Source organism: Adiantum capillus-veneris, chromosome 3 (genome assembly GCF_014529385.1).
Source record: "Adiantum capillus-veneris isolate H3 chromosome 3, ASM1452938v2, whole genome shotgun sequence".
NCBI lineage: Eukaryota > Viridiplantae > Streptophyta > Polypodiopsida > Polypodiales > Pteridaceae > Adiantum > Adiantum capillus-veneris.
The window spans coordinates 101800545-101944723 of NC_140933.1; the positions used below are offsets into that span (position 1 = coordinate 101800545).

Consider the following 144179-nt stretch of genomic DNA (forward strand, 5'->3'; position numbering starts at 1 on the left):
GATTGAGTGTTGAAAGAAGCAATAATATCATTCTTCTTTGATTTGACAAGGGAAAATTTATCTTGGGAGTAGGTTTTTGAGAAGTACAAGCTAGGTGAGCACGAGTACAATCAAATGAGGAGCTATATTAGCCAGTACTATGTCAAGGACTCCCTCAACAGAGCAAAAAAGGCTCCACCTTCGCTTCCAAAAAGTGTCGTAACTCACCTCAATCATCTTTATAGAGCTAATATCTCAAGATGAGTCTATTCCTTGGATAATCAAGGGGGTGGGCTTTGATATGGGGAAGATCAAAGACTTTTGCAATACAGAGCATGTACCATTTCAATCGGTCGTCTTGGATCTTCATGGTACTAAAGAGCAACTCTCTGCAGATTTTTTTGCAAATTTGGCACTCAATCTAAACACATTGAATGCACAATACGAATATGTGCTAGTGTGTTTCATTGATTTCATCATTATCAGAATGCTTGTTGAAGGGGTTTCTAGCCAGTCAACTAAGGTCCATATTGAATATGGAAATATCCAAGCAACAAGAGATGACTCATGGATAGATAGAACTATATGGACACTGCAATGGTTGCTCTTTTTGTTAGCAAGGTTGATAGGTTTGAGGCTATTAGCAAGACTCATTAAAAAGAGTCGTTTTCTTAGGTTCTTGTGGCAAGGATCATGAATTTATTGATAGAAACTTCATTGATGGCTTTATCATAGGGCTTTGTCTATAGCAGAGCTATGTTTTCGAAATTTTTTGTGGTGGAGTTGTGTTGGAGCAAAGCTTGTTGAAGAAGAGAAGGGTAATTGTTGTTGGGGTATAAAGCCCAATGTGGTCGCCCAGGTAAGTGGGCGGGCCGCCAGGTATGTACAAATATTCTTTTGTAAAAACATAATAAGAACTCACTATGCTCTACACATTACAGTAGAGCGAGTTCACCATATCGCCGTGCTCTTCTTCTCGCACTCTCTCTCACGTCGCACTTCCGCTCGTACTCCTTCAACTGGTATCAGAGCTCAGATCGAGGCTCGGGGCAGCATTTGCAGGTAGCCAGAGTCACCTGCTCAGATTGGAGTGAGATTCGACAAGCGAAGACACGGCCCCTATTCTTGTGCGAGAGGACGAACGGCTTGGTGTTCTCATAATTTCATTATGAGGTCATCTCGGCCACCGGTCGACTTCGACAAAGTTCTGCGCATGCCATTTTCGACTACATGGTCTCAGCGGGTGCAGATCCGACTCTGCAAATTTAGGGTTTCGGCCTACGACTGCAGGTGCTGAGGATATCGGCACTCCCAGAGTGTTGATTTGTGGCTGTCTACACATCGAAGGACGGCTCACAGTTCTTGGAGGCGTGTCATATAGGACACGGACGCACCTACACACAGACTGTAGGCGACATCCACTAGTTCATCAGGTAGCTTGTGTTTGCTGCTTGATATTCCAGATTTCATCCTGACATTGCAGGTACTTCCACATGGGATGTATTGTCAGAGATGATGTATGTCTGTTGAGGGTTTGCTGGCTGTGAGTCACCCAGCAAACAACCGCCGCAACGGTTACAACATACAATGGGAAATTTGTGGATGTATGACTTTGTGGGAAGTCTATGTACTGTCAAATTTACTTCAGCCTTTGTTGAGGGTCGAGTGAGGTTTTATTGAGCTGGGGGATTCTCGAATGTTGAGATCCTTTCGGTGATACAGGTCTTGGAGCGATCCCTCAAGCACCCTTAGATAGGCAGCTAGGATGTATTGACTGTGAGTTAGATAGTTGGGATTGCATCTTTGCTTTACTGCCGTTGAGGCAATGTCGTAGTCTATGCTTACAGGACAGTGACAGGACAGTGAGAGACAGTACAAGTGCAGGACAGGTTTACCCACAACTTACAGTGTTAGAGAGATAGTGGTTTTTTGAGCTGTTTTTGATCTGTTTTCTGAGTACACCAGAGCCATTTTTCAAAGGAGACTCTGCTGAAATTTCTGTAGAATCTGAAGCTTTCTTGGTTCATTTGACAGGTTGATATTGGTTCAGAGGTCAGTTTACAGGGGAAACTCTGCCGAATTTTTCCCAGGAAAGTAAACTACTGTGAAGCATAGCTATGGCTGGATCACAAGACACTGCTCTTTACAATATCAAGAAGCTGGATGGAATCAATTTCCCATTGTGGAAGAAGCAGATTTGGCACGTGTTGGTACAAAAGAAGCAGATAAAACCTATAAAGCTCAAGGGGATAAAACCAGAAGATATGGACAAAGATGAATGGAGCGAAATGGATGAAGTGGCACTTTCTACCATTATGCTGACTTTGGCAGAAAGCGTTTACTTCAATGTAGCAGACGAGATGTCGGCTTATCAATCATGGTTAAAGCTGAGTGATCTTTATGAGAAGCAGAGTGCAGCTTCACAGGTATACTGGCTTAAGAAGCTTGTTGACTTGAAGATGAAAGAAGGGACACATGTCCAATCATCTGAATGAATTCAACACAATCTACAGTCAATTGTCAACTCAAGGTGTCAAGTTTGATGAACCTGTTAGAGCTATGTTCCTGTTGATCACATTGCCGGAAAGTTGGGACACTTTTCGCACAGCTTTGAGTAATTTTGCACCTCCAGATGGTTTGAACATAGCAGGTGTAAAAGGAAGTCTGCTTACTGAAGAAACCAATAGAAAGACAATGGACAAAGGCAAAGGAACAGCCTTAGTTGTCAGGGGAAGGACCAAAGAAAAGTACAAAGGTGGAAAGAGGAATCAATCTCGTAGCAAGTCCCGCAGTGCTAAAGGCAAGAGTGACATAGAATGCTACCATTGTGGCAAGAAGGGTCACATGAAAAGAGACTACAGAGAATGGAAAGCAGAAAAAGGCAAAGAGAAAGCTGAAGACCATGGTGAGAAGAACAAGTCCTCAGTGAAGATTCAAGAAATAAATGTGACAAACACTGTTGCAGAGGATGGCAGTCTAGTGTCAGGAGACATCTACTTCTTGAAGAATACAATGGACTCAGCTCTTCTTACAACATCTGATGGAAATGCCCTAAGTGACTGGATTATAGACTCGGGGGCATCACTTCATGTGTCTCCAAACAAGGAGTGGTTTACCTCTTATGTGACCACTAAAGATCATGTTCGGCTAGGCAATGGGCAGACATGTGAGATCTTAGGTGTTGGAGATGTTCAATTGAAGTTTCAAAATGTTCTTCTTTCACGCTGAAGAATGTGAGACATGTTCCCGCAATTACAAAGAGCTTGATCAGCACAGGTTTACTTGATGATGCTGGCTACGTCACCACTTTTGGACAGAACATGTGGAAGATATCCAAGGGTTCTATGACAGTAGCACATGGAGTAAATTCTGGCGGACTTTACATGATTTATGTATCAAATGTCTCTAAAAATGTAATCAATGTAACCGAGCAGCCGAACGTTTCTTTGTGGCATAGCCGGTTAGGACATATGTCCAAGAAGGGAATGGAAATCTTGTCTCGTTCTGGTTATTTGCCTGGCTTGTCATTTAATGATTTTGAATTCTGTGAACATTGTCTATATGGTAAGCAAACACAGCAGCCACATAAGCATAGAAGCAGTAGAAGAGATACACAGTTGGCACTTGTTCATAGTGATTTGTGTGGACCTATGCCTAACCTATCTCTAGGGGGAGCTTCTTACTTTATGACATTTATAGATGATTACTCGAGGAAAGTATGGGTTTACTTTCTCAAGCACAAGGATGAAGCGTTTAGTGTTTTCAAAATGTTTGTGACACTTGTGGAGAATCAGAGTGGCAAGAAGCTTAAATGCTTACGCACTGACAATGGTGGAGAGTATGTTTCAAAGGCCTTTCAGGACTTTTGTGAGTCAAAAGGTATAAAACGTGAACTTACTGCTCCTTACAATCCTCCTCAAAATGGTGTTGCTGAGAGGATGAATAGGACCATACAAGAGAAGGTCAGAAGTATGTTGTCTAATGCATAGCTGCCAAATGGGTTTTGGGCTGAAGCTGTATCAACAGCTGTTCATCTTGTAAATAGATCTCCTAGCAAGGTTTTGCAGAAGGATTCAGTGCCAGAGATGGTATGGTCAGGCAAAATACCCTCATACAAGCATCTCAGAGTCTTTGGCTGTGAGGCATATACTCACGTTCCAAAGGAATTTAGGAACAAACTTGAGCCAAAGAGTAGAAAGTGCATCTTTCTAGGCTATGGTAATTCTGGTGAGATGGGGTACAGACTTTGGGATCCCGAATCCAGAAAGGTTGTCCGCAGCAATGATGTTCACTTTAATGAATCCAAATATCATTCTAAACCAGAGAGGGTTGAGGAGATTAGAAGAGTTGTCTTCCAAGAAGATGGACCTGCACGTGCAAGACAAAATGTCAGGGCTCAAGAGGAGCAAGGACAAGATAGATTGGAACCACAGGTTGTGGCTGAGCCTGAGCCACCTATTGTGCGTAGATCTGGACGTGTCACGCGACCTCCTGATAGGTTTGTTCCATCTATGAACTATGTCATGTTGACTGATTGCAATGAGCCTTCATGTTACAAGGAAGTAGTGCAAATGAAGGACTCTGGGAATTGGCAATTGGCCATGCAGTCAGAGATGACAGCTTTGCATAAAAACCAGACATGGAAGCTAGTTAAATTACCACAGGGCAAAAAGGCTCTACCTTGTAAATGGGTTTACAGGTATAAGATCACCGCTCATGATAGTCAGCCAAAGTACAAAGAAAGGCTTGTTGCCAAGGGCTTTAAGCAAGAACAAGGCATTGACTTTGATGAAGTCTTCTCTCCGGTGGTCAAGATGACTACATTGAGATGCTTTCTTGCATTGGTTGCCATATTAGATTTGGTGTTGCACCAAATGGATGTCAAGACAGCGTTCTTGCATGGTGATTTAGATGTGGAAATTTACATGCAACAGCCAGAAGGGTTTGTTGAGAAAGGCAAGGAAGATTGGGTATGCCAGTTGTTAAAGAGTCTTTATGGCTTAAAACAATCACCGAGGGCATGGTACCATAAATTCCACAAGTTTATGCTTTCTCAAGGCTACAAATGTAGTGAGTTTTCTCAAGGCTACAAACGTAGTGAGTTCGATCACTGTCTATATACAAAGAAGGCTAAGGATGGTAGTTGGCTGATCCTTATTTTGTATGTGGATGACATGTTGATTGCTAGCAACCACTTGGAAGAAATTTCAGGTTTGAAGTCAAAGATGGCAAAATCGTTTGACATGTCCTAGAAGGGAATGGAAATCTTGTCTCGTTCTGGTTATTTGCCTGGCTTGTCATTTAATGATTTTGAATTCTGTGAACATTGTCTATATGGTAAGCAAACACAGCAGCCACATAAGCATAGAAGCAGTAGAAGAGATACACAGTTGGCACTTGTTCATAGTGATTTGTGTGGACCTATGCCTAACCTATCTCTAGGGGGAGCTTCTTACTTTATGACATTTATAGATGATTACTCGAGGAAAGTATGGGTTTACTTTCTCAAGCACAAGGATGAAGCGTTTAGTGTTTTCAAAACGTTTGTGACACTTGTGGAGAATCAGAGTGGCAAGAAGCTTAAATGCTTACGCACTGACAATGGTGGAGAGTATGTTTCAAAGGCCTTTCATGACTTTTGTGAGTCAAAAGGTATAAAACGTGAACTTACTGCTCCTTACAATCCTCCTCAAAATGGTGTTGCTGAGAGGATGAATAGGACCATACAAGAGAAGGTCAGAAGTATGTTGTCTAATGCACAGCTGCCAAATGGGTTTTGGGCTGAAGCTGTATCAACGGCTGTTCATCTTATAAATAGATCTCCTAGCAAGGTTTTGCAGAAGGATTTAGTGGCAGAGATGGTATGGTCAGGCAAGGTGCCCTCATACAAGCATCTCAGAGTCTTTGGCTGTGAGGCATATACTCACGTTGCAAAGGAATTTAGGAACAAACTTGAGCCAAAGAGTAGAAAGTGCATCTTTCTAGGCTATGGTAATTCTGGTGAGATGGGGTACAGACTTTGGGATCCCGAATCCAGAAAGGTTATCCTCAGCAATGATGTTCACTTTAATGAAGCCAAATATCATTCTAAACCAAAGAGGGTTGAGGAGATTAGAAGAGTTGTCTTCCAAGAAGATGGACCTGCACGTGCAAGACAAAATGTCAGGGCTCAAGAGGAGCAAGGACAAGATAGATTGGAACCACAGGTTGTGGCTGGGCCTGAGCCACCTATTGTGCGTAGATCTGGACGTGTCACGCGACCTCCTGATAGGTCATGTTGACTGATTGCAATGAGCCTTCATGTTACAAGGAAGCAGTGCAAATGAAGGACTCCGGGAATTGGCAATTGGCCATGCAGTCAGAGATGACAGCTCTGCATAAAAACCAGACATGGAAGCTAGTTAAATTACCACAGGGCAAAAAGGCTCTACCTTGTAAATGGGTTTACAGGTATAAGATCACCGCTCATGATAGTCAGCCAAAGTACAAAGCAAGGCTTGTTGCCAAGGGCTTTAAGCAAGAACAAGGCATTGACTTTGATGAAGTCTTCTCTCCGGTGGTCAAGATGACTACATTGAGATGCTTTCTTGCATTGGTTGCCATATTAGATTTGGTGTTGCACCAAATGGATGTCAAGACAGCGTTCTTGCATGGTGATTTAGATGTGGAAATTTACATGCAGCAGCCATAAGGGTTTGTTGAGAAAGGCATGGAAGATTTGGTATGCCAGTTGTTAAAGAGTCTTTATGGCTTAAAACAATCACCGAGGGCATGGTACCATAAGTTCCACAAGTTTATGCTTTCTCAAGGCTACAAACGTAGTGAGTTCGATCACTGTCTATATACAAAGAAGGCTAAGGATAGCAGTTGGCTGATCCTTATTTTGTATGTGGATGACATGTTGATTGCTGGCAAGCACTTGGAAGAAATTTCAGCTTTGAAGTCAAAGATGGCAAAATCGTTTGACATGAAAGACATGGGTGAGGCAAGTCATATACTTGGTATGCGCATTGAGAGAGACAGATCAAAGAAGTTGATTTGGTTATCTCAAACAGAGTATATTGACAAGGTTTTGCAACGTTTCAATACGGAGAAGGGAAAGGCATTGAGTGTTCCATTGCCACCATATGTGAAACTTAGCAAACAAGATTGTCCTGTGTCTGAGGAAGAACGGGCTGAAATGGATAAGATTCCATATGCGTCTGCACTGGGTAGTTTGATGTATGCAATGATTGCTACTCGCCCAGACATTGCATTTGCAGTGGGAGTAGTAAGTCGATACATGTCAAACCCAGGCAAGAAACATTGGGAGGCAGTGAAAGGAATATTGAGATACCTGAAAGCTACAAAGAGTATGCGCATATGCTATGGGAGTCAAGAGCTAAGTGTAAAAGTTTTACAGACTCAGATTATGCAGGTGACTTAGACAACCGAAGGTCTACGTCAGGGTATGTCTTTACATTGGCTGGTGGAGCAGTATCATGGCGTTCTAGATTACAAGATTGTGTTACTCAGTCTACTACAGAAGCTGAATATGTTGCAGGATCAGAGGCATGCAAAGAATCAATTTGGCTTAATCGACTAGTAACAGATTTGGGAATCAAAGAAGAGATGCCTGTGTTATATTGTGATAGTCAAAGTGCTATACAATTGGCTCACAATCCAGTTTATCACTCAAAGACAAAGCATGTGGATGTGAAGTATCATTTCATCAGGGAAATGCTCGAGGATAAGCAACTTCAGCTTGTCAAAGTTCACACCACAGAAAATCCTGCTGATCTACTTACAGAAGGACTTCCCTTAGAGAGCTTTGCGCATTTTCGCAAGCAGTTAGGTGTAGGGTAGTACGTCACTTCTCTACATCTCTTGTATATTAGCTTGTATAGTAGCTTCTCTCACACTTAAAGTACCACATTGGACTTTAAGTGGGAGGTTGTTGGGGTATAAAGCCCAATGTGGTCGCCCAGGTAAGTGGGCAGGCCGCCAGGTATGTACACATATTCTTTTGTAAAAACCTAATAAGAACTCACTATGCTCTACACATTACAGTAGAGCGAGTTCACCATATCGTCGTGCTCTTCTTCTCGCACTCTCTCTCGCGTCGCACTTCCGCTCGTACTCCTTCAATTGCTCTATGTAAAGATGATTTTGAAGTAATGGAGCTAGAATCTCAATGCTCTACTCTTTTGGAGAGCGATTTGTCCTTGCAAGAGTGGTGTGGTGCAAGTCAAGCATCACTTGCATGACAAACAGTGGAGCTGGATGATACAGAAAAAGAAGACCTTTACAATCTTGACATCGATGAGCAACAAAGGAGTGGAGAGGATGTTGATGGAAATGAAGACAATGATAATGTAGACAACACGGATGATAGCGACGTTCGAAAAGCTACAAATTTTGACCATGAAGGGGGGGGAGACAATAATGGAGAAACGTGTCTAGTTGTTGTGGATGTTGAGTGTGCAAAAGAAAATGTTGAAGATAATGAGGATCATGATGCAAGCAATGAGGATGCACAAGAGGGCTGTATAGCTGATGAAAAAGGTGAGAATGCTTCTCAGAGTATCTTTGATACTAGGTTTAATGATGCATGCCATTATCATGTACAAACATACTCCTAAAGTGTAAAAAGGCAAGATAGTGTATTGAATTGATCAATTGTGAAACTTTCGGTCCTTTAAATACTATTTTCTTAATACTATCTTGTGTCTTTCTCTAAAAGCATGTCATTTTAATTAGATTTAATTGTTGTTTATTTAGTGGTATCCATGCAAAGCAAAAATCATGGGGGATCAAACATGAGTTTGAGCCATCACAAAGCACATGTTTTCTATTTAAAAAGCAAATTTATAGATCATACAATTAAAAAATCATGGGGGATCAAACATGAGTTTGAGCCATCACAAAGCACACGTTTTCTATTAAAAAAGCCAATTTATAGATCATACATTTTTTGAAGTACAAGAGTCGTTTCCAAAGTTCGTTTGCATTTTTTCTACTATTTGTCGCTAACTATAACCTAGCCTATAATGGGCACACTCGGGGGGTTCACTATATGTAAACCATCTATACAATGTGCGTTCAAAGGGTATTTAGAAAACCCCTTATTTGTGAACTCGAAGTAATAAAACTAATGAACTTATGGGTTTTTTCCAAAGTGCAATAAAAAAAACCCTTATTTAAATATATTTATGTAAATTTACCCAAAAATTTTAAATTAAAAAACCCCTCTTGTTGAACTTTCATGGTATACTTACATACATAGAGGTGGACCCCTCGAACCGACACAATTTTGCATGGTGAATGGTGTGTATTCTAATCCAACCATTGCTGTCAAGGTGTTATCTTAAATAGATCTGAATCGGATTGTGCAGTTGCAGTTGAGGTATAGGATATAAAGAAAGTGCATGGGCCTGAAGTACTCATCTTGTCGAGCATATAGGTCTTTTCAGATTGGCAATCCGAGTTCTGTCTACCAAGATACTGGTAGTTTAAGTTTCATCGGGGGCTAATTTTGTACTAGATTGGTCACCTTGATTAATCTCCCATCTCAAGGTTTTGCAACCTGAAAGGACGGTGGTAATGCATGTGCTAGTCTCCACCCAACCGTGCTATCTTATAGCCCCTCCTAGTGTACACACTGTCCAGCTGTGCGGGTGGCCTTTCCCGTAGGACCCATGTCCTTACATTACCCCCCCCTTGGAGAATCGTTTTTGTCCTTGAAAACGAATGTAAGAAAACGTTTCTTAAGTGCGGAGACATTATTCCATGTAGAACCTTCTTCGGGCCTATCTAGCCATTTTACCAACGCCTGTCATCTGACATGATGTATGGTGCGAAGCTCATGAGAATCCAAAATCTTTTTGGGCTCATGAGGGATGTTTGGTGGTTCGATAGGGTCAACTAACACACCTTTGTCAATGAAATTATCATTAAACGGCTAACATGAAAAACAGGATGAACTCGTGAGTGCTCTGGAAGAGCTAACTTATAGGCCACTTGACCTATATGTTTGAGAATGGTAAATGGTCCACAATAGCCTGGTGAAAGTTTAGCAACTTTTCCCATCTTTAGACTTTCTGAATGCTCCGAAACTTTGAGGAAAACCTTATCTCTTTCTTCGAAAGTAGCAAGATGATGATGCTCATCTGGGTACTTCTTATATCGATCTTGAGCTTGCTTAACATTCTATCGAGCAACTCAAAGCATGTCAAATGGTCTTAGAGAAAATCCTTCGCTTGTTGTATCTTCTCCTTAGCTAACCCAACTGTAACGGGTGATCTAGGTTGAAATCCCTATAAAAGAATAAATGGACTAAACCCTGTAGTCACATGCTTTGAACTATTATAAGCAAATTCCAATATAGGTAAGTAGTCTTCCCAATTGGTTTGTTTCTTGCTAACGTACGCTCGTAGCATATCCTCTAGCACTTGATTAACTCTTTGGGTTTGACCATCTAATTTTGGATGATCAGCCGTACTTAGATTAAGTTTAGTTTCCAACTTTTGAAACAAAACTCTCCAGAAGTGAATCTTATCAAACTTTCGATCTTTGTCACTAATGATACTAGCTGGAGGACCGCAGAGTCTATATATATGCTCTACCAATAGCCGTGCTAATTTTGATGTCTTAATCCTAGTCTTAGTGGGAATGAATCGACCCATCTTTGTGAGATGGTCTACAATTACCCATATGGCATCATGGCCACGATTTGTAGTAAGTAGCTATAAAATCCATAGAGATACTCTCCCACTTACCTTGTGGAATCTCTAAAGGATGTAAAAGGCCACCTACATTGAGGCACTCTACCTTATTAACTTGGCACTATTGGCAGTTTAGTACGTACTCTTGAACATCATGATGTAAGACCGGCCAATAAACACTACAAGAGGTTGTGTGCAATTGTGACGTTTTTAGCGATGGAAATACATCGAGTTTTTATACTCCCCGGCGTCGCTAAGACCGTCACTAAAAGCGTTGATACGGGAACGTCGCTATACGCGACGCTATAAGCAACACTATAGACGTCGCTATGGACGTCGCTATATAGCAACGACCATAGCGACACTTACAGCCTACCTATAGCGACATTTATAGCGACACTGCACAGCCTTATAGTGACGCTTATAGCGACACCTGAGAGTAAATTTTTTTGGTGATAGGGCATTGAATGCTCTGCCATCCATCAACCATATTGAATGTTTCAATAATAGAGTAAACCTAAATGAATCCAAGATAAGCCCAGATTCACCTTTGAAAGAAAGTGCAAGCTTAGGTATAGACCCAAAGTAGTCACCCACAAGACAATATAACCATTAACTCCATCATCCATAGTATTGTTTGCTGAATAAATATACAAAACTGACAAAAGTAAATCGATGAAAGTAAATCAATGACAATTGTACACATCATAGGCAAAATCACTTGATTGTTAAGCTTTGCAAATGTAATAGTTACAACACCATTGAGAAAATATACATGGTTTTCCAATAGTTACAAAAAGACGTATGCACGTCATCTCATGATACATATGCTATGACAAAAGGAAACTAATGCTATCTAGCTACGGCTAGACTGACGTCGTCTAATCAGACGTCTCATCGCGTCCAAGTGGCGTATCTGTCGGATTCTGCAAAAAAAACAATAAGACAGCTTTCTCTAAGTATAAACATATAATTTACAAAACAATACAACAAATAGAAAAGAGTAAACCCTAATACTAACCATGTCACCGCAAGAACTCAGAATGTCCATGAGAGCATTTAAGCCCTTCCTGCTTGTGTACTCGCGCTCGTACGGTGTGGGGTCACGTCCTGTCATCGACCACTGTCAAAACATACAAAGAATCCATTATGTTAGAATTTAAAAACCCCTAAACCCTAAACTATCAAACCTAAAGAGAAATGCAAAAACACTTACAAAATCGGCCTCAAATGATGCCCACCCGCCGCTCCCCAAGTGCGAGCTCCCTGCCTCTACTCGCGCTTTGGCTGCCTCCTTTTGTTGCTTCCACTTGTCAGGATTCTCGCGCGCTGCTTTCTTCGCATTCTTCCAACCTTCTTTGGCTAGCCAATTAGGTCTGTTCCACCCATGCTTTATTGCTTTTTGCACTTCAGAACGCTTGTGCTTGTAGTATTCGCGCATTCGAACCTTCATCAGGTCTTCATTGAAGCGGTCATCCTGTGTTGAAACGGGAAACTCTTCATGCAGTATGCTGATGACTCTGTCTTTTCAATCACTTGGTACTTCACTCTAGGTGTTTAGTATGTAGTGTTTAAACACCTGAGAGCAAAGACAGTGCATGCACGAGATCAACTTCTTGCCTTCATCATCCAAGATGATGCCGCCGCCGCTGAAGTTGACGGAGTAAGGCAAGCCCTCTCGTCGGTGACGCGTGATTAACATGGGTGTCCTGGCAGGGGTCTCTAGCAGCGTGTCGATGGGGGTACGGACGTTAGGTGTTTCCACTGGAGTCTGGGCCTCGAAGCGAGGAGTGTCGACTCGGGTGACTCCCGGAGGAGTAGGTAGTGGTGTGTAGCTACTAGGAACGACTAGCAGACGCGCAAACCCTGGCATAGATGGCGATGGCGTGGCTGGTGTGGGGGCAGGCAAAGAAGGAGAAGGTAAAGAGCCTCGTCGAACATGAGGCATCGGCAACAACATCCCCACAACAACCACCACCGCCACCACTAGAGCGTCGGTGCCTAGACGAGTGTGAAGATCATCTCATTGACACCGAAGCTTCGGAGAGTGCTAAATGCTCCGAAACAGAGGGAGACGCTAAAGGAGTAGGAACACGTGATGGTGCTCCAAAGCAATGATGATCCTCGTACCACTGCCTTTGCTGGGGTGACAAAGAAGAAAGAAACTGATCATTATCTAAACCTGCATTAAACACACGAACATTTAATCTTAATATTGAATGAATGGAGAAGAAAACATGGACAAGTAGAGAGAGAGAGAGAGAGAGAGATAGAGAGAGAGGACTCATAAAGGGGGAGGGATTCCTTTGTAGAGAGATTTTGTTGAAGTTCTTGTGAATTTGTAAAAGCGCTGCACTCCGGGTGCGATGGAGACTGAAGCTGCAATTGCAAAGCCGTCTCTGTTGCTTGCCCCACCACTAGATCTAGTTGATCGAGTGAAAGAGACGCTAAGAAGCAATAGTAGTGCTTCTTACCGTCTCTTTCACCCGATCAACTAGATCTAGTGGTGGGACGAGCAACATCTATGAGCAGAGATAGATCACTTCCTTCGTGATTGCAGCTTCAGTCTCCATCGCACTCGGAGCACAGTGCTCGTCGTCCCTGCTTGTGAGAACATACCTAGAGCATACGTACCTGGAGTGGCCGCAAAGACGATTAAATACAATGACGCAATGACACATATAGATAGGAATGAACAAAAAGCCACATGAATACAATATATATTATAAAACGTAGCAAAATTGTTCAAATACAATATTTATGGCTTTAAGAGGTCTCTCTCTCATCCTCGCATAGCTCAGCATAACTTCCTATATCTATATAGAGCTCTCCATTTAGACAAATGTCCTCCGTTTCATTTTGTAGATCCTCTGCATGCACCCCATAGAGAGTAGCAGCTTGATGCTCGTCTGGCACCACCTCAGCAGCTTCTGACTGAGCATCTTCTCCGATCTCCTCCATTTATGCCGCTGTGATTGGCACATGGTAGCCCTCATACGTCCGTGCACTACAAGGGGCTACCTCTATGACGTACCACCAGTTTGATGCAGACTTTGTAGGATGAAATATCACCTGCCAGAGCCACATAACTTACATGAGAGCTTCCAAGCACATAACTTCTAAAATTGGATGTTAACTATTTACATACTTACTTGTTCACAATGCTCGGGTAGTACGAAAGTGTCTCTTAGGTCAGTCCATTCCTTAGTTGAATCCACCTCAAGGAAACCAGACTCTCCTCTACGCACAGTAGCGTTGCGACCCTCCATGATTATCTTGAACCATTGCACGTCGAACAAGTCGACAAAAAATCCTCTATAATCGATCCTCAAAATCTCTTGTAGCGTGCCAAAGTAAGTGAGTTCCACCACCACAAGATCTGCATCAGAGGACCGTCGTCGACTAGACTGTTCAAATTTTGCCATGATTCCACAATCTTGAGTAAAATGCTTTTTGTCGATCCGTTCCACCCTAAAATATCGACCTTTACACCATGCTGCTGTGTATGACTTATACTACAACCAACAAAGATTATGAGTGGCCGTTCAAACATATAGAAAGTCACTAGTCGTACATTACAAACTTACCTTTGGTTGCGCAACCCCGAGAGTACTCCCACTCCACCTCAGTCACTTCTTCATGGCACTATTGTGCGCTTTTCAATTGGTTGTGCAACCATCTTAAGCTCATGAATGTTGGTAGTGTAAGAACTAGGGAAACTAGACCTGAGATCCTCCTCCCAACCTCCCTTTATATAGGCGGGCTCCTAGCCCCTTGCTCTAGACGGATCCCCTGTCCACACTGCCTAGCCCGACCCTTGGCCGTAGTCCATGACTATCCTAGTTCTTAGGGTACAGGACCCTTGTCCTGACATTACTCCCCCCTTAAAGAAGAGTTTTTGTCCTCGAAAACAAAAGTGGGAAACTTCTTCTGAAGAACACTAATGTTTTCCCAAGTGGCACCTTCTTCAGGTCAGTCTTTCCACTTGATTAAGGCTTGTTGTCGTACGTGATGTCGTGTACGCAACTCATGATAATCCATAACACGTTCAGGTTCATGCGGTAAAGTAGGAGGTTCAATGTAATCGACCAAAACCTGTTGGTCAATGACGTTGTCGTCCCCATGTAACCGCTTTCGTAGACGGCTTACATGAAACACCGGATGAATGCGAGAATGTGATGGTAGTAGTAGTTTGTAGGCACGATCACCAACTCGCTTGAGTATTTTGAAAGGCCCACAATATCGGGGAGATAATTTAGGTGTCGCTCCAGTTTTCAGACTTTCAGAATGTTCTGGCACGCGTAAAAATACTTCCTCCCCTTCTTCGAAGGTAACTTGCCGATGTTTCTCATCAGCGTATTTCTTATACCAATCCTGTGCTTGTCAGACATTCTGACGAGCAAGTTTTAGCATATCCATGTGGTCTTGGAGAAAATCCTTAACTTGTTGGAGTTTTTCGGTTGCCAACCCCACCATAACTGGTGACCTAGGTTGAAACCCGTACATGAGCATGAAAGGACTAAAGCCTGTTGTGACATGCTTAAAACTGTTGTAGGCAAACTTGAGAATAGGTAAGTATTCTTCCCAGTCTGTCTGTTTTTTTGCTGACGTATGCTCTTAGCATATCCTCTAGCACCTGGTTAACCCGTTCCATTTGACCATCTGTTTCTGGATGATCAGTTGTACTAAGGTTGAGTTGTGTACCCAATCGTTTAAATACAGCTCTCCAGAAGTAGCTGTTAAACTTGGGGTCACGGTCACTAACAATGTTACTTGGCAACCCATACAATTTGTATACATTGTCCACAAATAACTTTGCTAGTTCCGGTGTCTTAACCGTTGATTTGGTCGGAATAAACTTACATAGTTTAGTCAACCTGTCTACGATCACCCATACTGAGTCATGACCTCGTATACTGGTTGGTAAACCTACAATGAAATCCATGGAGATACTTTCCCATTTTCCATTGGGAATTTCCAGAGGATGTAAGAGTCCTCCTACTTTCAGGCGCTCTGCTTTGTTAACTTGACATTTTTGGCAATGCAAGACATAAGCTTGAACAAAGCCATGTAGACCTGGCCAGTAAAACTGTCATCGTACGACAGAATAAGTTTTTCTAATCCTTGGGTGCCCTGCACTTGGACTATCATGACATTCATAAAGAATTTGGCACCTAATGTCTGTGTCCGTCGGTACACAAACTCTCCCCTTGTGGAGTAGGTACCCATTGTCGATGGTAAAATTCTTCCATCGCTGTAGTTCATCACTTGATAAAGGAGAACTAGGTGTGGAGGTTAACTGTACACTACCTGCATTGGAGTGAGAAGGATCCCTCTTTTGAACATGGCTCCACACTTTGGAATATGTTTCATCTTGCTCATATTTGCCCTTGAGAGATTCTAAAAATTCACTACGAAGTTTCGTGAACAAGAGCGAATTGATCTTTGGCATTCGACTGAGAGTGTCTGCCACTACATTATATCGGCCTTTGCGATACTTTAACTTGGCATCATATTCCTGAAGGATCTCGGTCCACCTGGCTTTTCGACCCTTTAAATCTGTTTGTTGTGTAAACCATTTGATGCTTTCATGGTCAAACATAGTCTCGAACTGAGCACCATACAGATAGTGCCGCCATGTCTTTAAGGCAGACACTATTGCATAGAGTTCGCATTCGTAAGCAGAATAATTCTGTTGAGCTGCATCCAGTTTCTTACTTTCAAATGCAATTGGCCGTCCGTCTTGTAACAGGATTGCTCCAATAGCACGATCACTGACATCCGTTCATGGTTTCAAAGGATCGACAATAGTTAGTATAGGAGCTGTAGCTAATGCGTCTTTGAGTGTTTCAAAACTGTGCTGTTGAGCGGAACCCCACTAAAAAGCCTTACCTTTGCTTTTTAGTTGTTCCATCATAGGTACAGCAATGTGAGCATAGTTTTTAACGAACCTTCGGTAAAAACCTGCAAAGCCTAAAAAGATATGTAATTCTTCTAGATTTTTAGGAGGTGGCCATTTCCAGATGGTATCCACTTTGGATTGATCCATGTATAGGCCATCAACTGAAATAACATGCCCTAAATAATGAATTTCCTCCTTGAGAAAATCACATTTAGATTCCTTGGCATATAACTTGTTTGCACGTAACAACTCAAACACCTGCCTGAGATGTTGTAAGTGCTCTTCTTCAGAAGCACTATAAACTAGAATGTCATCGAGGAACACAATGACAAATTTGCCCAAATATGGTTTCAAGACACTATCCATAAGTGCCATGAATGTCACGGGCGCATTGGTTAACCCAAAGGGCATCACCAAAAACTCGTAATGTCCAAACCGTGTTCGGAATGCAGTCTTAGGTATATCGGCAAGACGAATACGGACTTGGTGATATCCTGACCGCAAGTCGATTTTCATAAAAATGCGAGCATGAGTTAGCTTATCAAATAACTCATCTACCCTTGGCAATGGGTATTTATTCTTAACTGTAACCGCATTAAAACCTCGGTAGTCTACGCACATGCGCATACTGCCGTCCTTTTTCTTCACCAAAAGGATAGGCGAAGCCCATGGTGAAGAACTGGGTTGTATAAACCCTCTGCTAAGGTAGTCAGCAAGCTGACGTTCCACCTCAACAGCCTCTGAGTAACTCATACGGTAAGGTGGTTTACTAACAGGTTTACAGCCTGTAGTCACGTCAATGCCATGTTGCACTGAGCGTGTCGGTAAGCCTGATGGCAAATCATTATGAAAAACATCTTGAAATTCCTTTAACAATTTTTGTAACTGATTAGCAACGTTTGCTTGTGTAGAATTAGAAATTGGTGGAATAGAGGAGAGAGAAGCATGCGGCGTTGAGGAATGTTCAATAGACTCAATGTTAGAAAGAAAATGAGACAGTGAGTAACACAAGAAAACCTGTTCTGTTTCATTATCAGAAACGAGCTGCATAACCTCGGCATTACAAATCAGTGGTGATGATGGTATATCCTTCTCTCCTAACAACAACACATGTGTGCCATGGGAATCAAACATCAAACTGTTGTGCTCATAGCTATGCTTCAGTGATGGTCCTAGGCTATGCAACCACTCCCTACCAAGAACCACATCAGCCCTTTCCATGTTCATAACTTGAAAATCCAAACAAGTAGAGTACCCTTGTACTTCCAATGGAACAGCTCGGCATTGAGTATCCCATATTTCACTATCATGTCCATTCATCATTGCTACCTTGTAGCGGTGGGTACTCGGAGTTTGAGGCAGTTTGAGCTTTTTCACCAATCCATAATTGATGAAATTGTGCGTAGCACCGTCATCTACCAAGATGCGCACCTTGTGCCCTTGCAGATATCCGTGCATACGTACTAACTCATGTGGTCCAAAGGTTTGTTGCCACATGGAAGCTGTGAGACAGCATTCATACACCACCTCTGTGTGTGTTACTTCCACTGTAGAGAACTTTGAGGAAGACTCGAGAGGCAGCAGTTGCACCGTGTGCACTGCTTTCTCCTTCCCCTGGGCAGCAGATTTCCCCTTGGGACAATCCTTTTTGCCATGGCCTATTCCTAAGCATTGAAAACATAGCTTCTCTTTCTTGGCCTTATCAAAATCCTCATGAGAGAGAGGACCCCTGGACCCCTTGGGTTTTTTAGATGCATCTGAATTAGCTATAAATTCTCTTTTGTTGTGCCCATACTGAGTGCGTGTGTTACTATGTGTACTAACAGGCATGTTACTATTATGTGTTTTCTTATCATCTGGGTCATCATGAACATGTGCTTTCACTATGGCTTCCTCAAGTGTTTTAGGGTCCTGGGATTTGATATACTTCTTAAGTTCTGGAGTCAGACCTCGTATGAACCCTTGTACTTGTTGCAATTCCGATCGGCCTCATTTGTAGGCAAAAATTCCTTGCTAAACATTGATTCAAAGGCTACCCAACTCTGTGGTATGATGTTCTTCTCCTTGAGAGACATCCACCATTTGTAGGCCTTGCCTTCCACAGTTAAGCTCGTTTGCAGAGCTCTTACTGCATCCGGAGTACGCCGTAAGGCGTGAATTCCATCCCATTTACTAAGAAAGATGTTCACTTCATCCTTATTGCGGTCCCGGTCTTCGCCCTTGAAAACTGGTGGTTTAAAATTCTTCAACAAATCATCTACCTCTTTGGCAATGAGAGTATGTAGTGTTTCATTAATTGGGCCTTGCCCTTGTGTTCCAACGTGCTCATGCATGTGGGTGTCAGTAGTACTCTTAGTCTGTTGTTGCATCAATTGAATGACTAATGTGGAAAGTTTAGTAACATTTTCATTTAAAGCCTTAAAATTTCATCCATGACTGTCATGTGTGTCTGAAGTGCACGAAATTCTTGAATATCGAGCAATTCATAAGTATCTTCTCCTGCCGTAGCGTCGCGGGTACTCTCCTTGAGAGGATCCGGCCGCGAGCCGTCATTGGCGGGATCGGGAGTACTTTGCTCAAAATCGAATGTCATGTTGATATCCGAATCCATGGCTACACAGTGTATTGAAAGAAGTACTCAAAAAAAAATACCTGATTTTGGTAGCACTTGCCAAGTATAGCTAACTCCCCTTTGTGCGTCGTAGCACTTAACCGTCGAATAAACAAGAATTTGCACCGGCGGCGTACAAATCGAACTTCGCACTATCGCCCATGGTTCAAAAGATGATTGAACGCGTGCCGTGTAGATGGTTGAAGCTTCACCTGTGTGAAGAAGCTTAATTATTGGAAGCTTCGGCTATTATGTTGCTTGAACGCCCCTTGAAGTCGTTGCAAAAAAATATGCACGTTCTCTAAATTTCTGCGGGAACTAAGTATAATCTTAAGCCGTGAAGGTCGAGGGAAAGACTTCGCCGGCTTGTAGCTTGTTGTGGCTTGCTTGACCGCCTTGGTTCGCCGATTTGCTTGTGGGAAGGGCCACTAATAGTGGCCAAGGCTCAAGGCTAATGGCCAAAAGGCCTTTCAATGTGAAATTGGCGAGTTTTTGAAGCAAAAAAACGCAGAGGTAGCGTGCCCTTCAGCGCGAGCAAGAAGTAGTTGATGGTATGGCTTGCTCAGGCCGGCTACGGCTGAGAGATGGTGGCAAACACAGTTCCTCCCCAGGGCGCTGCCTTCAAGCCAAACTCCTTGCAAAAGCATGCACCACACACCTGTTTCCAAAACGGGAAGACTGTCCGAATTGGCAAGGAAAAAGGCTATTTTTGGAAAAGCCTCAGAAAAGCCACGGTTCTCACCTAAAAACCTTGCTTTTAGGGACCTAAATTGACCACGCCTAGAGAGAGAGTGGAAGAGAGACTCCTAAGCTCCGATACCAGTGTAAGAACTATGGAAACTAGACCTGAGATCCTCCTCCCAACCTCCCTTTATATAGGCGGGCTCCTAGCCCCTTGCCCTAGACGGATCCCCTGTTCACACTGCCTAGCCCGACCCTTGGCCATAGTCAGTGACTATCCTAGTTCTTAGGGTACAGGACCCTTGTCCTAACAGGTAGGATCTCTAGACCCGCCAGATAATACATCCGTGGTCGTCATCCCCGTCTCCACTCAATTCATGCCCTTTGTCGCTCTTGCTTTGCATCCTCATATTGTGAAATCCACTTTTGCATCACTGGATTGTGAAGCATGCAAAATCGGTTGATTTTAGCCTCTAGATCTTCCATTATCTTCTTCTCAACACCGAGATTGCACATGAAAATCCCAGATATGCGCTCATCATCTATGGTTGGCCATAGCGTGTCTCGGGCTTTATCAAATACATCTAGCCACTCTCCAATGTAAACTAGGGACTCTGATACCAGCCAACCTTCTACCATGCTACCCTCTGGACGTGCCTTTTGATGCACATATCCCTTGAGCATTTTCATGAAACGTTCTAAAAAGAACATCTATCTGGAATGTATTGTGCCAGCTATTTCCACCTCATCAACTATGTGAACAAGAAGATGCACCTGAATGGTTAGCATGGCAGTAGGAAAGTGTTTCTCAAACATGCACACAACCTCTGCAGCGTTTAGTTTGGCGAATGGTATGGAGTCTACATTGATCTCCTTTTGTGATATCCATTGCACCAACTTGGAGATTGTGTTACGGACGTCAAGAGACAAACATCCCTCAATGGCCACTGGTAAAATAAACGGCAAAACACTTGTAGCAATGATATTAAAGTCCACACACGAATTTATTACACAATTCCCACTATGATATATTCCACTTCAAACATACCTGACACATTTTATGCCAGTCGTGTGACTTCAAACCGCTAAGATTTCCTTCTTTAGTAAAACACGTTCGGAGCGAGTGTATTACGCCTGTGGGGGTCCACACAGATCGAATGGTCTCCTTTACTTTGCATTCTTGGGCTCCTGTGAAAATCCATGGCGCTTTAGGGAGATTTATCGATCCATCAGATGCTGTCTGTGGCCAATATTGCTCCATACGATCAACATTTCGAAGGTCAACCCTGGCTCCCAAAGTATCTTTCTTATTGGTCAGATGGTCCATAGCAGATTACCCACATTCTTGAATATGTGCATTGGATTGAGCAAGTGATTGATCATGAGTCGGGGCCAATATGGTAACTCGTACCATAGAGAGAGTCTCTTCATCCCTAGGGGCAAACCGTCATCACACATCTCCTTCTGCTCTAACCATGCTTGTGCAGACATCCTCGGTGGCTCTCTTCCCAAAAAGGCCTCACGTAACACATGATTCTCTGGAAGATACGCTTGATGACCTTCGTAGATTTTCTTCTTCAATGCGGGCGTCCGACGTGCATTCAGTCTAGGTCCACATGTGACACATGCTCTGTATCCGCTTGTTTGAAGCCCTACATGTATACACATGACAATAGATAAGCTTGAGAAAAACCAAGATTTACAATGTTTGAGTTTGAGTGTAAATCACCTGAGCATTCTATTAGTCCGGGATAGTCATGCATGGTCCACATTAGAATGCCTTTGATGAAAGCATTCCATCGACCTGTGTGTCGGCTCATATCCACCACTTCCATGCCAATCCACAATTTTTGTAGCTCTTCCAATAGTGGACGAAGATACACATCCATATTCTTCACTTTATACCGCCCTGGCACAATCAAGCTTAGCCATAGGTGCCCCTTCTTGGTAGTCAACCACGGGGGAATGTTGTAGTTGAAGATGACAACGGGCCATACACTGTAAGATGTTGATCTTTGACCAAATGGATTTACGCCATCCATAGCCATGCCTAGGTACAAATTTTGAGCTTCCCTAGCAAAATCTGTTTTGTCTATATGTTTCCAGGCTACGCAATCTGCAAGAATCCGTAGCACACCATCCGAAGATTTATTCTCCTCAAGCCATGATGCTAGGGCGGCCATGGACTTACATTCAAAGAAATGCTTGATGCAAGGAAGCAGAGGAAAATGTCGCAAAACCTTTTGTGTAATTTTTGTTCCGTGGAGGTCTACTCGATATCTCTCGGAATCACATTTCGGACACTTCTCCAAGTCTATGTATTCCCCTCTGAAAAGAATGTAGTCATTAGGACAAGCATGAATCAAATTGTAATCCATCCCTAAGTTTTTCAAGATCTTTCTTGCTTCCTCTCTGGAATCTGGCATCACGTTATCCACTGGCAGCATGTGCTCTTTGAGCAATCTACACAGTGAAAAAAATGCGGTACAATTGTGTAAGTAATATATCAGATCATTATACATCTAGAGTTTTTTGTTAAAGTAAACACATTGTAATAGATCACCTGAAAAGCGTTGTGATGCTAATGTCACTCCATCCAAACTTTGCCTACATGTTGAGAAGAACCAGGAGCGCCTTCAATCTAGACATATGTGCTCCATCATACAATGGCGTATCGGCTTCACTTTTCATATCATCATAGATAAGCCTTTCTGAATCCATGATCATCTCGATCATTCATCGATCTTGGGCTCAAACATTTTCTCGTTGGGAATGTGGTCTGTATGATCATCCTCCGAGCTGTCAGAGGCTACATCTTGTGGCCTTACGTATGCTGCTTGACCAAAGCGCCTACGACAAACACGTCTATTGGGTTGCAAGATTGCTGCTTGTTGGACAGCGTTAGAGTTCGACGAGTTATAATTGGAAACAAATCGATTTATAATAGATAGATCGAACTCGCCAAATTTACGAACGTGCTGCAAAGAAACACGTCTTGTCCGTCACACAGCATGCTTGCATTGATTACAAGGACATAAGATCCTTGTTGAGAGATAGGTGTTTTGGTTGGACGGCCCCACATCCTCGTCACTACTCATAATGAGGGTAATAATCTTATAACCTGGACATAAATTTAATCTTCTATTGGCATCCTCTATCTTTTATCTCTCTCTCTCTCTCTCTCTCTCTCTCTCTCTCTCTCTCTCTTTGTTCACACTGTAAACTATCTCACATTCTCTAGTCATGTCCAATCCCCGCACACCTCAGTCTAGAGGTGCACGGAGATCAGAACCACCGGGTTATAATCTCGTCTTTATTGGTCAATGCCTATATTTGTGGGTACGAGAAATATACACACCCACGTCTACATGATAGTGCATGTAGTGGAAAAACCCCTTTGCCTCTTCTCTGGCTGTAGCATTTCACAGCATCTTAACATCTCTTCACAGTAGATCTTTGTTCGAGGGATTACTTAGCACATTTATGTTGGCCTCCAATCTGAGTATCATGCCGTTGAAAGCTTTATAACTTAAGGTCGCATCCGTAGACAGGAAAAGAGGGATCACCGTTTGTCTAACTCTAATTTCTTTACCGTAATCCCGAAGGTAGACTTTAATATAAAAACTCAATCCAAAATCTAATCTTAAATCTAACCTAATTGAACATGTGGTGATTCGTGGCTAATTAAATATGGCTACTGTGTGAGTTAATAAGTGTCGAATTTAGATGGGAATATACATATTGTTTTGTAACTAGTGTTTGCTCTTTGGGCAAAGCGCGCCTCCATTCACATGCACTTAAATCTAATTTAATCTTAAATCGAACATAAATCTAGATCTAATCTAATCTTAAACTCAAAATAAACCTAAATCTAACCTAAACCTAAATGTAATCTAACTAATCTAAATTTAATCTAGTTAATTTAAAATCTTGTTTTAATCTTAAATCTAAGTCTAATTTAATATTATACTCAACATAAACCTAAATCTAAACCAATCTTAAATCCTAAACCTAAATGTAATCTAACTTAAATCTAACATAGCTAGCTAATCTTTAATACTTTCCTAATTTTATATCTAACCTAATTTTAATCTAACGTAAATCTATATCTAACCTAATCTTAAACTCAACATAAACATAAATCTAAATGTAATCTAACTTAATCTAATTTAAATCTTAACCTAATCTCTCTCTCTCTCTCTCTCTGTTTTCTCCCCTTACCTCTCTCTTCCGTCTTCTCTCCCTCTCTATCTCTCTTTGGTTTTTTATTTTCTCTCTCTCTCTCTCTCTCTCTCTCTCTCATCCATCTCCCAACTAAGGCAAAAAGCTGATGCTGACAAGCACAGAAGGGCCTTAACGTTCAAAGAAAATGATTGGGTCTTACTTAAGTTTCCTAAGGCTCGATTGAGGCAAATGATGGGCAAAAATCCTACGGGCCATCAAAAGTATTATGCTAAACTAGCAAAAAGATACTATGGTCCGTTTCAAATTTTGAAGCCAATCAATGAGGTGGCTTATCAACTCAAGTTACATAACCATTGGCTCATACACAAAGCTTTTCATGTGAGCCTAATTAAGCCCTACAAAGGAGAGTCTCCAAATGAACCAATTATTGAAGACCCTCCCAAAATCGAAGACCAAGAAGAGGTGCTACAATCCGAAGCTATCCTTCGACATGAAGACAAGGTACTACGACATGGTAAGATTATCCGATGGTAACTTATTAAGTTCAAAAATTATCCTTTTGAAGATGCTAGATGGATGCAAGGAATCCATCTTAAGGATAGTATGAACCTTGTCAACGCTTACAATGCTACATTAGAGTAAGCAAATGTACATGTTTCTTTAAAATGATCAATGTTTTTGTCTTATAAGACTAATTCTCTCTTTATGGTGCACAAATTTAAGTAGTATGCATACTAAGAATCATGTTTGGGATGACGACCTCTCTCAAACACCATGTAGAATTTGTCACTCTACTTGGGAGGATGAAATGGACTAAAGAGCAGACATGCTTGCGGCAGTAATGTCTCCCAAGCACCAAATGGATTAGTCATCCATCTTGGAATGATGTCGTAGGGTAAAAAGGGATTCTCTACCCGCTAAGACAAATTGACTAATGACTATGACTTTATCTCTTTTACCTCATAGTCGAGGATGACTATGATTTCAAGAGAGAGGTAATGTCATTAAATATCTAATATCTAAGCAATCCAAATGATTTTCTCATATTAAACTGATCATTTAATGTGGGATAATAAACGGGAACAAGGGTTAGAATATAGACATGTGCTTACGGATCTATCTCGACACGGGGCCAATGGTAAAGGGGCCCAAATGAGAGATGGTCTGTCAAAGAGCAAGGTTAACTAATGGAGCTCAAAAGACCTTATGGTTAGCTTCATTAAAGACCTCCAATGGTTAGTGTTAAAAGTCCTTTGCCCTTAAGCAAGCTAGGGCTATGCTTGAGGTGGGAACCCGACCTAAACTTGCCTTTGATCTTAAGCAAGCTAAGGCTGAGCTTCAGATGGGAACCCGACCTAAACTAGTCTCTGACCTTAAGCAAGCTAGGGTTGTGCTTGAGGTGGGAACTTGACCTAAACTTGCCTTTGACCTTAGGCAAGATAGGGCTGAGCTTGAGATGGGAACTCCACCTAAGGTGCTTGCCATGCTTGATGACTAAGGTACTTGAGGTACTTGTCACATTTAATGAGTAAGTTGCTTGAGAAGCTTCCTATGCATGGGGGATAAGATGCTTAAGTCAAAAAGAGACCCTACACAGTTACTGAGGAAGTTGCTTGAGAATCTTCCTATGCATAAAAATCCCAAAGTTAGAGGAATCTTTGACCTAACCATCCACTCACCCAAGGGGCACCCCTTTTCTAAAATGGCACATGGGACACATGTCAGACTCTTACTAAGCTTAACCACATGGTGTGCTTGAATGCTATTGGTTGGGCTAAAGAGGGGTCCAATGACCTTCTACTTCCATCCAACAAATATCTAGATATTTTCATGCTCTCTCTCTCCAAGGGGTAAGGAGGACACTTGTCAAAAGACTACCCATGTACTTGACTGCATGCTACATGTGATTGGCTAGGGGGAGAGGGGTCCAATGAGCTTGCAACATGTGGAAAGGCTACCACTCGCCCAAAGCAAGGAGGGGGGGTGCTAGGGGGATATACACCACACACACAATCATTTTGTGGATCCATTCTCACTTGGTGAAAGTTGAGGAACACCACTTCCTTCTCCAAGCTTGTGAGAGTGAGAGCCTACACCAACACTCTTGGCTATGGAATGCAAATCCAACCAAGAGCCATGCTTCAATGCTTAAGCTTTCCATCTTCTCCATATTCATTACTATGCTATTATGTATGCTAGCAAGAAGAGTAATGATAAGTGAGGAACTATTTTTTTCTCCTATGGAATGTTTCTTCTTCCTCTTCCATATCCTCATTCCCCGCTAGCTCTCTCCACCTTCGAAGGTGTTTGAGGCCTTGGGACTGAGGCTTGGGATAGTTAATTCTTTCTTCAAGTTTATGTTATGTTTGTAATGCATGAAGCTTTCCATCTCCATTGCATCACCTAGGTCACAACAATTGTATTGTACCAAGTCTCTCTTGATGGGAGAAACTATATTACAAATGCCTATTGGAGGGGGGGATTGGCTCCATATGAATCCGGTCCTCAACTATTGTCATGCTCTCTAAACTCTCTCTCTTTTCAAAATTATTGTTCATGCCAAGTTAACTAAGTACCATGTTTATGTTGCTACCATCAATTAAGATAACCCGCTATGCTCACAAAGTAATCTCTTAAAAGTACTTCACCTAATTTCCTAATTCCGCTACTTCCAAAGTTCATAGGCAATTTCCATTACACCAAGATACCTTAGAGATCTATCCAACGAGAGCCTTGTGTGTGTGTGTGTGTGTGTGTGTGTGTGTGTGTGTGTGTGTGTGTGAGAGAGAGAGAGAGAGAGAGAGAGAGAGAGAGAGAGAGAGAGAGAGAGAGCCTTGGTTATAAGTAAGCAGATATATGGTTGGCAGGCTCTTGGGAGCCCGACAAATATATGCCAAAAAAAAAGCATCGCTGAAGCGACGTATTTTACAGTGCGTCGCTTAAACGACGCAAAACAAAAATGGTTATTATTTACATCACATAAGCGAAGCCATTTTTTGACGCTTATATGACGTTTTGGTGTCGCCATCAGCATCCCTGCCTAATAGAGCACATATAATACCTGATGAATATGGAGGTGTTGGTTGCCTTCCTTGTTAGTCTACATGTAGTCCTCAAGACACACATGAGCAGGGCCTTTGTGGCGGTGTGACTTGTCATGCTATGTTTGCAAGCATAGGATATACTAAATCTGGCAACACAACTTACAAGTCCATTACGGGGGCTATATTACAAAGCAAAGGTGGACTAGTAGGGCTTGGCATCCCAATCTAGTGTTGTCATGGGAAGTTGAAGCATTACTGCATGCATATACCAAGTTATGCCTATTCTAGTTGATAAGGTGTTGCGGACTCTTCTGATCACTTCAAAATGATAGGAGTTAAGGAGATACTTGTAATGGAAATTGATATAGGATTATTTTCTACAGCTAATAGGTGGAAAAAGCATGACTGAGCTATGGGCTATACAAAAGGACATCACATTTATGTTATTTTATTATTCAAGTGCTCTTTATGAGCTATGACCATTTATGTTCAGCCAGCCAATGTGTACTCATTTTGAGCATTCAAGAAATCTATAAATAAATACATGCAAGAGGAAAATGCTCACTCTTGCACGGGGAGAGATTGCACCCAATGCCCGTGTCTATTCTTCTCTCCCTCCTCTCTTTTCTCTAGTCGTGGCGATGTAGCACTTCGCTCTAGGAGGTGCATCTGCACGCATTCTCATACTCTTCCACGCTCTCTGTCTCTCTCTCGTCACGTATAACATTGATTATGTGCTCATGCGATACGCCGGGTATGTAAATATGTCGTTTTATGGTTTGTAGCATGTTATTTTCGGTATTTTGCATGCTCTTTGCACCTTCGTCTATATCACTGGTATCAAAGCCATGTTAAAAGGCTCTTGGCAGTGCTAGAAACGTGGATATGATGAGACTCATGACTAATTAAATCCCACATCTAATTTTGCTTTACTTAACTTATTACCATGATGCTTGGTAAGTACGACAATTCTTTTTTTTCTCATAGGTGCATAAAAGCGTCATATAATTCAATTAAAAGAATCTTTGCTTAATTAAGAATTTAAATAAGATGATTTAAAAAGGAAATTGTAAAAGAATTATGGAATGAAATAGAATTAGCTTGATTAAGAGATTTATTACGATGCATTAAGCATCGAATGAGGACGAAAATTGTAGGAGAAAAAGTCATTATGGGAACAATTGGGAGAAGAGTAGGGAAGTTGTAAAGGAAGGAGAAGAAAGGTTAATCTTCTCTTTTTGTTCTTCATCTACCCCTCTCATTGTAGAAGTAAGCCCCAAAAAAACCGTTTGAAGGAAGTAGCATCATAGGGACAATCAAAGAGACCTTAAAGATCTCTTTGACGAACTTTGAACTAAAGACTTGCTACTCAAATGGGGAATGGAATACCGAGCAAAAGAGGGAAAGTTTGACGTTGTAGTAGTTTTTTTAAGACAAGAACAATCCCATACCGATCTTTAAATAAACACACACACACACACACACACACACACACACACATCTCTCTCTACAATGACGGCTCAACATCTCTCTCTCTCTCTCTCTCTCTCTCATAGCTATTTGGTTTCTTTCTAACAACCCACTCCCTCAACCAATGACGTCCACATTTTTTAAGGGGGCATATTGTGCATGCCGTCTCCAAGCCACAAAAGAGCACACACACACACACACACACGTACACACAACTCCTCCACTCCAACTGTCTTGTTCTCTCTCACTGCAACGGCCCCAGCCACCATGCACACTTTCAAAGGAACAACCCTCGAAATTTTTCCATTGGCCTAGCCTTTGTTGCATGCAGCAGCAGCAGGTGCCGCCCTTCATCTTTCAACTGCCCTACACCCTCCCCAACAAATTTGCCGTTTTAGCAAGCAATGCAGGCGTTGAGCAAGTAATTTTTTTTATATTATTTTGTTTTTCCCATCTTCACACACTTATTTCTATCGGTCCCTCGGAAACCTACAAGTATAATTGCCATTACAGCCATACTATTTACACATCTTGTTCATTTTTTTTGCCTTGATGCGCTAATAGAGCATGAGAGAGTCTATTGCTGAAACTGTCTAATTGTATGCCATTCACAATAAGTAACATCAATATGTAACATGTGTAGCCCATTTGGTGCAAGTCGTTAGGTCTTTGAAGCTAGCAATTTTTCCATTTGACATGTATTTCAAACAAGAATTGTATATGTGGACTTTTCCTAGCTGGAAACTAGGTTGAACCATTAATAGTACTTGCAATTAATATCTCCCTTAAGTGAGTACTTATAGGAAGGCACAATATTACCTCGCTTAGTGCAAATTGTCATGTTTTGACCTTGTTGTGGCTTAAAACAAGATGATAGGTGCACCTTCATAAGGGCAAGCCTCGTGATTGTATCACTTGTTTCCCAACCAAAGAGAACAAGGCCGTCACTAACTTGCCAACGACGGCACTGCCTATGTGAGAGAGAGAGAGAGAGAGAGAGAGAGAGAGAGAGAGAGAGAGCTGTGGCAACATACCTTGCTCTCGTCTCTGCTCTAATCTCCCTGCGAAATTAGCTTTTTTTACACACGTGCTATTTTTATTGCAAGGATATAAGGGGTATGAGCCTCCCGAAGACCGGCCACGGGAGGGGACCCCCCACCTAGGCACGTTAGCCTCACTCCACGCACTCGCGCATCGTGGGGACTCCACGCAAGGTTCCCCGGGGCACGCTATGACCCGTCGGCGGTGCGGCGGAGCCTGAGGCTACGTGGGGCTAGGGACCCGAGACGCGAGACCCGCGAAGACCCGCGAAACACAAACGGCCGTCGCCCCATGGAACGCAACCACGCCCGAGCCGGTCCCGTCCGAGCCGGGCCCCCGAGAAGGCAACTTGACCCGAGCCGGTGCCGTCCGAGCCGGGTCCTCCTGAGCCGGGGCCGTCCGTGCCAGGACCCCTTGAAGCAACACCCTGGTCCCTTGGCTGCGCGCGGGTATAAATCCCCGCCGGGCCCCTTGAAGGTAGAAGTCCCTCGGCCGCGTGCGGGTAAGAATCCCCGACGGGCCCCTTGAAGACAGAGCACTCCCTCGGCTGCGTGCGGGTAAGAATCCCCGCCGGGCCCCCTCCCCGACGCGCCCAGAAACTGGGGCGTTACACTTGGTATCAGAGCTCCAGAACGAGCTCCTGGAAACGAGCCGAAGACTAACGTGCCCGACGCGCACGATACTCACGACGACTCCAACCGCAATGGCCCGGGTCGTCAAAATCCTGGTGAAGAGAGCTCCAGAAAGCAACCACACGCCCTCCGCACCGTGACGCGTTCCCTGAACACCGGGCCGTCACCCGTGACCCGCGCCGGCCCCGATCCGAGCCGGGCACCTCCATGAGGAAAAGGAACGATGCGAGCCAGACAGGGCTCTTCGTGACGCGTCCAAACAACGGGCCGTCACCCGTGACCCGCGCCGGCCCCGATCCGAGCCGGGCACCTCCACATGACAAAAAGCAAAGATGTGAGCCAGACAGGGCTCTTCACATGAAGAAAAGGCAGATGCGAGCCAGACAGGGCTCTTTATGACAAAAACAGAGAAACTCCAAAAACGCGACGAACCAAGCCAACGGTGTTCGTCGCGCCCCGGCCACGTTTTGTGGCCCATGCTGAGCTGAAGATCCAAACGACGTCCAAACAGGGACCAACTCGCAAGTGCTGCATTGCGACGGAACGCTATTTCAGATTCGGCTTTCAAGAAGCCTCCGCGCGGACCAACGCAGCAGGTGGCTCCGCGCACATCGGGTTACCTATTCGGGGAACGCTCAAGTACGGGGAATTCTACTTGGGTGTTCAAAGCATACTTTTTCAGCCTTCTGCCAAAACCCCAAAAATACACACACACTCATCTTCAAAAATGACAAAAACAAAGCATGCCTACTTACTTGCATTTGGGAACAGTTTTTGATCACTTTGCACTTATATGCACCCCTTTGTCCCCACGGCCTCATGCATAGCCGAGCACTCTTTTCCCACGTTCGACGCGGTCGTCGAACTCTCTTCAAACGGGGGTGTATATAAGGGGTATGAGCCTCCCGAAGACCGGCCACGGGAGGGGACCCCCCACCTAGGCACGTTAGCCTCACTCCACGCACTCGCGCACCGTGGGGACTCCACGCAAGGTTCCCCGGGGCACGCTATGACCCGTCGGCGGTGCGGCGGAGCCTGAGGCTACGTGGGGCTAGGGACCCGAGACGCGAGACCCGCGAAGACCCGCGAAACACAAACGGCCGTCGCCCCATGGAACGCAACCACGCCCGAGCCGGTCCCGTCCGAGCCGGGCCCCCGAGAAGGCAACTTGACCCGAGCCGGTGCCGTCCGAGCCGGGTCCTCTTGAGCCGGGGCCGTCCGTGCCAGGACCCCTTGAAGCAACACCCTGGTCCCTTGGCTGCGCGCGGGTATAAATCCCCGTCGGGCCCCTTGAAGGTAGAAGTCCCTCGGCCGCGTGCGGGTAAGAATCCCCGACGGGCCCCTTGAAGACAGAGCACTCCCTCGGCTGCGTGCGGGTAAGAATCCCCGCCGGGCCCCCTCCCCGACGCGCCCAGAAACTGGGGCGTCACAAAGGATCTCCAATATCACTCCTCCAAGCAGGCAGTGTCAACAAGTGATAAGTTCCCGCTGTGGACCAAATGCGTGTCACAGTCTTTTCACTTTTCCGACGTTTCTAGATTGATCGCGAGTCCTTTACCTTTGTCTTGAGACTCCTCCGAGCTCCCGAGTCCCGACGCTCTTCAGAGGTTATCTCCATCTCCATTTGTAATTCTTTCATGTTACTGCAGTTTCGATTCAGGCTTGTTTAGCAGTCGTTGCAAAGCTGTTGTTGGACGCTATGGAGAGGTTTCTGGTGGGCATCGAAGATGTTGACGCACGCCTGGAGCACCCACGACGATGTGGCATGACAGAAATGAGAAGCCCGTGCTATTCTGTCATGGGTCCTCGCTACATTCAGGTAGCCTTCAAATCCATGTCCTTTTCTATGCAAGCTCTTCTCTCTCTCTCTCTCTCTCTCTCTGTGTGTGTGTATGTGGACGCACATGCACTCGTAATCAGGGGTTTTAAACGTCTGTTTGGGGTTGTTGGACATGATGCTGACCCTGTTAAAAATGGCATCTGTGGGTGATCGGGCCAAAACTGCTGGCTAGGATTAAATGCAACCCATACGCAAAATGCAAAGCCTGCCAGCGTGCGAGACATACCAGCTAGACAAGCATGCCCTAAACCCAAAGTGGAGCAGCAGAGTGGTGTACACCCCCACCTCCCCACCTGATTTTGAGCAAACTGTCAGAAATTGAAGATGTGGGGCCCACAATGAAGATATCTGTTGCAATGTCCACAGAAGGACAATAATCCATGAGTGTAGCAGCAGTCCGAGAATGACAACCATGAATAAATCTTGGTAGGATGATGCCATCACAAGCAGTGTAGACAACTGCAGTTCTACACCCGGCAAGGGGGCTACTCGAAGATATAGGTCCTGAACTGTGTATACACAACTACTCTCGAGACAGACTCAACATTTGTAAAGGAGTGCCGATAGGTCTGCAACTGTCCAATCCTTCCAAATAAAGATCTGTGGTTACTCATCTGAAGAAGGATCTCCCAAGAATCCAATGCTGATTGATGAATAAGCCGAAGTCAAAGCTGTCATACGCTGCAGCAATCGCAGTCAGCAACATTTGGATGCTTCTTTCGTACCTCCCTTTGGAGAGCTCCAACCTTGGGGGCAACCCTTTTCGGGTGCAGATCTGGCCACGATTGGCTAGTATAGCAGGTTCTTTTCCCTTGCAGTGTTTTGCCTAGCTTTCTGGCATGTTACAGATCAGCCCCAACGTTCTTCACGGGCTTGTTCCTCAAGCTGGTTCCTTTACTCTTCATATGAGTATTGGTGTCATGTTGTGTATTGGATATTTATTGCACAGTTGAGTTGTGGGTATGTTCTCTTCAACACAAGTACAAAGGACAATTTTGTTGAAGATTTTAAGGAAGCAAGTTATCTGAGTCTGTATGCAGTTTGGCATATTGTATTAAGTTATCTGAGTTTGTATGCAGTTTGGCATATTGTATTGGATTGTGCCTATAGGGTTGATCTTGGCAGGTGCAGAGAAGTGGCGGACATTTGGTTTGCTCTTAGGGAGTTTTGTTTGAGTAGCTAGGTCCTTGTTGGACCCCGACGACTTCTTTGGCAAACATGATCCTCAGGTGACAACCCTTCGTGTCTTCCTATTCTCAGCAATCTCAGTTTATCGATGGTGTAATTCTCTTTGAGTCTCGAGTTCCATGAGATTCAGGTTTTGCTATTTAATTACAGAGAAAGAAGTTTTACGTTAGCTTGTCTCAGGTTTCTTTTTGGTGGTACTTATTCTCTTTTTCCAAGATTGAGCGGGAAGGGAGGACTTCTATCTTGGGAGGAGTCCTCCGCTTCAGCTCTTGAGCTTTCAGTGAAAGTGTTTGCTCTGTTCCGATGTGGGATTGAGTCAGTTGTTTCCACATAGCGTACTTTTGAGGATATTTCTCCTTCAGTGGGGGCTTCTAGATTATTATCTTCAATTGACTTCCGGTGCTCCATTCAGCGGGGTCTTCCTGTCCTTGGTTTCCCTTGCCCATTTCTTGTGGTTTTGGATGGTGTGCTTGAGTCCACTATGCAGTTAGTATCTTGGCAGATGTTCTTATTTAGCCATTTCGGTGGTTGCCTCGTCTTTCGAATTTGTGGTGTGACGGTTGCTCTTCCCATTGCGACCGAGCAGGAGTTCCTATGCCTGGTCTTCCAGATTGATCCTTGAAGACTGTACCATTCGGGATACACCTACTTCCCTTATCCTTAGACTCACATGTTATTTCGTAAAAGTGGACAGCGGTCCTTCTCGGATTAAGAACCAGTTACAGTTAGCCGGCATTCTTTGAAGAGGGGAGACAATCTTCTTGGTTCTCCCAGATTTGGTTCCAGGTTCCAGATGTATATTTCCTTTCGGATTCACCTCCCTTTGGTGATCCAGGTTACACAGACAGAGACTATTGGAGAGTTATGACAATTATTCATGGTTCGGGTGTTCTCCCTTTAGAGGGGGATATGGATTTGGTGGCTTTCTACAGCACCTTGTTCTTCTCTTGCAGAGCTTGGAAGCAGAATCTTCTCTTGATCTTGCCATGCTAGTTGCAGTCTCAGTATCGATGTGTGTTCCTTTTTGCTGGATGTTTGTTCCCGATTCACATGCAGCTTGGAGATTTTAATTTTTGGCATGGTGTATATGACCGGAGGTGCAGGTTTCCAACTCTTTCCTCGAGGGTGAAACACTTTAGAGTTGGGAAATGATCCGGATACCAGTAATTTATGCCTTTACCCTCAGTTTTGATGCATTCTTTTGGAGCGGTCAGCAACAGTACCTTCTGCAGATGCTGGTTGTGCGACTTGTGAGTCGGTTGGCTTGAGGAGATTCTTGATAGAGCTGGATTTACTTTCAGCAAACAACATAATACTTCTCGGACGTCTTTCGGGGGCAGTGGTTGGATGATACAACCTTCGTGTATGGCTTGACCTTAGATTTTAGGAGCAGATATCCTCGTCGACTAAACCCTCTCTTTATAGTTGCAGATTGCTCACTCCAGCTTCGTGGTCCGACTTCCTTTCTAGGAGCTGAGAGGGGGTTTTGGCATCTATCTTGGTTCATCCAGTCGGTCCCAGTTTCTCCTAGGGACGGGTGTTAGGGAGTGAGGACTGTTTTGTGGTTGTGCCCGGCCAGTGTGAGGTAGGTTTCTTATGCCGGGTTGTGTCTAGCCATGTTTAGTCTTGGGTTTTTGCTTGGTTCCATGGTCATTAGGCTTCTGCAGGCTAGGGTATTTTTCCGAGCCTTGCCGGTATTGTCCCCATGCCCCTACTGGGCATCCATTTTACCCTCTTTCTCTGGGGACTGGTGGTAGGAGGAGGGGCACCTTGGGGAGTAGTGTGTGCAGAGAGTTCCTGTGGTGCAGGGCGTCCTCATTGGGCAGCTCTAGGGAGGAGTATGGCGGCTAGAGGGGGGGTCCACATGCCTAGCGTTTTTGTTGGCTGCTCCCATTTCTAGCGTTTTTTTCCACGGCGAGCAGGGCAGCACCGTCAGACATGTGATGGGCAACAGGGGCATTCCCCTAGCATTTTTACTCTCAAAGCATCTATAGGGAGACGATGTGATCACCACGATGCAGAGCACCACAACAGAGGTGTAGGCACCGGAGAGGAGGTTCTTGTTAAAGTTTATGCATCTCAAGTGAACTGCCCAGTGTGAACCCAGTATTTATTTTGGCTTTTAGGGATTTATTTCACTTATTAGTCAAAGTCTGGGTAGGGCAATTTACTAAGGTTTCTATATAAGAAACCTTCAGTCCCCATTGTATTATCATCTGTTATCTCATTGCCTTGGTTGATTGGTTCAATACATCTCTCTCTCTCTCTCTCCCGTGCTTCTCACCTTGGTCTACACGCTTCCGCATTGCCGACTCTGACATGGTATCAGAGCGTCATTTGGCATAGACCTTGGCGGAGTGAGGCGTCTCGGAGGAGAAGACGAAGTACTCGCCCACAAATTTATGCCCTGCTGGTTGCCTGCGTTTTTTATCACCTGTCGTTTTTTTCTTTCCATTTGCTGCCCAACGTTGAATTCTGCCCAGTAGTGCCTGGTGTTTTCACCTGCTCTCTTCTCAGCGCAAAAAAAAAAAACCCAGCTCGCTTGCACACCCTGCTGGCCTTGGTGTTTTTCCACCTGCTACCAAATAGCCTGCTCTGCCTTGCCCTGCCCTATTCCTTGCGTGGAAACGCCTACAGTCCAACGTTTTGAAAACGCAACGTGTTCGCCTTGTTGCCCAGCAATGAGTACATTGACCTACTGTCTAGGGTTTTGAGAGGCAATCTGCAGCCCCGTTTGGCAAGTTTTTTTGCTTGTTCTTCTCGCCTGCTCACCTTGCTGCCCTGCGTTTTGAGAGGCAAAGGTGGCCCGGTTTTGGCCTGTGGGGATCGGCAAGGGTTTGTGGCGTGGCAGTGTTTTCCACAGGAGAAGGGCATCGGCGGGGAGCCCTTGGAGATTCCATTGGAGGAGTTGTCCTTTTGTGGCAGTTTTGGTGTAGCAAAGAGGGATCTGTTGGAGTGGCAAAAGAGGGAAGAACTTGTGCGGCTTGGGATTTGTGCGGACAGATTTCGGAGTGCGAGACAGTACACGTACCAGGCTTTCGCAACTTCACGATGGCTCCCCTTGCTCGAGCGCCAGCGACAAATTGAACGACGGCAACTACGCTCATTGGAATTTGATTATGCGGCTTTGGTTTACTCGGAAAGGGTTATGGGATATTGTCGACGGCACGAAGCCTCGTCCCATAAGGGATTCCAACAACAGGTACACCCGCCTTCAAGATGAAGAGCACCTCCAATCGTGTGTCGATTGGGATGGGTCCAATGCGAAGGCGATGTCGGCCATTGCAGAATCTCTTACGAAGGACTTATCTCCAGCCATTCAGACCTTGAAGACTGCCAACGAAATGTGGTTCAAGCTTGTCGGAATGTTTGATCGAGATTCCAGATGCGAGCAGTCACCCTTCTTGGACAGCTATTTGAAATCCATTTCCCCCGAGGAAGTTCCATGCAATCATTTCTGATGAAGATTAAAGTTGTGCATGATCAACTGGCAACTATGAAGAGTGCACTTATCAGTACCCAATTAGCTGCTTTGGTCCTTATGAAGTTGCCTCCAGAGTATGAAACGGTGTCTAGAACCCTACGGCTACAAGTCATGAAGGAAAAGCTGGAATTTGATGATCTCAGCTCTTTTCTCATTGAGGAGAAAGCCGTGTTGGCTACTCAAGGCAAAATTCCGATTTCTGAGACGGTTGACACACATGGCGAGGCACATGCTGCTTCGGATCCCAGAAAAAGGACAAAGTACCATTGTTACAAGTGCGGAAAGCGAGGTCATTTGGCCAAGGATTGCAGATCCAAAGGCAAAGACAAAGATTTTGCAAAGGACAAAGGTAAAAGCAAGCGACGGGAGGACATCAGTGACAATGACCCAGGGAAGGGCGGCAGAGAGGCTGCTGGTGTGGTGACAACCACACTGGCCCGGATTCCCACCTTCTAGTCACATATAGATCGCTGTCACCACTGGCTTCAGCCAGAGAGAGGCTTGTGAGTGGCAGAGAGGGGCAGACAGAGCTCCCTATGATTGATTTGGACCCTTGTGTAGGAGTTCAAGTTATTGGTGTTTGGACCCGTAGGTCGGAGTTGGCAATGTCGGTAGCAGTTGCAGTTGTGTGCACCTCGGGTCTATCCTGTTGGCATGTCAACCTGGTACCAAATCTATCGCATGATTTCGAGGCCTCTTTGGTGGTAACTGAGACGTTAATGAATCAGAGAAATACCCCGACTTTACCTTACGCTCTGCATAGTTCACTGGCATCAGAGTTTGGCCTATCCCCCACCATATCTGACACTAAACCGACTGTGGGTTTGGGCTTCTTTCTTTTCGTGTCCTCTTTGTCATATAAGTCAGATGGTATTTTCTTCTTTGGACAATTGGCAACAAAGTGACGAGGCTGCTTGCAAATAAAGCATTTACCCTCAGCCATCAGCCATTAAAGCCTTCTTTTCCTCGAAAGACTTACGCACAAAAGGCTTTCTCTGTTTCTTGGTCTGTCCTCTAGAAGTCTTAGCCGAGTCTTTAGCTTTCTGTGTTTTCCCCTGACCTTTGGGAAGCTTGAGGAGTCGCTTTTGCAAAGGGCTTCTTTGCTGAATTTTTCTTTGACTGACCCCCTTTCACGTTGCCTTGGAATCCAGTGTCGTCTCCTTCAACAAGGCATTACCAGTGTTGGCAACCTCCATTAGTTGAGGAAGGGTGGTCACTGTGTTCTTTGAACAGTAATTGAGCCCTTTAGAGAGCGTACAACAGTACTTTTTTATCTGCTCTGTCAATGGCGCAAATCTGTAGGAAGTTCGTGAAAGTAGCGCTTTACAAAACTTGTGGTTATACTTATCAAAGTTTTTGCAGCGAGCCGCATTTAGTTGGTGCCATTTTGTCATGACATCAACTTCAAACTCATTTGAGAGCCATGCAGATGCAAACATCTGTTTGAAGTAAACCCATGTGGCGGGTGCCTATCCTTGCATTAACAAAGTTGTCCACCGCATTTCCTTTTAAGAAAGTGAAAGCTTTTCGAACCTTCGAAGCCTTTGTAAAATTCCTCTGTGTATATGCGATATCAAACGTTGAAGGAAGGTAAAAGCCTTTGTCTTTGTCACGCGACACATCCCAACCCTATGTGTCCGTGGACAAGCTACACCACAGCAGGGTTCAGTCAGTTCAGTCAAGTTTAGAATAGCAGTGATCTGGCACTTTTGTGAGTCTATTCGTAGACCGTACATGCCCAGTCACTTAGCATAGATGCATATCCTCTGGTTGCACACAACATGATCATCGGAATTCCTATCAGAATCCATTAGCATCAGTTAGGGGAATTTTCTAGTGCATTTAGCCTATTTTCCTATTTATTGGTATTTTCACTTATTATTTTTAAGTGACTTTCCGACAAAAGTAGGTAGCGCAATTTTGCTAAGTTAATATATAAGCAAACCCAAGTTAGCACTTTCTGGCAGAAGAGGCAGCAGGAGCTTCCCGCTCAACAGGCAACTTCTCAGTAGTACCCCCCTCAGCATCAAGATCCATCACCATCCAAGGCCATCCTTGGTATTTTTCCGCGACCAACTCACATTAGCCCTTGGCGATTTTGTCCCTGCATACTCAGCGTTTTTGCAGCCAGTCACTAACGCTAGGCAGCCAGCAAGACATCAACGATTTCAGCCTTCAAGACCAGCGTTTTTCAGTTTTAGTGAACCTGCTGTGGCAGGGTTTTTCAGCCAAGGTTGTCCACCTAAAAACGCAGCCTACAGAGCAGCAGCATCAGCGTTTTTAATTCTCAGCCCAAAACAGCAGCAGATCCTCGCAGTTTTCAGCCTATGACTCAGTAGCAGAACCATCCCAAGACGGTTGTAGATGTTCCCCCATTTTCAGCCCTTACAACGCAGTCAAAACAGCCATTTCAGCCCCGAACAGTCCATGAAAATCAGCAGATAGAAGATCCCAATTTTCAGCCACGAAGTCGTCGTCGTCATCGGCATAGTCCCATTGCATCAGTCCATTGCATGCGCACCTTTGTGCAATCAAAGTAGACCACTCTCGCCGACGAGAGTGGGGCCTTCGGAGGAGGGTTTTACAACCTCTCGGGTGTCGCATCTCTTCTCTCTCCTTCTCTCAGTCTCATTCACTTGCACGCACAATATCCACTCACTTTGTTTGTGATCATAGCATTCTCCATAATAAGACGGAAAGCTCTCTCTTTCCCTAAGAACTAAAAGGAACCTTGAGCAATAAAGATCACTAATCTTGAGAAAATACAACATTCATTCCGTTGCACCTAACATTGGTATCAGAGCTTTGGAAGTGTTCTGCATTACTCAAGGAAAGAACCACAAGAATCACAAGAATTTTTTTGCTTATTGCAATTGCACGAACCCAAGTTCGCTTGGGCGTGGCGATTCCTAATCGTGTTTTGTTGAAGAGTGACAGGAATCCCAAGAAAGAAGGGCTTGTCCAGCCTCCCCTTGTGTCTCTTTTCACTCATTGAGAGCAGACCTTGCACTTAGCGGCCGGCCAATCGACGTGAGGTGGGAAAAAGCAACCTTGGTGTGAGCGCAAGGCCGCCGAGGGGTGCGTCCGCAGAAAAGAGTAGAACTCGGGTGAAGAGAAGATCCTTCTGCAACGCGAGTTGCAAGCGAAAGAAAACCTCAAGACCCCCAAGAACCCAAGTTCCTCGTGAATTTAAGAAACCAAGACCCTCAAGACCCCAAGTTCCTCGTGAACTTAAGAACCCAAAACCCCCAAGAACCCACAAGAACCCACAACTTCAGAATGGTCATCACTCGAAGCGGAATGGATATTTCGCTTGGAGGTGATGAGCATGAGAGAGGCGAAGAAGAATTTTCCCCACCAGGAGGTTTTTCTGACCCTTCCCCGTCTACGTCAAGGATTGCACCAGCTTCTATGGAAGCTTGGTGCAAGACAATGATGGACATGATGGTACGACAAGGTAGACAACGAGAAGTGTGGCACGAAGAAAGAATGGCAGCCATGGAACGTGAGTGCGAACAAGCACGCTTGGCGGCCAGTGAAAGAAACGCAGAATTGGATCGCGAGTCCATAGAAAGACTAGCCGAATTGGCTCGCAAGCGCAAAGAAAGACGGTTAGCGCGTGAAGCGCAGATAGATCAACGCATGCAAGAGTTTGTCCTACTATTATCTAATGTGCAGGCGCCGATTGTCGAGAATCAGGAAAATGAGACTCTCTCAGTCTCTTCTTCTCCAAAGCATGATACACGGGATTTGCACGATTGTGTGAAGCATGATGATGATTTGAATGATAATGATAAGCATGATGATTTGCATGATCAAGATGTGATTTCTCACAAGCATGATAAGCTGCATGAAGATGAAGTGATTGTTCACAATGATGATGTGTTAGTTGATGCTTGTTCTAGCGAAGCTAACCTCGTTGCAGATACAATCAATCATGAAGGATCGATCTTGGCTCTCGAGCCTTGGTCCAAAGAATCGTCACAGGAAGTATTATGTGTTGGCATGATTGATACGCACGCATTGTTCGAGTGTTTCATTCGTGATCGTTTCTTGTATTTTAGTCAGCATCGTTATGTGATCCCTTTTCCTAGGCATGACATATTGTATGTTGAGCACGTTTCTCTCATGGATGAGCACGAATGTATGCGGATTGTTCATGAAAAGTGGAAAAGTCTGTATGTCAGAAAGTCACATTCCGTGTCTCTTCCGTGGCATGACACAGTTTCCGAAAGAGCACATGATAGTATGAGCACCAAGCATGGACATTTCCATTGTGATTTGCCACAGTTGATTGATTTCGATCAAACATAAAAGATTCGACCTCATTGTTTGCATGTGTTTGATGAACGGGTTGTCACTCCGTCTCTATGTTCATCTACATTGCATACACAATCTTTAGCAAAGACAAGATTTTTTTCCTTCACTTTACATGGAATGGGTATGTTCATGGTTTTGTGTTGGAGATGGTTTCATGAATTTTCAGCCATGGAGATTCTTGAAGACGAAAGAAGCAAGACTCTAGACGCAGTTAAAGCAAGGACGGAACCACAGAAGACTTTGTGTCGCTTTCGGCGCGGCCCAAAGAAGCAAGCGTTGCAGACCTTTATGAAGTTCAAGTACCGCACGACCCACACATCAGAGTGGGCCGGCGAAGAGTCCCTTCCAGGATTCCGGATGCTGTTGGCGATCTCCCTCGACGCCATACAGTTCGGTACCAATACCTCACTTTGAAAAGGAGAGGATGTCACGTGACACATCCCAACCCTATGTGTCCGTGGACAAGCTACACCACAACAGGGTTCAGTCAGTTCAGTCAAGTTTAGAATAGCAGTGATCTGGCACTTTTGTGAGTGTATTCGTAGACCGTGCATGCCCAGTCACTTAGCATAGATGCATATCCTCTGGTTGCACACAACATGATCATCGGAATTCCTATCAGAATCCATTAGCATCAGTTAGGGGAATTTTCTAGTGCATTTAGCCTATTTTCCTATTTATTGGTATTTTCACTTATTATTTTTAAGTGACTTTCCGACAAAAGTAGGTAAGGCAATTTTGCTAAGTTAATATATAAGCAAACCCAAGTTAGCACTTTCTGGCAGAAGAGGCAGCAGGAGCTTCCCGCTCAATAGGCAACTTCTCAGCAGTACCCCCCTCAGCATCAAGATCCATCACCATCCAAGGCCATCCTTGGTGTTTTTCCGCGACCAACTCACATTAGCCCTTGGCGATTTTGTCCCTGCATACTCAGCGCAGCCAATCACTAACGCTAGGCAGCCAGCAAGACATCAGCGATTTCAGCCTTCAAGACCAGCGTTTTTCAGTTTTAGTGAACCTGCTGTGGCAGCGTTTTTCAGCCAAGGTTGTCCACCTAAAAACGCAGCCTACAGAGCCGCAGCATCAACGTTTATAATTCTCAGCCCAAAACAGCAGCAGATCCTCGCAATTTTCAGCCTATGACTCAGTAGCAGAACCATCCCAAGACTGTTGCAGATGTTCCCCCATTTTCAGCCCTAAAAACGCAGTCAAAACAGCCATTTCAGCCCCGAACAGTCCATGAAAATCAGCAGATAGAAGATCCCAATTTTCAGCCACGAAGTTGTCGTCGTCATCGGCATAGTCCCATTGCATCAGTCCATTGCATGCGCATTGTACACCTTTGTGCAATCAAAGTAGACCACTCTCGCCGACGAGAGTGGGGCCTTCGGAGGAGGGTTTTACAACCTCTCGGGTGTCGTATCTCTTCTCTCTCCTTCTCTCAGTCTCATTCACTTGCACGCACAATATCCACTCACTTTGTTCGTGATCATAGCATTCTCCATAAGACGGAAAGCTCTCTCTTTCCCTAAGAACTAAAAGGAACCTTGAGCAATAAAGATCACTAATCTTGAGAAAATACAACATTCATTCCGTTGCACCTAACAGTCTTGTCTTCAAAAGCACTAAAAGTGTCGATCTTTGTATGGTTTCGGCTTGTCAAGCACTGTCAAATTGTTATACTCAAGTGTCTGCAACATGGGTGCAGTGGTTGGGATCATCTGTGCTGCTTGGCCATTAGTATTTTGGCTTCCTAGTGCCATATTTGCTTGCTGATTGGAGAAACCAGCCATACCCAAATAATTGACCCCGAGTACTTTGAAACCTTGGATGTAAGCCAATATTACCATACATGGGGTTTGACATCATGCCTTGCATACCCCCAAACACTGTTCGTGGCATATACTGTTGATTTCTAGGCGCATAACTACCCATGCTTTGAAACACAGATTCACCTCCAAAATACCCAGGATGTACCGTAGGTGGTGGAAATACGTGATGCATAGCTTGGAAGGTAGTTCCTTGTCCATTAGACCAACATTTGGACACTCATAGGTGGTTGGCTGAACTGGTATAGCCTGAGGAATTGGCGTCCTAGTCACCTGCTCATGGAGAGAAAGGGTTTTAGTTGCCCAATCATTATCCCTTGAGCTTGTGGCACATTCACATCAATAAAAGGTATAGACAATGGTGGTCGTGAACTTTCACCAACCTTATACACTGTAGGAATAGCCTGTCTGTCTTATAAAGAGGAACCTTCTTCTTTGGTGTCATCCGTCCTGTCAACCATAGTGGAATTCCAAGTACCTGCACTCTGTGTCTTCACCTCGCCCAAAACAAACCAAGGCTCACTTCTCGAGGAAAAAGTGACGTAGTCTCGGCGACGGAACCATGAAACCTGCGTGTAGCCTTACTAAAGGGCGGTAAACTTTAGCTCTCACCCGAAACTATGTCGTCTAAAATTATTCCCTGCACGTTATGACACAAAGAAATGAACCTACAACTAGAATTCACCTCTTCAAAATAATCCACGACTTGGTAGCTAGACTTGTGGATGTAAGCAATTAGACTTGGCACATTAGCTATACATTTATGCCCTAGACTTGTGAAGCAGCAGAGTGGTGTAAGTCTAACACCCCCTCTCAGCACCTGGTGCTGAACAAACAGCATGAAGCCGAAGATGTGAGGCAAATGATGAAGATGTCTGCTGCGATGTCCACTGAAGGATACTCCATGAGTGTAGTAACAGTTTGGGGTGTTCGAACCACCGAGAGATCTCCATGGTAAAGTGCCGCCACAAGCAATGTAGCAAACTGTTGTACTCGGCCGATACAAGGTGAAGATACTGCATGAAGGTCCCGAACTGAGTGTGAAAACAACTCCTTGTCCTAAAAGAAGTGCCAATAGACCTGCAAGTGTCCTGCCCAATAGGATCTGTGGTGTTTGTAGTCAAACTGTCTGGAGAAAACGGGAAAGCCCAGGAATCGTCATGAGAATGATCGGAGCCTGTCAATGCATGAACTTGTAACCCAGTGTGGCCAGATGGCTAAGCTGTGTAAAACGTCCTCCGAATCAAGGAAAGCCAGACTAAATAGTCTGCACTGTAGAAGCTACCGTAAGCTGCAACAGTCACCGAGAGATCGCGCGGACCACCACCGAATGGTGTCTTGTTAGTAGGTAGGGTAATCCAAGACGAGGGGAAAGCAAGACTCAACAGTCTGCACTGTGTAGGACCTCTGAGAAGAGATGTGGTCAGACCAAGTTGTCTGCACCGTAATCGTCCTGTAGAAGTAGGAAAGCCAGACTGAGCAGTCTGCGCTGTGAATTATCTTTGAGAAGAGGAAAGGCCAGCCAAATCTGCCTGTGCCGTCTTGCCTGTATCTCCTGCCTCCAATCCTCCGATGTTAACCAAAACAAAATCCACGCTAACAACGCCACCAAATCGCATCTCATTTTGGCTCTCAATGTTAATGAGTTGGGAGTGGTCTCCTGCCTAGGTTGGGGGATAAGTCTGCTGTAAGGTTACCGAGGGGGAGTGTAAGCAACTTTGAAGGTAGCAATCCAAATGATCAGGAGTGCAGAAGGGCAATTGCACTACCATCCAAGCCAAGCTCCGGGTGATTCTGGATGTAGTCGCGGGATGCTTGATCTCCTGCATCTCGCGTGTAAACTCTCCAAGAGAGTCCAAAGCACTGAAGTCTCACTCCAGTCTGTAGATCCAAGCAATGAACTTGTCTAGATGAGATCCAAGATCATCTCCCTAAGTCCATGTAGATGCTCGTGTAAGCAACTGATCTGAGGTCAAGTGGTAAGTGTCTGTCCACCTAAGATGGTGGTGTCTTCTTTGGGAATGTCGGAATTCCATATGCCATGAGCATGGCCATATCTCGTGTAAACTCCTCTGATGAGTGCAAACTCCTCTGATGAGTGCATAGGTGTGTCCATAGCAAACCACAAGTCACCACCCTCTCTGGAGTGCGCAACCGCCGAATGATGGCTGGAATGAATGGATCTCCCAAGGATCATACGCCCGTAGATGATCAAGCTGATGTCGAAGATATCGTGTACTGCAGCAGTCAGTGAGAGACCGCATGGACCACCACTGGATGGTGTCTTGGCAGAAGGTAACTTCATCCTCTGTGAAAAACACAAGCGAAGTGGCTGCTGTCCACCAAAAAACGCAACTGCGAGGTGATGAAAACGCTGCTGTCCATCGATTTTCAGCATGCTCGTACGCTCGCGGAGCATTGCAGAGGGTCTTGGAGGGTGGTGAATCCCTAGCACAACCCCAAGTGGGCTGAAAACAGAGAAAACAGCAGGGGTTAATGGCTGAATTCTGATCATCTGAAGAGAAATAGGACCGGCAAGGCACCGGATGCCGAGCCCCGTCGAGTAGGCAAGATATGGTGGGTCGAGAAGCTGAGCGCTGCCCTCCTGCTGAAAACGCCGCTGATGGCCAAAAACGCAAGTAGAGGGAGGGGTGTTTTGGTGACGAATTGGTCCCAGAAGCGTAGCGCTAGCAGAAGAAACAGCAGATCTGATGTTGCTTGCAAAAACGTAGGTGGCAGAGCATTCCTTCCCGATGGAAGTTGTCCAGGGACCAGAAGATGGTGCCACCCCTCTTGCAGGCAGATTTGCAGAAACACTGATTGATCTTCTGGCTATTGCAAAAAACGCTGGCTGATCCAGCCCTTGGGAGAAGAACCTTTTGCTAATGATGAAGTGTTGGTCCCATGGAGAGCCTGAAGCTGTTGATACCATGTGATAGTGCGCGTGTGCGGAAAAGAGAGAGAGAGAGAGAGAGAGAGAGAGAGAGAGAGAGAGAGAGAGAGAGAGAGAGAGAGAGAGAGTAGAACAAAAACACAAGGTATGGTGGAAGAGGGGGCGATCAGGCTTCAGCCTCCCATGACTACCATGAGCTGAAGACCCAATACACAATAACCAAATGGTGTGGAAGTGGGTACCTCCCTGGCCCCATAAATAGGTGCCCAAGGGGAGGCAGGACAAAGCCCAGAAAAATACCCAACGATCCAACAAGAAATAAATAAAATATGAGGGTGCCCGCACAGGGTAGGCGTCCGTCTCAGAAGTGGGCGGCCGGGCAATGCAGTCTGTATGCGTATGCAAAGGGTGGCCAGCCCGGAGGCACACTAGCCGTACATGTATGCCCTAGACCTGTGAAGCAGCAGAGTGGTGTAAGTCTAACAATATATATATATATATACACACACACACACACACACACACAATCCATGTATTCATTGATATTCCTATCAATAAATACATGGATTATGATTCAGATAACGAAGAAACCTTTGACTCTTGACAAAATGTATGCTTTTAATCGTGTTCAAGCTGTCTTCCGCCTAAATTGGTATCAGAGCCAACGCTTGTTATTGTTGTTGTGTAACCGTGAGAGAAACTGAGAGAAATCCTGAGTGCTCGTGAGGACTCTCTACATCTTTGGTGAGAGCAAACTGCCTCTTTCTGCCGCCGTCGCTTAGGCTTTGTTTGCAGCTTAGACATAGGCTTCCCACAGGCGTGATAAGTCTCTCTATAACCCACTGTGTAGTGTTTCGACATATCCGGAGTCCATTGACATTAGAAGGGCTTTCATTCTCTAAAGGCAACAAGCAATTTCAACAATGGCAATGATTGTATCTTCCTTCAAGAAGCTACTCTCTAACAGCATGGAAGTCGAAGAGCAGAACCCTTCAGGCAAGTGGTGTCTACCGAAAGTAAATATCAATCAGATCTATAAACATCAAAAGGTATTTACCTTGTCTGCTCATACTTTGTTCCATGAAACCCATGGAAAGTTAACTGTAAAAGACAGTGACACTGACAATCATGTCATACATCTGTTCCAAGAACTTGAAGGATTTCGAACAAAGGCTCTTAGTAAAGGACATCAGTTTGTACATATAAGTGATATAGCTATCGGAATAGTTCCCTTGTTTAGACAAGGATTAAATGTATCTTGTATTGGTGCCCTCTTAGATACCCGACATAGAAACCTGCAAGATCAGACCCTTAGCATAATTCAGGGTAGTCTATCTAATGGTCCTATTTATATCGAGTGTTATCCTAACTTTCGCGTTAGCTTAACAGATCGTTATTTTAATGAGATAATATCTCTGTTAATTAAAACCAATGGGCTAGATGTGAAATATCAATCTGATCATTTACAAATAGCCTATCGAATGATAGTTAGAACTGACAATACATGTCTCCCGTTAGTCTATAATTCTGGATATTTATGTAATGATCGATCAAATGAGAAAGGCCAAAATATTGTAATGAAGGTTGATTCAACTTTTCAAGGATCTCTACCAGAGATAGTGCAGTGGTAGGAAGTTGAATTCCCCTTTGAATGGAAAATAGATATTTCCAAAACTCTGTTGAACGAAGCCCAGCAACCCATGAAGATGCCAATCGAAAGATTAGAGCTCACAGATCAGTATAAGCTGCTTGGAAAGTCTAAGTCTCGCAAAGATCTAGGACTACTTCTGCAAAGACCTCAGTATAAAGAATCTGTAAGTGAATCTATTTCGTCCAGCAAGCCATCGACCAGTCGTCGACAACATGCCAAAGAAATAATGATTTGTCTATATCTTGAAACACATAAAGATACTGAAGGCCTTTACAGGTGCAAACTCTATAATCGACTTGTCGCTTCTGATTTTCTTCAAAATGGAGTAACTGTGCTAACCAAAGAAAAGGTTGCTGAAAAAGGGCTTAAAACACAGTGAGCTATATATTTTGCCTTCTGCTAACTCTTGTCTGCAACCTATTGAGTATGCCTCTAATTGGCATACCAATGCATTAAAAGAAATTGCAGCACTACAATATGATATTCTTAGCAGAATGGAAACACTGGTAAAAGCAAAACAATCTGCTACTCCATCAACCATTAAGGTTAGTAAACCTGAAGTGACTCAGCTATTACCCCTGCACTACGCCACTACAGGTAGTAGCTCTATCATGCCTCGCATGTTTTCGGCATTACAAGCCTCTACTTCAACCAGCCATGTCACTATTCCTTAGTCTTCGGAATCACCATTTACTGCTGAAGATCTCGCTGACGCCTTCTATCCTTTTTCACGGTGGGGGAGTCAAGCACACATTATTTCAGACCCACATGACAGGTATGAGCGTGATGAAATGCTATGCCAATTACATAACCCCGAAGATTATCTTTGGCACGGATTTATGGATGATCACTGCATGACCCATGAGGAACATTTGGTAGATGAGCTAGATTGAAATCTAGCTAATTGCTTTTCCAGAACCTGATTCTATTTCAGAATCAGAACCAGAAGTAACTGAAGAAGAAGCAGAAGTTAGAAGATTAAACCTTGTTAAAATGACAACAGATGAAGTCAAAGAAGAAGAACCTTCTACCTCTACTTCAGCATCTTCAGCGCTCAAAGGAGTCTCCAAAATTGGAGATATGAGCATAATCGACATAGATGGACTTAATCAAGAGCAGGTATGAAAAGTATTCGAGTTCATCTATAATTCTGCACACTATGGAGTGCAATACAAGGACTTGACCCAACGTCAAGCTATTAGAATGCTGACAGCAGGATTCCAAGGAATTTTGCGATATTGGTGGGATGATTTAAATGAAGAAAGCAAAGTGTTTATTCTGTAGGGAGGAATTCTTGAAATTTTGATAATGTCATTACTCTGTTTTTTGCTGCCATAGTAATGCAATTCTTAGGGTCACAACAAAAGATAAAGGACAGGTAGAGGGAAGCCTTTTTTCGTGGTAAGCTGTGTGATCTTACAAAGATCAAAGCCTATCAGCAACACATGACTCACCTGATGTATCAGTTCCGTGGAGGTTACTTTAAAGCAGAGTATAAGCAATATTATGTAAACTCTTTGCCTCCCTCATTCTTAAACTTGGTCAAAGAACCTATCAAAGCATCTGGTTTACAGCTTGACGACCAAATTACACTAGCACAGATAAATTCTTTTGTTGACGAGGTCACAGATCTTGAATGTGCTCGACTCAGAATGAAGAAAGAATTTAAACAGGTCAAGGGATTTAATTCAAGTTTCTGCAACAAAGAAACAAAGGTTAAAGACTTTGGATGTGCTATAGCTGAAAAGAAATGCTCTTGCGAAATAAAGAACCGCAGAAACAGATTTGGAAAGAAATACAAAGTAGCCCGTAGGACCAGAAAGCTGTCCAAGCAAGAAAGAAAGACAGTCCGGTGCTACATCTACCAGAAGGAAGAGCACATTGCTCCAGAATGCCCTAAGCGTATATATATATATATATATATATATATATATATATATATATATATATATATATATATATATATATATATATATATATATATATATAGAGAGAGAGAGAGAGAGAGAGAGAGAGAGAGAGAGAGGACTGAAACCAGATGAGGGGTTTGCAAGGGCCCCTTTCTCTATTGCTAGAGAGGTATTTGCTTTAGATTGCACAAATGTTGCTACAGGCTTGGACACTCCAAGCGAGAAATCAACAACAACAACACAAACAAAAACTTCAAAACCACTGAACTTTAACAGAGAGAAAGAAAAGAGTCGACATGGCACAGCGGAGTTCCGCACCTAGAAGCACCGGCCCCAAAGACTGGCGCCCCTTTTCGGTATTTCTTTATTATTGATCACAACTAGGTACAACTCTCGATGGTCCTCTGCTCTCAGACTTTGCGTCCAGATGCTCTGTCCTCATGGGACAGGAAGCGTTCTTATTCAAATTAACAAGACTTATTAATTTTCAGATTTTCACATAATAGAGAGAATGCTTATAAAATCTTGACAACACATTGGGGACCAGAAGATGGGCTGGTCCCCCTCCCTTAAAGAGAATCTTTATTAATGGGGAAATCTGTTCATTACAAGCACATAAACCGGAAAATCTCTCCCGTTCTTGATCTTTAAACTGAGAGAGAGACTTAATTCTCTCTCTTTCTGAGAGGAAGCACAAGGCTTGCCTCTTGCTTCATTTTCTTAGTTGTTCTCTAAGGGTTTCACAAACCCAGCGGGCTAATCATGCTTAATGAAATCTGGAATTAAAGATTTACTTGCTGTAATTTTCTTACCTTCAGCCTATTAGGCTGATTTGAGAGTTTTTCTGCACTCTTGGTCGATGGAGACTCCTCCCACCTTGTAGTGCATCCACAAATGGGCGATTTAAGGAGGCTTGGTGGCTGAAATTTGCTGATTTAAGATCTTCAATGGACTGTGTTTTCTTGGACAACAACTTCTCTTCTCCTCAGCTTTCTCCTTGTGTGAAATAAACGCTTGTTCAAGTCCTTCCTTCATTGGCGGCAATGGGCTCTCACACAATGCTCTCAAAAGGGCAAAAGAGCATGAGAGAGAAAATTATGCACACACACAACGAAGAAGTCTATGTGTGAGAGAGAGAGACTCACCATCTTCTTCCTTACCTGTGTGTGTGTGTGTGTGTGCGCGCGCACACACACAATACTCAAGAGAAGTCTGGTGTGTGAGAGCGGGAGGGGCTCTCACCACCTTCTTGCTTGGGTGTGTGTGTGTGAGAGAGTGAGTGTGCTGAAAATTTCAGCCTGTTTGGGCTTTCTGCTGAAAATCGTATGTTTCCTGCTGCTCAAAACCGTGAATTGTTAAAGGCTAGAAGAGGGGCGATTTATACCTGCATGCGGAGCAGCTCGACTTGGGTCTTTTGCCAGGTGGGAGAAGGTTGGAATTTTCCATGAAAGGCTCCACGTTGGAGCTCGAAATCAACCCAGGCTGGCTGGAAGAAGTGAATCACGTTTTTTGCTTAATTTCTACACGTAAAGGCCTTAGGCCTGCTCACACTGAAGTGACCATTTATTAAAAATGGTCACTTAAGGCCATTTGACCCCCCCTGCATTAAATGGACATTAGAGAGGCATTTGAACACTTAAAAAATAACAAATTTTGCAGGGACTTTACCTTCAAAATTCTTGCATAAAATGACGGGAACATGGACACTTAAAACACTAAAAATTTATTACTTAGGCGTCCTCGAGAATTAATTAACTGATCTGTTTTCTAATCGAAAATACTTTTGGTGCTTACAAAAAACCCATCTTCATTTATGTGCTTGGTCATTCTTGCGCGCTCTTTATTGTGTCCGGTTGTTTACACTGGCCGGACAATGGGAAAATTCTTAACGGTCTTAAATACCGTGGTTCATACCCGTTTTTAAATACAGTGGATCCACAAATTCATACGTGCATATCTTATTCATAAAATCATTTTCATAATTCATAAATAGCAATTCTGTGCTAGACTAAGTAGTTACATCCCTCTGGCTTCTATACAGTTGTCCTCAATTGTAAGGCTTTTAAATAACTAGTAAGGATGTCAGGAAAAGACCGTAAATCCTTTTCATTCATCCATTGAGCATCAAGAGGGGAATAATTCTTAAACTTAAATACTTTCGATGAATTACTCCAGACTTGAGTTGGCGGCGTTCCTGATGATGAATGATTTGCTATGGGAGGAGAATTTCTTCTTTATCCTCTACTTGAGGAGGTTCTTGAGTAACAGGTTCAACAGGAGGTTCACCAACATAAGGGCGGAGTAAGCTGACATGGAAAGCATTATGGATATTCCAGTTAACAGGAAGATCCAGTCGAAAAGTCACTTCATTGATCTGTTCAGTGATCTTAAATGGATCGTAATAACGATTTAAAAGCTTGACAGCTTTCCCTTTATTTCCTCGTTGCTTCTCTAAGCGAGCTTTCTCAAATTTGAGAAGAACATATTGGCCGAGAGACAACTCAAGCCGTCGTCGATGCTTATCTGCAGCTCTTTTATGCTTTTCTTGAGAGCGTGTAATAGCTCTTTTGACTTGAGCATAAGCCGAATCGAGATTACGGACAAATTCATCTGCAGCAAAAATATTCTCCCTAGTGCGAAGAATAGGTGGAAGATGAGGTTTGCCATAAATAATTTTGAAGGGAGCTTTTCCAGTAGAAGAGTGTACCGTATTATTATAGGCAAACTCAACTAAAGAAAGAAACTTCTCCTAATCTGTCTGGAGATCTGAAACATAGGATTTGAGAAGGTCCAGTACTGTAGAGTTAGCTATTTCACTCTGGCCATCAGTATGGGGATGATAAGCCGAAGAAAAATCAAGCTTAGTACCCAAATTTTCAAATAAGGCTCGCCAGAAAAGGCTAGTCATTCTCGGATCTCTATCGCTAATAATTGTTCGTGGCATTCCATGATGCTTGAAGATTTGAGCAAGGAAAACTTTTGCCATATGATCAGCTTTGATAGTTTTTCTTACTGGAAGGAAATGTGCTTGCTTACTGAATCTGTTTATAATAGTCTAGATTGCATCATTTCTTATGTGAGTTCGTGGGAGATCCATAATAAAATCCATAGTGATGCTCTCCCAAGGTTGATTGGGGACTGGAAGAGGGGTGAGGAATTTTATGGCGATCATGCTTAACTTTCTGGCAAGTATCACACTCTCTGACATATTTTTCAATATCGGATCTAAGAGTGGGCCAAAAGAAATATCGTTCTAATGCTTGGGTGGTAGGAGTAATACCCCTATGGCCAGCATAAGGTGAAGCATGTGCTTCGTCCATAACTTTTTGTCTAAGTGGCTGTGCCACACAGATCATCTGATGATATATATAAATATCCATCTTCAATGGAATATGGAAACACAAAATTTCCAGTTTGAAGTTGTTGCCACACGTCTGTAAAATTTGAATCATGAGAGTAGAGTTCGGGAAGAGACTCTAACTCTTGATGATATATTGTAGTAATGGCATTTACTTTGGGTCTTCGGGAAAGAGCATCAGCTACTATGTTTTTACTACCAGATGTATGCAAAATCTGGAAGTGAAACATAGAGAGAAAGTTAGCCCAGCGCATCTGTTTCTCAGACAACTTGCGTTGTGAGAGAAAATATCTAAGACTTTGATGATCGGTCTTGATAACAAAGTCTGCACCGAGGAGATAGTGTTTCTAGATGGAAAGAGCGTGGATAACAACCATTAACTCTTTTTCATAGATGGAAGCATGAAGCTCAGCATCTTTAAGTCGTCTACTTTCATAAGCAATTGCATGCCCTTCTTGATTTAATACGGAGCCGATGCATTCGCCAGATGCATCACAATAAACCTCAAAGGGTTTTCTTAAGTCAGGTACAATGAGTACCGGACCATGACTTAAAAGATACTTGAGCTTCTCAAAAGCTTCCTTTTGTCCGAGTCCCCAAATAAAGGAGATCTTTTTCTTAGTTAAATCATGAAGGGGAGCAGCTACGTGGGCAAAATGCCAGATATAGCGCCTGTAATATGAACAAAGGCCTAAAAGACTTCGTACATCATGTACAGAGGGTGGCTGCGGCCATTCTTGAATTGCTTGGATTTTAGTTGGATCCATTCTCACTTTATTGTGAGAGACTATATGGCCTAGATAGTGAATCTCAGTAAGAAAAAAATCACTTTTCTTAGAGTTCCCTTGCCATTTATGCTTTCGCAATTCTTCAAAGACAGTTTGTAAATGTCTTTGATGCTCATCTTCATTCCGAGAAAACACCAGGATGTCATCAAAGAAGACACCTGTAAATTTTCTATGAGGATGGAAAATTCTATCCATCATGCGATTGAATGTAGCAGGTGCATTTGTCAGACCAAATGGCATGACTAAAAATTCATACAATCCGAAGGTTGTTTGGAATGCAGTCTTATGCACATCTTCAGGAGCAATACGCACCTGATGATAGCCGCTTTTTAGATCTATGCGGCTGAAAATTCGTGCTCCTTGTAACTTAACAAGAATGTCATCAATTCGAGGGATTGGAAAATGATTCTTGATGGTGATCTTATTCAAAGATCAATAATCTATGCACATTCGAAAAGTGCCATCTTTCTTCTGAACAAGAAGTACTGGCGAACAATATGGAGAGGTGCTTGGCTGAATCAACCCTTTCTCCAAAAGTTCGTTGACTTTTTTCATAATCTCTTCTTGCTGCGATAGACTAACCCGATAAGGGGGCTGATTTGGGGGTGAGCTTCCAGGAATGAGTTCTATGTGATGATCTTTAGGTCTTTCAGGTGGAAGCTCATCGGGGAGTGTATCTGTGAAACAATCTTGATATTGTTCTAAGAAAGTTAGTCGTTGCTTATCAACTTTGGTTAAAGAGTCATCACACACCTCTCTCTCTCTTGCAAAAATCAAGTAAGCAGAAACACACTTTTTCATTTCTCTTTTAGTAGTAATATGACTGACCATAGGTATTGGCCAGTCACCTGCATCTGCAATTACATCATAAAGTTGATCTTTAAACTGCAAGGTCAACTTCTTATTTACATAATCTGGTTGTGGATGTATGCGGTAATGCCAAGGCATTCCCAAGATAACATCACAACCTTGTATAGGAGCTAAAAGGAATGACTCCTTATCAATTCTTAAGTTGAGTTCTCCCTGTATCGGAGTAGAGTTCGTCGTTAAGCCTTCAAAGGCTGATCCTGCGTTGATTGGAGTTCCAAGGCGATAAGGGGTGAGATTCAACCTTTCTGCAGTGTGTAGGGAGATGAGTTGTGAGTGGAGCCTGGATCACCAGTTGCTTGCTGTATCTTTCAAGTACATGTTGACATGACGTAACTTAGATTGTTCTTTAAAGTTACCTTGTGCAAAGACAACCTCGAATTTCCGAACAAAGGTAAGAGCTTTGGGGATGTCATGTCGGCCGTTGTAGTATTCAAACTTGATGTCCTTATCCCCCGCCTTGAAGGACTTCTGCTTCTTCTTCTTTGAGTGATGGCGTGAGCTCTTTGACTTGGATATTGCATGTGAGTCTTTGTGAAGAGGAATGGCTGGTTTCTCTTTGCGTTGTGGAGATGCCTCTGTCTTTGGTGGTTCTTCCTCCTTTCTACTTCCAATCGAATGGTTAGGAGAGGAGAGGTATGGGCCTTCTTGATCGCGCATAAAAAAGAACTCTGGATTTTGGGATGTTCCAGTCTGAGTCTCTTTTTTTGGCTTAGGCACATACCGTTCAGGCTCGGTGACCTTCTCCTTTCCCTTTGCCAGGGTGTGGAGAAGTTGCTTGACTTCGGGCAATGCAAGTGTTACTTGCATTTCCGCTATCTGTTTCTTGAGGAGAGCAAGCTCGTCTCCTTGTCCCGCCATGAGGACCTGCCAAGAGTCGTCCCTTTTTTTAGAGAAAAAAGAGAGGACCTTGCTCTGATACCACTGTCATAGGACAAGAAGCGTTGTTATTCAAATTAACAAGACTTATTAATTTTCAGATTTTCACATAATAGAGAGAATGCTTATGAAATCTTGACAACACATTGGGGACCAGAAGATGGGCTGGTCCCCCCCTCCCTTAAAGAGAATCTTTATTAATGGGGAAATCTGTTCATTACAAGCACATAAACTGGAAAATCTCTCCCGTTCTTGATCTTTAAACTGAGAGAGAGACTTAATTCTCTCTCTTTCTGAGACGAAGCACAAGGCTTGCCTCTTGCTTCATTTTCTTAGTTGTTGGACCGTAGTCCCTACCGCTCTACGGGTTTCACAAACCCAGCGGGCTAATCATGCTTAATGAAATCTGGAAATAAAGATTTACTTGCTGTAATTTTCTTACCTTCAGCCTATTAGGCTGATTTGAGAGTTTTTTTGCACTCTTGGTTGATGGAGACTCCTCCCACCTTGTAGTGCATTCACAAATGGGCGATTTAAGGAGGCTTGGTGGCTGAAATTTGCTGATTTAAGATCTTCAATGAACTGTGTTTTCTTGGATAGCAACTTCTCTTCTCCTCAGCTTCCTCCTTGTGTGAAATAAACGCTCTTCCAAGTCCTTCCTTGCTTCATTGGCGGCAATGGGCTCTCACACAATGCTCTCAATAGGGCAGAAGAGCATGAGAGAGAAAATTATGCATACACACAACGAAGAAGTCTGTGTGTGAGAGAGAGAAACTCACCACCTTCTTCCTTACCTGTGTGTGTGTGTGCACACACACAATACTCGAGAGAAGTCTGGTGTGTGAGAGCGGGAGGGGCTCTCACCACCTTCTTGCTTGGGTGTGTGTATGTGAGAGAAAGTGAGAGAGTGTGTTGAAAATTTCAGCCTATTTGGGCTTTCTGCTGAAAATCGTATATTTCTTGCTGCTCAAAACCGTGAATCGTTAAAGGCTAGAAGAGGGGCGATTTATACCTACATGAGAAGAGCAGCTCGACTTGGGTCTTTTGCCAGGTGGGAGAAGGTTGGAATTTTCCATGAAAGGCTCCACGTTGGGGCTCGAAATCAGCCCAAGCTGGCCGGAAGAAGTGAATCACGTTTTGTGCTTAATTTCTACACTTAAAGGCCTTAGGCCTGTTCACACTGAAGTGATCATTTATTAAAAATGGTCATTTAAGGCCATTTGACCCCCATTTGCATTAAATGGACATTAAAGAGGCATTTGAACACTTAAAAAATAACAAATTTTGCAGGGACTTTACCTTAAAAATTCCTGCATAAAATGGCGGGAACATGGACACTTAAAACACTATAAATTTATTACTCAGGCGTCCTCGAGAATTAATTAACTGATCTGTTTTCTAACCGAAAGTACTTTCGGTGCTTACGAAAAACCCATCTTCATTTATGTGCTTGGTCATTCTTGCGCGCTCTTTACTGTGTCCGGCTGTTTACACTGCCCGGAGAAAGGGAAAATTCTTAACGGTCTTAAATACCGTGGTTCATACCCGTTTTTAAATACAGTGGATCCACAAATTCATACGTGCACATCTTATTCATAAAGTCATTTTCATAATTCATAAATAGCAATTCTATGCTAGACTAAGTAGTTACATGCTCTGCAGAGTGAGGCCCCAAGGGTGCTTATAAACAGTACAAGGGATGTCCAAAAGAAGAGTCCCAAAAGCCTTGGGTTCAAAAGCACTGAACTCTAAAACATCTGCTCCCAAAAGCTAGTGTTGAAACCAACTCAAAACAGCCAGCGCTTTTTGCGGAAACGCGTACAGCCTGCCATCGTGGGACAGCTAGCGTCAAACCCCAAAAATCTGTACAGCCTTGCCACGCTAGCACCTGTACGATCTGCCACGTCAGCATGTGAAACCGGCCCGTAGGGCGGTGGACTTTGGCTTTCACCCGAAACTTTATTTTAAGCTTTAACACACAGCGAAACCTTGCAGAAGAACCTTTAATGGGAATTAACACTTCAAAGCGCACACGCCTTGGAAGCTAGAATGCTCCGAGTAGACGCCGACAACCTGTAGGCCCAAAAACTGGCGCCCCTTTCAGTATTTCTTTATTCCTTTAGAGGGTAAAGCTACAAAACTAGAGTCCTAGGGCTCTTTACCTGTATCCAACTAGACTACACCTGTTCTGGCAAAATTTCGGCAGCATAATGGCCCCAAAACTCGCCCTGAACAAATCCCCCTGCTGGAACTCACTTCCAAGGACTTAAACCCTCTGTTTTCAGCCCAAAAACAGCAATTACAGCTCGCTGTATTTTCTGGTTTTTACCCTGTTTTCAGCCCTAAGCAAACCCGAAATTGTACTCTAACAGCGAGGCACTGTTCCCAATGCTTCTGGCATGGATACGGCTGCAAAACAGTCCAAAAACAACGCATAACTAGTGCTGAAAATGCACCTGTAAGGTGAGGGTGATATGTAAGGTGAGGTTATCACCCTCACCTGTCCCTGCTTTTGGAGTAGCAGTTAGCTACTCATGTTCCTGGTCAAAGAGGCTCTTGCCTCGGCACAGAAGCATAAGACGACACAACTGTACATAGGTCAAATGAAGAGCCCTCCTGTGGGGCATCATTGCACGTAGGGGGGAGAGAGAGCAGTGTAGAGTGTGTAGGACATCACTTCTTGCACTACACTGTACATGAGAGGGAAAGCTTGCACACAATAGCTCTTAACTTGTGACAGGTTCTCAATGACGCATCCCCTCAGCATAAATCGAGTGCCCCCTCTTGTGCGCATGACCTGTAATGCATCTGTGAACAAATAGATGCAAAAGGGGAAGAGTTCCATGGATGCCAAAACCTGCGTATCGCTGAAAACGCAGCAAAATAGTCGTGTAAACACACATATGATGCCTTCCAATGCTGAAAATGAGCTCCTTGGTCCTAGGTAAAGTCATGGGAAGCTCAAAAATGTAGAGAAATGGCTGAAAATCAGAGTTATCAGCCTCCAAAAACTGCTTCAAAAAGTCAGTTACGAGTTTTGTTCTTCTAGACTTGGTAAACTGGCCAAAAAATGCCACTTGGCACTCATGCATGCAATTTCCTCCATTGGACGTCCCGCTTAAAATTCTCTCAACTGGTGCATCAGTTGACTTTGCAACAGAGTAATAAAATGTTCCTCTTGTCTTCCGGAGCTAATGACGCGAACAGATTTCGTGGCCCAAAATAGCAGTTCCCTAAATTTTAGGAAATGCTTCCATTGAACTCTCACTGGTCATCTGACCATCTTTCACCACTAGGACTACGTCTAAAAATTTAATGTAGCCCAGTTCTCGGGTGATTTTCTTTGGGTGATCCCATCTTGTCACTATGCCTCTATGGAGTTAATTTCCTAGTATTCACCAACTTATTGAGTGCGGCGAGGGGACTTAGATGACTTTGAACTGAGCCTAGACACCCTTTTACTACTGGAATTCTAGTGCCGACCAACTTCTCATCTGCGGGTGAAACTATTGTTTCACATTGGCCATACAATGTCCGACCATTTGCAACTTCAAAAAGAGGGTCCCAAAAATTAAACAAAAATCATCGGAAAGAAACCAACAACTCAAGTTAACAATTGCCACGTCCTCGTGACATACCGCCCTCTTAAAATCGCAAACGTCCTCGATTGTGTGCCATATATACATGCCATAGATGATTTAGTATGGTAAGCACCCTTTTATCATCACATGTATCCGCAAGAAAGACTATCAAAACATGTGTACAAATGACTTAATGAGACCTTCATACTTTTGTCAAACAATGTACACTGCTATTGCACTGAATCCATGAGTACATTTGATGTGCTAGTTCTATCATTACCCTCCCTTTGTAAACGTTGAGTTGGGGCATACGTAGGCTGTATAACCCAAAGGCCTCAAGGTAAAGTTGCAATACATTTGGTGACTCTGACAGTTCATGCTCTTCCATCCAGTTTGCATCCATAGGTGGATAGTTCTTGAACTTCACCAAATAGCATCTTTCAACCTGTCCCTTAACTTTTACCTGTGCAAGAGGCTCTTGCCTCTGCAAATGAGCATAATTCCACAACACTGTAGGGTACTACCCACGACCAAGTAAGCTCAAATTTCAAGATGATTTACCAATGCGTCGAAGAATCCAAGCAATCGCCTCAGAGAATCGGTGAGTAGCGTGCCACCTGGCAGACCCACATCACTTCTGCAGGAGATCTAGTGGCCTGTCTACCACCGTGAGACCTCTCCCTATCTCTGTAACAGACTTGGACACCGCAAGTCAAAAATCTACCACGACAACACAAATAACCACTTCAAAACAGTTCACAGTTCACAATTGATTCGACACTGGCTCGACGGAGTTCCGTGCCTAGAGATATTGGCCCCAAAGACTGGCGCCCCTTTCGGTATTTCTTTTTGTATTAATCTGTGTTCAAAGTACAAGAGTGCGGGCAGGCGCTCACACTCAGACTCTGCATCCAGACGCTCTGAATTATGAGGCCCTGCCTGCTTATTTAAAGAGTACAAGGGATGCCAAAAGCAGAGCCCCAAAAGCTTCAAAAGCCGAACAATTAAAAGCTTATGCTTTTTTTTTTTGAAGTTCTCTCTCTCTTGCCCTAAAAATAAAGCAAAAGAGTTCTCCTTCTCTCTCTTTCAATTTGCGTAGCCTAAAAAGTAGGCCAAAAAGAAAATTGCCGCATGCTTTCAATTCCGCAAAATCCACCGCGTTTTGTGGGTTGCCACGTCAGCAGGTGTACAAAAACTGCCACGTCAGCAGGTCTGATTTTCTGCAACCAGCCAATTAGGGTTTCTGACAGAATTAGGGTTTTTGGTAGAATTTAGGATTTCTGGCAGAATTAGGGTTTTGTTTCCCTGCATTTAGGTTTAGGGTTTTAGGGCAGCCATGTCATCACTTTGTGACATATCCCCCTCTTGAAAGCATTGTAATCGCCCTCGATGACGCCTGCAAAACAAACAGAGGCCATAAACCGTCTTAGCAGACACTGATTGTTAGTACCTACGTACTAGGAAACACACATGTAGCACATGTACCAATCGACAGTCACATCACACGACATCACAGGACATGACTTGACATTCAACATTCATTCAAATCTTAGACCATGATTTATTGGCAATGTAGCTAGCAATCGCATCTAGATCCAGTCGGGACCTCAACGATGCCCGATTGACTAACCCCTATTGCAACCATGTCTATTCGAGATCAATTAGACCAAAATGCTACAGTAATTTCGTCTATCAGTTCCTGCACTTACAAACAAGTCAAGAACAAATTAGTTTGATATTCCGGAATTCCATTTCATAAAGTCATCCAACAGAATATTGTCAGCTCTCAGTATCCCTGAAGCTCAAAGAGACATCAGTGACTCTAGCATTCAAGATTCGAGGCATCTGTTGACAAAGGAGCGAAGTAACTCCCCTCTTGTGCAAACCCACTGCACTAGATCTCCGGCCAAGCTGAATTCTGGGTTCCATTTGGAGTAGACTATGCTAAACCAAAAGCTTCAATGTAAAGATTCACATTCCGAGGAATATCTGCTAGGTCTTCCTCCATTCTCTTCGCATCCAATGCGAAGTAGGTCTTGAATTTAACCAAGAACCGTCAATTTGCTTTACCTTCTTTCTTTCTTTCTGTGCCAATTTCTGTTCTGGAACGAGTATCTGCTCGTTTTCGTCCAATTCGAGTTGTTCATCATTAGGCACATCACCTTCAAAAGGCTTCAAGAGACTCACATGAAAAACAATGTAAATCCTCCAAGTATTTTGGTAGCTTCAGTCCAAAGGAGATATCATTTATCTTTTTGGAAAACCTGGAAAGGTCCACACTGTGTCATGCTAAGCTTACAAAGAAGCCGCTCCTTTCCCTTCTGTTTTCTTTCTCGAGCGTGCCTTCCCATAATGTAAGAGCACCCAATCATTCTCCTTCAGTTTCAAATCGCGATGACGGCGATTTGTTGCCTTTTTCTGTCTTTCCTGAAATTTCTGCAAAGCCTTCCGGACCAAGTCCCTCGTGAACTGGTCGTCTTCAAAGAAAAATTTTATCTTTCGTGCTAAGGAAGGGTGAAACCTTCGTAGCAAATTCAAGAATCTCAAATGGCACCTTCCCCATCAAAGAGTTAATCGTGTTTCACTGAATTAATAATCTTTGATTGCCAGTTAGTCTGCATGTGGAACGATGACGAGAACTGCAACCGCGTGCCCATGTTCTCCCCAAATAGCCGTTCGAAAACAAACTCGTGAACCTGGGGTCCCTGTCTGAGACAATCAGACATGCGATGTAATCTAAAGACCTGGGCAATAAACAGTCGTGCCCAAGGTGTGTTCTCGGGAGATGAAATCCATTGCAATACTTTCCCAGGGCGGGTGGGTATGGGTAAAAAGGTTGTAACAATCCCTGTGCTTTATGCGTGTCAAACTTGACCTTCTGGCATACCAAGCAACTGTGCACAAACTCGTCCACATTCTTCTCGAGTCTCGGCCAAAAGACGTATTTTTCTACCCCTTTCAAGGTGGTAGCAATGCCGCGGTGACCTTTAGAAGGTGGACAGTGGCATTCGGTTAGAACCTTTTCCCTCAACGGTTGTGTAACGCACAACATGGTTTTCCTCATCTAGTAGCCATTCCGAATGGAATAGTCCGCTACTATCTCCCCTTGCTGTATTCAACTGATTACATCTGCAAAATCTGTTCTGTGGTGTACTGACCGACCATATCCTCGAAGTTCCTATGATGTATCGCGGAACTAGCCAAAACCAACGGCTTCTGGGACAAAGTATTTGCCACCAATTTTTTCTGTCCCTGCGCATGGACAATCGGGAAGTAAACTGGGACAAGATGTTTGCCCACTGCATCTGCTTTTCCCGATAGCTGCTTCCATGACAAGTAGCGTAAACTCGCATCATCTGTGAAAACCGTAAAATCGGCTCCAAGTAGGTAATGTCGCCACTGAATAAGAGCATGGATAGCCGCCAAAAGCTCTTTCTCACAAATTTGTGTTGTCAATTCCGGCCTTGAGAACAATCGGCTCTCGTAGGCAATGACATTGGCCTTCTTGCATTAAGACTGCATCTAGACTACGACCACAAGTATCACAATATACTTCAAACGACTTCTGCAAATCCGGCAAAGTCAAAACTGGTCCCGTAGTCAATTTTTCTTTCAAATTCTGAAAGGCAGTCACCTCTGTGGGTCCCCACGAGAAAGGGACTCCTTTCTGTGTCAAGATATGCAAAGGGGAAGCAACCTTTGTAAACTTTCGAATGAACTGCCTGTAGTACGAACACAGTCCCAAGAAGCTTCTAACTTCATGGACATTCTTCAAATCGGGCCAATCACAGATAGTCTCTATCTTGGCCGGATCCATCTGCACTCCTGCTGTGCTGAGACAAATGTGTCCCAAAAAGTGTATCTCTGGTAGGAAAAATTCACTTTTCTTTGCATCTATAACTAACTTGTGATCTCGTAATGCGTGAAAGACCTGAAGCAGATGATCTCTATGTTCTGCCTCATTCTTGGAGAAAACAAAGATATCGTCAAAGAAAGTATCAACAAATAGCCTGTACTCTCGAAAAATCCTGTCCATCGTGATGATATCCACTCTTCAAATCAATCCTGCTAAAACACGAGGATCCCTGTAATCTGTCGAGTATATCATCGATCCTAGGAATCGGAAATCTGTTCTTGATGGTGATTTGTTGAGAGCTCTATAATCGATGCACATTCTCCAAGATCCGTCTTTCTTCAAAACCAACAACACTGGAGAGCAATACGGTGAAGTACCAGGTTGGACAAGACCCTTTTCCAAGAGGTCTTTCACTTGGTTCATAATCTCTTCGTTCTGTGCTCGGCTCACACGGTAAGGTGGCCGGTTCGGTGGTGTGCTTCCAGGTATCAGATCAATGGTATGATCTTGAGGACGAGCAGGTGGTAACTCGCCTGGTAGGCCCTCTGGAAAGCAATCGGCATGAGTGTGGAGAAAATCTTGGCGTACTTTTGTTCAGGTCAAAACATATTCGACCTTCATCCATCGTTCAGTTCTCTCCCAAAAAAAAGTGAGTAAAGAAACTGAAATTCATCAAGTACAATCTCTGAGCCCTTCATTTGTCAAAGTCGCTTTCTCGGCCCGGTAGTCAACCACGGTGTTGTTCTTGTGGTACCGAGGGATTTCGAGTAGAACGTCACAACCTTCCAAGGCAAATACGTAAAACTCCTCGTGCCCTAAACACCCTTGTCATTGCAAACAAAGTTTGCCAATGCTTGGTGTAATGGCAACATCCCTTCCGGGTGCCACTCAACTACCTCCGCCTGTGGCCTCAGCCTATCGGGCGTAATTCCAAATCGAGCCGCCAATTCAACAAGTTGGCCTTGGCTCTCTCAAAAGAGCTTTCTGATCTTTCACTTAGCCCCAAAAGTGGCAAAGTTTGTACTTTCATTCATTTGATTCGGTTCAGGCCCCACGCAATGTGGTACCAGTTCTGCTTTTTAGCTGCCTTTTCTGCCACGTCCCTCAACTGCTTTAGAACTTTCTGGCCTTTCTTCATCATGTTCATTCGGTGCCTTGTAAGGGCACTTCGTGGAGATATGTCCAGTTTCCCCGCATCCAAAGCACTTCCCCTCCCTGATGAAGCGAGCTCGCTCCTGAGGAGTAAGCTTGGGTTGTGCATCTTTCTTTTCTGGGTTGCTCTTCCTCTTTCTACTTTCATTTGTCGAAGTTTGTTCGGCTCTTTGTGTCATGATCTCATCGGTGGGGTAGGTCAAACTGCCAGAATGAATGGCAAAACCCCGTTTCGCATGACTCATCAACTCCTGAATAGAAGGTGACTTCTGTTCCAAGCAGTGATCTCGGATCTCTGTAGGTAGACCCAAGGTAAACCGCTTAATCTGTTCCTTGAACGAGATCTTCTTAAATGAAGAGGCGGGTAGAAAAGAGCTCCAGAATCTCTCACGCAATAAGCGTCCACTGTATCTTTCTTGGTCATCCGAAGATGGTTCCAAGCAGTTCGTATATCACGTTCATACTCTTGAGTCAACCAAGAAGAAATAAAAAGCCTCTTGAATTTCAGCCATTTAATTGGCGTAGTCTTGCTTAAAAGAGCGTGGACCACCAAGTTCGAGCATTCCCCTTAAAGTAAGAGGCAGCTCTCCGAATCTTAGAATGCTCTGAGTAACGTCCTCCTGCGAAAGCGATGTCAAACTGCTGTATAAAAGACAAAGCCTTCGAAGCATCTCTATATCCTGAAAACATGTCAAATTTAATTGACTGTCCACCTTCTTTAAACTCTCGGACTTTCTTGCTTTCGTCTTCGAGAAAGTCATACCGGTTGGCTTTGTAAAAATTCTTCTTCTTTGCATAAAAGTTGCTCTCATCAGAGTTTGAACTGTCTGTAGACGAGTCCTCTTAGAACTGTCACTCATTGGGCGAGATTTAGACTAATGTCTTTTTCTTGCCCTTTTCGTAGCGTTGCTTCTTGCTTTGATTTTTGCCTTTTTGGTCTTCTTCACTCGAATCAGATGAGCTAGAAGAACTGTCAGAAGAAGAAGAAGAATTTGGGTACTCCTTCGAATCGAACACGCTTCTTCTGTTTTCTTGCTTTTTCAAAGGTAGACTGACGACCCAAATAACCCGGGAAGTCAGCACCTTTCTTCCGCTTTTTGCCGTGCTTTCAGATTTGTTTTGCACGTCAAAAAGTTGAGCAATCCGTGCATCAACCACCTCTTCTAATTCCTTCTCTGTATATTTCTTGTGAGAAGAAGGTTTCTTGAGAGCGGGTTTTGGGAGTGGTTGTGGTTTTCTGCCACTCCGTATGCACCTCCTCCAAAGAGGTCTTGCTCGTATATTTTGTCATTTTCGGGTCCTTGGCAAAATTAAGCCTCATCTTTGTTGCATCGTCGATCAATTGTCGGCGCTCCATCTCTTGACGCTCCGCTTGAGTAGACCGAGGCGGGCCATACTCGCGTGAATCTTCGTTGTGATCCCTTTCCGCATCTCCGGAGGTAGAGGGAGTCGATTGATGCTTGCCTGAAGCCATAGGTGCCGCGGGAAAAAAATTTGGGATCGGATTTCCCGTAGAAGAGAAATCGGCCGTGCTCTGATACCACTGTAACAGACTTGGACACTCCCAAGTGAAGAATCTACCATGACAACACAAATAACCACTTCAAAACAGTTCACAGTTCACAATTGATTCGACACTGGCTCGACGGAGTTCTGTGCCTAGAGATATTGGCCCCAAAGACTGGTGCTTTGGTATTTCTTTTTGTATTAATCTGTGTTCAAAGTACAAGAGTGCGGGCAGGCGCTCACAATCAGACTCTGCGTCCAGATGCTCTGAGTTATGAGGCCCTGCTTGCTTATTTATAGAGTACAAGGGACCAAGCCCCAAAAACTGAAAAATTAAAAGCTCATGCTTTTTTTTCTCAAGTTCTCTCTCTCTTGCCCTAAAAATAAAGCAAAAGAGTTCTCCTTCTCTCTCTTTCAATTTGCGTAGCCTAAAAAGCAGGCAAAAAAAGCAAATTGCCGCATGCTTTCAATTCCGCAAAACCCGTCGCGTTTTGCGGGCTGCCACGTCGGTAGGTGTACGAAAACTGCCACGTCGGCAGGTTTGATTTTCTGCAGCCAACCAATTAGGGTTTATGACAGAATTAGGGTTTCTGCCTGCATTTAGGTTTAGGGTTTTAGGATAGCCCCACCATCACTTTGTGACAATCTCATCTTGGTTCATACTTGCAAACCCTAAAAACGCAGAAGAAAATCAGCCCTAATTTGACCACTTTTGGCAGGGCGAATGTTGAAAAGGTTATGTAGGAACATGCGGAATTTCCTGTCTGTCCTGTGAAGAGGAACCCTCTTCCATAATGCCCTTCCCTTTGTCGGCCAAAGTGTAATCCCACGTTCCTGTACTATGTGTCTTTACCAAACCAACCCAGGCTCACTTCTTGAGGAAAAAGTGATTCTGTCCCGACAAGGAAACCATGAAACCGGCCCGTAGGGCGGTGGACTTTGGCTTTCACCCGAAACTTTACTTTAAGCTTTAACACACAGAGAAACCTTGCAAAAGGAACCTGTAACGCACTTCAAAGCACACACGGCTCGGAAGCTAGAATGCTCCGAGCAGATGCCTAGGCCCCAAAAATTGGCGCCCCTTTCGATATTTCTTTATTCCCTTAGAGGGTAAAGTTACAAAAGTAGAGTCTTGGGGATCTTCACTTGTATCCAACTAGACTACACCTGTTCTGGAAAAATTTCGGTAGCATAACAACCCCAAAACTCGCCTTGAACAAATTCCCTTGCTGGAACTCACTTCCAAGGACTTAAACCCTCTGTTTTCAGCCCAAAAACAGAAATTACAGCTCGCTTTATTTACTGGTTTTTACCCTGTTTTCAGCCCTAAACAGTCCTGAAAGTGTACTCTTAATAGTGAGGCACTATTCCCAATGCTTCTGGCATCCATACGGTTGCAAAACAGTCCAAAAACAATGCATAACCAGTGCTGAAAATACACCTGTAAAGTGAGGTTATCACCCTCACTGGTGCCTGCTTTTGGAGTAGCAGTTAGCTACTCATGTTCCTGCTCAAAGAGGCTCTTGCCTCAACACAGAAGCATAAGATAACACAATTGTACATAGGCCAAATGAAGAGCCCTCTTGTGGGGCATCACGTTACTGCACATAGGGGGGAGAGAGAGAGCAGTGTAGAGTGTGCAGGACATCACTTCTTGCACTACATTGTACATGAGAGGGAAAGCTTCCACACAATAGCTCTTAACGTGTGACGGGTTCTCAATGACGCATCCCCTCAGCATAAATCGAGCGTCCCTCCTTCTGTGTGTGACCTGTAATGCATGTGTGAACAAATAGATGCAAAAGGAGAAGAGTTCCATGGCTGCCAAAACCTGCGTATCGTTGAAAACGCAGCAAAATAGCCGTGTAAACATGTATCTGATGCCTTCCAATGCTGAAAATAATCTCCTTGGTCCTAGGTAAAGTCATGGGAAGCTCAAAAATGCAGAGAAATGGCTGAAAATCAGAGTTATCAGCCTCCAAAACTGCTCAAAAAAGTTAGTTACGAGTTCTGTTCTCCCAGACTTGGTAAATTGGCCAAAAAGTGCCACTTGGCACTCATGCATGCAAATTTCCCGGCATTGGGCGTCCCGCTTGAAAATCTCTCAACTGGTGCATCAGTTAACTTTGCGGCAGAGTAATAAAATGTTTCTCTTGTCATTCCGGAGCTAATGACGCGAACAGATTTCGTGGCCCAAAATAGCAGTTCCCTAAATTTTAGGAAATGCTTCCATTGGACTCTCACTGGTCATCTGACCATCTTTTACCATTGGGACCACGTCCAAAAATGCAATGTAGCCCTGTTCTCGGGTGATTTTCTCTGGGTGACCTCACCTTGTCACTGTGCCTCTATGGAGTTAATTTCCTAGTATCCACCAACTTATTAAGTGCGGAGAGGGGACCTAGATGACTTTGAACTGAGCCTAGACACCCTTTTACTACTGGAATTCTAGTGCCGACCAACTTCCCATCTGCGGGTGAAATTGTTGTTTCACACTGGCCATACAATGTATGACCATTTGCAACTTCAAAAAGAGGGTCCCAAAAATTAAACAAAAATCATTGGAGAGAACCAACAACTCAAGTTAGCAATTGCCACGTCCTTGTGACAACATGTCAGTAAGATTTACGGAAATCCTCGAAGTTTAAGCTTTTGGTATTTTTAGGGTTACGGGCCCCACGGCTAGTGCTTCAAAGGTTCTTGTAGTTGGCTAGCTCAGTTTCTGTTTCTCTTATTCATTCAGCCATTTCTCTTCCAGTTCGGCATGCCACATCATCACTTTGTGACAAATGCTGTTACAATGGTACTAATTGCTGAGATGCTGATGGGTACTTACGGTAGATGCTTGGAACTATGAGGCTAAGGTTGAAAACTGAAATCGTAGGGTTGGTTCTATTGCTGGCAATGGGCTGAATGCTGAATGCTGCTGGCTGAAAATGCTTACTATTGCTGGTGATGAAAATGCTGAATGCTGATGTTGAAAAAGCCGAATGTTGGTGCTGAAAACGCTGGTGGTATTGGGTTGAAAATGCTGGCTATGCTGGGCGGAAAACGCTGGTGAAGATGGGTTGAAAACACTGGCAATGCTGTCCTTGTACTGCAGGTCCTGGTGCAGGTACTGAGGGGTACTTTCTTGCCTTAGAAGTGACCCCCTAGGGTCACTTATACACCACTTTAAAGCTGGGTCGAGCACTGGCATATCTGACCCCACGATCCATATACAATGATGCTAAATGTCACTTATTAATAAGTTGGAGAACTACTAATAAGAGGTGCGTCGCATGCAGTTTTACCTAGGCTTGGTACTAATGTTTCTGTATGGGAGCACTCCCTAGTGCCTACACCTAGCAGACATTGGCTGTGCTCATGTGCAATCAGAGGGTATGCGGTTACTCTAAATTGCCTGGACATGCACGGTCTTCGTACATGCTCACGAGGGTGCGAGAACACTTCCTAGGCTGGTTTAAACCCTAGAAATAGGAGTTACAGCTTGTCCACATGCACATAGGGTTAGATGTGCACGTGACAGCATGAAACGTTCCTTCTTCCCCTTGCCAACAACACCTAACTATGTGCACGCCTATAGAGAGGTGACACTCCCCTAATCCATGCATGAAAACCCCATCTGACGCATAGTGTCCTCAAGGAAGCTTCAGTCAACTCTGTCATACGTGTTCTCAAAAACGAGGAGTATCACAAGATCCTCTCCTTGGAGACGTACGAGGGCAATCGTCTCCCAAAAGGTAAAATTGTTGTCATGGATGCTCCACTCCTTGACATAACCTGTCTGTGTCTCATGTATAATGCTCTCAAGGAGCCGTTGCATTCTCAAACTCAAAGCCTTTGCTAATGTTTTGTAGGCTGAGTTGCGAATGGTGATGGGTCGCCACTGTCGAATCTCGTCCAAGGAGCCTCCGTCCTTGGGGATAAGGTAGATCAATCCCTCGCTCATGCTGTCAGGCATCTCCCTAGTGTGCAGAATGTGCCGGTAAGCACTACTAGTGTCTTGATCGAGCACCTCCTAGTACTCTAAGAAGAAACTAGGAGTCAAATCATCTTTTCCCCTGGGAAGTGGCCTGAGGGCTTCCTGTAGCTCCTGAGGCTAGAGTGGGCGCTCAAGCCTTTGAAACGTCTCCTTTGTGACTAAACAAGGCATTTGTGCCCACACTTGCTCTCTGCATGTATCTCGATGCTCTGATTGTGGCTCGATTGAAAGTAACTCATGGTTAAAGTCGGTAGCAATTGCGTGTATATCCTCGAGCTCTATAGCAGCCAACCCATCGGGCCTCCTCTAGCTGACCAACACTTGTGTGTGCATGGCGAGGACCCATTATCTCAAAGAACTAACCAGTAACTTTGTCGCCCATTTGAGTCCACTGAGATGCTTGACGATGAAAGGCAAACTCGTGGCGTCACTCCTCGATGGTGATAAGCTTCTGCCGAGCGTGTTGCATCTGCTTCTCCATCAAAGGGCTACCTGGGTGGCGCTTTGTAACAGACTTGGGCACCCCAAGTCGAGAATTTGACATGACATACGAGAGAATCACTTAAAAATACTTCACACGTTAATCACAGTTCAATTGAGTCGACACGGCCTGGCGTAATTCCGTGCCCAGAGAGATTGGCCCCAAAGACTGGTGCCCCTTTCGATATTTATTTTTATATTAATGCTTGAGCAAAGTTACGATGCCCGTGGGTTCTCTCTGCTTGAAAACTTGTCAGCAATCTGAGCCAGAGAGTGGCCCTGGGGTCTTATTTAAAGGCCATGAGGGCTCTCAAAAGCAATTACATGAAAAGCTCTAAACTCAAAAGCTCTAATCCCAAAAGTTGGCAGCGTGAAACTCGAAAATTCGTACGTTGTGCCACGTCAGCACTGTAAGCGCAATTTGTGAAAATTCCATACGGAATGCCACGTCAGCATGTCAACGTAATTTGTGGCGTCCGTACAACCTACCCGTCAGTCTTTAATTTTGAGTCTTGTGTTTCTTGGGCCTTGTCGGCCCAATACCCATACGTTAGGAACAACTTAGAGAGCGACTTTTTATCTGCTAAGGTTATCCAGGTGGTCATGCCACGTCATAATTTTGTGTCAAGCTCTTGCATCCTCTGCAAGGAGGCAATGCGACGTAGTCGTTGCTTCTCCTCTTGGGTCGCAACCAAGCGAGCTGCAAACCCTTGGAGGAAGAAACGACTAAGCTCCATAAGGCCACTAGCCGTTCTAACAATAGGGTCCCCCTTCGTGACTAAACTCCCTGTCCATAGTGTCACAACCTGCTCTCTGAGCTCTGTATCAAATAAAATCCTCTGTGGGATGCATAGAACGACATTGCCACTCTTGTCTCTGTTTGACATAGTAAGAATCACTGACACATGATTGGAAAAAGAAGTCCCTTCCCACATGCATACTGAACCGCTCATGTCACAAATGTGGTCACTAGCATAGAAACGATCTATCTTGGATAGATTCACGCCTCCTACTGTGCGGTCTGATCGAGAGAAAGAGAGGCTATCTGAGGGCCATACAAAGCTTGCATATTGTCATACATCCGAAATTTTCATAGTCATACATAGGCGCTCCCAAGCAGCTAACTCAGCCCCGTGAATAGTAGCATGGCTGCCTCCAATCCTATCCGAGGGGTCCTCCAACATGTTGAAGTCTCCCTCAATGCACCACTGTTGTGTGTGAGGCAGGGACTCCACAATATGTGACCAAAACTCAGCTTGTGCACTTGCATAGATGTTCAAGAAGCCTGCAAGGCTACCTTGAACCTTCATGGTGTCCCACTGGGCCCTGTCTAACACAATAATACCTTTGCCCACAATGGCTTGTTGCCATGAGTCCGCAATATGTGACCAAAACTCAGCCTGTGCACTCGCATAGATGTTGAAGAAGCCTACAAGGCTACCTTGAACCTGCATGGTGACCCACTAGGCCCTGTCTAGCACAATAATACCTCTGCCCACAATGGCCTGTTGCCATGAGTCCGCAATAGTCATACATACACCTCCCTGAATGCCACTAGGCCCAGAAGCAGCTGACCAAAATGTCTTATACCTCTGCCCACAATGGCCTGTTGCCACGAGTCTGCAATAGTCATACATACACATCCCTGAATGCCACTAGGCCCAGAAGCAGCTAACCAAAATGTCTTATACCTACCTCGCAGAACATGTCCTCATCGCCGAATGCGGCTCTCAGAGTGCTCCTGTAGCATAAGAATATCAATAGGTCCACCCTCAAGGCATCCTCGGAGCTCTTGTCTCAAACGACCTGTGTGGCGTGAAAAACTGTGGGCCTCCAAGGCCCTGGATATTCCATGAGACAATCCTCGTGGGGTCAGTGAGAGAAAACTGATGCTGCAACAGTAGCTTGGCAAGCAATCTTTGAGGCCGGTTTGGATGGGGAGTAATCCGCATCTGATCGACCTTGAGATAGACAAGTCTGTATCATATGTCTCACCCATGCCCAAGAGGCCGGTGTGGTCCTTCGAGCCACATCCTCTGCCCAAGAGTCCTCATGAGTAGATACATAGCAAGGAGGGGAGCTACGCATTTGCAAAAAAGTGAATAATAATGTGTCTGCAGCGTGTTGAATCAGGTAACTTCACTATGAACTTGACCATCGGCCACAAAGTCTGCACCAAATCTATGATCCCGAGGTCCTTTGGGTGATGAGAGAACTCAAGGGCTCGAGTCTGTGCAAGGAGCCATTTTTTTTCCCACAATGCGATGCTCGCGGGTTTGGCAGAGAGGACATAAGGGCTAGGGTTCTAATAACTTAACCCTACCAACTTATAGAGCACGGTCGAGGGGCCTAAACCATAGTTACTCGGAACGTGGAACGGGAACGACAACGGGCCTCCCTGCAGAACGGCAAGGGGTCTGAAACAGGAACGGCGCGGAACGGGAGGCATAAGAAACACCCAAATAAGAACTTTTTAGCGTTATGTGTTTGAATACAAGTAGTACTAGAGTCCTTTGACTCTAATATCCACAAAAAACACTATTTGAAGACCAATTAATCTTATTATGACTTGATTGTGATGTGCGGCGCCGCAGTCATAGTACATATAGTGTACACAACAGACACAATGCCCATACACAATAACACATGCAAGTACAGATTAGAGCTCTCAAATAATTGCAAGGGGTAGAGGAAGAGGCCATGGATTATCCGAGAAATAGAGAGAGAGCTTGATCCTTCAGGGTTTGAGAGAGAGAGAGCTTGAGAGAGGGCTTGAGAGAGAGGCTTGACTCCTTGAGAGCTTGAGAGAGAGGCTTCACTTCTTGAGAGTAAGGGAGAGAGCTTGAGGGTAGAGCTTGAGAGCAAGGGAGAGAGAGCCTGAGAGCTTAAGGGTAGAGCTTGAGAGCAAGGGAGAGAGAGCCTGAGAGCTTAAGGGTAGAGCTTGAGAGCAAGGGAGAGAGAGCCTTGAGGCTTGTTGCAATTGTGAAGGAAAGGGGTGAGGGGGGAGCATTTTATAAGGGTTGCCAAGAAACAAAACCCCCAAGAATCTGCCCCTTTGTGACCATTGGAGCTTGGGGAAATGTGCCCATTTTTTGCTGTTCCGGCTTGTCCTGGTCCAAACGTTCCGGTACCAGCTTGTCATCCGGAACGCCTTGCCATTCCGAGACGTTCCTTGCAACTCTGACCGGCCGGAATGCCGTTCCGACGTTCTAGACCGGTGGGAACACGTTCCCTGGTAGCTATGGCCTAAACCCTTTAAAAAATAAAGCAAGGACACCATATTGCGTAAAAGATGACACGTGGCTAGACTGTACGGACAAGCCCGCATTTTGCAAAGGTGATGTTGTGGCACTGTATGGATGACTGCGTTTGGGAGCCAATGCCTTTCAAAGTAAATTGCTTTTGGCTAGGAGCCTTTATAAGTGTGCTAGGGCCTCTCCTCTTGGCAGAATTTCTTGCGAGCATTGCAAGGGAGAGGACCCTCGGACATTGTACTCTTACGAAGCAATAATGAAAAAATATCGGAAGGGGCATGAGTCTTAGGTGCCAGTGCATCGGGAAGCGGAACTCTGTGGCTTTGTATCGACTCTCATCTCTCTCTCTCTCTATATATATATATATATATATATATATATATATATTTATATATATTTCCAAGTTCAGTTCTGTTCTTCATAGTTTTCTCACGTGTTGCTATAGACCTTCGGGTTGGAATGTCCAAGCCTATTACAAGGGCCCTGTTGTAAAGTATGCGAAGTGGCAGGACCAAAGTAAACCATAGAACGATGCCAACGTGGCAAACTGTACAGACATCCTAATTTCACGTTGGAAACGCGGAACTATATGGACGACCCAGAAAATGTGGAAACAGCCACATGGATGCGAGCTTTTGGTATGGGATGCTTTTGGAGACCCAGCTCTTCATACGTATTGCTTTTGGGGCCATTGCTGGGGGCTATGCATTTACACAAATCGGACAATTTTGAAAAATCAAGATTTCCAACATCAAATTAGGGTTTTTGCAACATGTGTCAATATTATGTTTTGGGTGCTTTTTGCAGACAACAAGTAGCAGGATGGAGGAACATGGAGTTACAAGCATGGGACATGGAAAGTGAATGTGAAGAACTCCTTGTTTGAATTTTGATTAAGGTTTTGAGTACCGTTTGAAAATTGTTTGGAATAGATTGTATTTGTTTTGATTTGTTTTGGTGTTGATTAAATTTGTTTGATTCTGGTTTCTATGCTGTTTGATAACTTTTGAACGACGTAGACTACAATCTTGGGAGCGTCTTGTTGAATGTGGGACCTCTAAAAGATGTAGGTTGCGGTCTGGAGAGCGTTTATTTGCACTTTGAACGAACAACTTGGAAAACGTGGAAACAACCTCATGGGCGCTAGCGTTTGGTGTGCGGAGACCCAACTTTTCATAACTGTTGCCTTTGGGGCCTAGGGTCTTTAAATACAAGCCTTGGGGGCTCTCAATGGCATTCTTTGCATGTGCGGAAGTAGAGGCAGAGCTTCTTGGCAGTTGTACCTTGTGAAGCAATATAAAAGAAATACCAGAAGGGGTGCCATGGTTTTGGGGTCAGTGCTTTGGGAGTGGAACTCCGCCACTCCATGTCTACCGTATGGATCTCTCTCTCTCTCTCTCTCTCTCTCTCTCTCCCCCCCCCCCCCCCCCCCCAGGGAGGACATGGATAGAGCGGCCACAGGAGTTGGGCACGAAGATGGCTTTCTATAGAGAGCATCTTCTCCACCTCACAGGAGATGGGTTTGTGATTCGACCCAGCTACATGGACACATATATGTCTCATGGTTTGCGGTGTGCCATTGGTCAGATACGCACATCCTCACATCAGTTGGAGATTGAGACTGGTAGAGTCAGAGGGATACCAACAGATAGCATGATCTGCCGCTTATGCCAGCTAGAGCCAGAGACAGAGCTACATTACATATGTCATTGCACAATGTACTATGAGATACGAGGCCGTTTCCACTGCTTATTCAGAGAGGGTCTCGGTCCTTTCTCGAGGGTCATGAGTTGTGAGGATCAGAGATATCTTGGGCTATATCTACTTGAGTTACACAGATATAGAGACACTTTACTGGGGAGAGATAGAGAGAGACAGTCCCAGAGACAGATTACAGATTCCTTTTCACTAGATATGGGACAGCTAGAGGAGCAGCCATCACTACAGAGCTCGGCCCACACTCATTCGACCACTACCGGCACTCTCATCGACCGAGCACTAGAGCTACGGAGATCCAGACGGCCATATTGAGGAGAGGGGCTACACAACATTGACGGAGACTACAGCAGAGGATTCGAGCCACACTCTCTTGACATCCAGATTGCAGATGAGGATGGATTCTAGTAGTAGTATCTTTGTTCTAGTTTTTTTGTACCCAGACATGGTTTTAGATTCACCATTTTGTAACAGATTGGTCTCACAGGTCATTTTGGCCTGTTGAAGACGTTCATATAACATTTCATTTCATTTCTCTCTCCCCAACTGTTTTGAAGTGTTAATGTTTATTTAAATCTGTTCTTTTCAGTTGGCATGTGGTGCCCTCTCGTTACACAATCTCATCCAATTTGGAGCTATTGATGAACTAGATTCATATGCTTCACAAAAATGCTTTACAGATGACACAAAAAAATTCACATGTGCAAACATATAATATAAAGACATCCAGATACAACCAGCTGAAGTCGAATCTGAAATGATCTGAAAATTCCATTTGTTTCAACTGCCTTTTTTTTTTTCCTTTTTTGATGTTCATGTAGTATTTAAAGCCCCTGATTGTTTTACTTGCTTGCATTTACGCTTTTGCGTACGTTTTCATTTGGGCTTTGATCATGGTAAGCAGGATATATTGGAAACAAATGAGCAGTTCATTGATGGTCTTAAGTTCAAGGGGGGATCAGCGAGTCTGATGCCAAAGAGCTTTTTGAAGGAGATTGCTGACATGGCACATCAACATGGTATGTACATGAGCACAGGAGGTTGGGCAGAACACATGCTCATGAAAGGTCCGAGTGCATTCAAGCAGTATGTGCAGGTCACCAAGCTACATGACTACACGATTCTCGATATTCTTTTGGCTTAGGAGCTATTATAAATTCTATTCAATAAGTTAGTTGTGCCTGATTGATGGTTGGTGCCAATAGGAATGCAAGGATGTTGGGTTCGACACGTTAGAATTGAACACGGACTTCTTGAACTTTCAAGAAGACGATTTGCTACGGCTTATACGCCTGATAAAAAATGAGGGCCTGAAAGCAAAACCTCAGCTGGATGTGAGCATTGGAGATGCTCTCTCTCTTCGGGACCTACAGACAGGTGCTAGACAATAAGGTCTCTTGATGACTTAAAGTGCACGTATTTTAACTGTTCTTACTGTTGGGTTTTTTCTTCTGTGCTTCTTCCCCTTTGCCAGAGATGGATGCATTGATCAAAAGAGCTGAGAGATTATTGGAAGCTGGGGCGGACATGATCATGTTTGATTCTGATGGTATAACGAAAGGTGTGGATGAATGGCGAACTGATCTGGTAGCAAAGATGATCGGTCGGCTGGGTCTTCAGAAGATAATGTTTGAAGCTGATGAACCGGAGAGTGTTCAGTGGTTTGTCAGCAAATATGGACCAGGAGTATCTTTCTGCCACTCTCATTCTCTTTGGAGATTTTTCTGTTTGCCAATGACATTAATTTAATGGGCGCCTCGGCGTTTTCTGCCAACATTATTTTTGCCAGGTCAATTTGTTCGTGGATCATTCACATATAAGGAATTTGGAGTGCTTGAGGACTACTGCAAGTTGGACTGGTAATCATGTTTGGGGACGTTCACGCTTGCTGTTGTAAATTTATTGGCAAAGCTGTGTCTTAGTTTTATACACATACCTCGCATGAGAGCTATCTGCCTGGTTGTATGCTGTGTCTCAAACGCATATAGGAACTTCAATTGATGTGTCAGCTTCTTGCCTATACAAAAATCACCTGCTTTGGAAATACTCTCTCTCTCTCTCTCGGGATTGTTCTACGATATTTTTTTTTCCTCTTTCTATGTGTGTATATGTATCTGCCAAACATGCCTTGAATCTTATCAGTCGATCATCACGTGCGATGGAGGGGCTTCTTGCAAATGATAGCAGATTTTCCTTTCACTCAATAACTAATAATTGTGCCAGCTGTTCTTAAATATGATATATATATTTCTCTCTCTCTCTCTCTCTCTCTCTCTCTCTCTCTCTCTCTCTCACACACACACACACACACACACAGTGACCTAGGACGTAAATCGTGTCTTAAGGGTCAAAAGACGAGCTGTTCGGATATCAATGCACAATATCATGGAGAAACAACATCCCATGTAAAAAGGGACAATAACTAGGATACATCAGTGTAAGCTACACAGGCAAAAGGAATTGGAAAGTTCTTACAACATTGATGCCTTTTTTTTTTTGCAACAAGTCATGAAGAGCGCATTTGACTTCAGGGCTAAAATAGAAAGCCATCCATTGACATGTGCCATCAGCAAACAATTATGACATTGCATCGAATCCCACATACTCCGCACAAAAGCAAAATATCAGAGGATTAATGTTTGTATGTATTCTTTATCAGTGACATAAGAGCCTCCCATTACCAGTACCTAGATAGGATGCAATTTTTCTGATTATATCGGAAGGAGGCGCTTACACTCATCCTCCACAAAAAGTGAAGGGAGGGACTAATGTCGTCCTCTCATTTAATGTATAAGTAGAAAACCTGTAAAACAGGTCTATTTGTTCTCTTGAGAGAGTAAGGTCCATCTGTTCTCTTGCGGAGAGGTGTTCGCATGCATGTTGCAAGAAGTCAAACTAAAATGGGAGGCTTTGTCTAAGTTTGGTAAATGGAATAGCCGGCTTCAATAAAGTACAGGGTTTTAATTGTTGACATGTCATGCTGCTCTCTTCGGATTATTCTCAATCTTGAAAGTTTCCAATGCACTATAAGGTATGGTTAGGGTTGGGGTATGTGAACATTACAGTGAGTGAGTGTGATAATCATTCATGATGTGCGTGTGCACGTTTGTATGTGAGCAAAGAGAGGAGGGCGCAGTGTAGACTTTTAAATGAATACATAACTATGCATTAAGAAAAGAGAGATTAGAATCCTCTTGTATAGGCACGGTCTTTCCTCATGGCCATCTACAAGTTATAACTTCATTCAACTTTTCCTTATTGCTTTTTTTCTCCATGCTCGCCAAACATATCTTGTAGCAATGACAATCCTTGCTTCTACTATCTAGTATAGCAAGAGATTTGACTCTAGCATATTCAATAGGCAATGTAGTGTTACCTTCTTCACCTTTGCAATAGTCCCTAACTTTGTTCACTAGTCATAAGTTTGAATATTCTCCCTAGTTTATTCTCTTGTTTTAATTGTTGAACCTCAGGCATCATGGATACATCATTATATCACCATATGCATCATCAGTTTAGGTGGAAGCTACACATCTTATCACATGGTCTATCACATATGTCTCTTAGACATACTAGTAGACCAAAGATGGGACTCATCGAACTACAATAGAAGAGAGCCAAGAGAGGCTTCACAAGTCAAAGCTAATGTACCCAACAACCCTCCCCTTTGGGCTTGGACAATGACAACTAATGACAAAACAAGATAATTTGCTTACAATGAGAGCAAAGATTCTCCAATCCAGGAGCCGATATCTCTAAGTAGAGTTTGCTCTGTTATTAATGTTGGAGCTTTCTTCTTTGATCTCTCATTAACGTAACTTTTCATACTTATTTTGTGCCTTTGATTTCGTATTTTGGATTGGAGTGTAAAACATAAGGCTCACAAAGCTTTCAACCCTTTGTGTGTGTGTGTGTGTGTGTGTGTGTGTGTGTACCTTTGTGATTAGATTCTTATTGACAAAAGTCCCTTTGTAAGTAACAATGGTAGGTTATTAGGAAATAGGCTAAAAAGATTTATTTTAACTAATAACGTTTGTGGGTTTGACTTTTGAGTTGGTTGTGGCAATTCATGCTACCATTGTACATGAGAATACCACTTGAGGAAACTTAAAATAGGCAGCATTGTGAGTATGTGTGGCCCATTGGCAAATAGTAGGAGTTGGTTGTGGATTTCTTGGATTGCCAAATTGATAGAAGATAATATTGCCTTCAAATGCTTCAACTAGTGAGGGCTTAATTGAATGCTATCGAATTTGCATTACCACATACATTCATTGAGCTGCTAGCTTTTGTGTCAATTGCGGGCTTGATTAATAAACATGGGTAGTTGATTATTATACAAGTTCAAATGCTTCAATTGGTGAGGGCTTAATTGAATGTTTCCGAATTTGCATTACCACAAATACATTTATTGAGCCGTTGGCTATTGTGTTGATTGCGGGCTTGATTAATAAACAACGGGTAGGTGATTGTTATACGAGTTCACACACGAGGGGCAATGCACAATCTTAGTGCTCCTAGATAGCACCGTCGACTCGTTGATTCTTAGTACTTGACTAGTTTTTAAAATCTTGAGCTTTTTGTTGGCAAAGGCTTAATCACTAGACCTTCAATATATAGAAAATTTAAACATATTTTCTTCACTAAATTGGAACATTGTAGGATACTCTCTAAATAAAAGAGTTGTATTTTTTTGAGAGGCATCAAAAAGATTTTCATATATAAAGGAACATATGCACTTCGAAGACACCAATTATTAATTTATGAAATATGACAAAATTAGGGCTAATGGAAGAGCCAAATGACGGACATGTTGAGCTAAAAGAAGCTTAAAATAGAAATCTTGGAAGATACTATCAGACACAAATCTTGGAATAGGCTATTAGACACAAATCAAATTTGGAATGGTCACTACAATGCAAGAGATATTTGATGCAAATCGACAAGTAACTGGGCTAATGAACATGCACACATTAATGAAATGGTGATTTGGAGATCTTATTAATGATTGCACAAAAAAAAAAAAGAGAGATTAACAAATTCTCAATTAGTGATCTCATAGAAATGTGCAAACGATTATGTGATGCTAGAAGTCAATTAGTCCCTATGTAGCTATAAGAGGGTAGTGGTTCAAAATGTTAACTGAAGGACATGCACATATTAGCTAACTAGACACTAACTAGCTCTTGGAAGTGAAAATAGAGAGGATATTAACTAGAGATTACTGACTAAGAGGTATAAACCCTCGTCTAGCTCTAGGGTAAACTCACGAGAGTTGTATTCATTGTGTGTCTGTGTGTATAACTAAAGAGAAAGAGACACAATGTACACTTCAAATGAATAGTGAATTATGCATTAGAAGAGAGATTACAAATCTTTCCTATATAAGCACTCATAGAGGGCTATATCAGAACACACATGGTAGCTTCAAGCCAAAATGCATATGGAAAATCTTGGCTTCTGACCTACATTATGGCATCTCCACAATTTACCATTTTTTCTCTTGACAATACCATTTTACGGAGGGATATACGGCAATGTACATTGGTGTTTTATCCCATGCCTAGTGAGGAACTCTTGGTGTACAACCAAAGACATTTTCAACCATAAGCAAAATTTTCTTCAATTACATAAACACTTTGGACTTTGCCTTAAACAAATACACCACTACATGCTTGCGGTAATCATCAAGAAAATTTAGAAAATAGAAATAAATTCCAAAAGATGGAGTATGCATCTAACCATAAATGTCACTATGGACAAGCTTGCATTTGCGAGTACCCTTCACAAAACCAGCCTTAGAAATTTGGAATGCTGCATTTTGCCCAAAATACAGCCTTCACATACATGTTTCAATGGTTCCTTAAGAGGGGGAAACAAAGCAACCATATTAAATTTCTGCAAAGGTAGCAAGCTCGCAAATTTTAGATAACCAAATTGAAAACTGCATATGCATAGTAGATCTATAATCGAAAAATTTGATCATAAGACCAAGTTTTGCAAGTAAAAATATAATCCAATCCAGCTTTGCTATGATAAATCTCCCTCTTTTTTGCCTCAGTCATGTTCACTCATACATATGCACACTCATGTACGAGCACAAAAATACACCCAAATAATTGAAGCACTCTTTTGTTAACATCATGATCTACATTGATCAACAAGTTTAACCACCAACCAGACAATGATACATACACCCAAATCATTCGCAACAAGCTAATTTTAAGGGTTTACAATCCAAATAATCCAATCCGACTTTGGCTTGATTCTAGCTGTTACTATTCTTGTCCCAAAAATGGGCCAACTGTCTGAGACCTTTGGTATTTACCTTTTTGGTTATTTCTCCCCAAAATGAGTTCAAGAGTACATCTCTAGCTTTGGATAGACAAGGGGATCAGTGTGTTATGGATTTTTGCAAATATCTGGTTAACTCTCCCACTCTAGGGCCTCCGTTTCTTTGGTACACTTGTGTACCAGCTCACCTGTTGTGCCACCTAGTCGAAAGTTGGACCATCTAGGGGCCAGTAGTTTGCCATGAGCTTCTATCTCTTTCCACTGCCCCCCTTGGGAGACAAGCTTAGCCTTGTCCATCATATCCTTCCTCATAATCGTCCATGCATGGTCTTGCTTTGCGATTGATACCACAAATTTGGCACATTGGGCTTTTGCATGAACAACATGGTTAAGAATCCCAATACCTCCTTGCTCCATTGGCCTAGCGACTTGAATCCCATTTGGCTCACTACCAGGGAAACGAGTCTTTGAAGTTCTTTCTCCACAAGAACATTTTTACCAGTTTCAAGAATTCTTTCTAGTTGCACTTGGCTATCTTGAGGATCGGGCCATTGAGGGCTATATACGAGAGCATGAACAAACTGATCACTTTAACCTTGCTTAGGAAGGAAAGCAGCACATATTCACCTTCGCATCTTTCACGGTACTCTATCTAAGACCCATTGAAATCTTTGCTTGTGTGTTATGTCAACCCCTGGTGGGGCTCCCAAGTGTTGGAAAATAATCCCTTTCATCACAATTTCTCCAATGCACATAGAAGAATCGAATGAGTTGTTTTTTGAGATAGATCATTCTTGACTTCTCAATAATGTACTTCCCCCGAGGTAGTGGCAAAAGTTTGCACAATTTTGAGGGCCTTTCTGATCACCTAAGGGCAGGCTTTCAAAAATAACAAGGAGTCGTCCATGAAGAGCTTCACTAGGATTTGTTCATTATTAGGTAAGGATAGCGCTTGAATTTCCCCTCGTAGCAATGGTTTCAAGAATTATAACCAAAGGGGGAGAGGAAACGTCGAATATGCAGGGTTAGTGGACATCCCTACTTGATTGACCTTTTGATTGCGGAATTGGCGACAATTCTATAGTTAAATAGAAGCTCCGAATGGCTTCTAGTTCCAAGAGTGAGTACCAACGAACATATCTGTGGGCCAAAGCCCAGTGAATTCATGACATCTTTTTAAAGGACCATGTATGGGCTTTGTCCAAGTCAAGCTAGAGGAGGATACACTCTTGCTTGGTAAAGGCTACATATTCGATTCCGACCATTGCTGCAAGAATTTTGTCATAGATTAATCTTCCTTTAATAAATCCATGTTGATGAGGGGTAATGGCTTTGTCAAGGAGGGGAGGGATTCTTAGGGCAACAGATTCAGTAAAAGTCTTATACACCACTCACATCATAGTGATGGGTCTCCCGTGCTTCAATTGAGAGCAGCATATTTCCTTAGGTATCAGTTTAATGAGGCCCCTTTTAACACTTACATCTAGATCACCTTCTAGTAGGGATTTGTTAGCCATGCACGTGATTAGGGCCTTAAGATCATCCTAGAATTCTTTGAAAAACTCTGTCGTCATCCCGTCCCAACTAGGGGACTTTTCCTTGCCTAATGCTTGTAGTGCTAGAGAGCATTTATCTTTAGTAAAAGCCTTTTCCAATCGGTTGGCGTCTGTTTGAGATATTGTCTTCTTGATGCTCCTGAGAAGAGTTTCTCTAGCTTCATCCACCTCTTGTGAACGAACCAATGACATGCCCAAATCATCTTCAACATGCTTCACGCACTCTTCGTAGGGGCCTTTTTCATTCCAGGGCTTGCACTTTTCATGGTTTTTGAATACCCTTGTAAAAGCTATCCCAAGCTTTAGGGTTTGTCTCGTCGACATCTCTAGTAGTTTTTCTCAAAGCTTTTCTGGTCAGGCTTCTAAAGAGAGGGTCTTTGAAGAGGTGTTCACCCGTGATAAGCAACTTCTTTGATTATTTAGGGTCCTATCCTTCTCCTTTTACTTTTTTGAGCTTCTTCTTCCCCCTTCCTGCACGCACACGGGGATTCCTCCCCACAACTGGTATCAGAGCTTCAAGATCCTGAGCCCCGACCCTCCCGCTCCCCAACCCCATGTGTGCAGCTTCCCTTGAAGCTCAAGTTTGCAATGGAACCTTGAAGGATCAGCTGAGTAGTAGGTCGTTAAAAAACAACTGAATTAAGAGCAGTAAGTCAGGACAGTAGCAGTCGAGAAGTAGAGCTTGAGAGAATGTAAGCAAGCTTGGAATCAGCAAGCACCGGGCGACTGAGCATCAACCAATAGAATTGGGGAAGTTTGCATAGGTTGCAAAATTAGCCAAGCAAGGGAATCAACCACCGAGCAATGGGTAGAGAAAATGTAGCTGTGGATTGGGGCATCAGGTCACAAGCAACACAGAACAGCATTCAAGCACCATCTTGAGTGTGTGTACAAACACACACACAACCTCACACACAGTATCAAAGGCATTGAAATTGGGATCGGGCAACAGAGAATTGAGGACCATAGGCATTGTGTATGTGGGAATCGGCAGGGCAGCGATGGGAACATCGTTAATTAAACAGTGTGAAGCTGTGCAGCAACTTGTCGTAGGTAGTACTTTGATCTATAGACTGAGCAGAGCATCCATGTTTTTTTTCTAATATGAAATTGTGCTAGAGTGGGTGCACACTCCCTTCCCCTTGATGCTACCATCATCTAGAAACTTCACACACACACACACACACATCGAGGGAAAATTGGGTAGCCTAAGTAGTAGGACACTCGAGATTGGGCAAAGCTAAGTCTCTTGGTCGTGGTGAATATAGAGAAACTCGACACCATTTGCGACTACATGCACTCGACACCATCAGTGGCTTCGAGCATCAACAAGCTTTGACGATTTTTGGTGTAGAGAGCGAGACAAGAGCGTAGTGGCTTTCTTGGCACTCCCCATTGGCATTTGGCATCCACATCCGCGACTTTGTCGGGCATTTTCCTTCGACACTAGGACGAGCGATTTTTCATGGATGACAACGTTCATGAAATGCTTGGGTGAGGTACCTCTATCATAGAAGAGTGGCACCTCACATTGGCATCGAGCACATCGATCACACTTTTGACACAGTTTTGGCTTTGACCTTTGGCGTTTTTGACATTTTCCACTACAAGAGGTACTTAATGGTAGCGACGCTCGTAGTGCGACGCTCAAACATGAAAAACCATGGCATCGCTATGAGCGTCGCTATTTTACACATGTAACATAGCAACGCTCATAGTGACGCCGTCAGGGAAAAAAGAAAAAAACCAAGAGTGTCCGAAAACTCAGATGTGAGATCTGAGTTTTCGGCGCGAGCTCAAGCAAGCAAGGTAACGCTCTCCCTCTCTCTCTCTCTCTTTCTTCTCCACACACACACACACACACACACACACACACACACACACACACGAGGAGAGGAAGGAGAGCCAGATATGCTCCTTCCCTCTCCTCATTCTCATGTTCCCTTCCCCTCTTTCTCTCTCTCTCTCTCTCTCACACACACACACACACACACACACACACACACACATTGTGTTTTAGAGAGAGAGAGAGAGAGAGAGAGAGAGAGAGAGAGAGAGAGAGAGAGAGAGAGCACAAGCATAAACAAAAAACGCACACACACATGCATAAACAAAGAATGCACACACACATTGAGAGAGGAAAAGAGAGAGAGAGCATGCATAAACCAAAAACGCACACATGCATAAACAAAGAATGCACACACACATTGAGAGAGAGAGAGAGAGAGAGAGAGAGAGAGAGAAGAAGAAGAAGAAGAAGAAGAAGAGAGTCTTAACATCGTAGGAAACTATTCCAAGAGACCTTAAAGATCTAGTTGACAGGAGTTGAACTCAAGATCTGTTATTCATGAGGGAAATGGCATAACCAATCTATCACATTTCGGTGATAGAAATGTTATACCATTTTTTTTCTTTTTTATTGGCGTACAGACACACTCACACACACACCCGAGAAGAAGAGAGTTTAATTTAACGTCGTAAGAAACTAATTAAAGAGACCTAAAGATCTAGCCGACGAGGAGTTGAACTCAAGACCTATTATTCAAGAGGAAAATGGCATAACCAATCTACCACACTTGGGTAATAGAAAGGTTATACCATTTTTCTCTTTTTATTGGCGCGCACACACACACACACACACACACACACACAAGAAGACTATTTTGGATTAAAAGACATCGTCTTCAAGGCTTCAACTTCTATTTGTATTTTCCCTTACTGCTCTTGCGCCACAGCTAAGAGAGTTTTAACGTCGTAGGAAACTATCCCAAAAGACGTTAAAGATTATGTTAGATGTATACTTACGTTAAATTAGGTTTAGGTTTATTTAAGTTAAATTAAATTAGATTTATGTTTATTTTTAGTTAGATTTACGTTTGATTAGATTTAGGTTTATTTACGTTAGATTTAGATTTACGTTATATTAAATTAGATTTAAGTTTATTAATTTAGGTTTATTTACGTTAATTAGATTAGATTTAGGTTTATTTACGTTATTTACTGTTATTGAAGAGGGAATTGGCATAACCAATCTACCACACTTGGGTGATAGAAAGGTTATAACTTTTTCTTCTTTTTATTGTTTAAGATAAGATTAGATTGAGAATTTTGTGTAGGTGCAACTCAGAGAGCCGCCGACGCTTGGAAGAAATGGCGAGAAAATTTCTTGCGCTCACAGCCTCGACAGTCTATGCGGACCAGCAATTCCACCTGCATGTTCGACTGCTACTACCATACAATAAGCCGTCATGTTCAGCTAATGGAAGAGAAAATTGAGCTTACACAGAAATTAGTGATGCAAGATGACGATTCCAAGGGTCACACACACACACACACACACACACACACACACACACCACATCCCGTCAAATCTAGAGTAAGAATTAAGTGCCTTGAGCAGACATCAACTACATTGCAAGAATGGCGTAACTGCATGCTACAAACAAAGATCTACTGTGAAAAGATGTTAAGACAACAAAAATTTAGGAACTTTGGGAAAAATTCACATATTTGGGACAAATTTGATTTTGGATTCACTTGAAGTGCTCGCTACATTAGACCCAAATATAGTGCTAGTTGAACTTGAATTCAGTTGAATTTCTTGCTATGTTAGACCCTAATATAGTCCCAAAATCACACAATATGCTTTATTGCTCACGCTTACAATCTGCTTGTTGCTGAAAAAGGTCCATTTCTTGTGAAGAAGTATTGCAATGCAAGATCAGCACAATGTGCTTTAATGCTCATGCTTACAATCTATTTGCCGAAAGATATTCTTTTCTTGTGAAGAAGTTTTGTAATGCAAGATCTGTCCACATTCAATCAAAGCTCAAAAAATTTGAAGCTTCAGATAGCTCACTACATGAAGAGGAAGATATCTCACATGGAGATTCAAACAAGGCCTATGGGCATCCAAGTAGAAAACCCAACTAGGAAATGAGAAGGGGACAAAGGAAACACAGATTGGGACGTCTCTTTCAAAATGTTCTAACACTCTTTGTTTGGGTGGACCTTCTTGTCGTAAACAAAGAGTTGTAAAGCAAGAGAGCTCAAAACCGGAGCATATGTGAGACTAGGAAAGAAAGAGTTGTAAAGCAAGAGAGCTCAAAATCGGAGCATATGTGAGACTAATAAAGCAAGAGACAAGTTTTCTTTCACAAAAAAAGACATCTCAAACTAAGATCTTATGTGGAATTAGAGAATCAGAGCCAAGGTTTCTATAGTGCAAACATGAAAGGTGTTTTGTTCTAGATGTTCTTATGCTTATACTTAACGTAACAACAAGTCCAACTTGCTTGAGCTTGAGGTTTTTCTCATCATGAGTCTACTTTTAAGAAACAAGTGACTCCCTTGCTATGACAGCTATTTTTTTGTACAAACATGGAGCTTGGTGTTTTGATCTAGAAGTTCTAAAACATATTCTCAACATAAGAACATATATGAGCTTGGTGTTTACCTCTGCATGAGCTTGCACTTAGAACAAGGACGCCATTGCAATAGATAAACTGGAACACATGAGTATTCATGGAAAGTTCGTCTAGTTGAAGGGGGGCCTTGAAACTTAGAGCTTGAGGTTCACCATGCCCCTTGTAATTCGTTTGAGTTGCACTACACATGGCTCGAACTTGGGATGGAGCTCCCTTTTGCAACTTCTCCCTTCATAAGAAAAGAAGAAAAGACTATAATAAAATTCCTTGGAAAGGAATCTATAAGCCATTCAATTCAAAATTTAAAATTGACGGAGGTAGACGGCGAATTCAAAACTAACGTCAAAATCAACTTCGTCGTCAAGAGTCATACCTGATGCGCTAGAGTGCAGTGATGGTGATTAGAGAGAAGGTTAGGGCATGGTAAGAGAAGAAATTTATCATGATGAAGCACAAGCGCATGCTGGACTAGCTTCGCCGTTGAGCTCATACAAACAATATCAAGAGGCATTGGAGAATAGAGTTGGCCGAGAGCAATACAGAGTTGGAGCCACAAGACGGTCCAAGGCAGTAGAAGTTCAAGAATCGGCTGACAAGAATCTCCTTATGTGTATGATTGCTGGAAGCTCTCAAGTTTGCGATGCATGCCCTGCTCTGAGAGATGATAACGGCTTACAATGATCGATGCCTCTCTGGTAGCCAAACATACTTTGAAGCTTTCACTGCTAGCGCTTATGTGGGGATTCCTCACCCCCCTGCCATGCTTGCTTCTGTGCTCGCAGATCTTGCTTCCCTCACCGTTACTCCTAATACATCCATCAACTGCTGAAGCGTTCTCTTCATACTTAGCAAAAAGAGGAGTCTGCCTCTGTTATGATTCCCTAGTATCATGTTAGCAGTAAGCAAAAGAATCAGCTGACATCTTTTGTTTTTCTCTCTCTATTGATACTTCCATGATCGTGATCCAGCACACATTTTTCTCAAAGATGGTGTGTTTTAGGCGGATACACAAAGGAATAGAAGGTTTTGGATATTACCTACAGAAAGCAGAGGTCTATGACTCTCTTGCATGTGTATTGTGCGGCTCTACTAGCATGTAGGCAGATTCATGATAAACGCTCTACTGTGATAGCTGTGAGGAAAAAGAGGCTTCATTCAAATGTTTTGATATATGTACATCCATAGTCTATTGATTTATAACAAGCTTGAAGTATAATTTGCAGCCATGAGTTTAATTGAAAGTTGGTGGGGATGGTTTATCTTCGCTAAACCCTCATTTACTTTTCTATTTTGTGCAGGGGATTATAAGAGCCTTTTGTGTGGTAGTGTTTGATGCTAATGATCAGCTTTGTATGCCTCCATGTATATTTATGCTACTGAAGGCAAAAGTTGGATTAGGTGTGGTATGGACATGATACAACTTGCAGATAGGTATGAACATGCAGAGCCAGGCAATGCACCAACCATCATTAGCAAAGCTAGGTTAGAAATTTTTTAAGGAGAAGAGGCTCGAACTTAAGTTTGAGCATGATCTCCTCCAAGTCTTGTAAAGTGGTGCTTAGAGGATTGTTTCTTGGTGAGGCTCAACTTCAATCTTCACCAAGAAATGTCTTGTGAAACACTAGGTTATAACTCTTGGACCATATGAGGTTCGAACTTAAGTTCGAGCCTCACCAAGAAAGAGTCTTGGGAACACCAAGTCACAAGACATGGAGGAGAGGAGGCTCGAACTTAAGTTTGGTTTGAGCTTTGTCTTCTTCAAAGTTTGTGACTTGGGGTTTCTAGGACTAGCCCTCTCCCAACAAGAGTCCTAAATATTAAAAAACGGAATTCTTAGAGGAGACAAGCTAGAACTTAAGTTCCGATCTCCTCAAGACTATTTATAAGTCTAATCCTCACCAAGGAAGAGTCCTAAAAATAACAAGTTAAGAGTCTTGGTGGAGACAATGCTCAACAAGGCTCAAGCTTAAGTTTGAGCCTCTTCTAGACTTGGAAGAGATGAGGCTCAAACTTAAGCTAGAGCCTCATCTACCCCAATATTGCTACTTGTTGTTTCTAAGATTTTTTCTTGGTGATATTCAAGAGTTTTTATTGGTGACGTTCAAGTCTTCTACCCATCTTTGAAGTATGCATGCTAGTCCTTCTAGCATTTACCTAGGACTTTAAAGCTTGACTCAGATCTAGCTTTGTTCAATGATGATGTTATGTTCTCTAAAGAATTTGGGATTTTACAAACCTCATTAATTATTCTAGAAAAAATGGAGCAAAGTTTCCTTTTAAAAAATAGGAGCAATACTTCATCTTTTAGATCCCAAAAGATCCAAGAATGCAATAACAAGCTTAAGGCTATAGTATGCAAGTTTCCATTGAAGTGGAATCTATATGCATGAATGGTTCAAGCATGGAACTCAGAAGGTAGTCCTCTTATCAATTTTGTCTCTAGATTTTTACTGGATCACTCTAATGAGTGGATCACACAAATTCTTGAAATGGATTTATTTTGTCAGTCAAACAAACTAGTTGCATTGATACTTAATACATTAGACATGAAAAATCCCTTGACAAAGTGCTAGTTTTTCAATTCTAATTTAAAAATGGGACTTGAATAAGTCCCAAAATTCCTAAATTGGTCTTAGATGCTGTGAAATGCTACAGCTAGAGAAGAGGCAAATGGGGTTTTGTCCACTACATGCAGTATCATGTAAACGTGGGTGTGTAGATTTCTTGTACCCACAAATATAGGCATTGACCAATAAAGACGAGATTATAATCCGGTGGTTCTGATCTCCGTGCACCTCTAGACCAAGGTGTGCTGGGATTGGACATGACTAGAGAATGTGAGGTAGTTTACAGTGTGAACAAAGAGAGAGAGAGAGAGAGAGAGAGAGAGAGAGAGAGAGAGAGAGAGAGAGAGAGAGAGTGTCAATAGAAGATTAAATTTGTTGTCCAGGTTATAAGATTTTTACCCTCATTATGAGCAGTGACGAGGATGTGGGGCCTTCCAACCGAAACACCTATCTCTCAACGAGGATCTTATGTCCTTGTAATCATTGCAAGCATGCTGTGCGACGAACAAGACGCGTTTCTTTGCAGCACGTCCGCGAATTTGACGAGTTCGATCCATCTATTATAGATCGAGTTGTTGCCAATTATAACTCGTCGGACTCTGACACTGGCCAACAGGTAGCAATCTTGCAATCCAATAGACGTGTTCGCAAGCGCTTTGGTCAAGCAGCATATGTGAGGCCACAAGATGTAGCCTCTGACAGCTCAGGGGATGATCATGCAGACCACATTCCCAACGAGGCAATGTTTGAGCCCGAGATTGATGAAATGATCAAGACGATCATGGATTCAGAAAGGCTTGTCTATGTGAAGCCGATACGCCATTGTATAATGGAGCACGTGTGTTTAGATTGAAAGCGCTCCTGGTTCTTCTCAACATGCAGACAAAGTTTGGATGAAGTGACACTAGCGTCACAACGCTTTTCAGGTGATCTATTACAATTAGTTTACTTTAATAAAACTCTAAATGTATAATGATTTGATAGATTTTTACACAATTGTACCGTATTTTTATGTTGTGTAGATTGCTCAAAGAGCATATACTACCAACTAATAATGTGATGCCAGATTCCCGAGAGGAAGCAATAAAGATTTTACGAAACTTGGGGATGGATTACAATTTGATCCACGCTTGTCCTAATGACTACATTCTTTTCAGAGGGGAATACATAGACATGGAGAAGTGTCCGAAATGTGATTCCGAAAGATATCGAGTAGATCTCCACGGAACAAAAATTCCGCAAAAGGTTTTGCGACATTTTTCTCTGCTTCCTCGCATCAAGCATTTCTTCGAATGTAAGTTCATGGCCGTCCTAGCATCATGGCATGAGGAGAATAAATCTTCGGATGGTGTGCTACGGATTCCTGCAGATTGTGCAGCCTGGAAACATATAGATGGAACATAGTTGGATTTTGCTAGGGAACCTCGAAATTTGCGCTTAGGCCTGGCTATGGATGGCGTAAATCCATTTGGTCAAAGATCAATATATTACAGTGTATGGCTCATTGTCATCGTCAACTACAACATTCCCCCGTGGTTGACTACGAAGAAGGGGCACCTATGGCTAAGCTAGTTGACTGTTTCGGGGCGATATAAAGTGAAGAATATGGATGTATATCATCCTCCACTATTGGAAGAGCTACAACAATTGTGGATTGGCATAGAAGTGGTGGATATGAGCCGACACACAGGTCGACGGAATGCTTAAATCAGAGGCATACTAATGTGGACCATGCATGACTATCCCGGACTAAGAGAATGCTCAGGTGATCTATTTACACTCCTCACTCAGACACTGTAAATCTTGGTTTTTCTCAAACTGATATATTATCATGTGTATACATGCAGGGCTTCAGACAAGCGGATACAGAGCATGTGTCACATGTGGACCTAGACTGAAAGCACGTAGGGCGCCCTCATTGAAGAAGCAAATCTACGAAGGTCATCAAGCGTATCTTCTAGAGAATCATGTGTTACGCGATGGATTTTTGGGAAGAGAGCCACCGAGGATGTCTACACAAGCATGGTTAGAGCAGAAGGAGATGTGTGATGACGGATTGCCCCCAGGGATGAAGAGACTATCTCTATGGTACGAGTTATCATACTGGCCCCGACTCATGATCAATCACTTGCTCGATCCAATGCACATATTCAAGAATGTGGGTAATCTACTATGGGACCATCTGATCGGCAAGAAAGATACTTTGGGAGCCAAAGTTGACCTTAGAAATGTGGATCATATGGAGCAATATTGGCCGCAAACAGCGTCCGATGGATCGATAAAACTCTCTAAAGCACCATGGATTTTCACAGGAGCCCAAGAACGCAAAGTAAAAGAGACCATTCGATCTTTGCGGACCCCCATTGGCGTAATGCACTCGCTCCGAACGTGTTTTACTAAAGAAGGAAAGCTTACTAGTTTGAAGTCACACGACTGGCATAAAATGTGTCAGGTATGTTCATAGTGGAGTATATCATAGTGGGAATTGTGTAACAAATTTGTGTGTGGACTTTAATATCATTGCTGCACGTGTTTTGCAGTTTATTTTACCGGTTGCCATTGAGGATCATATAGAGGATCTACAAAATGAAACAGAGGACATCTGTTTAAATGGAGAGCTCTATATAGATATAGGAAGTTATGTTGAGCTATGCGAGGATGAGAGAGAGATCTCTTAAAGCCATAAATATTGTATTTGAACAATTTTGCTCTGTTTTGTAAATTCAGAGTTATGCACTTGCCTCTTTTATCACTCAAGTTGAATAGAAGAAGAACGCTTTCTGTTGCTGCCTTTGAACATTCCAAAGCTACAAGCATCTTCAAGTTCTTGTACGATTCTCCATTTTGAATAATTTTGCTCCGTTTTGTATTTATATGCGTCATTGTGTCATTGTATTTAATGGTCTTTGCGTCCACTCCAGGTACGTATGCGCTAGGTATGTTCTCATAAGCAGAGACGACGAGCACCTCCTCCTTCTCCTCTCTCTCTCTCTCTCTCTCTCTCTCTCTACTTGTCCATGTTTTCTACTCCATTCATTCAATCTTGAGTTTAAATGTTCGTGTGTTTAATGCAGGTATAGATGATGAGGAGTTTCTTTCTTCTTTGTCACCCCAGCAGAGACAGTGGTACGTGGAGTGTCATCGCTCTGGCGCACCATCCCGCATTACTACTCCATCCGCATCTCTCTCTGTTTCGGAGTCCTCAGCGCGCTCCGAAGCTTCGGTGTCGATGAGATGATTTTCACGCTCGTCTAGGCGCCGACGCTCTATTGGTGGTGGTGGCGGTTGTTGTGGGGGTGCCGCCACCGATGCTTCGACACCGCCTCGTGTTCGACGAGGCTCTTTAGACTCCCCTTCTTTACCCATCCCGACACCAGTCACGGCATTGCCATCGACATCAGGTTTTGCATGGCTGACTGCCGTTCCCCGCAGCTATACACCACTAGCTACTCCTCCTGCAGGAGTCACTCCAGTGGACACTCCTCGCTTCGGGGCTCAGACTCCAGTGGAGACACCTGGTGTCCGTACCCCCGTTGACACGCCGCTAGAGACCCCTGCCGAGACACCCAGGTTCACGCGTCAGTGGCGAGAGGGCTTCTTTTACTCCGTCGACTTCAGCGGCGGCATCATCTTGGATGATGAAGGCAAGAAGGTGATTTCGCGCATGCGCGGTCTTTGCTCTCAGGTGTTTAGACACTACATACTAAACACCTGGAGTGAAATACCGAATGAATTAAAAGACAGAGTCATCAGCATGCTTCATGACGAGTTTCCCCTTCCAACATGGGATGACCGCTTCAATGAAGATGTGATGAAGGTTCGAATTTGCAAATACTGCAAGCATAAGCGTTCCGAAGTGCAAAAAGCAATCAAGCATGGGTGGAGTAGACCAGATTGGCTGCCAAAGAAGATTGGAAGCATGCGAAGAAAGAAACGCGTGAGAATCCCGACAAGTGGAAGCAAGAAAAAGGGGCAGCCAGAGCGCGAGGAGAGGCAGGGAGCTCACACCACTTGGGGAGCGGCGGGTGGGCATAATTTGAGGCCGATTTTGTAAGTGTTTTCGCATCTATGTTTGATAGTTTAGGGTTTATGGGATTTGAAATTCTAACATAATGGATTCTTTGTATGTTTTGACAGTGGTCGTTTACAGGACGTGATCCCACACCGTACGAGCGTGAGTACGCAGGCAGGAAGGGCTTAAACGCCCTTATAGACATCTTTCATTCTCACGGCGGCATGGTTAGTATTAGGGTTTATTCTTTTCTATTTATTATATTGTTTTATAAACGTCGCTATATGTTTATACTTACAAAAAACTATCTTATTGTTTTTTTTTGCAGAATCCGACAGATACGCCGCTTGGACGCGATGAGACGTCTGATTAGACGACGTCAGTTTAACCATAGCTAGATAGCATTAGTTTCTTTTTGTCATAGCTTATGTATCATGAGACGACTTTTATACGTCTTTTTGAAAACCATGTATATTTTTTAAATAATGACAATGGTTTGTAACTATTACATTTGCAAAGATTATCAATCAAGTGATTTTGCCTATGTGTACAATTGTCATTGATTTACTTTCATCAATTCACGCTTGTCAATTTATTTTGCAAACAATACGTACTATGGATGATGGAGTTCATGATTATATTGTCTTGTGGGTGACTATTTTGGGTCTATATTTACCTTTGCACTTTTTTTCAAAGGTAAATAGACAAATGAAACATTCAATATGGTTGATGGGTGAATGCCCTGCCACCAAAATTTTTTCCTCTCGGGCGTCGCTATGACCGTCGCTATATAAGGCTCTGCAGTGTCGCTATGAGCGTTGCTATTGATGGCGCAATAGTCATCGCTATATAGCGATGGTCATAGCAACGCTTATAGTGACTGTCATAGCGACGCTTATAGCGACGTCCTCATATCGACGCTCTTAGTGATGCCGGGGGTTATAAAAACCCAGTGTATTTCCGTCGCTAAAAGCGTCACAAGAGCACACAACCTCTTGTAGTGTTCGTGCAGCGGCAAAAATCGGCATCGACTTCCTAGCCTACACCAACACGCATGTTATTGCCACAATAGGTTTACCGTGGGGGCTTTCGAGCCAGTTTTTCCAGGTTTTTAGACACACAAGGTATAGCGCCTTTACAGACATGCTTGACAATCATTTTGGCAGTAGTTTCTTTGTAGATGACTATGCATTAACATATGCATATTTTCTTGAGCCCACATAGTGCTATTGAGCTATTTTGAGAGCAGACATCCCCGCATGGATTTTATTTACTACATGCAACAATTTCTAGTGCCTATTTGTGCGTGGTCACTCATGTAAATTGAGTTGCGAATATTGGCCATTGTACACCATGTGGATCCATTTTTGGTAGTTTTTCGACTATTTTTGAAACTCTATCCGGAAGAGCCCTTTTTAAAACTGTGGTTGGTCATTGAGTCTGCATAACCTTTTGTGAGGGTCGTTATGTGAGGTTTTTTGAAGCGTAGCACTAAGCGCTTGGTTACCTAGTGTGAGGTGGATTAGGTTATTGGAGATCCCCATATTTGTGGCCTCTTCGTAGATTATGTATAGATGGATATATGTGCTTTTGATGCCAAGTCGACAATCGTCCGTACTCTATCAATGGTTTATACTACCAGTTTATACTAGTACATGCTTTGAGAGCATTTGATCTTGTTTTTGTGTTGTTTACATTCGTTTGGCTTGAGATATTTCTCTTTGAATAGAGAAGAGTCTGTCTGATTTCTCCCGTGAGTCATCCATATGCATTCTTGGAACACTTGATTGTTCACAGAGTGATTTTGCTGCATATTGTTTTGCAATCCTCCCAAAAAATTTGCCATAAGTCTTTTGATCATCTTCTTGGTATGTTTTCTGCCATGGTCATGCGATACATTCAATATAGCCATAAGTAACTCAATACTTGATGGAATGCTAGTGTCTTGGGGGGTGCACTATGTAATAATGTTAGTATACCACGTGAGTTCAATAGAAGGGGTTTTAAAATGCCAAAATTTTAGCCAAAAAGAGATACATTAAAATAAGGGGTTTTTATATTCAATTTTGAGAAAAAAAAATCCTAAAACAAGAAGTCATTCTATTCATTCAAACATGTTAAAAAATGGGGTTTCTAATTACACCATGAATGCATGTTATATAGGGGGGTACTAAATAGTGCACCCCCCTGAGGCTAATATTAAGTGACGTTACTAGCACATTATTCACTGAGAAGATTAGATTTCAGTCTTTTGATGCTAGTGGGCATGGTGATGTGTATATGACTAGTGGCAGTCGTAGCAAGACAATGTAGCGTGGCCATAGTCGTGGTCATTCTCAAGATTGCAAGAACAATCATAGCAAAAGTCGTGGAAGAGACATAAAGAACATTGATGATAATCACTGCCATAAAAAGGGACATGTGAAGAAGGATTGGTGTGCATTACAACATGAAAAGGGAAAAGAAAAAAGTGAAGTCTAACACACCTAAAAGCATCGTGAAGAGAGAAGAACTTAATGTTGTTGAGTCTCCACCTTTTGAGATTGTTCTTGATGTGACAAAGTCATCAAATGTGTTGATATTCACCTCAGGTTTGAGTCTTGATGCATTGCTAGATCTTGATGAGTGTTATGCTCATAATTGGATAGTGGATGCATGTGCTAGCTTTCATGTGACTCGTGATAAGGAGTGGTTCTCCACATATACTGCTACACATGGTACAATGAAATTGGGAAACTCTTATGAGCTTGATATATGCGGTATTGGATCCATAAAATGTTGTATGCATAATGGCACATAGTTTATGCTGCAAAGTGTTAGACATGTATCTAAATTGAAAAAGAGTTTAATGTCTGTAGGAAGATTAGTCAGTTTGAGTTACACTACCATTTTTGCACATGGTAATCAAGAAGGGAAACCTGGTCATGCTTAAAGGCTAGAAGTTTGGCTCATTGTATTCACTCTATGTCTCTTCAGTAAAAGAGAATTCTATTTTTGTAGCCACGCTGTCATCTACAGAGTTGTAGCATAGCTAGTTGGGACCTAATATGATCAGAAAAGAATGAAAGTATTGTAGCATTCTGGTTATATTCTCGAGATGAATTACTTTGATTTCTCTTTATGTAAGCATTGAATTTATGGAAAATAGACTAGGTTGACCTCAACGTCTTTAGACAAGGAGTTAGGAAGCCCTCTAGATTTTGTTCATAGCGACTTATGTAGACCTATGCCTATTAAGTCTCTAGGGGAGGCACTATACTTCCTAACATGCATAGATGACTCTACTAGGAAAATGTGGGTTTAAGTAAAAGAGAGAAGTCTTTAGTGTCTTTCAGAAGTTCTTAGCAATGGTAGAAAAGCAGTTAAGTAGAAGTCTTAAAGCTTTGCAAACTGACAATGGAGACGAGTACATCTCCTTTAAGCTCAAGGACTTGTGTAGTAAACAAGGTATTGGAAGACAGTTCTCCACACCTTGCATACTTGCTCAAAACAATGTGGTAGAAAGGATGAATAGGACTATGTAAGAACATGTCACTTCTATGTTGTCTACGGCCACTTTACCTCAAGAGTTTTGAGGGAAATCTGTTATGACATGTAATGGAAATGGCCTATGAACTTTGAAAATAGCGGAATTAGGAGAATTAGAGAAAGCATTTTTGTGAGACTACTTTGATAACATAGAGGGTGAACTTATTTAGCGGTAGCAACGAAACCATAATACTTAATTAACTTGGCATGAACAATACTTTTGCAAGAGAGAGAGTTTAGAGAACATGACAATAATTGAGGACCGGATTTATGTGGAGCTGGCCCTCCAATAGGATTTTGTATTATAGATTTTTCCATCAAGAGAGACTTGGTACAATACAATCTTTGTGTTCTTTTTGACCTATGTGATGCAATGAAGATGGAAAGCTTTATGCATCATGAGCATAACATAGAATTCGCAAAAAGCATTAACTATCCCCAGTCTCATCCCTAAGGTCTCAAAAACCTTCAAAGGTGGAGAGAGCTAGCAGGGAGAATGAGGTCAGGGAAGAGGAAGAAGAAACATTCATAGGAGAAAGAAGTAGTTCCTCACTTGTTACTCTCTTCTTGTTAGCATGCATAATATCATAGTAATGAAGATGGAGAAGATGACAAGCATAAGCATTAAAGCATGGCTCTTGGTTGGATTTGCATTCCATAGCCAAGAGTATTAGTGTAGGCTCTCAACTTCTCAACAAGCTTGGAGAAGGAGATGGAGCTCTTACACTTTGCACAAGTGAGAACGACCTGTGAGTGTGTGTGAGAGAGAGTATACCCCCCAAGCACACCCCTAGCTTCTCTTGGTCGACCCCTCCTTGTAGCTCAAGCTAAAGTTTGATTGGACCCCTACAATCCTAGCCAATCACATACATAGTGCATAATATCAAGCAACCATGGTAGCATTTGGACAAGTGTCCTCCTTTCCCCTTTGAGAGAGAGGGCTTGGAAAATTCTTTAGACAATTAATTAAATAAATAAATGCTCATTGGACGCCTCTTTAGCCTAGCCAATAGGATTCAGGCACCCCATGTGGTTAAGCATAGGGAGAGCTTGACTTGTAGCCTTGTGTCCCTTGAGAAAGGGGTGTCCTTTGGTGAGTGGGGGGTTGGTCAAATCGCTCCCCTAGCTTTGGGGCTCGCCCCTCCTTTGTAGGGTACTTTTTGACTCAAGCTCCTCAAGCACCTTTCCCCCCTCCCCCCCCCCCAAGTATGGGAAGCTTCTCATGCACCTTAGTCATCAAGTGCAAGCTTATCAAGAGTATGGGCTCTCTCTCACTCATGCCCCTAGCTTCCAAAAATCGCCCCCTCCTTGTATGGATTGATTGGACTTTTCAAGCTCATGCCTAGCTTAAGCATGCATCTTAGTTATCAAGCATCACATGCATTTTAATCATCAAGTACCTCAAGCATAGGCCTAGCTTAACCTTAGGTCTAAGGACTTTTACACTAACCTTTGGAGGTCTTTAATGAAGCTAACCCTAAGGTCTTTAAGCTCCATTAGCTAGCCTTGCTCTTTGACAAACATTCTCTCATTTGGACCCTTTACCATTGGCCCCGTGTTGAGATAGATGTGTAAGCACATATCTATATTCTAACCCTTGTTCAACAAGCACACTTTATTCCTGTCAAAAAGACTATAAGGCACACCAAATGACAACCATCTTCATATCTCAGATTTTCAAACACCATAGATTACCAACATCCATCGTGTCAAATAGAGATCTTAGAATGACCAGTAATTTTTGGAAAGGTCTCTTTGAAAATCTAGGTACAAGATTGAATTTCTCTTCGGCTATCACCCACAAACGGATGGCCAAAGTGAGATAGGCAATCTTACGATACTCGATCTAATAAAGACTTATGTTACAGAAGTAGATCAACGATCACAATAAGAGAAGTACTTACCCCTTGTAGAGTATGCGTACAATAATATTGTCCATACTACTATAGGAAAAGCACCTTTTGAGATCATAGAGGGAAGACCTAAAAGTCCCTTGCTACTTGACGTACATGGGAAGATCTTCGTTGCTGATGAGTATAGCCATTACCTACAAGAATATTTTCAAAAGGTTAAGGAGGTTGTATCCATCTCTCAACAAAGGCAAAAAGCTGTTGCAAGACTCGATTGAGACAAACAACGGGAAAAAATCCTACGGGCCATCAAAATTATTATGCTAAATTAGCAAAAAGATACTATGGTCCTTTTCAAATCTTGAAGCCAATCAATGACATGGCTTATCAACTCAAGTTGCCCAACCATTGGCTCATACACAATGCTTTTCATGTGAGCCTACTTAAGTCCTACAAAGGAGAGCCACCAATAGAACCAATTATTGAAGACCCTCCAAAAATTGAAGACCAAGAAGAGGTGCTACAACCCAAAGCTATCCTTCGGCATGAAGACAAGGTACTACGGCATGGTAAGATTATCCAATGGTATCTTAATAAGTTCAAAAATTATCCATTTGAAGATGCTAGATGGATGCAAGGAATACAACTTAAGGATAGTATGAACCTTGTCAATGCTTACAATGTTGCACTAGAGTAAGCAAATGTAAATGATTTCTAAATGAACAATGTTTTTGTCTTATAAGTCTAATCCTCTTTTGTGCACAAATTTAAATAGTATGCATGCTTAGAATCATATTTGTGATGATGACCTCACTCAAACACCAAGTAGAATTTGTCACTCTATTGTGGGAGTATGATATGGACTAAAGAGTAGACATGCTTGCGGAAATTACGTTTCCCAAGCACCAAATGGACTAGTCATCCATTCTAGAATGATGTCACAGGGTGAAACGGGATCCTCTACCCGCTAAGAAACGTAGACTAAGACTTTATCTCTTCTACCTCATACTCGAGGATGACTGCGATTTCAAGAGAGAGGTAATGTCATAAAATCTAATATCTAACCAATCCAAATGATCTTCTCATATTGAACTGATGACTTAATGTGGAAAAATAAAGGGAAACAAGGGTTAGAATATAGACATGTGCTTATGGATCAATCTCAACACGGGGCCAAGGTTAAAGGGGTCCAAATGAGAGATTGTCTGTTAAAGAGCAATGCTACCTAATGGAGCTTAAAGACCTTAGGGTTATCTTCATTAAAGACCTCTAAAAGTTAGTGTTAAAAAGTCCTTTGATCTTAGGCAAGCTAGGGCTGACCTTGAGGTGGAAATCCTACCCAAGCATGCGGTTCTTGTCGTTTTGCTAAGTGTTAGTGGGAACCTTGCCCAAAAGCTTGAGGTGCTTCTCACATGCTTAAATGAGAGTAAGGTTTTTGAAGTGTTCAATTCAAAGATAAACTCTCAAGAGGCATCAATGTTTCCATGCTTGATTGATTAAGTACTTGAAGTATTCAATTCAAACCAAATGACTTAATAAGCATAAAAGACACATGCTCAAATGATCCTCTACATGTGGCCCTCATGATGTGCTTGAATGCTATTGGATAGGTTTGAAAGGGATCCAATGAGAATTTAAATACACAAAAATAAATAATTAAGTTCTTTCTCTCAAGGAGGAAAAAGAGGACACATGTCCAAATGAAATAATCAAATAATACGCACGCGCGCGCGCGAGAGAGAGAGAGAGAGAGAGAGAGAGAGAGAGAGAGAGAGAGAGAGAGAGAGAGAGAGAGAGAGAGAGAGAGAGGTGGACCAATCATGAGAGGGCCCCTATACTCTCCCACACACACACACACACACACACACACACACACACACACACACACACATACACACACATTCTCTCATTGTATGGAGTGCAAAGTGCAAGAGCTCCATGTCCTTCTCCAAGATTGTTGAGAAGTGGAGAGCCTACACCAACACTCTTGGCTATGGAATGAAAATCCAACCAAGAGCCATGCTTCAATGCTTAAGCTTGCTATCTTCTTCATCTTCATTACTATGCTATTATGCTATGCTAAGCAAGAAGAGTGATGATAAGTGAGGGACTATTTCTTTCTCCTATGGATGATTCTTCTTCCCTACCCTCATTCCCCACTAGCTCTCTCCACCTTCGAAGGTGTTTGAGGCCTTGGGACCGAGGCTTGGGATAGTTAATGCTTTTTACAAAGTTTACGTTACGCTCATGATGCATGAATCTTTCGATCTTCATAGCATCATCAAGGTCACAAGGAACACAAAGATTGTATGTAACAAGTCTCTCTTGGGAGAATCTATAATACAAACGCTTTTTGGAGGAGGGACTGGCTCCAAGTAAATCCGGTCCTCAACTATTGTCATGTTCTATAATAATCTCTCTCTTGCAAAAGTATTGTTCATGCCAAGTTAATTAAGTACTATGTTCATGTTGCTACCATCAATTAAGTTCACCCTCTATGTTCTTAAAGTAATCTCACAAAAATGTTCACTCTAATTCTTAGTAATTCCGCTATTCTCAAAGTTAATATGCCACTTTCATTACATGATGTTTGTTTAAAAAATAAAGATACAACATTGTCCATGCAAATATTCCTTGACATGGGTACAAAAGGACTACATTGAACCGGATTTTGCAAGGAACCAACAAACCTTACAATCATATATATGACCCCGATCAAGAGGATAAACACTACTTCTTTTTGTTCTTCTTTTTTATCAAACTATTACTTGTAGACGAACTCGAGACATCCGAAAGATGGCTATGGAGGTTAAGATTTTTGCTTAGAGAGGCTTCAATGATGACTTCTTGCATATTAAATCCCTCACTCAAATGATCCTATGCAAGGATTCTTTGAGATTTATTTCATCCTCCAAGTGGCTACTGAGGGCAACCTCTTGCCTAGGAGAGACATCACCTGGGGCAATTGTAACATGGGTTTCACTCGCTAGCATGGCCTGAGATGAGGACACACAAGAATTATTATTTTCCAACTCTCAAGCATTCACAATTAAGATACTGGTCTCAGCCAAGTCAACTGTCTAATTTAATCATAGGGATTTACTAGCCCATGGGTTCCAAACAAAGGTGCCTCCATCAACTGAGCATACATAACATTAACTCAAGGTGGGTTGGCATGCAGTGCTCTAAGAAAATCTAGGTCTAGTGCAATCCCACCAACAAATTTTGAGATTCACCTTTGAATTTTTAGTTTGAAGGTGGAAAACCCCCTTTTTTTTAAAGAAATCTAGTGTAAAACCTCCAAGTAGAGTCGTTTTATCTCTTGAATTTCTCACTTGTACGTATTGGAAAAAAAGTTGTAGCACTGGTCACTTGTTAAGTTGCATGTTACATGTGAGTCTATCAAGGGACAATGTACAAGCTAGCCATGCACTGGTCACTTGTTAAGTTGTAGCACTGGTCACTTGTTAAGTTGCATGTTACATGTGAGTCTATCAAGGGACAATGTACAAGCTAGCCATGCATAATCCACCATTGACCAAAATACGAAGTAATGGTGCCAAATCCATCCTTACTTGTCTCAATGTATGTCCCTACTTGAATACCTTTATAACTTCTTTTTTTTTGGCAATACTCACAATTGTAAGGAATATGCATGTTCCTCTTAAAAGCAATAACATCACGATAAGGCCCTAATCTAATCAAGCCGGGGCACCACCAGATCCACAAAAGATAATTGGCTAACATGGGAGCCACTTGATTAGAGTGACCAGATGAAAAGGAGCCACCCTGTCTGGCATGACCAGTGAGCTGGGAGCCACCCTTCCAAGGAGAGAACAAAGGAGACCTTGACCGGGGATGGCACTAGGCAATGCCGGCTGCCACCCTACCACAAAATGTCCACCAGATCAACAGGAAGCATAAGTGAGAAGCAAAAGGATCAAAAGAGTCCACCCCACCAAAAAAGGATCAATCATACCAATAATTAACAACCATCCCTTTAACGAGAATAGGCACAGGCCATCACACCTTCAAAGACCAGCCAAATTTTTGGAGACACACCATCCAAGAACATATGTGAAAAACCAAGGGTATCACATCTTTGCATACCCGTCAAAAACACCTGATCTACAAATGAGACAACGTCTCCACCTGCAAGTTCAGAAGCGATCGACCAACTACAACAGAGCTGACAAGAACACAAGGAAGCCCTTCTTCATCATTTTGCGGGCCTGCCTTTGAAGGCCACTGTTCGCAATGGGAATGAAGAAATTGATGAGCCATTGTAGCCGCAAAACTTGGTCTCTAGTGCCTGCTCCCTGGAATGAGTTGGACGCTTGTAGATATCTATTCTAGGTTGGTAGTTAGAGTTAGTTCATACCAGACAAGATACTTCACTTCAGATCAGGCACAAACTCGAAAATAAGATTGAAACTCAGACACAAACTGGAAAACAAGACTGAAACTCACTGGAACTGGAAAAGACAATGAGACTAGAAATGGAAATTGAACTAGAATTGTGTATTCAAAATAGTAAGTATAATGATAAGTGAAATCGGTATGAGTCAGATTACATGCGCATAATAGCTCCAAGTTACAATTTTTGGGCTCTAGAAATCGTGCAAACTAACTTGACCAACCCCCCAAAATGAAGTAATGTCTCCTACTTATAGGCGTCCGATTGGGCTCTGACTAACTGCACATTGTCTTATTACTATGATAATTGTCTATAATTACTGTCTCTGGATGCTTCCAGCTCAGCCATACACTAGCCTCCTTCTAAGGGTTTTTCCCACCATCCACATTCCTCCTCCCCTTTCTTGAATTTTGGTATGTACCAAAATTTTCAGCGGTCTTTAGCAATCATCCACCTGACTCACTCCTTGTCTGGCACCTCCTTCTTGAGAGGTTTGTATAAGACCTTGAAGGGTGCTGGGGTGCTTGGACCAGTGTTCTCCTTTTGGATAAGTCGGTATAGAGCTTCTTGCTCCAGTTAATCTTTCCTGACAGTCTTCATTTCAACTTCATATGGTATTAGTGAGTTCTAGGTTTTAGTGTTGGGGTCGTAAAGTGTGTGGTTACCCTTGGTAAGTCTGGCCCTAGCCAGCTTGTGACAGTAGGATGTCGTGTGCATCCATCCCTGAGGCAGTGGCTAATTGCATTTAATTCTAGCCTCAAACAAAATTTTGGCCATCTCTTTGAACTCGGGTTTAGAGGATGCTTTGTTGGCCAATTCCTTCTCACGAATCTTGGAAGCTTCAATTATTAGTTGTAGCAGTTGGTTTGTGATCTTGATATGTTGCATCGGAGCTGCACCTTCCCCAGGACCATCTTCAACTAAAAGTTATGAAGGTCATCGATCAACTCATTAACCTGGTTCTTCTTTAGAGCGTCTTGTAAAATTTGATTCCATGCTAGCCACTTAGTAGTGTCATCTTCATACCACTCTTTGAGCTCGTCCACTATCTTGATATATCGTTGTTGGTCTGTTGGCTCAGGGTGTAATGGGTAGAGTGCAGGGGAAAACTACGGGAAGCTCTGCTTCCTTCGCTCAAATGGCATAGAGTAGTACTACAGAAACTAGAACAAACTCTAGAAAATTGAGTACCATCTGGTTCTCTTGTTGCATCATTTTCCTTGTAGTCCAAACCAAATGAAATAGACTCCTTCAAGTGGAGTTATGGCTCTCTAATATTCATCTAAGTCTTTGGCCCCCTGCTAGTGGTGACATTAATTTCAAGTAGGTCCTTCACTCTCTGGTCCAGTACTCCTCCGACACATTGCATCTGATTTAGCATTTCTTTCATTTGACCTTTGATGTCTTTCATGCACTTGTATGTCGCATTAGTGCCAAGTAGCCTTTCCAATTGTAACCCTAGTGACTTTAAGTTGTCAATGGCTATGTTCTTTAGGAGTGGGTTTATTGCCACATAATCAATGGTGACACACGACTCTAGGACTCTCTCCAGTACCTGTATATAGCTTGGGTGTGGAGGCAGTTTGCGTAGTACTGGCTGACTGTGATAACTCATTGCTTTCCAGTCCAACACCATCCACCTGGCCCCCACATACAACATCTCTCTCTAGATCCAAATAAATTCTTTCATAATCTAGAAATTCCTAGATCTAGCAATGCCTTTGCTTCCTTGGTGCTTTGTTTATTGTTAGTAGGTTAGTAGAATGTGTGTGGTTAGACTCAAAGTTAGATTCTATAATGATATTCTTTCCTTTAATATCTGCCTCTGCTGACTTTGAGCTATCTTTTGGCCATCATGTTGCTAGTTAGCAGGTGGATCCTACTGCTAGGATTCAGCACGTGCAGGTGGCTCTTGATCTTCATTGTGGCCATCACTTTCCTAATCTAAACTATGATCTCTAGTAGGTGTTGAGCCTCCTGACCTGGGGCATCATCATCCTTGTCGTCATCATCATCATCATCATCCTCGTCCTCCTCATCATCATCATCCTTTTGATGATGGTGATATGTTGCTTCCCCTTCCTGGTCCTCATCTTTCTTGTCTAAATCTTCATCTTTATTTTTTTGGTTGTCTAAATACTCAGATAGGCTTCTTATAGTCCATACATAGTCTCAATTTTCCATTCTTTTTGGGGACTACAACTATAAAAAATAGCTAGTCACTGCTTGCTACTTCAGTAATGAGCCCTGCTTGAGAAAATTATGTATCTCCTACTTGACTTTCTTTGCATAATTGGGGTTCATCATGTACCTCTGTAACCTGACTAATCTGGCATCTAATTTGAGTAGAATCCGATGTTGGCACACTTATGGATCTACTCCTTTCACACTGCTCCCATGCAAATACATCCTTATATTTCGGAAACAGAGCCTTTGACTTCTCCTTGATCTCTGGCTTCAGATGCTTATCGATCTTGATCATTTTGGGGTTTTCCTTTGATCCGAGATTCCACTCCTCGACCTCTTGATCATCTGGAAGTAGCCAATTTGGCCCTCCTCCCTTGCGTTTGGCCATTGATTCCGCTTACTTCTTAGTCCTAATACCAACAACGTAATCATTGAAGGGATAACTTAATTCCAAAAGGTCATTCTGAATCTTTGGTTCTTCAGTTGTTGTTGGTGGATTCCCTTCTTAAAAATTTGATGGACGGGTTTCCCTTCAGTTGCTGATGGGTTCCCTTCTTAAAAATTTGATGGACGGGTTTCCCCTGTTGTTCTAAAATTAAATTTGTATGGTGTTGGTTGTTTTGATGATCGGCCATCTATCTGAACTGATCTTTCTTCACAATTCAGTGCAGTGAATTGCTGTAGATATTGTTTTCTTTGCCTCTCAGCCTATTCCTTATCCATAAGCACAATACTCACATCAACCTCTGTTCGGGGAAAGATGTTCATGGAGGCAAGCATCTTTGCAATCTTCTTTGTCCCATACTTCTTGCATAAATATCCAGGCCGCAAAGCTATCTTGCAGCTTTTGGTGTTGTCAGTCTTGAACTGAATCCTTTTGTTGGACTCCTCAATGGTCAATGTCTGGTTTGCATAATCATAGATTGCACTAGAAATTTTGAGCCAAGTCTGCCAAAAAGCATCCCATATGCTCCTTGCACATCCAACACTAAGAAGTTGTTCTTAAATTTCTCCCTGCCGAGTCTGATTTGCATATTTTCAACTAGCCTCTAATAGCTTGAACCACCTTGTGGTCAGCCATCCTCACTCCGAATGGTGTTGGTTTTAGATATGTGATTCCCAATTTTTGCATGAGACATTCTCCCATAGTATTCACAGCAGCTCCACCATCTTGTATAACTTGTGACAATGGTTCCATTGCTTTTTGAGTTTGTAGTCCGTCTAGATAACTAGAACCTAATTGTCTCAGATAGCTGCCAGGTCCTCTGCTCTGACTTCAGCCCCAACTTTTCTCTTCTCCCTAATGAAATTTACAATTTTTGGTAATTTTTGTCTTATATCATCGAGTTCAACTATTAACTTCTATATCCTCTTGCAGACCTTGACATATATCACATCATGTTCATTACCAGAGCTATTGTCTGAACTGGAAGTATTTTCCTCTTGACTATCTTCACAGTTCCATTTCATTAGTTCCTCTTGTCTAGCTATTGGCTGGCTCTGAGACGGATTCTTTGATTGATCCTTCAACAGAGCACTTGCTCTAGCTTCGGCCAAGTCTAACCTAACTTGTCGTACGTCATTTTCCAAACTCTGTACCACAATGATCATGGACTCACTTGGTCCAGATGGTGCCTTTCATCCTGGTGTTTCTACCCTTTTGAATTGTGCAAGCCTTAGAACATTCAGGTTGTTTTAGAAGCTCTTGGTCAAATTATTAATGATTTTTATTGCAAGCTCACACTATTTCTAACCATTTATCCACTACCTTTTGCTTGCCCGTAGCCTTCCAGACAACCTTGTGTTGCTACCATTTTCTGGTTTTCGTAGTCTGCTTTCCCTCATTCTCATATGCGATCTCCTCAATGACAACCCCCTTGCTTCTGGTTACTACCATGATCGGCATTGGTTTTGGTGCCTTCTGGTCGGGTAGTTCTGGTTTTGGAGCTTCTGGGAACTGGGCTGAAAAATGTCCATATTTTCCACATGTATAGCAGTTGATGATTTTCTTTTTAAAAATTCCTTGACCTATGCCCCTACCAGTGCCCCCTGATACCTGCCCCTACCACAACGAGTATCTCTAGCACTTGTATTGGCTTCATTTTCCTTGGACCCATTGGCCCCATCTACCTTGACTGCTTTAGGATTTGTCAGTGCTATCATTGATAGATCCTTCCATTTCTTAAAATGATGGATTCTGATTCCTTGTACCTGCCCCTACCATTGGGAGTACTTGTGTTGGCTTCATTTTCCTTGGATCCACTTGCCCCATCTGCCTTGACTGTTGTCTCAGTGCTATCATTAATAGATCCTTTTCTTTCTGAAAATGATGAATTCTGATTCCACAATTGTTCTGCACATGACTATAGGTTTTACAGTAAGTACACTTAAGAACACTCATCAGACCTATGATCTTTGGATCTACACTTGGAGCACCAAATTTTCATTTTCTTGACTAAAGGTCTTGTTTTGCCATCTCCTCCAATTTTTCTGGTCCACGATCCTTTCTTCTTCCATGTACCCTTGATTCACTTTCAGATGTACTGGAGCTAGTACTAAAGTCTGATTCTTCAGTATCAGATGGTTTTTGGAATATTTCTTCTTATGCCCTTTCTCCTTCTTGGCATGTTGCTCAAGTTTCAGTGCCCTTTGCACTAGATCATTAAACTTTTTGGTTGGTGTTGTAACCTCCTTTCTTGAGCTTTTTACTTCTAAACCGATTCGAAAATCAGGCTCTCATCCTCTTTTTAGAAGGAGGTTCTTGTAACTGTCTTACAATCAGCTCCTTGATTTTCTCAGCATAACTTCTGACCGACAACTTTCCTTGCTTGATCTTTTCAAGCTCACATAAAATTTATTCATCCCCTCTATTATCTAAATACTCCAATCTGAAAGTCTTCATGAGCTTTTTGTATGTTTTGAGCTAGCAGGCTAGGTATTGGTAGTATCATTTCCTTGTTGCCTCTTTGAGCGTCTGGGGAAAATACTCTCCCCATTCATCTTCATCAATATCCTTTAGCTCAGTATACTGCACAAACGCTTGGATATGAACATCAGGATCATCCTTTTTGCCCCTTTTGAATACTAGAAATGATATTTTCATATTAGTGGAATGCTCGTGCTACTAGCTCTGATTTTGGAAACTGGTTTCTTATCCTTAGATTTCTCGCTTGCTGTAATGATCACTAATTGCTTCCCAGTCATTGTTTGTTTCTGTTTCAATCACTGTATCTTCAACTTTCTTTGCCAATTTGTGTCATGTTGAATGATGTTTCCTCTTACTGCCCTTAGTTTCTTCAGCACATCAGTGGCTACGTTGGGATCCATGGGATCGGGTGCGGTGAGTCGTTCTGCTCTCTCAAATTGTCTACGCTTGGAATGAGATGAATGTTGAGAGTCCCTCAATTCATCAGTTGTTCCTGGTTTTAGAGGAACATCGCTCTCATTCCTAGGTTCCCTTTCCATCTCAAAGCCTTGCTCCGACTCTTCTAGTACTAGGCTAACACAGTCCAAATTCTCTGTGAACCTCGTAGATGGCCTTTTGCCTCATGTTGTTCCTCTGGGTGGCATGACTCTAACACCAATTGGAAGATAGTCTGGCTGTCAAGAGAAAATTATTTCAAGCCACTGTGATCGCCAAAATGGAATGATCTAGATGATTTTAGACAACTATTCCAGGTTTGTAGTTAGAGTTAGTTCAGATCAGATTAGGCGCAAACTGGAAAACAAGACTAAAACCGGAAGTGACATTGAGTTTTGGAAGTGGAAAAGACAGTGAGACTAAAAATGAAAACTGGAACTAAAATTGTGTATTCAAAACATTAAGTACAATGATAAGTGAACTCATTATGAGTCACATTACATGAGCAGAACATGTCCAAGTTACAAGATTTGGGCTCTAGGAATTGTGTAGACTAAGACCAGCCCCCCAAAATGAAGTAACGACACCTATTTATAGTTCTCCAATTGGGCTCTGACTAGTTGTGCACTTTCTCAGTTATTATGGTAATTGTCCGTAATTACTGTCTTTGGAAGCTTCTATCCCAGTCGTCCGCCAGCCACCTCTAAGGGTTGTTCCTGCCATCCATACTCCCCATGCCAGGTCGGGTCCCCACACAAGGAGCTTTGTCCAAAACTTAAAAGTTGTGTTCCTGCCAATGGCACACCAGTATTCCTCACTTTTCAACAAGAGGCTCCCATGGTGCCATGCTTCTAAAAATGAAGGATCGGGGAGGAAGGAGCAAAGGAGATGGAGCTTCCCAACTATGGCCCCCTCCCCTAGGAGCACCCCTGAAGCAGAGGCCTCTCATTGCCTCACTCTCATCCTCAACGCCATCCTCACACAAACCCTAGATAGGTTGTTGTTGTTTTTTGAATACCTTAATACTTTAAACTAAGAGACAAATATATATTTTCAGCACTACTCGCTCACTCAAAAGCAGCGAATGGAGATACATTAAATCAAGCCAAAATAATTTTTGCATCTCCATGCTCTAACTGAGCCATGGATATCGCACACAAACAAAGGAGACTTAAGTTCATAGATATGAGTCCATAGGTGCAGGCTTTTTACACGGAAGCCCGAAACCCGTACAAAGAATAGGAACAACCATAACAATACCAAAAATGAAACCCACAATAAATCGAACAACCTCCAACAAGACCATGAGAGCCACCATGCCAAGTGGAATGTCACCCCACCCCAAAGTGCTCACGACATTGACAGATGAAAGATTACAAACTTTTGAAAAGAGAGAACCGGTAGAAGACAAGTAGAGGCCAAAGACGCACACAAACCAGTAGGTTGATGTAGGGAGCCATTAATCCCATTAGAATCCCCCACCCACATCATACATAAGACTAGTCTTTGCCTTTTCACAATTGGTAGTGCATGCCTAGACCTGTGGTGTATCAGTCTACACATGTGGCTGCTTGGCGCATCTATTGGACTTCACCCTAGCTATTTGCATTGTGATTTTCTGTTAGCACTCTATCCATGCCTGCCTTGTGTTCTCCATGGTCCCACAAATATAAATGATGGCATAGGTTGATTACTTAGAGACGCTACTAAGAGTGTAATACTATGGGGTTGTGTAATTTATGCTAAGTAACCAGGCTCTAGCGGTCACCTTTTTTTTTCCAAAAAGTTAAAAGAAAAAAAAAACTCTTCCTATTTTTAAGTAAAATTTGAATGATTTGTTGTTTTTTTACATTAGCAAGTGTAGTTTTTTTTTTCCAAACTCACAATAATGAGTGTATGTATTGTATTCATCAAAATAATGTACAAAGAAACCTCAAGCTCGTGATGAGCCTTGAGGGACATCAGATTACGTTAGACTTCCCAAGTAGCAACTAACTACCCCATCAGAACAACATTGATGGCCTAAAAGTAGCCATCTGAGTCCTTCCTTTTACTGATGGAGACAATCAATTCCTTGCTTTCACGTACTAGCGCCACGAAGCTAGCACTTACAAGAGCATTCTCAAACACCCTACGGTTCCTAGCCTTCCGAATTTCCTTGAAGTAGCATAATGTGAAGATTTGAGTACATACCATGAATGTGTGGCTCTTCAAGTCATTCTTAGAGAAACCTATCCTCCAAGGAACAAGTCATTCTTAGAGAAACCTATCCTCCATGTCCTTTGAACCCACTTACACATTTTCCCTACTAGGCCATTGATAGTCGAGCAGTCCTTGAACAGGTGAGGGAGGTCCTCACATGCCATTTTGCAGTCACTGCATCTATCTGATCAGCCAATCACTCTGGCATGAATTTTCACTCCTGTCGCGCTAGAGCCCCCCATAATACCTTGATTGACATGGGCCATTGAGGAGACCATAAGTTTTTCTTTATCGTCCCCCATCTTTCGTGTGGCCACTGTTTTCCCCATTACTTGTTGAGGGGATAGAGCCAAACGGAGGAAGCTATAAGTGAACAATATACATCCTTGCATTCAGAGCAAGTGTAGTTTTTTAATGACCTTGGCAACAAGTTTAAATCTAGCTAAGATTTTGAAATAGCAAGTAATACCTTAAGGTGGAAGGTGGGTCTTTTGTGAACGCTATTGGGTTCACTCCTTTTAGAATATCCTTCTCATATTAGGAGACAGTTTGGCATGAAGTATGTGATGGCTCTTTAAATGGGCACCATTACAAAGAGGGACAAGTTTTCATATCAAGGTTGTCATCATTCAATCAACAATACAATTTTATGCGGGAAAACATAGTTATCATGGTTGCCTCCAAGCCGGCACACTAAAATCAGGCTTCAATTGGTCAATTGGAATTTTTTAAAAGCTTTTTGAAGGACGTTCTTTCCTTGCCTGACCAAGTGGAGATTACAGGCATAGATGGTGTACAAAGAGTAACATCCTTTCGTGGCTATGGTTAGCATGTACACTGTACAACCATGAAGCTTTGCATAAAGACCAAACGCCTTGTGCAAAAATTGGGAGAGGCTTGGCCCTTGGGACAACAAGAAGGGTTCCATGTGCAACAAGAAACCCTATTTACTTGGTGAGCCCAATGTACTTTTGTACATTCTAGAGCTAGGAGGTGGCCGCTTGGCATGATCTAGGCCATTATTCATCATTCTAATTGCACGGCCACCGACGTCGCTAAAAAGCAACCACCGACAAAAATAGGAGTGCTGAACAAAAAAGCTACTTCTAAAAAACAAGAAAGCTACCCAGTAAAACAACAACACTGAACTGCCACGTCGTTGCTTGCAATTGTCTATTCCACATCGATCCTTGTTTTTTGGGGAAAGTCTAGACCGCCACATCGTTGCTTGCAATAGTCTACTCCATTGCCGCCTCGACTACACTCGCCTAATCCACTGGCTGCCCAACATCCTTGGCTAAGCAGTATCAAGCTTACTCTTCTCCGTCCACAACCACACGTTCCCTCGATATCCTACCCGCGCTGCTTGCCCAACAGTCCCAACACCTCTGCGTCTACAGTTCTGCCCAATCACGTTGCAGCCTAACTTCATTGAATCCACATTGCTTGCAGTCCCTATGGCCCAATTCTCTGCATTCGACTGCTATATGAAGTCTCCCACAACCCGAGTCGCCCGTGTCTACAACCTACCATCGATATTACATGTCGTCTCGCGAAAGAAGACACCTACCCCGCTGTTGCAAGTGTAGAGAAAGGGACTGATTACGCATTTGATTTTAGCATCTTCATGAACGTGGCGACTGGAAAAGCATCACTGTGAGTGGATATGGGGATCCGCAAATCAACTCATCTAGGCATTCTTCGCACTTGACCTTACCAGCGGTCCCCTGACCCCCCTAGCTAGGTATGCAGTGCCTCTCGAGCAGAAGCTAATGATGTTGAGGTAAGTCACAATGGGAGCAGAATTTGTCCAAAACTTCTTGTGCTGGTTTGGTTTGAGCAAATCCTATTTGTAATTCTTTTTGCTCATAAATCCAATCTAGCTCATTGTCTGTGAGTATTGCAACAACAACAACAAAAAGAAAAACATACAAATATCTGTACGTCTTTCTCCTTCTCCTCTATGGCATGCTTTTCATCGTATATGTACCGTATGCGCATTCATACAATGCACAAAAGCTTCTATATTTTGTATCTGTAGTACAATTTTTAATGCGACCGACAATGTTGGACACATTCAACTTGAAAAATACAGGATAAGTCTGTCTGCCTCGTTAGTTTTATCTTTAATATCTAGGCCAAAAGAAAATGGATTTTCTTCTAATGGATCCTAATTGTCAAGGTAGAAATTTGTTAGTTATGACTCCCTTGGATAAGGCCTTCTGCAAGAAAATGGTTTTCTTTTTTAATAGTTGTGACCAATATCTCGGAGGCTGAGAACGTTGAAACACGTTTGGAAAAAATGTAGCTTTAAAGAATGAAAGCGAGCTCTCACTCAAAACAAAGACTTTAAGATAAAGTTTGAAGATAAAAGTAAGGGCCATGTGAACAAGTCAACGACATCATCTTAATAATAGTCAAAAAGTGAGCCAATCTTTGTTCCAACAAAACACGTCCTCATGACTCGTTAAACAAAGATGCAAATGGATTCAAATTCAACTTACCGTTGACCAACATGCTATCACATCACATTATGCAATTCGATTAAGGATGTGGTCGCACGAGGTGCCCAACTATCACGACTAGGAGCGTCAAAAATGTTACAAGCTTTATACCATGAAAGATATAGTTATCTTCTATACTATATATGAAGCACACAGATCGTCAGATACTTCTTTTTTCATAATGTATGGCAAACAAGAAACCGCCGTGTGTTTGAAGGAGGTTTTGAGGTGGCAAGCTTCACAGAAACTATACAAGAAAGCAAAGTGCTAATATGGGCACTCAGACACAAGCATCACTCGGAAGATTCATCTAGGACTACTTGTGCCTTGTTGTCAACAGATGGAATGCCTAGGATGAAGGCAAATCTTGGCCATCAGTAAATAAAAGATCTCAGAATGACAAGAGTATGGACCTTGTGTATCAAGGATGTGGAGGCGGGTTCGTAGGGGTGGCTACCTTGATAGCCGATGTAATTATGATCCCTGGAGATTGTCATGGCTTAACTTGAGCATGATAAAACCTTGTAATTTTATGGGTGGCTCAATATAATTCACTCACAATTGTGAGTCTTGCTTTAATTTTTTTTAAAAAAAAATGAAGGAAGGAGAAACTCTCCATGTGTCACATTTGCTTCATTTCAAAGAAAACCTTTCAAAACAAAATTGAAGGGTTAGATTTAAAATGTAAAAAGTAAAGGATAACATTGTAAGAAGTCACATGCTTTTAGTTTTCAAATGTAAAGTCAATAGACTTTCTACTTTGCATTTAATAGATGTTTCACTTTAAAGAATCTAAAGTCAATAGACTTTCTACTTTGCATTTAATAGATGTTTCACTTTAAAGATATGTAACAAAAATTTTGGATAGTTTCACTGAAGATTTTATTATTTAATAAGAATTTAATTTTGGAATATACATATTTGGGTTTATCTTTTTAAGAGATTTTTTTAAGATTAATATTGATATTTTTTAGAGATTTTTAAAAGTTTGTCTTTTTTAAGAGATCGAGGAAAAAAAGGCTCACCTCATGTCGATTTGGTGATGTCGTGTTATGCATGCAAATAAAGAGGTCGATCCACGTTATTGGCTATGTGAGAGAGAGAGAGAGAGAGAGAGAGAGAGAGAGAAGATTTTATTGTTGAACTCATATGCATTATATTTCACCAAGGGCATCTTTCAAGCCCTTCCAATTTTCAAGATATTATGGTTTTTTTCATATTATAGTGTAATCTGAAAAGGATAGCTAACGTTTTTCACCGATAGAAAATGATGAAATGCTTGATAAAAACCAACTCTCACATTGGCACCCCAAATGAGGAGAGAGATTGCTCAATTGACGGACCTTTAACCAGTTCTCAAATATTTTGTTCTGTTTATTTTTAAGAGTTAAAATATGGGCCATGGTTAGAAACCTATAAATTCTCTAAATTTTGACACGGAAGGGGGCCTATTCAAAATCAACGAGAGAGAGAGAGAGAGAGAGAGAGAGAGAGAGAGAGAGAGAGAGGGGATAATTTTTGAGTGCCCAACGAATGATGTGGCAAGGAGAAGTAAGGAGAGAGAAAGGCATAGCAAAATGTTCAAGGGTGTAGGAACATTTTAAAAAGATACTAAAAGTTGCACGAGTCTTCAACAAAAGTGAATATCTATAGGGGGGAGAGAGAGAGAGAGAGAGAGAGAGACAGAGAGGTTTTGCTGCGGGGGGGAGCATAAAAATTTTGAATGTCATAATTATTGTACTTGAACAATAGCGGGAGGCCTCAAGACCTATGTGGCAAATCTTTGATTCAAGCATTACACACACACATACATACATAATACATACATTTATTTATTTACACACACAGATACATACATTCATTCGTACATACACACATATATACATATGCACATGTGTCTCTATGTGTGTGTATACTTACTTATTTATTTATTTACACACACACACACACACACACACATATATATAAATATATAGAAAAAACCACCAAAATACCCCTTTAATTTGTGGAAAATTTCAAAATATCCCTTAATTTTAAAAAAGCCCAAAAATACCCCAAATATTTTGTCATAAATTCTCAAAATTCCCTTAAAATTTTTTAAAATTTCCAAAATACCCTTGGTTGCGAGATTAAATTTCTCCAACGAAAAAAAACTTTTTAGCTTTTCATAAAAAGACCGATTATCTTTGAATACAAGAAGTTAAAACTAGAATTTGAATTGGTTATGTAGGCTTTGGAAATGAATTGCTTCATTATTTTTAGACATAATATGTATATGTATGCATATATACATGTATACATACATATGTATGTATGTACACACACACACACACACACACACACACACACACACACACACACACACACATATAGAGAGAGCTTTACGTCTTAAAAAAAACCATAATTTCAACGAAATATCTATTCATGGAGTCTTGAACTCAAGGACACATTATGTGTGTGTGTGTGTGTGTGTGTGTGTGTGTGAGAGAGAGAGAGAGAGAGAGAGAGAGAGAGAGACTTGTGTGTATCATTTCTATATCATTCCAATTTTATAAGATGCTTCAAATCTTTGAAATAATTTGAGGTTTTTTCTATGATGTTAGAATATTCTATAACTTCTTTATTGATGTCAATGGTGACATCTTCTTTATTGGTGGCATCTTTAAAGTTTCCATAAAGAAGATGCTCCCCTACTATGGATATAATGGTGACAACTAACAAATTGAGTCCATAAATTTTCTAGGAGAGAAAGAAATGTAGGCCGTGAAATGTAATAAAATAAATTTGACGTGATCAAAAGCTGAACACTAAAGTAGGGTATGGTATTCATACTCTCAAATTTTCAAAGGATATAATGTGCATACAAAAAGACTCTCTCCTACATTGCCTCAATGTTTGGTCTCACATGTAAGGGAGCAGGAGGTAAGGAGCTAAGCCAAATGGTTGGTATAATATAGATTGTGCATAAGGGAATAGTCTCAAGCGTGTAAATGGTTGAATACAATATGCTCTCACAAAGAGGAACATGCTTTTGTAATTCAAGGAGAGAGGGAGAGAAAGATCAACGGCATGCATGATTTCTGGTCATCGACTTCATTTTGCACCACATCCTTCAGTTTAACATAATGGTCAAAACTCTTACAAAAATAAACAACTAAGCAACCTTATTTTACTTTCAGTTCTACCACAAAGATGCAAATGATGTGAAAGTGTAAATAAACAAATAGTGTGAACCTTATTGTATTAAGGTGCTTATGCATTATTGTGATTAGGCGATGATTTAAAACATTACTAAGCTTGTGCAAAAAAATAGATAGAGATGCAAGCGAGTCATCTAGAGAGAAACATATATGGAAGGGTCAATCACAATCTTGATATTAATAGAAATCCAACTCATCTCATTGAAACTTGACACTTTTGACACTTTTGTGGTACCTTGGAAACTATGAGCCGTAATCTTTTCTTACACAATGTAACAACCATTGGTCCTCATCTTTAATAACTTGCTAGCTTACCCAGTTTGTACTTCTTGGCTTGGTAGCACTTTTATCAACTTTAGGTAGACCAAGGAAAAGAAATCCTTCTCAATATATAGACAGTTATGATGTGGACTACTACCATGTCTTGCTCATAAGAATGATGCAAGGATAGAAGCAAGTAAGAGAGTGGAATAGAGACATTGAATCCAATTATGTTCCTATCATTGAAACCAATTCTAGAACCCACTCCGTTTCAAAAAAATATATTCACATTGACTTCTCTTAGTTCATCTCTACACACCATGCTAGCTTATCTAATCTCTATAATCAAGTTTGGTAGCATTGCTAGATCAAGATAGAACAAAAGGAGGACTCTCTCTCTCTCTCTCTCTCTCTCTACCACACCAATAGAAGGAGAGCACTCCTAAGTTTGTTGAACAAAGGCTAGTACCTCATGAAAGATAATGTTTATGAGAAGCTCCCAAGCTTGGTTTTAAAGTATGCTTTGCATCATCTTACATATAGTCCAAAGGAGGACTCTCTCTCTCTCTCTCTCTCTCTCTCTCTCTCTCTACCCACCCCAATAGAAGGAGAGTAGAGAGCAATTCTAAGTTTTTTGAACAAAGACTAGCACCTCATGAAAGATAATTTTTATGAGAAGCTCCCAAGATTGGTTTTAAAGAATGCTTTGAGCATCTTACATATATTCATGTTTGTAAAATCTATAAAGAGGTTGTGTCATGCATTATTTTTTGAAATCCAATAGACTATACGTGTAGAAAGAGATTACTAATAGTGTTCTAATTGGAACATAAGATAGCCCTATGAGAATACATGCCATGTTTCCTTGACCGCAACAATGCGCGGGTCACATACTAGTATCTTATAGTATGTCTTTTTTTTTTTTGCAGGGGGGGGGGGGGGGGCTCTCCGATAGTTGTGGGCAGCCTACCGGGATTTTAGAGCAGGGAGTCTCGGGGCGGCTTGCAGTAGGGCTTGTGCTTGTAGATGGGTCGGCTAGTGGGTGCTCCCTCGCGTGGCTGGGTGCCCCTCTGGGATGAGGGCCCTACAATCTCGACCAGTTGCACCTCGGTTCCGCCAGTGCTTCTGCCCTTTTTTTGGACCAGGTGGAGGTCGCCCCTCCTTGATCTTCTTGGTGCAGTAATAGCGGCCAATAGTTCATGTGGTTGTGGTTTGGGAGGCAGTGTGGCCGTGGGAAGGACATGTTGCCTGTGGCAGGCACTACTCACCCTGTGGCTTCCCGGGGTCTCACCACTTCAAGGTTCGAGGGTGCTTGGCTCTACCCCAAAAGCCTGAGGTTTTTGGTTCGAGGGTTCAATGTTGTGGATCTCTCTCTTCTCCTGGTGGGCGGGTCTTGGCTTTTGGTCAGCTACGAATTGGCAGCATACTATGTCAGGGCTGAATGTGCTGGTGGTGTCTAGTCATGGTGGTGTGGGAGCTTTTCTCATTTTCCTATGAAGACTCTTCTTTGTATTCTGATTTTCAGTTGGAGATCTGGCTTCTCTGTTGGATGTTTCTGCGGCTTGGCAGAATTTGGAGACATTCAAAGGATATGCAGTCGACCTCTGGTGTTAGGAAATAAGACGTAGCTAAATAGATAATTGAGTAGATTACTTAATGGGGAGAGACAGATTTATATACACGAGATTATAGAGTAGAGAGAGAGAGAGAGAGAGAGAGAGAGAGAGAGAGAGAGAGAGAGAGAGAGAGTACACACGATATACGTGGTTCACCCAATATGGGCTACATCCACGGGAAAGCAGCCACTCAATGGCTTTAGTACTTCAAAACAAGAAGTAGTTTACAAAGGGATTATACCCTTAATGGAGCTCCCGCCTTGCTTCACTCTCACCACCTCACACTCACCTTGTTGCATCAACTTCACACCATGAAATGTGTGTAGAAATGGCCTCCTTTTATAGGCCAAAAGGGTTGCCCTCTCTTATGAGAGACAGCCATGTGTAGCCGCCTTTGTGCGAATAAGTCCAAATCGGACCCTCCAATCCGCCCATGTGTGGACGCCCTTGAGAAGACAAGTCCGCTTTTGAATTCGGCCACCGGCCACCGGCCACCGGCCATTGACTTCCGACCACCGGCCATCGGCCATTGACTACCGGCCACTGGCCAACCGATCGGTTGTTTTCCGACCACTTTCCGGCCGCCATCCGGCCATAATATTCCGGCGAAAAAAAAAGTCTCGGGGGCCTCCGCCCTCGAGGCCTTTAAAGTTGCCCGTGATTCTTGTCCGTGAAAATTTTGGTTTCCGGTGAGTGATTTTCCTTCACGCACGATGGCTTCTCCTCATAATGGGGGCCTTACAAATGTGCGCTTTTACCACAGAAAATTACAAGGGTAAATCAGGCTCCATACTTAACATCTGGTAGGGGTTACAACATGGTGGCACCATGCATGGTCTCTTCTGGTGATGGGGACCTGGGCCCCGCCCTTTTTGAATGATATACCGGTATGTCGTTAGTTATGTACTCGGGGTTGGCCTCCCCTATTTTGGCTAGTCTATGGGTTTGGGCTGTGGCTAAGGATTTCATGGATGCCATGGATCGTTTAATTGAGCATGGTTGCCTTTGTAAATTTTTTGTGTTTTATATATTCATCACTCACAATTTTGTGAGTTCTGCAAAAAAAAAGGTTTATACCATGAAAGGCATCAAAAAGAATTACAGGGAAACTTTATACGTCATAAGGTGCAAAACCGAGACCATCAAGGTCGGGGGTCGCGCGGTAGCCCCTCCTACTCATCAATTTACTACATGTTCTACGACAAAATCCATGATTGCATCGTTAGATGTATGGCAGGTCAGCACCCCGAACCCAATCATCCAATGAGGAGCCGACGTGTCAGCGCAGGGAAAGCATGAACTGCTGACACCTCAACTGGTGGAATTTCTGCATTTTGAGATGCTCACAACCTACCACCTCAGCTCCTAGACTTGGAATCTCTAGCGATTGTCCTTGCATGTCACAGGACACTGCTGCCGCCTCAGCCTCATGGGATTTCCATTCTTGACGTGTCTTCTGCAGGTGCTTCCACTCATGCCTATCCTCCCCTTGACCTTGACGGCTGGGAATGGTCCCGTGGTGACCATTCCCTGCAATGTTTGCTCCCCCATGGCTCCCGGCCTCCGCCTGTCGCCAAGGGGTCATAGGCATTACAGGGAATGGTCACCACGGGATTATTCCCTACACCATATCTTATTGTTGCATAAAGGGGGAGTCCGAGGCTCCATCATTTGTCGAGAGATATTCGAGAAGAAAAGTGGTTGCCACCATAAGCCCGACAAGAGGGACTCATGCCCCCGACCTCCAAGGTGAAGATGAGGGCATCCAACCATCGTTGTCCATGAATATCCGAGACGCATCCTTCGAACCCATTGAATCAGCATATCATGCTTTGAGAGGGGAGCCACACCCCTCCGAGAAGAGATCCAAGGCCTCAAGAAATGCCTATGCATGGATTGCACTTCCAAGCCGCACACCACAAATGATCTAGACCATCATTGTCCCCCCCCTCCCCCAAGGGAGAGAAGGGAGGATGGGCGTGCTCACTTGGCCAAAAAGATGGGGTTAGGTATTGATGCAAGTCGAGGAAGAGAGAGGAGCAATTTGGTGACTTCGTTCTCGAGGCAATCCCTACTCCTCGAAAGCGCATAGGCTTCACAATTTTGCCTAGTGTCAAAGCCGCCCTTGTTGTCACCCACCCTGCAACATGAGGGACCTAAAGCCTCCATGCTCATCTCACCTTGAGCAAGCCACCGTCAAATATAGGATTTGGTAGTTTTTGGCATGTTTAGACCTGCCATAGAGGAGAAGAGAAAAAGGCCTTTCTTGTCAGTCCAAGGGCCACCCTGGAGGTCAAGGACCTAGCTGGCTGACCAGTGGAGAAGGGATTCTAGGGCCAAAAGGCTATAAAATGGAGGTTGGGTGGAGGATTCAGACACGGTAGTTCCAAGGTTCTTTCATGGTATCAGAGCATGGAGAAGAGCAGCCATGGAATAAAAAGAACTCTCCCGGTTTCTCTCTTAATCTCAGCATGAGGCATGGCCTCCTTCTCTCCGGAGTCTTATTCCTCTCTCTCGCTCTCTCATTTTGAGGAGCAGGACATGCATGCTCATGCAAGCCATGGTGTGCACGGTGGCTAAGCAGGAGGTCGGGGCCGAGACACCTCGCGTGTGCAGAACCTCTTAGGAGGGGGCGAGCCACTGTCGAATAGGTTGAAAACGAGAGTGGTTAGGCTCGGTGGATTTGCGCTGCAGAGGGGATGAGAGTTCTTCATGGTCGTAGTGGCCGGGAAGGAAGCATGTGCGCTCCTTGCCGCACTATCGAAGTAAGGGACTTGCCGATACACCGCGTGCGAGCCACAAAAGGCTCCAAGCACACAACAAGCCTAAACTAGCAAGCTCAAGAAAACAAAGGGTGTGTCACTCACCGCTCTACGCTCGCCTTCGTGGTGGATTCCTCGCCGCGATGAAGAAGAAGCTGCAGTCGTGCCGCGCTCAACCGCTTCGCCGCCGTCGTGCCTTCGTAATGCTCGATCGCACACACACTCTCCCTCTCTCTCTCTCTCACACACACACACACAAGGAGGTGAAGAAGAAGAAGATGGAGATGGAGATGGAGATGGAGATGGAGCAAGAGCACTCTTCTATTGCACAAATGAGAGAATGAGTAAAAATTAGGTTTAGTTGGCTTTTATAGGAGCTCACCCCATTCACACTTGGGCGCCCATGCTTAGCCAACTAATCCCTTGAATGTCCAAGTTAAAGTGCGCCTCTCATCGGCGATCACTCTACCTTTCCCTATTGGTCCGACAAGCCCGGTACCTGACTCTATCGAATACATAATACACGTCCGTCGTAGGTGATGGGGTGTCCGTGAGCCGTGAGGGTTAACATGCCCCCCTTCCTGATGTAGATTCCGTCCTCGGAAGCTATTGAGTTGAGGCTGGTTCGTCGAGGTGGAAGAGCATTTGAGATGAATGTCCTTAGCCTTCTTCAGTCACTGCAAAATCAAACAACATTGCCACAGTAATTGCATTCTCTTAAAAAGCATATGCAGTTTTAGGTAGAAAAATTGATTGGTCAAAGAATTTCAAACAATTTGTTAGCAATGAACATTAAATTGCAATGTAATCAAATGCATAAACAGATGTAAAGGTAAAAAATTAAACAAGTCTGGGGTCGCTAATTTGACGGTCGAAAGGCACTAGAGATCGAATATTAATACCATGGGTAAGCTTCTTAATTTTCAGTGGTCAATTAAGTTGTTTAATCGCGAGAGCCAAGTATTCATGTTCGAGGGCTGACTAGAGGCTATATCCAGAAGACTTTGTAGTTAAGCTACCATAAAAGGAATTTCTCATGAAATCATCGCCTGACTGATTACTTTTTCTTTGACCCCTCAAAGTCTTTTCACATTGATTCAATTATGATGTGTGTGCTTATTTTGTATGCCTTGGGTTTTTTGCTTTTCAAGGAAAAGCGCCCACACTGGGAACCTCTAGGGCTCTAGTACCATAGGCAATACATGTGAGTGAAGTACCAATTCAAGCCAGGATTTCTCTTCCAGCTTAAAATTTTACATTGTGGCACTTTGATTTTTTGTTTGTTCATTTTCAACATTTAAATTTTGTAACTTTGGGGGGTCATATAACACTGTTACCCTCCCCAGGCTCATCACATTAGTAAACTCCCTTTATAATACTTAAGCTAAAGGTCAATAGGGTCAAGCCCACTAGAAACCCCTAGTACATTTCACACAATGCTGCCTAAATCGGATTAAGAACCTAAGTAACCATTGCTTATTAGGAAGGCATTCCCCATGGTATTAAGAGAAGATTTCTAATACCTAGCTTGGTCAAACTAGCTTAGTCGGACTGCTTGATTTTTAAACCTAGACAAGTGATTATGACAAAACATTACATTGAATTAAATGTTTGATACTAAGCAAATGCGCTGAATATTATGCTACCAATCACAATCAAGGCAGACAAACATGGATGCAAAAAGATAACGGCAATGCTAATGGACAAGAAACACCTGTTTGTGTCGATGGTCGTGCTTGATTTGAAGGTTCCATGAAGGTCCAAATCCTATCAATAGCAACACGCTCCTGTACACACTATGAAACACAAACAATACCTCTAGGAGGAACATCAGTGGGAAAAGAGAACTTTGCTAATCACGCAACTCTAAAACAGAAACACTCCTATCGTACTAATCTTACCTACCCTCCATCACTCAAGTGATGAGGATCAAAGGTGTTTCATGGCATAGGTTTCTGTTTCACTGTACCAGATGTGACATGTGTAGGTCTGAGTCAATGTTTTGACTTTTAATGTGCATACTCGTTTGCTAATTGCTCTTGCTCTTTATTTTTATTTTTTTTGTGAGTATAAAGCTTTATATGTACATTCCCTAAGATTGGTGATTAAGAGGTCAGGGAAAAAGGTTGAGAGGGAAACAAGTGAATGATGACTGTCAGCAAACACTCCCCCCTTCCTTGGGTAGATCATACCGTTTGAAATGAGCTTGTCACCCTTTGAAACCAATTGTTCCAGTTGGTAATAGGTGAGGATTTTTGCCAGTAGTTTTCTATTACCCTAGGTGCCTCGTCAAGTTGCAAGGGTGGTAAGGTACTCTCCCAGGATTGAACTTGAAGTGGTTCATTAGGTGATTCTTGAACACTGGGAGGTGTGGATTCTTTTGTAGCTTCATGGAGGTCCACTACTATAGATGGAGGCTGTGTAGAAGCTTTTACCTCTATGGATGTATTACATGAGGAGCTAGAATCTTCATGGGACTCCCCCCTTCCTGAGCTAGGTGGAACAAATCGTTCTTTCTTTGGTACCCAAACTAGCTCGGGAGCAGGTATGTAGCATTCTGTGATTTTTTTCTTTCCACGATCATTGATTCGTTTTGGAGCTACGGGATTGGGCTCACTTGGGTCAGGTGATAGGTAAAAGCACAATCTACGTTTTGGCACCCAGATTTGATCATTTCCTTGATAGTAGCCTTGGGCTTCCAATAGTCGTTTAGGGATCCATCGCAACATTTTCTTACTTTTCTTGGAGCGAGTGGTACGTTTCTTACAAGGCTTCTGTTTTTTAGCACTAGCTATGGTCACTAAAGAAGCTTTAGGGACCCACTTGTATGTTTTCTTCGTTACATTAGGATGAGTCTTGTCAGAAGCGATATGCATTGCTTGTGGCATATTTAAGGGTATATGCATTTCATCCCCCTCAGGTGTTACCCAGGTCGTCCCCCTATTTCCCCAAGTGTCTATGGTTGATGCTAGGTGGACCCAATCCACATTGTCTGATTCCGTCATACCCGGTAACACATCCATATAAGGAGAATCTTGGCCAATGTCTGTATCCTTCTTACAAGTGTAACAATATTGTAGTGGGGCCGAGTGAACTGTGGTGTCAGAGCGATGATCAATAATGGTTTTACTCCCTAAGGGGTGTACCTTACCAGTCACCAAATCCACTCTAAGGACAGAGTCTTGGAATTGCAAATAGACATGATTTTTAGACCAATCGTGAACCATTTGTGCTTCCCTCATGAATGGTCGTCCTAAAATCATTTCATATGACATAAGGTGTTTAGAGAAATCCATTACAATGAACGTATGTCGTACCTTGTGTCCTAGAACCTTGATCTTAATATCCTTGAGCATCCCCATAGGTTTGGCTATGGTACCATTTGCCATCTTTACCACAATGTTAGTAACACTGAGGCGGGGTTTTCCCATGGATTCCCAACAATCTTTTGTAACGATGCTAACTCCCACACCACCATCAAGAATTCCCTTTATAGTTAATCCCTTGGTAGTGATGGGTAGGGTCGCATTAGACTCGTCGCCTTCAAAATACTGCCCTAATTCGTTAATGGGTACCTCAATCACAGACTCGTGTCCATCTAAGTCAAGTGATTGCACATGATTTTCCTCATCAATCATAATCGAGTCAGGCCTATTTGGTTGCGCAAACTGCGGTAATCCCGTTCGTAGCTCTCCGTTAAGGAATGCTCGAAGTGCAAGGAATAACTCAGGATCTCCATACAGCTTTGCTATGATCGTGGTTCGGACCTCAGAAGACATGAAGTCCACTAGTTTGGCAACATTCATTGGCGTTTTGCAAGGTGTAGGTCCTTCACTAAGAACTGGTGAGGATGGAATCTCATATTCCTCAATGGGATCAGGTATTACTTCGTTAAACATCCTTTCCAACAAGAAGGGTGTATGCTCACTTTCTGATGTCCTGTCCTCACTCCCTTCTTGGATGATACTAGATATGGCTAACGGTCTATGGTTCATGTGGGGTGGATGAACTTGCGTGGGAAACACTGTGTCATGAATTTTGACCTGCATGGGTTCTGGTTCTAGTTTCCTTTGAGTCTTCTCCACTAAACCTCTTAGATGTTTCACTTGCTTAATCTCGTCTACTGGGTTTGGATACGTCCCAATCTTCTTTTTACGATTCTTCCCTTTTTGCCCCTGCGGTTTATCTTGGGGGTCTTGGATTGGATTTGGAAACACTTATGGTGTTTTCAGAGGATCTTTATGATTTTCTCTTATTCGGTTTTCATTTGGTTCCATGTTACGGTTTTCTTTGTCGGTCTTTCCCTTTGTGGTATTGGTTCTAGTCTCCATTGTCTCGACTGAATCTGAATCATCCTCGAGGTCATTCATATACACGGGGTCATCTCCTGTTCCTATGTTTGTTTTGGAACTTGGCTTTGAATTTTCCGTATTCTGCGACTTCTTCCTTCGTGTCTTCTTTTTCTTTGCTTGGATAACTGACGCGGTATCTCTCTCTTCGAGGATATGGGCAATCAAGTGATCTATGCCACAACGATTACATGTGAGTATTGGCATTGCAGACGTGCTCCCTTGATTCATTTGCATCTGTGCAGCATTCTTTTGCAGCCTAATAGGGCACTCCGCTACTCGATGTGGTCCACCACACTCGTAGCATTGAAGAGGTGGCCTCCTAGCCTGGGTGTTGATATTTTGACCTCTGGATGCGAGAGCAGCAGCTTGATAAACCGGCTTGACTTGCCCCCAACAATCTTCCATGTAGTATATAGGACATTCTTCCAATGTATCAAGTCCGTAGGCAATACTAGTGTCTATTTCCTCCTCATAGCCATTTGGATAAGCATTTGATGGCTCGCAACCCACTTGGTTCATAGGGGCGACTCTTAGATGCGGGGGCTGCGGTCCTAGCACAGGAGGTGGTAGCGGTGTAGCTTGTACAACATTTTGAGATCTAGGGACCATGTGTTGCGGTAGTTTCTCAACAGGTGGAGTAGGCATCAATACAGGAGCTCGAGGCGCATCCGTCCAGGCTACAGGTGGTCTATTTGCCATCATACGTTTGATCATTAAACAATCCTTAGCTTGGTGACCATACCTACCACATGCGTTGCAAGTTCCATTAAATTTTACTCTAAATGTAGGGCACTCACTAGTACTATGTGGACCTAAGCAAATGGAACACCATTGTTGCTCCCTTCTTGGATACATGTGACTATTTTGAGGGGGTCGGTTATCCTTAAGAGACTCTTGGATTGCCTTGGTGAGGTCTGTCAAGAATGTCTCAAATACCTTTGGCTCATTGGCAATGGGCTTTGCAGTCATGGGTTCATACTCAATGGCTTGTGAGCTAGTGGATCTCGTGTCAGTAGACACCCTCATGCCTGCTATCATCAAGTTGTCCTCTAATTGGATTGCATTGGCAGTGACATCTTCCCAGGTTGTGATACCTCTAATCACTAGTCCATTATAGATTCCTTCATTCCTCAACCCTCGAATGAATCGATCAATCAGTTGGTTATTGTTGAAGCGCTCATTTACAGGGCAACGAGAGTTTAAGTGCTTTAGACGACTAATGAAGTCCCTTACTGACTCTCCTTCCTTACGTTCGGCCTTCTGCGCCGGAATTGAAAAAGCACAGACAATAGCAGAAATTGAAACTTGACAGAAAACGCAAAAAAAAGAAATCTCCACACACTCCTTCCCTGCCTTTCCTATGATAGAAATTGCACCACAAGGAAGCGTAAAGTGCTAACCGAGCTTAGTGTAACGCATATCCCCGACAGCGGCGCCAAAAATGTGCGCTCCTTGCCGCACTGTCGAAGCAAGGGACTTGCCGATACACCGCGTGCGAGCCACAAAAGGCTCCAAGCACACAACAAGCCTAAACTAGCAAGCTCAAGAAAACAAAGGGTGTGTCACTCACCGCTCTACGCTCGCCTTCGTGGTGGATTCCTCGCCGCGATGAAGAAGAAGCTGCAGTCGTGCCGCGCTCAACCGCTTCGCCACCGTCGTGCCTTCGTAATGCTCGATCGCACACACACTCTCCCTCTCTCTCTCTCACACACACACACACAAGGAGGTGAAGAAGAAGAAGATGGAGATGGAGATGGAGCAAGAGCACTCTTCTATTGCACAAATGAGAGAATGAGTAAAAATTAGGTTTAGTTGGCTTTTATAGGAGCTCACCCCATTCACACTTGGGCGCCCATGCTTAGCCAACTAATCCCTTGAATGTCCAAGTTAAAGTGCGCCTCTCATCGGCGATCACTCTACCTTTCCCTATTGGTCCGACAAGCCCGGTACCTGACTCTATCGAATACATAATACACGTCCGTCGTAGGTGATGGGGTGTCCGTGAGCCGTGAGGGTTAACAAAGCAACGCATCGTGTTCTCTCTCTCCTAAGCCCTGCAGCACAGACAGAAAGCCGTCATAGCTCTTTGGAGAGATTTTCTTTCACACACGGGCCGCCCAACCTTGGCTTGGTTTTTTTTTTGCATTAAACCCTATGCAAGGGTGCATGCCCACCCTGGGCACACACCCTGCAAGATATCAATCTCTTGCTTAGCCAGGCTTGGAGATCCGTGGCCGTGGAGCTCCCAAGTTCATGAAGCAAGCGACAACAACAGAGGCTGCATTCGATCATGGCCTTCCAAGGCATGGGGTACAACGGGCACACTCCTATGATGGCAAAAAATTCCGGATTTGCTGAGATAGCACATTAAAGACTGGATGACAACATAAGACCACAAGCGTGCAAGGACATGCAAGAGCGCCATAATTGTGCCATGCAAGGGCATGAAGGCAAGCATGCATATTATGCAAAGCTATGGGAGTATAATCTTATCAAGAAAAGGGATCGTGGAGGGAAAATTGAAGTAGCTTGTTGTATGATAAACGGCTTCTAATGGAGATGCGAAAGGACAAGTCATATGGCCGACATGACAAGTTGCTTGAGGTTCAGCAATATATTTTACTTTTGCTTGTTATTTTCCTCAAGACCATTTGTTCATTTCTGGAATTGCACGAACATATGGCTTATGCATATATGATATGTTGGCACATCCTTTGCGACAAGCACGGCTTTTGTTAAGCTATAACAAGGATTGGCAATATTACCAACAACATGATATTCTTGTTTTGAACACATGGTGTGCAATAACCACTCACAGTCCAGCAAGGCTTGAGTGAGAAATGATTTTGGTTACAAGAAAGTATTCTTCCCTGCATTGCAAAGGTCATGGCATGGTAGTTCTAGAAACTCTCATGACCATCAACACAACCTGTTGCTAGGCTTGAGGAAGGAGGCATAGGTACTTGGCAAGGCCGACCCTTATTTGCAATTCCAAGTATCTAGCAAGTAAGTTTCTCGAGCTTGATTTCTAGGCCAGTTGTCTGATCAAGACATCAGTGGAGCAAGGCTCTGTCTTTGTAATCATGTCAAACAAGAGTTTTTGGTAGCTATGTGCACCAACACTACATGACTCTTAGGTGAAGCAAGGCTTCCCTTTTGGTATTTGGCATCATGATTTCCATAGTTTGGAATATGCTCCTAGCAATCGATCAATGATAATGGCACACCTCTTTAGCACTCCATGGATATAAGCTCGCAAGCAATGCTGCACTGTGATGTATCCATGCCAGTGTAATTGTGCAAGGCATGTACACCAGTGGCTCACATGGTTGAGACTGTCATTGAAGCCAAGGGCTTATCATTCCATTTTTTGATTTGTATGCATGGCATCCTAGTATGATGGACGTACATCACCCATCATTGCATACGCTTTTGATATAGCACTAGCTACTCTGTCAAGGACGCGCTCAATTTGTTGTTGTTAGACATTTTATTTTTATGTTTATTCACAGGCAATATGCCATACATCTGCACCCTGATACAACCACGATCACATACACGGTAAGTGGGTTAAGATGTGACTTTGGTACCTCTCTCTATGAGGGCATGGTACAATTACACTGATGTATGCTTATAGGATAAGCTATGACATTGGCACGGTCTGCACTCGAGCATTTTAGAAGAACATACAACACATTGGAATACGAGGATTTCCTCAGCCCAGCATTATCTCTTTCTTATTTCTCTCAATGAATAATGACAATGTTCTAAGAAGCTTTTGATACACGTTTTTCTTGTGAGTCAGCCTGCACCAAGGTGCTCTAACTTTCAGCTAGAAAGTGGCAATGATGCCATCCAAATTAGTCTTCATCGATTCGCCGATTGAACACTAATTGCCATAAGGGGTATGAGCCACACACACTGACTAAGAGTCATTATCAGATCCCGGGTAAGACCTAATTGTTGGCATTCCTTGGGTGTTTGTTCTCTAGCTTGAATAGATCTACCCATCGGACTCCTCATCGATGTTAATGGTCAAGCAAGAGTCTTGCCATTACGTATGGGTATTTTGTAAGCACTACATGTTTTGATGCGAGCTGATCTATAGTACGGCGTATAGATGCAACAAATATTTCACACAGCATGGTTGTCCCTAAGAGCTAGGGGTTCCACTCTGCATGGACCTCTCGTTTTCTCTATAGCACTACGAGTGTCTATCGCAGCATAGTTTTGGGATAAGACCCAACGGGTGTTTACTAAATCATCCCATAGGCATTGAGGATCACATTTTCATCTATTCTCCTTATACTTTCAAGGAAAGATGTCCGCAATCTACCACACGGTAGTGAACAAATTCAACTTTTCAAGTTGCTTCCAATCATTCTATATACGATTGACTATGTTGGTTACCGTTACCTCCTAATTGAGTAGTTCCTACAAAGAGTCTTACCAAGGGGTTTGCCTACGCAGATTCTAACCAAAGGGTTTGAATTGCGGAGGCAACACCCAAGGTTTTTAGTGCAATGTTGCTTGTTTTTTTTTTCACAAGTGAGCGAGGTGATCCTATGTATTTGAATACAGGTAAGTGAACATTCTGTTCAATCTCTAGGTACGCATCTATTGATTTGTTGTTATTCCATTTTTTAGTATGCTTTGATTGCTCACGTCGTATAAATATGCTTGAATATTTATGAGCCATGCCAAGGGCATGTCGGAACACAATATTTTGGGCCGCAGTGTCCAATCTACATTATGCTGTTATGAACCCACTTGTCGGGTTCGATTTGACACATGTTGTCACATGGGATACAAGATGGTCTAGGAACTCAAGGAGTTTGGTTTAGCTAATGTGGAGCAATGCTAATGAGAGTCCCTCTCACTCTTGTCGGGGAGTGTTTTGCAGTTATCTCCACACACAAGTACATCTTGTACTTGATGGATGTCGCTTTTTCCGCCATCCTTATTTGAGACATATTCCACATGTGGAGAATATGAGTCTCTGGGACTGACATTTCGGCCATCCTTATTTGAGACATATTCCACATGTGTCTCTGGGATTGACACTGGCACCTAATTCCTACTGATGTGTCGCGACGACATCCCTACGTGCTGGTCGCATCCATTTATTAGACCATTTGGAGCACACCCTATCACGAACAATTTTAGTGGCCAAAAATTATTGGGTACTAAGTACAGACTTGTTACGATTACAAGTACTGCAAAACCACCTTAACGGAGGGTCGTTTCTACACATAGTCAAGTATGCTACATTCATGAGAATGTCTAATGGTTGGTACCTAGGTGTGACTGAGATTTCACATTCTGTTATGGTCCAACTCTTGTTGCAAATCTTTCGCGTACGTGCCGTGGAAAGTCTCGTCCTAGAATTGCGGTTCGGATTTGTTTGTGTTAAATGCATGCACACTAGGTGTTATGGGTCCTAGTGTTTAACACAAATTTATTTGGAGCGGCATGCCAATTCATGAACTTTCTTGTTTCTGCAAATTTTTGCACTTCAATTGCAACTTTCCAAGTAGATTTATGAGTTTCCACCCAACCGTATAAGGTAACGGCTCAGGATGGGTGTCTGTGGTTGGATGGTCTATACTCTATGATCTTACTCCACTCCAACCCGCTTTCAACTTAGTTGGTTGTCTCCACTCCATATCAAATATGGCTGGCTACTCAATGGTTGAGTCATAGTTTATCGTCAGTCATGGACGACTGTCTGTAAGTGGTTGGGGGAAAGCACCTCACTCTTATTCATCTTGTGTTGGATGGGCAACTTACAAGTATTTTTTGCTAAAGGATCTGCTAAGAGCATACGTTAGCACAATGCATTCTGAATGGGTGATTCTCTCCCTATTTTAGAATTTTCTTAAGTAAGGTTTTCAACTTTGAACACCTGTTGTGGTGGGGTTGGATCCGTTTCAATAGTTTCATAAGTCAAGGACTTAATAGGTGTGCTGACAAAGTATGTTGGCAGGTAATCTTCATTAGGGGTGAACATGTAGTTCTCTGTGTTCCAAAATGTTCAGAAGTTTGACATGATGACACTTCGTATTCTGTCCCTCAGAAGGTATGAGCTTTTCTAGATACTCATGCGAGTTGGAAATCTGGCTCACAACTTCATGGAAAGTTGCGCCAAGGTTTTCTGGTATTTTTCCAGTATCTTCAGAAAGTATGATAATTAGTTCTGTCTTTGACACCTCTTAGTTTTGGTTACTCCTTTAAAGTACTCAAGTGAGTTATAAATTGAGTTATCATTTAGATACAGGTGGTCGCAAAAGGACAACAATGTTGAAACTCAAGATGTTGATCTTGGTTTCATTGAACCTCCTCACTGCACCAAGTATCATATGGACAATTGACTCGCGTATGAGATGCCAATAAGGAAAACATCAGTGTTCTTATGAAGATACTACCACTTGTGTTTTCGAGGAAGAAAACGTTTCTCCAAGGGGGGAGTAATGCCAAGCCAAGGGCCACCCTGGAGATCAAGGACCTGGCCAAGGGCTGGCTGCCCAGTGGAGAAGGGATCCTAGGGCTAGGAGGCTATAAAAGGGAGGTTGGGCGGAGGATTCGGACACGTAGTTCCCAGGGTCTTTCATTTCTCTTAAAACTTTTAGTGGTCCCTTCATTTAAGTGCCTACTACTTCTTTTGGTGTTTTTTTTCTACACTCACAATTATGAGTGGCGAATGTTATATTGATTACAAAAGAATATACAATCAATTTAAAGCACTACATGTGCCTTGAGCGGGGTTTCCAAAAAGGGGTTTGGAGGAATCAGAAACAAGAGACTAACAAAGAGAGCGGCTAAGTATTACCACACTACCAGCTTTTTAAAAATGAGAAATTCCTTTGATTAGCTTAGAAGATACTTTAGTTAGTTTTTTTTTGGATTGTCGGCAAGGATAGTAGTTATCTCCTCTCTCTCTCTCTCTCTCTCTCTCTCTCTCTCTCTCTCTAGCCTACAAAGACTACACTTGTCTCCATCTCTCTTCTCTTTCTTTTTTGCCGCCCTCCATGCATTTTGTAGTCTGCATTGTTTTGTTGTTTTGGTCCTCTCTCTCTCTCTCTCTCTCTCTCTCTCTCTCTCTCTCTCTCTAGCCTACAGACACTGCACCTGTCTCCATCTCTCCTCTTTATTTTTTGTCGCCCTCCATGCGCTCTATAGTTTTGCATTGTTTTGTTGTTTCAGCTCTCTCTCTCTCTCTCTCTCTCTCTCTCTCTCTCTCTCTCTCTCTCTCTCTCTCTCTCTCTCTCTCTCTCTCTCTCTCTCTCATTTTATGAGGCGCAGGAATGTGTGTTTCCTAGAGACTTGCGCATGGCCCTTCAATCCCTGCATCTGCGAATTATAGAGTGCAAGGTCGTGATTGGGGTACAGAGCGGCAATCATGGTGAAGCTGAGGGAGAGGTGCAAGTGATTGGGGAGGGATACAACACGAGGTGCAGGTGATTCAAAAACCCGTGAGGGCCAGGGTTTCACCCAAACTCTGTTGAGGACAAGAGAACCTCTGAGGGCAAGTTGTTGCACTAGGTCTTAGCGGGGGGAGAGGGTGGGTGTAGGGACAGAGGCATGCACACAAGGAGGCAAGGTGCAGAGCAAGGAGGCATGCATGCAGTGAGGCAAGGTGGATAAAAAGGGAATCTTACAGAGTATCAAATTTTATTTTGAACGAGCCACTAGGGCCAAGTATCTCAATCTTTTGTTTTAAAATGCAAAAGTGAGCCTTCACCTTGTTACCTAAAATTTGTAAAATAATATACAAGGTGTCTTCAAAAGCAAGCTCGAAGTCTAATTAGAATTTTGGAATTTTTGTTTTCTACGAGCATTGTTGGCGATGATAGACCAATGCTCACTAAAAGTATGGATTTAGCGTATTTTACGCTTTTAAAATCGTTAAACCTCGACTATCTATATCTATACTATTATAAAAGGGGGAGGGAGCCGGAGTGTCAATGCCTCCTTACTCCGGCCAGCTCCGGCAGTGTGCCTTACACTTCACGCGCTCAGGGAGAGAGAAAAAGCATGTGCGAAAAGAGAGAGAGAGAGAGAGAGAGAGAGAGGCGATAGAAGGCCGTCGGCAGCACTAGTACTATATAAAAAGCAAAGATCTTGCATCCATGTGGCTGCAAATGCTTGCAGCCACAATGGATGCAACTTTCTTACGGCACCCAACCTTGCCATGCTTTTGCCCAATCTTTCAAATCGGGCATGACCTGTGCTGTCACCTCTGATAACTCTCTTGCCAACTTGGCATGTTGTGGACCCACCATTAATGCATTGCCCAACAGTCTCACTACCTCGAGCTGTAGATGTTACCCTTGAGTGGCAAGGTAAGATTTTGATCAGTTCTCTCTCTCTCTCTCTCTCTCTCTCTCTCTCTTTATCTCTTCTTCTTCTTCTTGGGTGTGTGTGGGTGTGACCGTGTGGGTGTGTGAGTGTGTGTGAATAAAAAGAGAAAAATGGTACTTTTCTATCACCCAAGTGTGGTAGATTGTTTATGTCATTTCCCACTTGAATAACAAGTCTTGAGTTCAGCTCTCGTCGATTGAGGTCTCTTGGGATAGTTTCCCACGATGTTAAAATTTCTCTTCTTCTTCTTCTTCTTCTTCTTCTTCTTCTCTCTCTCTCTCTCTCTCTCTCTCTCTCTCTCTCTCTCTCTCTCTCTCTCTCTCTCTCTCTCTCTCTCTCTCTCTCTCTCTCTCTCTCTCTCTCTCGCTACAGGGGACTCGTTCCAACTCACAAGAGTCCCCATGTCCTCCAGAGTCGGCCTTACAAAAGCAAGCTCCATACCTAATGTTTCCCACCATATGCAGCTACCCACCGTGCATAGCCTTGCCAGCTCTGTAATACAACGCATCAACCAGCAGCCTCCATAGCTATGTAATCAGCACCCCGATGCATCAACCACCAACATGTCACCACCACATGTGTATCTCTCTCATTCATCACCACCCCTCCATCACCAGCTTTCACTACAAGAGGTCACTTAAATTCCGGCACCAAATTATCGGCGTCAATGGCGGGCGTTGTCAGGACAAGGGTCCTACGGGGCAAGGCCCAACCTAGGGGGTCAGGGACCTAGTCCAAGGGCCTGGACTGGACCAATGTGGACTTGGGATCCGCTTAGGGCAAGTGCTAGGAGCTAGCCTATATAAGGGGCGGTAGGGAGGAGGATCCTATATTCAGTAACCCTAAGTCTTATATTGGTATTAGAGCTCAGGGGGAGGGAGGACCTATGGAGGAGGAGGAAGCCTTGCGGAGGAGGAGAAAGCCTTGCACGCTTGGTTGCATGCTCTCTCTCTTTCTTCCTCGATGGAGGGCCGTGGCAGGGCGTGTGGTGGGCGGTGGACAAGCTTCACGAGGAAACCCTGCTACAAGGCGGGCATGGCCCCTTGAGTAGAGGCTAACCGAGCGGGGTTGGGACGTGGATAAGCACCGCGGGCAAGCCTGCTTAGCAAAAGGAAGCGGGGTTGGGAAGCCGATAGCACCGCGGGCAAGCCCGCTTAGCAAGAGGAAGGGTCGATGCACGGAATTGATCTCCCTCTGTAGCGCTGGGTTTGCCATGGCCCGAGGGACAATTTTTGTCACAAAGCCGCCGTGAGGGGAGGACCTGCTCGAGCTCCATCTGCTACATCATCTACGCGTAGAGCGGCCGCCATCGCTGGGTGGGTATTTTTTTGTTTTATTCATATATTATTGTTCACATTAGGCACCCTAAAGGTGCCCTAAAGCACACTAAGGGGCCACTCCCACAAGAAGCAAGCTCTCAACCGCCTGCAGCAGCACGGTCGGACATAACGCCATGGCTCTAGCTCCCAAGTGAGCTCATTCTCAGCCGCATTGCATGCACCATGCAAACATCCTCATTATTTTGCTGCAGAAGCTCTGCAATTTCTGCCATGGTTTTGATAAACCATTCGAGTTTACTTGCAATTAGCTTTTGAAAATTTATGGAAAGCAGCCGACAGACACTAGGGAGAAACAACTTGAAATATTGTTCGACTGTATCATGAGGAGTACTACAAAGGCTATGAGCCATCGATCAGACGCCAAGCCTCCATGAACACATCCACTCTCAGCTCATCGAATGAAGTTTCTGATAAGCACATCATGATCACGGACTCAACCTCGTCTTCAGAAGCTAACAATTACATGAAATCAGAAGTTATGTTGCCATTGTGTGGCAAAGAAGCTCCTCGATTTCGAGAGGGGATCTACACACAAATAGAAGACATGTCTTCTGCTCTTGTCAAGGCATGCCCAAGTGGGTCGTATAAAAATTCAAAGCCAGCCAGGAGCCTCAATATCTATTAGGATTGGCCAAGGTCAGGCCACCATCAACATATGATTGGCGAAGCCCGGTTTCGAATACACCATTACCCTCATTGTTTCTGCAGGGTAACACGGGTGCTAAGGGGCACGGCTTGTGGAAATTATCATATGCATTACATACTTGCTGCATATATCATTGAGAAGGGCAAGTTGCTCGGCATGGCCGACTCCTTGTCGTTGTTTTTAACAGCTGCCAGAGGATGCTTCCTACACAATATTAGCTCAGTTCAATTAAAATTCCTTGACAAGGTCAATTATTTCTGTCCTCATATAAGTATGTTAACAACCGCCTCAGTTGGCTATCAACACGGCTTCAATTTACGCATCTTGCATTTCGACTATCCACGTTCGGCATATGCTATGAGCATACAAACTTGGGAAGAATTCGGCAATATGCTTGTAGGTTATTTCATGAGAAACAGACGGGCGTATATGATACAAAAACAGATCACACTCAAGCAGCAGATATGGCTATGCGCCATTTTTAAACGATTTTCTTCCACGAAATATCAGGCCAACTGGTTACAGCAACGACTAGGTTAGCCAAGTTTAAGTTTTTCTTGTTCCTTCCTGTTTGCACTTTACTTCGCAATTACTGTCATTGTGCAACGCAAAGTGATTTGGCAATTTCATAGGAAGCACGGCTTCAGGGAACTGGAAAAATTGGGAATATCAGCTCATAGAATCCCTACCAGTTTAAATTGTACAAGGTACTTATAGTTTTGGTTCTCACGATTGCAGCCATCACTCTCCGCAAGGGCTTACAATTCTTCATGCAAGGCATGCTAGTGAAGTGGATTCAATTCTACCGCTTCATGCATTACGCTTCCGCTAGCACACTTGCACCTCTGTCAAGGACAGACTACGGATGGATGGTTTAATACAACTGTTGGTTGCTATCAACACTCAACAACACTAAAAGAACCTAAAATTTCGACTAGATTAACGGCAAGGTGCCCTTTTCAAGTCATCCTCATATAGTCACGACCCATACACGGTAGATGGTCAAGATGTGACTTGTGTTTTTTGTTGCCTCTCTCGATGAGAGCGTCATCCAGATAGATTGTGGTATGCTTATAGGATAAGCTGCAATTCAGGCATAAGATGTCTAAGAGCACACCTTCTGGGCACACCCTCTACAAATTTAAGGAAAGTTCCTCCGCCCAGCATGCTCTTCTTCTCTCTCTTTTTCTTACTTTTCTCAAGAATAATGCAACCTTTCTAAGAAGCTTATCATACATGCTTTGTTTGGGAATCAGCATGATCCACGATGCTCTAACTCTTAGCTAGAAATGGGCCAAGATGCCATTCACATTCGTTTTCATCGGTTTATCGATTGACCATGAATTGCCATTATGGCTATGAACCACGCACGCTGGCTAAGGGCCATTGCTAAATCTAGGATAAGATCCACTTGTTGGTATTCCTTGGATGATTGTTCTCAAGATCGAACAACTCTACCCAGTGGAGTACACATTGACGTTAATTGACAAGCAAGTGTCTTGTCATTACGGATGTTTAGGGTGTCATTTTTGCACTACATGTTTTAGTGCGACGCTCAAGTGAGTTTTTGATAATCTTGAACTCACACCGGCTGATCTCTACCACGGAGTATAGACGCAGCAATCAGTTGTGACAGCATGGTTGTCCATAAGAGATCGGTAGTTCACTTGTGTGGGCCTCCTGCTCTCTCTATAGCACTACGGAGTGTCTATGGACATACTGTTGTGGGGTAAGACTCGGCGAGTGATTGCTACATCACCCCATAGGCATTAAGGATCACAATTTGATCTGCACAGTTGATCTCTCCCACTTATACTTTCAAGGAAAGACTTCCGCAATCTACCACGCGGTAGTGACCGAACACACTTTTCAAGTTGCTTCCAATCATTCTGTACACGGTTGACTATGTTGGTTACCGTTATCTGCTAGTTGAGCAGTTTCTACAAGGCATCTTACCAAGGGGTTTGACTACGTATATTCTAAATCCAAGGGATTAGGTTGCAAAGGCAACACCCAGGGTTCCCAGTGCAATGCTATTTGTTTTTTTCAGGTAGGGGACGTGCTCCTCTCCACTTGAATACGGGTAAGTGAACATTACGTTCAAATCTCCAGGTACGTGACTATTGATTTGGTGTTATTCCATTTTTAGTATGCTTTGCTCGGCTTTTCAAGACGTATAAGTACGCTTGAATGTTATAGAGCCATGCCAAGGGTATATCGACACAAAGTATTTTGGGCCAAGTGTCCAATCTATCTTTCTGCCTTATGCTATTACGAACCTACTTGTCGGGTTCAATTTGGCATATGTTGTCACATGGGATACAACATGGTCTTGGAACTCAAGGAGTTCGGTTTAGCCAGTGTGGAGCAAGGCTAATGAGGGTCCCTCTCACTCCCGCCGTAGAGTGTTTGCAGTTACCTCCACACACAAGTACATCTTGTACTTGAAGGATGTTCTTTTTTACACATCCTTACATGAGACATATTCCACAGGTGGAGAATATGAGTCTTTGGACTGGCACTGGCGCCATTATTTCAATTATTTATCACGACAAAGTCCCTAGGTGCTGGTTACATATGTTTTCTAGACCATTTTTAGCCAACGTATCAGGAGCAATTTCGTGGCCAAAAATTTTCGGATACTTAGAATGACTTGTTAAGGTACAAGTACTACTAAACAACATTACAAATGGTTGTTTATACATAGAGCACGGCTATAAGTCGTTTATGAAAAAGTTTCATTGTCTGTACCTAGAAGCGATCAATGTTTCACCTTCTATTGTGATTCAGACGTTTCAGCAAGGCTTGAAAAAGATTGCAACTAAAAGTATTTAGTTTCTTTTCAGAACTATTTACATTCCTTTTAATGCGTGCTAGGCGCATCACATTTGCCATAAGTATTGGCAAAGATCATTATGGATATACAGGTTCATGTTAGTTTTTGCTAATGCATGCACACTAGGTGTTATGGACCCTAGTGTTTAGCAAAGGCTGATTTGGAACGGCATGCATATTCCTCAGGTTGTTGCTTATGAAGCATTTTGCACTCTATGTGCACTATCTCTATGAGATTACTTTTGGGTCTACTAATCACCAATAGAGGTCATGGCTCGGTTTGGGCGTTTGTGGATTTTTTCAAGTTAACCACGATGGTTATTTCAGACATTGTTGATTCCTCACCAATGTTATACACTACTGTGATTCCCCATTTACCGTCATCTGGGATGACTGTCTGTAAACCATGAGGAAAACACACCTCAGTATTGTCAGTTATCCAAGGGGATAGGCAGATTACAAAGAGTAATCTTGTGCTAAAGGATCTGCTAAGAGCATACGTTAGCACAACGCATTTCTAAATAGATGATTTTCTCCCTATTCTAGAATTTGCTACGATTTTCACCTTTGAACACCTCCTGTGGTGGGGTTGGAGATTGTGTCAATGCTTTCATACATCAAGGACTTACCAGGTGTGCTGACAAAGTATGTTGGCAAGTAACCTTCATTAGGGATGAACATGTAGTTCTTTGTGTTCCAAACTATTCAGAATTCTAACACGAGGACACTCCCTATCTACGGACTTTTCAAGATACTCAGGCGAGTAGGAAATCTGGCTCACAATTGCATGGAAAGTTACGCCAAGCTTTCCTTGCATTATTCCAGTACCTTCAGAAGATCTGAAAACTGGTTATGCCTTTGGACAACTCTTAGTTGTGGTTACTCCTTTACAGTACTCAAGCGAGTTATAAATGAAGTTACCATTTAGACCCAAGTGACTCTTAGGTGTGGTTACTCCTTTACAGCACTCAAGTGAGTCATAAATAGAGTTACCATTTAGACCCAAGTGGTTGCAAACGGACAACAATGTTGAAAATCAAGATATTGCTCTTGGTTTCATTGAACCTCCTCACTGCACCAATTATCGGTCATACAGACAACTGGCTCACTTATGGGACGTCAATAAAGAAAACATCAGTATTCTTAAGAAGATATTACTACTTGTGTTTTTGAGGATGAAAACTCTTCCTTAAGGGGGGAGTAATGTCAGGACAAGGGTCCTTATACGGGGCAAGGCCCAACCTAGGGCGTCAGGGACCTAGGCCAAGGGCCTGGACTGGACCAGTGCGGACTGGGGATCCGCTTAGGGCAAGTGCTAGGAGCTAGCCTATATAAGGGGCGTAGGGAGGAGGATCCTATGTTCAGTTACCCTAGGTCTTATAGGCGTCGGTATATGTGTAGGTAAGTATGGAGGGAGATGAAGTTTTTAAAATTTTTCATTTTTAAATTTTTGACACCTGTTCCGATGTATCTTCCGACGCTTTTACTGATGCACTTTTATACGCATGTACAAATGCTCTTTCCGACGCCTGCACCGATACCTGTACCGGCAGACCCTGCAAAAACACAAACCCGCGGGCTTTCCATGCGTATTTCTCTTCTTCTTGCGCCTTTTCTCTTGCTCTCTTCCTCCTCACCTCTTACATGTCTCTTTTCTCTTGCTCTCTTCCTCCTCACCTCTTACAAGTCTGGTCGAAACAAGTTGTCGGAGGTGCTAATCTTGCTCGTGGACTACTCCATAGCACTAAGATGAGATTGTCAAGTTTACTTGTAGGTTTAGGGTTTAGGGTTTAACATGGTGTGTGTGTGTGTGTGTGTGTGTGTGTGTGTGTGTGTGTGCATTTTTGCAGATTCGAGGACGTTTACAACACCTTTTCTTGCTCAAATAGGCCACATGTGAGTGCTTGAACTTTTAATGCATATTAAATTTATTTAAATTAATTTGTATATTGATAAAAGAAAATTTTATGTTTTAAACTTTCAATGCTTTAAAAGAAATTATGGTTTGTGTTGTGAAATTTTGTTTTGAATTATGATAAAATTTGTTTTGGTTTAAACACCATATTAGAGAGTTTGAGACTTTAGGGCCAATTTGGGAATCATCAATCTCTTTAATATTTAGTCATGTGGATAAATTGCAAACTGATTTTTACGACCAAAACTTTCCATAAGGTAGTACACTTGAAAAGATCTACCAAGCCATGCTCTAAAAAATTTGGCTAAGATTTGGCCATGTGGTCAAATCTTAAGCTCTTGTTGAAAGTGGGAATTGAGAAATTCCCAAATTCATGAATATGGTGTTTTTATGAAAAAATCTTGTCCAAACATGACCATCTACAAGCGTCTAAACCATAACCCTCTAACCCAATTAGCAGACTGAAATGGCCAAGTGCTACACTTATTGGATTTGGAGCGACCAAATCAAAAGTTGCCAAACCTAAGCGGATCTACATAGTCTACCCTAACGCTCCAAATATAGTAATGTATTAAGGGCCAAAACAAAAGTCGTTAATCTAAAGCCGATAATCTAAAGTCGATAATCCTTAGCAGCTATTCTTAAGCATACTAGATGGCCTAACGATACCCTAATATGTTTTAGAACGCTTTACCTTAGCGACTTTACATAGTGTGCCCTAACCGTCCGAACACGGTGCGCCATCTATTAGCGACGAAACCAAAATCCATAGAACCCTAATTGGCTAGCCCTAAGCAGATTGAAATGGAAAAATCCAAAATACGGCCATCTATTAGCGGCTAAACCAACATTAGTCCTAAGACGCTAACCCTAGGTGGCTAGCCCTAAGCGGATTGAAATGGCTAATTGCTATCCTAATTCAATTTGGTGTAGCCTAACCTAAGCGGCTTTACACACCATACCATAAGTTCTAACTGCCCGAACACAATTTCCATCTATTAGCGGCCAAAATGAAGATGACTTGTGTACTTATAAAAACGCAAACGGACTTCAGTTAGGTTAGGTTATAGGTTAGGTTTAAGTTATAGGTTATAGGTTAGGTTAGGTTTAGGTTATAGATTAGGTTAGGTTAGAGCTAGCGACAAATAGTAGAGAAAACGCAAACGGACTTTGAAGATGACTCGTGTACTTTAAAAAACGCAAACGGACTTCGGTTAGGTTAGCCTATAGGTTATGTTTAGGTTATAGGTTATGTTAGGTTAGGTTAGGTTTAGGTTATAGATTATGTGAGATTATAGGTTAGGTTAGAGCTAGCGGCAAATGAATAGTAGAAAAAACGTAAACGGACTTCCAAGATGACTCGTGTACTTCTAAAAATGCAAAGGGTGTTACCATATACATGTGGTAGTGATGTGTGTGAACACACTAGGACCGCCGGGGCATTTTTTCCCTCTTTAGGAGGTTTTTTCCCCCGTGCATTGTATATACGCCCATCACTCTAGGGCTATCTATCTTTCCATTGCACACTAAGTAACACACTCTCTATTGTGTGCCTTGAGCTCCCTTCGTCTTCTCCAAGCTGTGTGTGTTTCTCTGCAACCCTAATTCCAACAATTGGTATCAGAGCAGGTCACGTCTTCCCGGGCTTAGTCGCCAGCTGCTCCAGCACACGCCTGCTCACTTTCTCCGATTTCAGTGAGCTCATTTCGGCCTTCGTTTCCACTACGGGCAGTACTGCACAGGCTATTTTGTCATTTTGTGCAGATTTTCTGTCAGTGCCGTTTTCTGCATAACAGGTGCCTTATAGTCTTCTACGGTTTGTGCTATATAGCACAAGTTGTTCCCGCTCCATTTCTCCTATTTTCGGGCAGTTTTCACATCAGATGCAGCATTTACCATGGTTGACAACAACAACACAGATGTGTTCAAGATGTTTGCTGCTGAGGACAGGTTGGATGGGGACAACTACCCTATGTGGGCTTATATGATGCAACATGTTCTTGTGTCAAAAGGTGTCTGGAACATTGTGCAGGGCATTGATGTACGTCCTGGTTCTGAAGATGTAGGCGATATTGAGGATGTTGCAGGTCTTGCTGCAAGGATTGCATCTGTTAGAGTTGTTTTGCCTACGGCAGAACAAGCTCGTTGGGATGTTAAGGATGTGCAGGCTCATGCATTGATTGCGTTGTCTGTGAAGCGCACCATTATTCCTCACATCCGTTCAGCAAAATCTGCAAAACAGGCTTGGGATATTCTAGCAGGTCTTTATGCAAGCCGCAATGAGGCTAAAATTGCTTTGCTGCGTAAAGAGCTAGAGTCAAAGATTATGCATGAGGAAGATGATATGGACACTTTCCTTGCTAGTGTCAAGGATATCAATGAGCAACTCATTTCTGCAGGTGAAGTCATTTCTGACAGTTCCCTTGTGCAGACTGTTCTTGATGCCTTACCAGATTCCTACCAGAGTTTTGCTAGTACTTGGAGACTGATGACCCAAGGAAATCCTGAAGTTGTCAAGTTTGATGCATTATGCACATTGCTGTTGCAAGGGTCACTTTCTAGAAAAAACAGGACTAGGCAGCGTGCAGTTGAACAGGCTTTTATTGCTTCTCAAAGAAAGGGTGGTAACAGTAATGCAGCCACTTCTTATGGTTCTGCTGCGAGTGGCAAAAATTCTGTTCCTAATGCTTCTGCTGGCAGCACTTCGTCTGGCAATTCTGGTGATAAGGGCAAAAAGAAGATGCGTTGCCATTATTGTAAAGCCAATGATCACTTGATCAAGTCGTGTCCTAAGTTGAAGGCCAAAGAGGCTAAGAAGAAAGAGGGTGGTTCCACTGCAAATGCTGGGTCCACTACAAATGCAGCCATTGTTGAGTCTTCTGTGAAAGGAGATTGTGATGCTGATGTTGATGCAGAATGGGCTTTTAGCGCAGAGTGCACTTACAATCCTGCTGTCCATGATGCATGCTTGTCAGTTGCTGCAGATTCACATGTGTGGTATTTTGACAGTGGTGCTACAAAGCACATTACCTCACATCGTGAATTGTTTACCTCTCTGGAGTCTGTCCCTCATGGGAATTCAGTCACTTGTGCCAACAACGCCTCTTATCCAGTTCAGGGAGTTGGAAAGATTGTGCTCACTGCTGCTAATGGCAGTTCCTTCACACTTGTTGATGCACTTTATGTACCTGGGATCAAGAA

The 144179-nt window shown here is 43.0% G+C and overlaps 2 protein-coding genes across 3 annotated transcripts; both read left to right on the forward strand.

Annotated features, from left to right (window-relative positions):
- Window positions 1-31721: 31721 nt before the first annotated feature.
- On the forward strand, window positions 31722-76831 carry HSA32 (Aldolase-type TIM barrel family protein). Of its 2 annotated transcripts, XM_086508963.1 has the most exons (6): window positions 31722-31855; window positions 31922-32067; window positions 75690-75881; window positions 75991-76162; window positions 76260-76471; window positions 76575-76831. In XM_086508963.1, exons 2-6 carry the CDS (start codon window positions 31948-31950, stop codon window positions 76680-76682), a joined length of 804 nt encoding a protein of 267 aa, XP_086365089.1. In that variant the 5' UTR covers window positions 31722-31855; window positions 31922-31947; the 3' UTR covers window positions 76683-76831. The 2 variants fall into 2 exon arrangements, with proteins under 2 accessions (XP_086365089.1, XP_086365088.1); XM_086508962.1 differs by having other exon boundaries at window positions 31807-32067.
- On the forward strand, window positions 66996-75681 carry LOC147461400 (uncharacterized). Its single transcript, XM_086508964.1, has one exon. It carries the CDS (start codon window positions 74447-74449, stop codon window positions 75098-75100), a length of 654 nt encoding a protein of 217 aa, XP_086365090.1. The 5' UTR covers window positions 66996-74446; the 3' UTR covers window positions 75101-75681.
- Window positions 76832-144179: the final 67348 nt, after the last annotated feature.

What these genes read in the sequence shown, in the direction of transcription:
- HSA32 (XM_086508963.1), top strand. Translation starts at nt 31,948, where the DNA reads ATGGAGAGGTTTCTGGTGGGCATCGAAGATGTTGACGCACGCCTGGAG. An exon ending in TGGGTCCTCGCTACATTCAG is followed by an intron (nt 32,068 to 75,689) that starts GTAGCCTTCAAA and finishes CATGGTAAGCAG; the next exon opens with GATATATTGGAAACAAATGA. An exon ending in TCTTCGGGACCTACAGACAG is followed by an intron (nt 76,163 to 76,259) that starts GTGCTAGACAAT and finishes CCCCTTTGCCAG; the next exon opens with AGATGGATGCATTGATCAAA.
- LOC147461400 (XM_086508964.1), top strand. Translation starts at nt 74,447, where the DNA reads ATGGATCTCTCTCTCTCTCTCTCTCTCTCTCTCTCTCCCCCCCCCCCC.